General features: G+C 43.3%; 1 protein-coding gene across 1 annotated transcript; it reads right to left on the bottom strand.

The window, feature by feature from the left end:
• Positions 1-52,744: 52,744 nt before the first annotated feature.
• On the bottom strand, positions 52,745-139,863 carry AIRE (autoimmune regulator). Its single transcript, XM_033957765.1, has 14 exons — positions 139,714-139,863; positions 118,240-118,414; positions 116,593-116,745; positions 112,472-112,546; positions 111,429-111,542; positions 109,870-110,000; positions 107,594-107,647; positions 103,870-103,985; positions 102,654-102,747; positions 100,270-100,470; positions 84,101-84,225; positions 77,530-77,623; positions 68,668-68,736; positions 52,745-52,825 (listed from the first exon to the last, which is right to left on the bottom strand). The coding sequence occupies exons 1-14, from the start codon at positions 139,861-139,863 to the stop codon at positions 52,745-52,747; spliced, it is 1,632 nt and encodes a 543-aa protein (XP_033813656.1).
• Between the last annotated feature and the right edge of the window lie 4,316 nt (positions 139,864-144,179).

The raw sequence follows: 144,179 nt of genomic DNA, 5'->3' as shown, positions 1-144,179 counted from the left end.
TTTATTGCACTTAAACCAAAAATTATTTTAGACCTTTCTAATTTTTAATATTGTAAGCCATCCAGATACATGTGATTGTCGGTATATCAAGCCATGAATAAACTTGAAACTTGAAACTTTCCAGCCTCCTCAGCATTCTTCTCAGCCATGAGTGAAGGTCCACCAAGATTGAGCTATGGGGTTTCCTCCTTTTCTCATCCAGGGCTCGACCTAAGGTTCCGTACCTCCGCTGGACAAGGAGACATGGCAACCATTGGGGGTGACAAAGAGGTGTCATATTCCAGTGAGTTGAGTGCTCCCATGCTCAACTCCACAGCGGACTCCAACCCCCGATTTTCCAGCTGAGGCATGGCAGCCAACTGCCACTCCAGAATCTGAGGAAGCATCAATTGAATCAAGGCAGAGGAAAGAGCTGCCGACATTGAGGTTCTAACCATCCCTTTTCTCTTAGAATGTGGCATTTTTTGTAAGTAAAATTTTAAATGGTTCTTATGAGGCAAAATAAGAAGCGGTATTAAGAGCAGACGGAACGCAGTCAAACTCCGTCCGCCATATTGACTCCTCCCAGGTGGAGTCTGTTTTCTCTCTTTTGACTGGTTCTTAATCCCCAAAAGGACATTACATCCTATCCCATAACTTTTTAATTTTGTCAGGAGTCTCTCATTTCAATTAGCTCACCTTTATTACTACTACTATTAATTATTTATATTGTACTACTAGACATACGTAGCACTGTACAGAGTCACAAAGAAGAAGACAGTCCCTGTATAAAAGAGCTTACAATCTAAACAGCCAAGACAGAGAAACAGGATGTCATGGATACAGTTAAGGGGAACGGTTAATCTATTGGCTGGGTTGGAGGGCAGAGGAGTAGGGTTAAGGATTGAAGGCTATAACAAAAACATGGGTTTTCAGTCTGCTTTTAAACAAGGGAGGGGGCTTGGCGGACAAACTCAGGTAATTTATTCCAGGCACAGGGAGCAGTTAGATGAAAGGAACAATATCTGGAATTGGCAGAGAAGAAGGGTACAGCTAAAAGCATCTTATCTGAGGAACGGAGTTCTCTGGAAGTTGTATAAGGAGAGATATTGAGGGGCAGCAGAATGAACACACTTGTAGGTCAGCAATAAGAACTTGAACTGTATGCGATGGCAGATAAGGAGCCAGAGAAATGAATTAAGGAGAGGGCTGACATGAATGTAGCGAGGTTGGTAGAAGATGAGTTATGCAGCAGAGTTTTGCACAGATTGCAAGGGGCAGAGGTGATACTGAGGGAGACCAGTTAGATGTAGATTGCAGTAATCTAAGCATAAGGTTATAAGAGTGTGGACAAGAATCTGGGTAGTGAGCATAGAGAGGAAGGGGCAAATTTTGGTGATGTTGTAGAGCAGCGGTCTCAAACACGCGGCCCGCGGGCCACATGTGGCTCTCCAAGTTTTATTTGCGGCCCGCGGTCTGGACTGGATAATTCCTTCCTTTTGGAGCAGCAGCGGATCTGGCCGGTTCGTTCTGTTCAAAGCCGCGGGTTGGCGGCTCCTTGCGCTATTCGCTCCTGCATCGGAAGCCTCTCTGACATCACAACATCAGAGAGGCTTCAGATGCAGGCGCGGATCTCGCAAAGAGCCGCCACCCATGGCTTTAAATGGAATGAGCCGGCCAGACACGCTGCTGCTCCAGTGGCGTACCAAGGGGGGGGCGGTCTGCACAACTGGTCACCCTCCACTGTTCTTCATAGAGTGCGGCTTGCGGCTCGTCTAGAGCAGGGGTGCCCAAATGCTTCCCTTCCCTTCTCACTGCCGGCACCATGCTCTTTGATCTCCCTGCTTCTCTCGCCGCCCGACCTCAATTCTGACGTCGAGAGGATGTTCTGGCTAGCCAATCGCTATCTGGCTGCCCGGAACGTCCTTTCTGACGTTAGAATTGACGTCGGGCAGCGAGAGTTGGTCGGCCCCGTGGAGATCTCGGCCTGTTCCCGATGGCGCCAGCAGCAGCAGCAGCCTATTCCCCGGCGGCGGTGGCATGGGGGAGGGCAGGAAGGAAGAAAGAAAGAAGGGGGGGCAGGGAGCCAGAAGGAAAAAAGAAAGAAGGGGGGGACAGGGAGCCAGAAGGAAAAAAGAAAGAAGGGGGGGACAAGGAGCCAGAAACAAAGCAAAAAATGGGACAAGGAATCAGAGAAAGACAGACAAAGAAAAAGAAAGAAAAAGTTGAGGGAGAGAATGAGGTCTGGAGGAGAGGAAGCATACAGGAGGCTGAAAGAAGAGAAGAAATATTGGATGCACAGTTAGAAGAATAAAGTGCAACCAGAGACTGATGAAATTACCAAACAAAGGTAGGAAAATGATTTTATTTTCAATTTAGTAATAGAAATGTGCCAGTTTTGAGAAAGAAAAGATATTAAACTTTAAATGTGAATGCTGCAGAAAATATAGAGTATTTGGAGGGCTGCAGAAAAAATAGTTGTCTTATTAAAGAAATGACAATTTTGTATAAGGTAAAACTGTTAAAGGAAAGTTTTATAAACTATAAAGAGTTTAACCTCATGCAAAATTGTCATTTCTTTAATAAGACATTAACTATTTTTTTCTGCGGCCCTCCAAGTACCTACAAATCCAAAATGTAACCCCGCAAAGGGTTTGAGTTTGAGACCACTGTTGTAGAGTGTCACATTGCAAGCCCTGCCTAATTTGCAGGTAGCCTGCATGGTGTCTTTTCTGAGGCCTTGGCGTGGCTTCCCTAGGAAGAGGAAAACTCTCTTCAAGTAGGAATAACACATGCATTGTTTAACCCAATCAGAATGCTGTTTATAGAAACATGGAAACACAGGCCAGTGTAGTCCTTTTAAACAAAATCAGATTTTGTATTTTTGGTTTGTACAAGCCAGTATTGGACTTGTCCCAAACTGAACAGTCTTCCAGAGAACATAAGTAATTGTTGCAGTTCAACAAAAACAAAACAAAATGAAAACAATTTTTCTGTATAAAGTTACTGAAGGTACCTCTTAGGATAAGGCCCTCCATCAGTATTGCAGAGACTTGAGCCAGAGACTGAGGAGATGTAAAAAAGGCTTTTATTATACAAGCATATATGCTGGACTTCTGAGCAGAACTAGCTGCATATACAGAAGACCCTGAGAGTTTTGGACACAAAGGTTATATAGGGTCCTAGCCAGTCTTAACTGGTATAGCCGGCTCTGGCCTAAAGGTAAGAGCAGAGAGAAAAACAAAGCCATAAATCCATCCTATAGTCTATACATCAAAGCTAGCTAACAGCAGCATCCTGTTGCCCCCTGGCCGTGACTGGTACAAGAGACAGATACAAAGAACAGGCCTGCATACAATATGTGATATCTCAGAGCAGTAATATGGAGTCTCAGGTTGCTGTTCTTATGTTTTAAACCCTGACCCAGCTATAGCAGCTGGCTAGGGATCTTTCATTCCCAACTTTTCTTCTGCAGGCCAGCTGACTAGCTGGGTCACGGGAGGTCAGGGCTATCTGTATCAGAGGTAGGGATAGGGTGATAGGAGGAGAGGCCCAGGACTAGGGCGGTGGCACTTTTATCAATCGTAGTCCTAATAGTACGGTTAAGGGTTTTCAATAAACAAAGTAACAGGCAAGGAAGGACACAAAATATGACAGAGGATACCAGGAAAATTATGGTGAGGGCTTTAAAGAGTCCTGGTTTGGAGGCCCAATCAGTCAGCGAGTTGAGTCCAAACATATCAGCAGAAAAACCCTTCCAGGTCTGGGCAGGAACGTGAGCTAATCTGGTAATCTTGTCTATGACCTCTTCAACCACAAATCCTTCATCATCCAGTTGTAGACAGCAGTTGGAGAGATTGAATTTTCCACATACCCCTCCTTCAGCGGCCAATAGATAGTCTAAGGTCAGTCGGTTCTGGTAGATTGCGGTACGCATCATAGTGTTCACTTTGGCCAGGGCTCCCAGGGCCCTAGCCGTTTCATTGGTGATAACTTCCAAGACCGCCTGCAGTCGTATGAGGCGGTTAAGCATGTAGATTGGGGTCCGGTACCCAAACATACCATCAGCAGCCCAAGTAGCAGGACCGTAGACAGCAATGATGCGCTCCGGGGGCCAAGTGTCTCCCCATTTACCAATCTCCAGGCTTCTTTCAGAACGGGCCCGTTGATCGAATACTGGGACAGCCAGATGTTCTCCTTCGGATAATGGGAGGAGGAAGAAGGCTGGTTTGATAGTGCCCAGAACACAAGTGCCAGTCCAATTTGAGGGTAGAGTGGGGTACGCCGTTCTCCCACAGATCCAGTAGTATCCTTCCGGTGCAGCCCAAGGGGCAGAAGCAGGCAGGTTGAGGTAGACATATAATGTGGTAGCATTGCCAGTAGTATTCCATCGTCTGGGTAGATTTAACTTAGGATCCCCGGTCCAATAAGTCCAACCCGGCTGAGAGGTGCTGTTTTTAGTCCATAAGGATTGGCACTACAAGTGTCCAACACGAGTGGTAAAGGATGGTCCGAGACGCTGTATGCAGTGTTTTGCCAGAATGGAGTTTTTCAGGGGCCAGCTGGGTGCCCGCTGTAAGTTGGGGGTGTAGTTGAAAGGCGGGAGGCTAGCCAGCCGGAGCATGGAAACCTGTTTAGCCTCCCATGGTCATTTCTTTCCCATATTTGTGCCCCCGCAGACATAACAGTTTGTCAGATTTAAGGTGGCTCCTATGGCTTCAGTGAACTGTATGAAAAGGTTGCGGGTGGTGGCAGAGGGCACAAAGTCTTGTTGGTCAAGTTTCATATGTTCATAAAAATCCGGGAACACAATGCTGTGTTGTTCAGGGATTCGGTGTCCCTCAACGAGTTTGATGTGCAAGACAGTACCAGGGTCCGTGCCTTTACCGTATATCTGTAGGCCTACTAGATAGCGAGCTTTCCGGAGGCTATCGTCGAGGTTCCATTTAAACGGCTGTAGAATAGTGAAGTTAAGTGGGTTACAGTTCTGGAGGCCACAGTCAGAGGTAGTCACCCCTTTGGATAATATGGCTCGGGTGGTGGGCAGTCAGGTCATACCCTAAGTAGCCCAGGATACACATTTCCAGTAGTTACAGTAGTAGTGTTCGGAAGACCCTTCACAATGGGACGGCTTCTGTCCCGCCAGGCACATATATTTATCGTTGTGTATATATTCCCTCCTCCATGCTAGGGTACCACAACGTCCAAGGAAGGTGGGGTTCTGGTCCATGGCATGGCAAGCATCAAAGAGGACTGAGGCCGGGACATGGGGATTAGTGACCAAGGTTTGTTGAATCAGGGGGCCCTGATCCCAGACTGACCTGACCTCTATCCAAGTATCCCTGGTAGTTGCTCTGGGGTCGAAACAGATCTGTGAATCTCCATTATTACATATAGAATATTCAACCTTGTTATATATACATACAGGGGTCACTAGTTGACCCTTACACTCATAATTAGTTTGAAATCTAATAACATTTTCCGTTTTGCCCCCATTGTCCACTAGTGCCACACAAGGGGCACACCCAGGCGTGGGAGGGGTAGGGGACATGGACAATGTTGGCAAGACGTAAATCACAAGCAGTAAATATACAACAGAGTTCATGTTAAATATCTTGTCAGATCTCCAGATCAGACGTGCGTGATTACTCTTCCAGAGTGTGGAGCAGCCGCATGATTTTCAGTTGAAGGTCAGTGGGCCCTTTTTCACCAATATACTCAGCAGCGGGCTTCACACGGCTGTAGTGAATCCAAGACTCATGGCGGGACAATTTGACAGCTGTGGGGGAAGCAAGTAAGACAGTGAAAGGCCCTGTCCAAAGGGGTTTCAGCGGTTCATTCTTCCATACTTTTAGCCACACTTGATCCCCAGGTTTGTAGAGGTGAACAGGGGTTGTAATTGGTAGCGGGGCTCTAGAAATGACCCAGTTCTGTAATTTCATAATGGTCTTTCCTAGCTGCTTTATCTCTGCGTCTGTGATAGCGTTCCCTATCTGTTCAAGAGACTCGGGGTCTGGACTGACTATCGGCGGGGATCGGCCATACATGAGCTCAAATGGGGACAACTGATTGCGTTTACCTGGGGTACAGCGGATGCGAAATAGAACAGAAGGGATCAGTTTGAGCCATGGCAGGCGGCTTTCCTCTGCCGCTTTTCCGAGGAGGGTTTTAATAGTTCTGTTGATGCGTTCAACTTGGCCAGAGCTCTGGGGGTGATAGGCTGCATGTAATTTCCAGGTGATTTGCAGGGCCCGAGAGACTGCTTGTGTGACTTGTGATATGTAGGCGGGGCCATTATCGCTGCCAATCACTAGGGGCAGGCCATAGTGAGGGATGATGTCATGGAGTAAAGCCTTTACTATTTCCCTACTTTTCTCGGTGCGCACTGGGTAGGCCTCTGGCCACCCAGTGTGGGAATCAATGAAAACCAGGAGGTAACGGAACCCATGGGAGGGGGGCAAGTGGGTAAAATCTGTAGAGAGGACTTGCATGGGGTGTGAACCGATAGGCTGGTGGCCAGGGACGGGGGGTCTGACAGAAGAGGGGTTGTGGCGGAGGCAAATGACACAGCGGTGCAGAACATGGGAAATGAGTTGAGATAGATTCGGGATATAGAAATTCTGTCGGAGAAGAGTGCGGAGGGCTGGGTTACCGGCATGAGAAAAATCGTGTGCACGTTGGACAACAGGGAGGGCCAAGAGTTGAGGGACGTATAAGAGGGGGGTGGATGTGTGGGAAGAAGGTATAGTAATCCATCCGGATGGGAGGGTGCAATGGCCAGGTTGCTGCACGGCCCACTTGCGCTCGGGGTCAGTGTACTGGGGGGAAAGGGAATGATGGAAAGGTTGGGGGGAGGAAAGGGATAACCGAAGAGGGGGTGTGGGTGGACCTTGGAGGGCCGCCTGGTGAGCCGAGCGGTCAGCCAAGGCATTACCGCGGCTGATGAAATCACGGAGGCGACGGTGGGCCCGGCAGTGCATGATAGAAACTTTGGAGGGTAGCAGGATAGCATCCAAAAGGTCCAGGATGAGTTGTTGGTGTTGGATAGGGGATCCAGAGGAGGTGAGGAAGGAGCGCTGGCGCCAGAGGGCAGCGTGGGCATGAACAGCTAGAAAGGCATATTTAGAGTCGGTGTAGAGGTTGCAGGTGGAGTTAGCACAATATCAGAGGGCAGCCGTGAGGGCCACAAGTTCGGCTGCCTGGGCTGAGGGGGCAGGAGTTAGGGAACCCGAAAGAATAACTATGTCTGTAGTGGTCACCGCATATCCGGAGCGACGAGTCCCGGACTCGTCCAAGAAAGAGGAGCCATCTGTGAAAAGGGCATAGTCCGGGTTGGACAGTGGGTGATCAGAAAGGTCAGGGCGGGAAGAGTAGACAGAGTCGATAGCATGAAGACAGTTATGTGACAAGGAAGAGGGGGCGGCGGTGGAGAGGAGTACAGGGAGTAGGGTGGAGGGGTCAAGCAAGCTCACAAGGACAAGGGAAAGGGCGGGGTTCTCAGAGAAGAGTGCCGTATATTTCAGGAGCCGCTCATTAGATAACCAGAAGTGGGCCCGATAATCCCGGAGGGAGAGGACATCATGCGGGACATGAACCATAAATGCTGACCAAAGGTAAACTTAGAGGCATGGGCCACTAGGTCAGCGGCAGCGGCTACGGCCCGGAGGCAAGGGGGCCAACCGGAGGTAACAGGGTCAAGTTGCCGGGAGAGATAGGCAGCAGGGTGTTTCCAAGAGCCGAGAGACTGTAGAAGGACTCCTGAGGCAATGCCAGACCATTCGTGACAGTATAAGTGGAAAGGTTTCTCGGGATCGGGGAGGCCCAGAGCAGGGGCCGACAGGAGTGCAGAGCGCAGGGAGTCGTGGGCCTTTTGTTGGGCGGAGGTCCAAAGGAAAGGTGAGCGATCAGGCTCCTTGGTAGTCTCGTAAAGGGGTTTAGCCAGGGTGGCAAAGTCAGGTATCCAAGGACGACAGTACCCAGCTATGTCGAGGAAGGTGCGGAGAGATTTACGGTCAGTCGGGGTGGGCAGAGAACACAGTGTTCAGCCCAGTCAGGTGGTAGGGAACGCTGGCCCTGTGAAATGGTGAAGCCGAGGTAGGTGACTGAGGGCAGAGAAAACTGAGCCTTCTTGAGGCTGACCCGATATCCACAGTTGTATAGGTGGAGGAGCAGGGAAAGGGTGTGTGTGTGCGCTGAAGAGAAGTCAGGGCAACAGAGGAGGAGATCATCAATGTATTGTAGGAGGCAGGCAGGGGGTGGAAGGGAAAAGGAACTGAGGTCTTGGGCTAATGCCATACTGAACAGGGTTGGGCTGTTTTTGAAGCCCTGGGGTAATCTGGTCCAGGTGGCCTGAGTAGGGGATCGGGAAGGGTCGGGGTCCGGTCGCTCAAAGGCGAAGATGGGTTGACTGACTGGGGCCAGTCGGCAGCAGAAAAAGGCATCCTTAAGGTCCAAGACTGTGAAGACAGTGGCAGAGGGTGGGATATGGGACAGGAGGGTATAGGGGTTGGGAACCAGGGGGTGGATATCAGAGGTGCGATAGTGAACTGCACGGAGATTATACAAACGTACATGGGAAGAAAGAATTCATAAAGAACACCAGGATAAAGACACAATACGGGAAAGCAAGGGAGACTGTAAGCACAAAAGAATTATTCTCAATCCATCCGTTATCAATGTTATCAAGCCCATGTTTAGCAAATATTTCAATTTTCAGAAAAATTGTTAGTCTTGTACTTTAAATCCCCCAACACTGGGATACAAAGGCAGGGATGTGCCCAACACAAACCTCACAAGTCTGACAAACGGTCGCTTTTTGTTTGTTTGTTTTTGTTTGTTTTTTCTTTTTTTATTACCAGCAGACACACTTTTACAACTGCGAGAACACGTAAACTATCTGGCTCAACTCTCTTTAAATTACTCACTGCCTGTAACAAATCCACTGCACGCAGGATCAAATACTAGTTCCTTCGAGCTTGACAAAATTATATGTCTAAAATCACAGTCCTTATTCTCGTTCATCAGTGCGAAACTCACATTCTTAGCCACATGCATTTTACCCTGTTAAGCAACTTACACTATCCTGTCTGCAACTTTCGGCAAAACAATCATGCTGGCTTGCTTTACCAACCTTTCCCAGGTTTCCAACCTAAATGCTTTTTCCATCTCCCCGGGTAATTTCTCAACATCACCAATTTGTGGTTCTCTGTGTCTTGTCAGGTGTCCCCAGAGATTTTGTTTTATCAATTTGACAAGTATGGCAAAAAGTTGATTAAATTCCAAATACTAAGCCTCTGACAACAATAAAAATAAGGGTGAAGAAAACAATAAAGAATTACAAAATTACAAAAAACCTCTACAAACCCAGATTTAAACATATAAGAAACAAGGAAAAAAAAAAGAACTTCAAGGAGGAAAGGAAAGAGGACATAGATGGAAGAAAAACAATAGGGCAAAGGGAAAATGTTTGGGTGTTTGTTTTGTTGCTTTGAATTTATCTAAATGGTGCTAAACCATAAGATTAGGAGAGTTAATCCAGTCCAAGCATGACTGTGTAAAAGCTGGAACCAATTCAGAACTAATGAGCATACCTTATTTTATTTATCATAGGCAAAATACATTGCAATCCCTAAAGCCAAACACTAGTGTTTGTTGTTCCTGTCACATCAAAATCTAATCTAAAGAAAAATACACATTACAGTGTACAAATTTCATATAACCAATGCAGAAAGGTCTGCCATCAGAAACTGATGCTAGTAAAAGTCACACATCCACAGCGGTATAAACGAATTATAATGTCTCCTAAAGTCAAAAGATATCCTTAAACTAGTAAGTCAGAAATAGTTTATGTAAATCAGAAAACTAGTTCTTGGCTCCCACAATCACAGGTCTAGCTAGCTAAGTGTTTTGTTTTATTAGTAATCAAACTCAGTTAACATTGATTCTCCATAATTACCCAAATAAAAATTGCATTGTATTATATCATCTTCTGCAAGCCTGCCATAACTGGCAGGGTTGAGATGTTACATCTCATGATGAAAAGCAGGACTATGTACACTATGTATTCCCCCCTCTTGTAAGAAGAAAAAGAGGGACAAGCAACAACAACAAAACAAAAAAAAGAAAAGAAAAGAAAGAAAGAAAGAAAGAAAACACTTTCCTTATTATCTCTAGACCCATTCTAAATTTAATGTATACCACTGTTTTATCCTGAATATCATGGTCATCAAGACTGACAGGAACGTTCAAATCGGGTCGAGGGGTGTACGAAGGTGGGGGCGCTGAGGGTTCCAACGGATCCGGTCCATTATCTATAGGCTCGAATAAAACAGGGCAGTTTTCCTGGACCTTCCGCCGGAGGGCCATTACATGTGCTAGGGTAGCTTTGTCCAATTGGGGTTTGAGCCAGGAAGGTTTTAGTCGGACTGTATCCAACCAACTATCTATATAAGGGAACTGATCAGGATGTCCCTCAGTGGGACTGGTGAAACGGATATATACCTGATGTATAATATTCAAGTCCAGAGTACCCTCGGAGGTCATCCTACGCCAAAAGTGGGCCATTCATATACACAAAATTTAGTGAGGGTAGACTTTGTCATCTTAGGGTCGCCATAATCGCCAGAAAAGGCGGTTGTAAAATGTTTAAGCATGATCTGAAGGGGGTCGGTGGGCTTGGTGGTGCTCTGACCCATATTATACAATCTATATATGCACCCAACAAAAGTTCCAATTTCCAGAAACCAGAATCCTATATACCTCCCCGCGCTTCATGATGGATTAAGAAGTTACTAGACAGAAGAGGTAGAGACAGGATAGAGAAGAAATCAACTTCTCACTTACCAAGATAGGTCCGGTACCGGCACAACAAAACCAGGAGCCAGAAATCTCCACCGATTCATTCCTTCTCGAGGTGCAATCCGTTGTCTTCGACGAGAAACCGTTCCTGATCAACCACCAGGCTAATGCCGGCTCTTACGGGTCTTGTAGGAGGCAAGGTTTGAAATTCTCCGAGGGAGACGATCATGCCAAACGGGCTCAAGTCTGTAGATCAAGTCCCTGTTCGGCTGCGCCAAATGAAGGTACCTCTTAGGATAAGGCCCTCCGTCAGTATTGCAGAGACTTGAGCCAGAGACTGAGGAGATGTAAAAAAGGCTTTTATTATACAAGCATATATGCTGGACTTCTGAGCAGAACTAGCTGCATATACAGAAGACCCTGAGAGTCTCGGACACAAAGGTTATATAGGGTCCTAGCCAGTCTTAACTGGTATAGCCGGCTCTGGCCTAAAGGTAAGAGCAGAGAGAAAAACAAAGCCATAAATCCATCCTATAGTCTATACATCAAAGCTAGCTAACAGCAGCATCCTGTTGCCCCCTGGCCATGACTGGTACAAGAGACAGATACAAAGAACAGGCCTGCATACAATATGTGATATCTCAGAGCAGTAATATGGAGTCTCAGGTTGCTGTTCTTATGTTTTAAACCGTGACCCAGCTATAGCAGCTGGCTAGGGATCCTTCAGTTACTACTTTCAAAGTTCAAAATGCACACACTTTCTCTCCTGGTTTGAACAATACTTGCTCCAGTATGGTCCTTCAGGTAAGAGTATCTTATAGAAACATAGAAACATAGAGTGTGACGGCAGAAAAGGGCCGTGGGCCCAACAAGTCTGCCCACTCGAAGAACACTTCCTCAATAAGAACCCTCCCTCTAAGAATTTCCCGGAGTGAACCCACTCCAAGAACGCTTCCTCAACAAGAACCTTCTTTTTTAAGCATTTCCTTGGAGCGAACCTATATGGTTATCCCATCGTCCCTTGAAGTTGAGTGCATTACTGGCCTCAACTACCTACCGTGGAAGATCATTCCATCGATCAACCCCTCTTTCGGTGAAGAAGTATTTCCTGATGTCACCATGAAGTCTCCCACCCTTGAGTTTGAGCAGATGCCCTCTGGTTGTCATGGGACCCGTAAGGAAGAAGATATCTTCCTCCACCTCAATACGGCCCGTAAGATACTTGTATGTCTCTATCATGTCTCTCCTTTCTCTGCGTTCTTCGAGAGAATATAACTGCAGCCTGCTTAGATGTTCTTCATATATGAGATCCTTAAGTTGAGACCATCTTAGTGGCTATACGCTGAACCAACTCCATTCTCTTCACATCCTTTTGATAATGTGGCCTCCAAAACTGAACACAGTACTCCAGATGAGGTCTCACCATCGATCTGTACAACGGCATTATGACTTCAGGCTTACGGCTGATAAAACTTCTCCAGATGCATCCTAGCATTTGTCTAGCCTTGGCTGAAGCTTTCTCCACCTGATTGGCAGTTTTCATATCTTCACTAATGATTACACCCAGGTCTCGTTCTTCGATGGTTCTTGTTAAGTTTTCACCATTCAGGGTGTATGTTCTGCAAGGGTTATTGCTACCAAGGTGCATCACCTAACACTTTTTGGCATTAAAACTCAGTTGCCATGTATTAGACCATTGTTCCAGTAAAAGTAGGTCCTGCCTCATAGTGTCTGGCACGGTTGCGCTGCCCACAATGTTGCATAGTTTAGCGTCATCCACAAATAACGCAATTTTACCTCGAAGTCCCTGAGGTAGATCCCTTACAAAGATATTAAATAGTATCAGACCCAAAACCGAGCCCTGTGGCACTCCACTGGTCACTTCCGACATTTCCGAGGGAGTTCCATTTACTACCACCCTCTGAAGACTGCCACTGAGCCAGTCTTTAATCCATGCAGTCAATGTATCTTCCAGACCTATTGTATTCATCTTGTTTAATAACCTACGGTGTGGGACACTATCAAAAGCCTTACTGATGTCTAAATACATGATATCCAGGGATTGTCCCCCATCTAGTTGTTTCGTTACTCAGTCAAAGAAGCTTATCAGATTGGTTTAACAAGACCTTCCCTTTGTAAATCCATGCTGGTGGGGATCCCTCAGTATTTCGTCGTCCAGAAATGCATTTAATCCAGTGGTGTACCAAGGGGGGGTGGGAGGGGCGGTCCGCCCCGGGTGCCAACCCTGAGGGGGTGCTCCCGCCTTGCCGTTCATCCCCCCCCACGCCCCCCAAAGGACTGCTCGCCCCACTGACCTTCCTGCACCACCTGTGAAGCAGCCCGCAGAGGAGGGGCAGGACTGCGGCGCAGGAAGCAGCGCCTAAGCAGCGCAGGGATCGCTGACATCGTGATTCTGCTGCGGCTGCTTCATAGGTGGTGCAGGAAGGTCAGTGGGGCGAGCAGTCCTTTGGGGGGCGTGGGGGGGGATTGAACGGCAAGGTCGGGAGCATAGGTAGTGCTGCTTCATAGGTGGTGCAGGGAGGCCAGGGGGGGCGAGCGGTCCTTCGGGGTGGGGCGGGCGGGCAGGCAGGCAGGCTTTCAAGGGGGAGGGGGGTGACAGGCAGGCAGGCAGGCCTTCAAGGGGGGACAGGCCTTAAAGGGGGGGGACAGGCAGGCCTTCAAGGGGGGGACAGGCCTTCGGGGGGGGTGCAGACCTTCAAGGGGGAGGGACAGGCCTTCAAGGGGGGGGCAGGCAGGACTTCAAGGGGGGCAGGCAGGCCTTCAAGGGGGGAACAGGTCTACAAGGGGGTGGGACAGGCCTACAAGGGGGTGGGACAGGCCTTCAAGGGGGGGACAGGCCTTCGGGGGGGGTGCAGGCCTTCGGGGAGGGTGCAGGCCTTCAGGGGGGTGCAGGACTTCGGGGGGGGTGCAGACCTTCAAGGGGGTGCAGGCCTTCAAGGGGGGGACAGGCCTTCAAGGGGGGGACAGGCAGGCAGGCCTTCAAGGGGGGGACAGGCCTACAAGGGGGCGGACAGGCCTACAAGAAGGTGGGACAGGCCTTCAAGGGGGGTGCAGGCCTTCGGGGGGGTGCAGGCCTTCGGGGGGGTGCAGGCCTTCAAGGGGGGGACAGGCCTTCGGGGGGGTGCAGGTCTTCGGGGGGGTGCAGACCTTCAAGGGGGTGCAGGCCTTCAAGGGGGGGACAGGCCTTCAAGGGGGGGACAGGCAGGCAGGCCTACAAGGGGGGGACAAGCCTACAAGGGGGTGGGACAGGCCTTCAAAGGGGGGGACAGGCCTTCAGGGGGGTGCAGGCCTTCGGGGGGTGTGCAGACCTTCAAGGGGGGACAGGCCTTCAAGGGGGGGACAGGCAGGCAGGCCTTCAGGGGGGGACAGGCCTTCAGGGGGGTGCAGGCCTCCAGGGGGGGTGCAGGCCTTCAAGGGGGGACAGGCAGACCTTTAAGGGGGGACAGGCCTTTGGGGGGACCCTGGTTTAGAAGTACACGGAGGGAAGGGGGTGTTCAAAGAGACGTGCATATGCCAAACTTTGGGGGGAAGGAGAAATAATGGGTCTGAAAATAGAGGAGAGGGAGAGAGATGATGGACCATGGGATTTAGGGAGGGAAGGAACAGAAAGGGAGAGAAATTGGACACAGGAGGAGGGATAGAGGATACTGGATAGAAGGGTAATTGGGAAAAGAAAGGGAGAGATGGTGGACTCTGGGGTGGTGGGGAAGGAGGAAGAGATGCCGGATGAAAGGGTAGTTAAGAAAAGGTGGATCTGTGGAGGGAGATGAAAAAAAGGAAAGATACCAGACTTCCTGGGGAGGGAAGGGAAATGGAAAGGGAGGACAGAGTTGGCAGATGGATGGTTAGCATGCAGAAAGAAGAAAGAAGGAGACCCTGGCAAGCAAGTTATCAGAAGAAAACCAGAGCCTTGGACCAACAAGATTTGAAATATAACCAGACAACAAAAGGTAAAAAAATTAATTTTATTTTCTGTTTTGTGATTATAACATGTCAGATTTGAAATGTGTATCCTGCCAGAGCTGGTGTTGGACTGCAAACGTGAGCTAGGATTTAACCGAGAGAGGAAAAGTCCTTTTTGTTTCTTTATTTTATTTACACCACAGCGCCAGTGTGGTTAGGAGAAGCCAAAGGGGGTGAAAAAGCTTTAAAACCCACCAGGAGTTTTGAAAAAAATCACCCAACTGGGCAGGAAAATCGAATTGAAAAACCAATTCAATAGGCTGAATCGAATCAAAATTTTTTTCCTGAATCTGGCAGCATTAGTTTGCGCTGTCTTAGACTTTAGGACCTGGGATTGGGGAGAGATGGCATCCTCAGTACTTTATAATGCAAGTGAAACGAGGATTTGGTCAGACTTTTGAAGGGTGTGCAGAAAAAAAATATTCTATAGGCCGGGGACATGAGACAGCAGGAAATGGGAACTTTTCTTCCTTCTATTTTTGTGAATGGAAAGGCTGAGGATGTCAGAGAGTTCAGTTAAAATATGTGCTTTATAAGAAAATATAATAATGCGTTTTATAAAGTTTATAGCATAGCTGGCCTACCCAGTGAGGTGTTCCTAGTGGTGGTGGTGGCAGCGTGTCAATGTGTTGAGAGGAAGAGGTGGTATGGGAAATTCTGCTGAGCAAACTCCGGGCCCATTTCCACCCCCGAGTTAGTCCACTCCACTCAACTGGTTCACACACTGAGTGGGTCTTCGGGTGTTGTTTTGGGATCTCTTCCAGTGGTTTATCAGTATCTCCTTCTGGTCCAAGGAAGGAAACTTTGTTATCCTTAGCATTGACCTACAGAATATGTTTGTAACAGCGCTGCTTGTGTGGCATTAGGCTATGTAGTGATCGAAAGAAAAAAACAGACCTTTGCACATTTTTGCACTATATGGTGGGTGTATGAGGAGATTCACATTTCCTGCACAGCTAAGTCCATGTGAAGTTACCTTGTGCTGTATTTGACATCTAGCAAGGTCTCTGTTTGAAAGGAAAGATCTAAACTTAAAAATGAAGTGGCCAGAAGTTATGGTAAAAGCAGATAGTGTAGCTGGTTTTAAGAAAGATTTGGACAAATTCCTGGAGGAAAAGTCCATAATCTGTTATTAAGACATGGGGAAAGTGTCTGCTTGCCCTGGATCGGTAGCATGGAATGTTGCTACTCTTTGGATTTTGACCAGGTATTAGTGTCCAGGATTGGCTACCATGAGAATGGGCTACTGGGCATGATGGACCATTGGTCTGACCCAGTTAGGCTATTCTTATGTTATGTTCTCATCTGTAGGGGCCTTTGTTTTCACTTCTTATTTTAATGTATTTTTTTTCTGGGAACTTATCAGTGTTTTTTATAATGGGAACAAAAATGGAAGAGAATTAATGTGTGTGGGATGAAGGGGTAACTAATTTCTTCAGCTAAATAATTCAATCCACTTCAAACAGACATAGGAGAACTCACGCACCATTCATACACCCTCCAACCAAAAACGTCAAAAGAAAAAAAACTGTTCGACAACCTCCTAGCCATTCGAGCTGCAACACTCGACCCCCAACTCTACAACCAATTGACATCGACCACAGACTGCAAAACCTTCAAAAAGAAATAAAAACCCTTCTATTCAAAAAACACATAAAACCGAACTAACACAATCAGAACTGTCCCAAGCATCACCTGCAACCACTCCATATGTACTTCTGATGTCATGACAATTCAGACATAATTTATGTTATGTTATGTTTGGAATATAAGAAAATTTTCACTGCCTGTTTCTATTCTGACCATTTATTCCGTTTCATGGTCATTACAAAAAATATTTTTTTACATGGGGAGGGTGTCAAAAAATGATGGGCCCCGGGTGCCACATACCCTAGGTACGCCACTGGGTAGGAGGTCAATTATTATTGGATCATCTTCTGATAGTAACCATGTTTCAGTTAGTAAAAGGCAGGCTATTTGCTTGTTAATGATCAAATCATTAATTAGGAAGACTTTATTCCTGACAGATCTAGTATTAAGGTATGCACAGGGGACAGATGTGGGTGTGATAGGTTTGGTAGCGGTATTGGTTTTGATGGGTTTTACTTATCTTATTCTTTTTTTAAGGGTTCGTCGGTGTCTTCTTTTATTTGAGATAGCAGTAATGTGATTTGTTATGTTTTCTTGTGGAATAGAGATGTGTAAAAGTGAGAGATCCAGGTAGTTGATTGATTGTGATTGTGGGTGGAGGGAGTTAACATCTTTGATGTTGCCAATTAGCAGACAGATCAGGAAAATCAGGAGGAGATTCATGTTTGCAGGGCAGGGTATTTCTTCCTAGCACAGAAGTGTAATGGTTTCCCTGTAAATTCTTGAGTTATTGTTTGTATGGTTGTTGACTGGATTGGTGTAGGTTTTGAAGGTGGTCCAAAGGGATATAGATCTTAAGCAGTTCTACAACAAGTCTCTAGTAATTACTCATGCAGCTATCAGTTACTCATGCATTTAACAGCTATTTGTGTCTCTGATGATAACATATGCCTCAAAAATTCCTAAGTAGTCCTAAATCAAGACTTCACCAATTACACATACATCTAGTGGTTAAATTTTCATCTAGCAATTGTATGACTCTGATGGTAACATATGCCTAGCAGTTACTTATGCAGGCAGGCAGTTCTTAATCGCAGGATCGGGTCGATGGGCTCTGTATAGTGGCGATGGCTGATCCCGCTGCTTGGAAATAAAAAGCAGGTACTTATTGGGCAGAGCACAGATACTCGGCAGGATCGGGTCGATGGTCTCCCGATAGTGGTGGCTGATCCCTCTGCTTGTTTTTAAAAGAAAGCAGGCAGTTGATTCTCCCCAGTGGACTGCGGGGGGGGGAGGGGGGAGCTCAGACACCCGGCAGGATCGGGTCGATGGTCTCCCGATAGTGGTGGCTGGTCCCTCTGCTTGTTTTTAAAAGAAAGTAGGCAGTTGATTCTCCCCAGCAGACTGCGGGGGGGGGGGGGAGGGCGGAGCTCAGACACCCGGCAGGATCGAGTTGATGGGTTCCCGATAGTGGTGGCTGGTCCCTCTGCTTGTTTTTAAAAGAAAGCAGGCAGTTGATTCGCCCCAGCGGACTGCGGGGGAGGCGGAGCTCAGACACCCGGCAGGATCAGGTTGATGGGCTCCCGATAGTGGTGGCTGGTCCCTCTGCTTGTTTTTAAAAGAAAGCAGGCAGTTAGGCAGTTGATTCTCCCCAGCGGACTGCGGGGGGGGGGACGGAGCTCAGACACCCGGCAGGATCGGGTTGATGGGCTCCCGATAGCGGTGGCTGGTTCCAACAGCTCTCCCACCCTCAGCACCCCAAAAAACGCAAGTGAAAAGGCCGCACAGAACAGACAAGCCTCATAGGGGGAGCGAGCCAACTCTGGCAGCACATTCAACAACTGAATGAGCAGGTCATGCCGTATTGACAAACATGGATCCGGCCTGCACAGCACTGCACTCCCCATCGCGCGAAGCAGGTATCGCACCAGGAAACTGGACGTCAGGCAAGCCCAACCCAAGGCTCGACAGAAAAAGGCGAACCCCGCCAAATGCCCTTGAACCACCCCCCTTGAGACCCTGGCCCTGTATGAGTCCAGCACGAAGTCCTCAAGGAAGAACTCGGCCACATCCCCTGGGGCCCAACCCTGGCCCGACAAAAATGCTGCAATAGCACGGAACCCAGCTGAGTAATGCAACCAAGTAGCAGGAGCTACCGACAAATAGAGAATTTCCCACACTCCTTCTCGACCAGGCTCCTCGTGAGCCTCCAGCACCAGTCATCGAAACTACAAAAAATGGAAACAAGAGAGAGCATCAGCTATGCCATTCTGCGAACCAGGCACATGCCACACCCTAATAAACAAATTAAGACACAGACAGCGCAAAACCAAAGCCCTCATCAACGCATTCACCGCCAAGCCATGTGCCACCTGCCTATTGACTACTTCCACCACCTCCGAATTATCACACCAGAACACCACCTTTCTATCTTGAAATTCCCCCGACCACAGTTCGCAGGCAACCACGAAGAGGAACAATTCCAAAAGAGTGATATTCCATGTGACACCCAACCTCACCCAGGCCTCCAGCCATTGATCTGCGCACCAGGCACCCTTACAGTACAGGCCAAATCCCACACCACCGGCCACATCTAAGAACAGCTCCAAATCCCAGTTAGAAACCTCCGGAGCCTGCATAGGCAAAGAGCCGTTAAAGTTGTGCACAAAACTTGCCCACATACTGAGATCTGCCCAAACTCCTGCAGAAAGCTGCAAGAAATGCCATTTTTCCCGCACCCTGTCCATGGAGGCAGCCAACCGATGCGAAAACGCGCTGCCCATGGGCCACACTCTACATGCAAATTTAAAGGAGTCTAACATAGACTCGACTACCTGCAAAGTAGTTTTGGGTGATGACAGCACATGCTCGATAAGCCCGAGCAACTGCTGAACTTTCACAACAGGCAGGCACATTACCAAGGCATCCGAATCCGTCTCAATCCCTAGGAAAATAAGGGACGTAACTGGACCTTCTGACTTAGCCTGCGCCAAAGGAATCCCAAACTCCTCATCCATTGCTTCAAACATCCCCTTTAGCCGCCCACATTCATCCGAAGCCCCAGGGCCGATGAACAAAAAATCATCAAGGTAGTGTACCACCAAATCCAGACCCGACCGTTGTGCCACAATCCAATGAAGAAAGGAGCTGAACATCTCAAAATAAGCACAAGAGATAGAACAACCCATAGGTAAACAGTGATCGTAAAAATAGGCACAGTCAAAGCGAAAACCCAGCAACGGATAGGAATGAGGATGAATGGGCAACAACCTAAACGCCAACTCAATGTCGACCTTCACCAAGGCCTGCATGAAGAATGAGCCGCAACACGCAATCAACCGAGGAATACCGCACTGAGCAAAGATCCCACGGAATACCATTGTTCACCTATAGACCCAAAGGCCGGGATGAATTGTGGATGAGGTGGAACTTGCCTGGATCCTTCTTAGGGATTACCGTTAGGGGAGAAATCATCATGACCAGAAATGGCCGCTCCCAAAAAGGACCGGCAATCCGCCCCAACCGCAATTCCTCTCCCAATTTACGACGGACTATGGTACTCAATTGCGAAACCAAAACGCTTTGCGAACCCGAACTCTGGACAACTCCCCCTGAAACGGTATCTCAAAATTGACTGAAAAACCACGCTCCAACAGGACCGCTACATGAACAGGCCCATAACGGTGCAGCCGTGGTCGCAACACTCCCACCCGAACCGGCATGGGAACCTCACTCAGCCACCCCTATTTGCGAACTCCCAAAGGCCTGCTGGCTGGCTTCTTGGGGTACTTAAGGAGTGAATGTGGCTGCCTGCAGTGCGAGCACACATGTTGAAACTGACAGTCCGTTAAGGGACAACTCGATTTGTTGAACCGCCAACACAGATCATTGTTCACCCTGACCCCTGACCCTGCCCCCACCCTAGACTGAAAGGGCTGCCCACCGCTGAACCCACAGGAACAGTCCCAGACTTGGAGGACATAAGCGTGAGCCACAGGTCAACATCCTGCATATCCCACAACATATGGGTGTTCTCCTTCATCTCATCCCGAAATGCCTCATCATAGTTCAACCACGTCCAGCCCCCAAAGCGCTGGTACGCGTCAAGCACCAAGTCCGCATAGGCCAAAAAACAAGCCATAATCGCCGGGATGGGCACGCCCCCAAACACTTGCCAGCTGCATAAAGGAACGCATCCAATTAAGAATGGACCGTGCCACTGGCAAGGGCTTGGCTGTGCTCACATCCCATTTCAACTTCTTCTGGCTCCGCCTATGCACCCTACCCTCCATGAGTCGAAATATATCTATACAGGAGCGCTGCCTAATTTTATGCCACAGGTCACATGGAACCCTCTCCCATAGTTCCGTCAATGCCACCAACACAGGCACACCCCGACCCTCCCCCTGCTGCACCGAGCCTCCACCCACCAAGGGACCCCCCTCCCCACCACACCCAGCCACAGGAGAAGAGGTTGCAGAAGAGGAAGAAGAAGACGAGGACGAAGACCCACTCAAAGAGGATGACGCATCCCGCCTGCACCAATGCCGACTCTTCCCCTGCTTCCTAGACTTCTTCTCCCAACAACCACAGCAGATGCTACATTACTCAAAGTTGAAGGTTCAACCTCCACAACAGAGATGCCACCAGCAGCAATCTCTGCCGTCGCCATAGATCTCTGCTCCACCACAGTGACACCTCCGCCAGCAGCCACTGCATCTGATGAGGCACCGTCAGCGCTGCCGCCAACAGCCACCATCTCCAACGCAGTCCTCACTGACGCTCTCCTGCTCTGCTGCCTCTCCGAAACTCCACCGATGCTGCACGAAGAAAGTCCCGGGGCTGATCCAAATGTGCTCCAAGGGGCCTCAGGCACTGTCGACGGACCCTGTGAAAAGAAACCAGAGCCAGGAGCAGCACCCAGAAAACTGACCCCTGACATCCCCCAGCCAGGGCCACCCACCCCGTAAGGCATAGAACTGCCTACCCACCCTGAAGAAACACTGCCCCTCCAGGATGGGGTGAGCAAACCCTGTCCTCATCCCAGTGGTGCGGACCACCAAGGGGGAGGGCTCGATTGTGCACCCCATGGCTCTCTGCCCCCAACTAATAGAGGGCTGGGGTGAGGGCTGGAATGCCCCCAACTCTCCACCAATAGGCCCCCCTACCCTGCTCTACCCACTGCCGGAGATCACCCCCCTCACGTCTCCCCGAGCCAGCGATCACTAATGCCAAAAGCACATCAGTCTTGGAGCACCGATCCGGCCTTCCCCACCTTTTTCCGTCCCCATCACCCACCTGCTCCACCAGGTCCTCCAAAAGAGAATCGCCAGCCCAAAGTGAGATCCTGGCCTCGCCGCCTGAAGAAACATCTGCATCCAACGATCAAGCCGCCATGCTGCCACACGCTCGCCAAACCCACCATTGCAAAAAAACGACCGTGGAGAAAAGCCACCCTAGAGGGCCGAGTCCTCCAAAGTCCCCTCCTTAAAAAACCTTGCCCCCGCGCACAACCCACCTTCCCTCCAATCAATTTAACCTCCCTGCCTGACAGGCCCTCAACCCAATCTTTCCTCACCTTAACTCCTCCTCCGCCCCCTAACCACCCCGGCCGATGGGCGACACGAGGGCCTACCAGCCCCGTGCTATCTTCCGCCCATCGGCACAGGGGTCTTGAGCTACTATATATATATACATATATATATATATTCTTATTTTTATTCTTTTGGTTGCAGCATGAATATGTTTAACTACCCCAACCCTGAGGAAGAACTTTGAAACGCGTTGGAAGTTAAGTTACATTTAATTCATGCTTGCCCAAGCAATATTAAGATAAATAGCAATGATAAAGTATTAAGTGTAGCATAACAAGGATTGATGAGGAGAGTAAGCTACTTGGAAGACTTTCTGAGGATTCTAAAAATAGCTACCAACATTTGAATATTAATAAGATTTGCCATAAAGAACATCAGGGTTCTTTGGTCAGTGGATTTTATGAACCTGTGCTTTTTATAGTCCCTGAAAGGCCTCATCGTGGAGAATTTAATCTATGTACATCATAAATCAGTTGTTACTGTCCTGTTGGTAAATCTCTAATCTCCATAAATTACAAGATAATAATAATAGATCTGCAATTTCATTATTTTAGTTCTAACATGGGTATATGCATGGAACAAATGTAAAATGGCACATTATTCTGTTTTAGAACCAAATTTTTTTTAAAAAACCACATCGATCCTCATGTTTATTAAGGATAATGCTCTGGAGCCATTCTTGCCGGAAGCTTTTTATTCCGTTCATCCTTTGAGATTCCCTTAATAATGAGACTTTCAGAGTCACAATCAATAAGGATTGGTTCCTTAGCAGGTGAATGGGAATTGACCCTGTTGAATAAGGTCTTGAATAAATCTCTGGAGGTACTTTCTCATAAAGGAGTGTGAAAAAGATTGTTTTACTTTGCTGTTATCACTATTTCTCTCCATTTAATACTCTTTCATGCACTGAGACCTTTGTGCTCTGAGAAAAAAAATCTGTTAAATACATTAGTAATTTAGGGCAATGATTCTAAAATTAACCTTTCACACATTTTGTCTTCTAGAAAAACATTCTTGGAGAAGTGGGTAACCAATGTGACAAAATTCTGAGGCTAGTAACATACCTATTGGTAAGAAGAACAGCTTTTTCTAAATAATTTTTAAGTCTGCAGAGCTAGTTAACTTCCTTCTGAAATGTTGTTGCGTTAGGGCTACAGAAAGCTTACAAATGATGGTTTCCCAGAACTAATATCAAGGATAACTAAATGTAAACATTTGTTGCAACATTTCATTTTCTACAATCAATCAGAGAAAGCAAGATTTCAGTCCTGCTAAGCAGCAAAGCCACATTCTATATCTAGAGTACCTCACCCTGATACTCAAACATCTACAATATAAAACCACTAATGGCCCAGTATCTGTTTACAACAAACAGAATTCCACATTTACATCATCACACCCCTATGCCCCAATCTCACAAATGAGTGGCTGAGTGGTTAGAGCAGCTGCTTCAGCACTCTCAGGTTGTGAGTTCAATTCTCACTGGAGCTTCTTGTGACTCAGAGCAAGTCACTTAATACTTTAGGAACAAAATGGGGGGTAAAATCTATACTAATAAACAGATAGAGGAACCAGTTCAAAAATTACTTTCCACTTTTAACGGTGCTCAGAATCCAAGATGGAATTAAAGAACTCAGAGTGGGGAATAAACCCCTACCAGAACTCTTATGGTATCTATCATTGCACCATAACTGCTGTGAAAAGTTGTTTTGAATCACTGAGTAAAATAAGTAATACTATGTAACTTGCACACTTTCAAGTAGCTTGTAGAATATGAATAATTCAAAGGTTAAGTAACTTAGCTGAAGATTGCTGCTAGCGTTAGTTTGGCTGGGTCCTGACGCGTTTCGCCTTACTGGCTTCCTCAGAGAACCCGCAAACAATCTTGCATATTGTTATTTATCCTAAGTAAGACAGAAAAATATGGTACATATTAAAATGGGTGTAATGAAATCTCAAATTACACCCATTTTAATATGTACCATATTTTTCTGTCTTACTTAGGATAAATAACAATATGCAAGATTGTTTGCGGGTTCTCTGAGGAAGCCAGTAAGGCGAAACGCGTCAGGACCCAGCCAAACTAACGCTAGCAGCAATCTTCAGCTAAGTTACTTAACCTTTGAATTATTCATATTCTACAAGCTACTTGAAAGTGTGCAAGTTACATAGTATTACTTATTTTACTCAGTGATTCAAAACAACTTTTCACAGCAGTTATGGTGCAATGATAGATACCATAAGAGTTCTGGTAGGGGTTTATTCCCCACTCTGAGTTCTTTAATTCCATCTTGGATTCTGAGCACCGTTAAAAGTGGAAAGTAATTTTTGAACTAGTTCCTCTATCTGTTTATTAGTGTTCTCATTTTTTGGAACTAGGTTTTTTTGACCTAACCCAGTCGTTTATATTGGGTAAACTCTATAAACAGCATCCCGATTCTAGGCAACAGTAGACATCCAAACACTGTCTAACCAGCCAATTGGGACACATTTTTAGAAAAAAACCTACTTGAATCAGGCAGCCAACACTGTAGGTATTTTTGCATGTCTAGGGAGAAGCATAGAAATGCCTAAGTTTGCCCAAGGCTGGACTTGAGCATGGTTTCACTCAGAAGCGGACTTGGACAAGTTTAAGTGGCCCTAGACATCTCCCTAGAGCTGTGACATACATCTGAAATGTAGGCCATTATAATGCTGGCTTACATTTCAAATAGCTGAGTGACCATGACAGGGAACTCCAAACTCCACCACAAGTCAGCCGGCAGGAGTGATGCTTAGTCCCTCCTGCTGCCACCCCCGAAACCCCCTGACATTGTCCACAGCAGGAGGGATGGCCAATTCCTCTTACTGTCACCCCAAATCCCCACTCAACACTGTTCTCGGCAGGAGAGTTGCCTAATTTCTCCTGCTGCAACCCCCAAACCCCTACCCGACAGTGTCCCTGGTAGTAGGGATGCCCAATTCCTCCTGCCACCACCCCTGAACCCCACCTTACACTGTCTCTGGCAGGAGGGATGCCCAATTCCTCCTGCCACCACCCCCAAACTCCCACCTGATAGTGTCCCCAACAGTAGGGATGCCCAATTCCTCCTGCTGGACACCTGAAACACCTCCCCCCCAATCTATGACCCTCCCCCTGACTCAAACCCCCCACCCCAGCACCAGAAAGCCCACCATGACCCCCCCCAAACCTTTTGAAATATGGAAGATCAGAGGGATGCCTACTCCCTCCGGCCGCCTGGCCCACCTCTTCACAATGGTGGACCTTCCCCTTCCCCGGTGCATCCTGGGATACACCGGGGAAGGGCCTAAGTCTCTGGCCAGATACCAAAGGTCATGGGTGTGGCCTGTGGTATTAGCCAATCAGAGTCTTAGGCCACTGGGAAAGAGGCCTTAGGCACCTGACCCAATTAGGACCTTAGGCCTTTCTCTGGTGCTTCCCAGGATGCACCAGGAAGGCCTGCCATTGTGAAGAGATGGGTCTGGCAGCTGGAGGGAAAAGGCATCCCTCCTGCTCACCATACTAGAAATATGGAGGGGTCAGGGGGTTTGGGGTACTGGGGGTGAGGGGTTTGAGTCTGGGGAGGTCTTAGATTAGGGGGTTATGTGTTCTGGGGGGCCTGCTGGCAGGAGGGAGTGGGCATCCCTCTTACCTATTGCAATTCAGTGTGAGGGGGTTGTTTTGGGGGGGGGGGGTTGGCAGGAGGAACTGGGCGACCCTCCTGCCTGGGGACTTCAGTGGGGGGTTCAGAGGTAAGAGGTGGTGGTAAGAGGAATTAAGCATCCAGTGTCAGGTGAGGATTTGGGGATGGTGGCAGGAGGAATTTGGTATCCCTTCTGCCGCAGACAATGTCAAGGGGAGTCACTGCCACTGCCGCTCAGTTGATCATTGCAATGAGATTCTCTTGGCATGATCAGCTCAGCGGCAACACGATTTGGTAACCGGTGCCTGTGACATGGATGCCAGTTAGAGATTCTGGGTGGTTAGGTGGAGTTAGGTTTTTGTTCCTTAGGATAAATGCGATTCTGTATAGGACATCAGTGTGTAATTCTCAACCGCTTCTTAGATGGCTGCAGAAACCAACAACCTATACAGAATTTCTCCCTAAGTTTCTGTCTAAAATACATAAACTGCTTTGATTGTAACCATACAGAAAAAGCAGTATAGTAGCCCCCCCCCTGCAGCCCCCGCTACATATCCTGACACTTTAATAATGGCTCATAACAATCCTGCATCTTATGGGAATGTCTTCAGCTGCCATTCTGGCTAATCAGAGTTCTGCAACTATATATTACTGACTACTGCATGCACTGCTGGTCATTTCTTTCTCTTGGGGATCTGTTTTTATTGTGTTGGGTTCATGGTGCTCAAAAATCTGTTCTCTTTCAGAGAAATATATTGCCGCTGATTCGGCCAATGCTTGGTGACGTTTTAGGTGTTGGAGTGGTAAGAGCAATGTATTGTTTTGACATGTTTGTATATGATAATGTTAATTTTGGATCATTTGGGGGGGTTCAGGAGTTTCCCTTCGTAGCTAACGAGAAAAAGGAAATAGCACTTGCTTGCAAAAATCTCTGTCAAGTTAGGAATTAAAATGCTCAAAGATCTGTTTCCAAAAGTGGGAAGTATTGTGAGGTAAAGACTCTGAAATTCAGTCACTGAAAGTATGAGGTATAAGTGCTGCTTTTTCAACAAGAGGTTTAACTCTAAGTGTAAATCTGCCCATTTCATTTTATATGTGGATTTTTTTAGTACTGGTCCTTAGACAGTGCTGCTGAGAATACATATAACTTTATATATTTAACTTATGCATTTAGCTGCTGTCCTGAAGCAAAATCAGCCTGCTCTTTCCATTCTCTTTCAAATGTAATGCACATCACATAATACTCAGCAGTGCCCCCTTGAGCACTATAGGGATCATTTGATAAAGGAATTTTGCATGTAAGACCAGTTGTGCATGCGTTAAAGTCCACTGGTAAATCCCACAAATCCCCACATGACACTTCTTGTGAGTGAAGATTAGGGTTTGGGAAAGGATGATTCCTAGACCAAATCTCATTCCCCTAACTCCAAGCCATAATTCTGAGCCTTTCTATTCTTGGTAATAGCGGGAGTTGAGGGCAATGTTCCCTCTAAGCTGTGCGCTTGTGCACGCACACACAACTTGCCGAACCTGCGCACATAAATGAAAATAGCGCGCACAAAAAAATAAATTTTTGCCTAAAATGATTTTCACTGCTAAAATGAAATGTTGCAGAAGACCAGCTATTCCAATTTCCCATTTATCACATTTATTGAAGCGCTATAATATAAATTTTAAGTCATTCACGTGATTCCGTTATCTTTGGCAGTTGAACTTGACACATCACGTGCCCCATAGGGCCATAGCCAATGCTCTCTGTTCAAGATATCAATGAGCACATGGCGAAGTATGTTAGTATACCTGATAGCTGGAGAAGCAAAAACTATGTGTTTGAATTTCTTGGAATTATCAATGGCATCGTGCAAGATGATCGTATGGCAGACATTAAATTAGCAACGTATCATACATTAGCTGTTGATGAAAGCACAGACATTTCTGTCAACAAGTACTTAATACTCTACTTTAAGTATCAGCCAGTCAATTCAAATGAGTATAGGACATCATTTGGTGGGATGCTACAGTTGGAAGCATGTGATGCTACATCAATAGTACCAGCAATTAGGGAATTCTATAGGAAACATGAACTTGACCTGAATAAAATGGTTATGTTCACCTCTGATGGTGCCTCTGTTATGTTGGACAAAATAGATGGTGTTGCAGCACAGCTGAGAAAAGACATTCCACATTTAGTGCAGCAACATTGTGTTGCACATCGGGAAGATTTGGGACTTTCTGATTCATGGAAAGAAGTAAAATTAATGAAAGAAGTAGAAACTGTAATGAAAGCTGTGTACACAGTGTTCTGTCGGTCTTCTACTAAATGATGCAAATTTCAAGAAATAGCAGATGCATCTGAATGTGAATCAATTGCTTACAGACCTCTGAATGAAGTGCGCTGGTTATCTAGACACTTTGCACTTAAAGCAATTATTTGAAATTATGATCCTCTGTTAAAATATTTTGAAGAAGACAAAGATAATGATCCTATTGCAAAGTACTGCAATTAGAAGCTGAACAATGAACAATTTCATATTACACTTTAAGTTTTGAATGATGTCTTATCAGAACTGGCTTCCTTAACCATGGCATTTCAAAAACATGGTTTGACACCATTGGAAGCTTATCATCTTGCACAGGGTAAATTGAACAAACTTCGAATGCAATGTTTAGGCGACTAGGTTAAGTGGAGTGATAAATTCAACAGTCTTCTTGACAACAGGATGAGGTCTGGAGAAAAAGTTTCAGTGGATACTAATTCCATATTAACCTTCATCAACATCCTATGTTTGCATCTGGGTGAAAGATTTCCTGAAAATGAAGTTGAGGAATGGTCTGCTTTTGACTGTACAGCAATATCACAATGTGACTTTGACTTTGGAAATGGACATAAGCACATAAGCATTGCCTCTGCCGAGTCAGACCATAGGTCCATCATGCCCAGCAGTCCGCTCCCGCGGCGGCCCCCCAGGTCAATGACCTGTAATGATCTATTACTCAAGAGCATTTTGTCTTGTATAGTAACCCTCTAATTGTACCCCTGGATTCCCTTACCCTTCAGGAACTCGTCCAATCCCTTTTTGAAACCCAAAACCGTACTCTGCTCAACTACCCCCTCTGGAAGCGCATTCCAGGTGTCCACCACCCTCTGGGTGAAGAAGAACTTCCTAGCATTTGTTCTGAACCTATCTCCCTTCAATTTTTTTGAGTGCCCTCTAGTTTTTGTTGCCCCCGCCAGTCTGAATAATCTGTCTCTCTCTACTTTCACTATATCCTTCATGATCTTATAAGTTTCTATCATATCCCCTCTAAGTCTCCGCTTTTCCAGGGAAAAGAGCCCCAGCTTCTCCAGCCTCTCAGCATACGAGAGGTTTTCCATGCCCTTTATCATTTTTGTTGCTCTTCAGATCTCTTTGTTTAAAGTATAAACAATTTCTTCCGGAGGAAAGTGTTATTATTCAGCAATACAATGACTTTAAATTCCATGTTGCAGAAAAAGTCAAAAGCAATCTGATAAATAGCTTTCCAGATATGACAAAATTTGCATTTCAGAATGATCAATTTGCAGATTTAGCAAAATTGATGGACATTGGTGCCACATTCTTAGCATCTAGTTCAGACTGTGAACGTGGTTTTAGTCTAATGAACAATTTGAAGACTAAACAAAGGAATCGTTTACATTTAGAGCATTTGGAAATGCTGATGCATGTTAAGAGTCACCTTCAAGATAAAGGCTCAACAGATCTTGACAGAATTTATTCAGACTGGATAAATATAAAAGATCGCAGGGAAAAACTTTGAAAACGAAATTGCTGTTATTTTCTAAATTTTAAGTATAAAGTACAATGATACCTTATTTATAGGTAGCGCTCAATGAAACATTTCAATGAAACATAATTTATGTTTATTGAAATGAGACTTTATTTTACATAAAGTGTAACTAACACAAAGTGTAACTAAAATTACATTGTGTTTTCGTTAATTCAGACTAAACTCAAAGACCTACCCATAAATGCCCATAACTGAACTCCGGGCCCTCTGGCAATCATTTTTATAGCACACACAAATTTAGTTTTTCTTTAAAATGTGCAAAGATGAAATTTTTTGCGCACACAGCCTATGAAAAATTAGAGGGAACATTGGTTGAGGGTCTGAATTATACAGAATTTTTCATAAGTACTAAATGGGATACTTTCATTTTGGGGTGTACATTTCAATACTTCTTTTTTCTGTTTCCATCAGCCTCAAATTATTGACATTCTGAGAGGAATCTTGGTAAGAACACTTTAATGTATGATTCACAAACTGCCATGCAGTTTAAAACATGAAGATAAGATTCATTTTAAATGGGTAAATGTATGAATGCATCTGTATGTCTATTGATTCATTCAGCACCTCCTGCCTCTGCAGAAACATAGGACTGGATGTGCCAAACACAATGCAAATGGCTCTCCCTGGACACAATACAGGAGCTTGCTCACTACTGGGGGTACTCAGCATTCCCTGGCACCCACAGAGCTGGCTCCTCTGCATATACCTGTACCTGGTTTTCTGCAGTGTCAGAGGTTTGTCAGATTGATATGCAAGGCATGTATCGGTACTCCCCCCCCCCCCAGCCTACTATGGTGCACAGGTGAAATGCTGAGTGGGTAAGAAAGTCAGGTCAATTTATCTTTATCTGGCTGTCCAGTTAGAAAGTACCACTGAAATTCCAGTCAAATCCAGATTTATTGCAGCTGCAGCTAGGCTGGGTAGGTTAGTGCTCAAAATTGGCATTCATTGGCTAAATTCTCTCCCTCCCAGTGGTGTCCAGCGTTACTGTCAGAGTTCCAGGGAGGTGGTAGGGGTGGGGACAGGAAGGTTACTGGAAACACATAGGGCCAGATTTTGTGAATGGTGTGAAAAACTAGGTACCACATACACTGCAATTCTTCTATGGGCACACCGGGATGAGCGAGGAATCCCACACTAGCTGAAACATGGTTCAAATGCTGCAGCATAATGTTGGACCTGGATCTCTGGAATCCTATACCTCTACGTTCTGAGCTGCCCATACTCCTGCCATAATCATGCCTCTTTTTGGGTTGCACACTATGGGATTTGGGTGTCCAGGCTTATAGAATAGGGCTCAGCCAGATGATTGTATAACCCTAATTGGTGCTAATTATCATCAATAATTGATTGATAACATCCAATTAATGATGTTCATGGGCTCATTAATCAATTAGGTTGCATGTGCATCTCAGCATCGTGACCACCCATCATAGAATCCGGAGAGTAGGATGTATTGTTAATACAGAGTGAGGGCATTGTATGCAAATTTGGAGAAAGGATGCACTGGAAATGATGCCCCTGTTAGAACAGGAGAAGGAGTCACAGTATCTGCTGAGTGGCTATTTACTCCCCCCACCCCAGTGCTAACATTTTGCTAGGAGAATGGGGGGGGGGATTCTGCATGGATTTTGCAACCCATATACAGCATTTGTTTATGGAAGAGCCATTAAGCTGGTTAATATTAGGCTATTCCAGTGTCTTAGTTGTTCATTGCTGAACCAACACAGAATTATAATAGAGACTGGCTACATCCTGAAACCTGGACCCCTTTTAATCTGGTTTAATTTGTAATGCTAGAGATTTTATTTGCATGGACTAGCCAGGTAGAGAGAGAGAGGGGCATTTTGATTGAGTAGAATTTAGCCGCTCAAAGCTCAGTGTTGTAGGAGGGAGAGATATTGAATGTTAAATTCCAATTTTTGAGTACATTACAGACTTCCAGGGAATCCTGAAAGGGGGGGATTAGGGAGGGGGGTTCATATATGTATGCCCTTGCCCATTCTGAATGGTAGGTGCTATTACTTCTCCACGGGTCATCTGGCTATGCTCTTACCCATGTGTCTCATATTTATTTATTAACTATTTGGCCCATGAATACTCTATGAGAATCTAATATCAGGCACTGCCAATGCTTTTTTGTTCAGTTATTTGACATTTTGACAGTTTCCCAGAGTTTTTTCCTTGCCTGAAAAAGCCATGATATTCCAGATTTGATTTTTAGGGCTCCTTTTATCAAGCCACGCTAGCGGGGTTAACGCGCGTGACTTTTCATCACGCATTAAACCCCCGCATTGGCCTATAACTACTGCCTGCTTAAGAGGAGGCGGCAGTGGCTAGCATGGCCAGTGGTTTAGCGTACGCTATTACGCGCGTTAAACCGCTAGCACGGCTTGATAAAAGGAGCCCTTAGTTTCTAGATAAAAGCATATATGAAAATGTAATCTGTGAGAGTTAAACCATAAATCCAGGTGTTATTTGTGATCCATTCTGTAGCTCCTGAGACCAGTGACTCGGTAGCAGGTGTGCACTGCCATGTGCAAGACCTGAGCTTAATTCCTAAATCATGAGCTAACTCAGCTGAGGATACCATGGAAGCAGAAAGTCCCACATATCACACACCAATGACACTACAGGGCAGCCTCAGAATCCACATTACTGTATTCTGGGAGGAAGCCACAATTCTGAGGCCCGGAACCAAAGACTGTCACTTCAATGGGTTCACTATTTAAATTAGGAAAAAGTCAAAAAAGGCATACTAAGCAGGTGGCCGTGACTTGAAGTGTAGAGCGTTGAAACAAGATGAAACCCAGAATCCATTTTGATGAGAATAAGAAAACCAGGTGTGGGAGTGAGGACCTGCTGCCGGTTTTGGTCCTCAGATCTGGGTCTCATATGGGATATTATTATTGATGTGTATATCACAGCATCTTATTTTTTTTATTATTTTGCAATGTTGTAATTGGTAGGTTACTGTCCAAGGATTTCTCAGACTATTTCTGAAGAGCTAATGACTAGCTAATGATGTTTATAGCCTTCTAATTGGTTCAAGGAACTATAAATCAGAGATGAGGCCGGGGGTAGCTGGGAAGGATGGGTAAGAGTTAAACACTAAACAAGACATTTTTCAACTGCTATCTGTGCTAATCTGATATGCCCTAAAATACAACCTAAACTACTAATCTAGGCTAAAACACTTTTTATATAAAAACCCTAACAGAAGCTCTAAAGGCTAACTATTGTCTAAATTGACTTTGCTGTAAAAGCAGAGTCCTGAACTAAAAAAGGACGATGACATAACTTACTGAAGCCCATGTTTTACCTTTTCCCAAGTTTGAATGCTAGCAGGTAAGATATTCCAATGGAGTATTTCTTCCCCTTATTGGATCCTCTCTCAGACCCTCTTTAGAGATTGGACTGAAGTCTCTTTGCATCTAACACTGATGTGGTTCCTATAAAATGACTTTGCTGTTCTGTGACCTTCTTCTCTAAAATCACTCCTCTCCTTTTTTCCTGTAGACTGGTCCTCTTTGTGCTGTGGGTAATGTTGTTGTAAGTCCAAACTTTTATTCCATTTTGTTCTTATCAATGGTATAATAAGGTCTTTTCCTAATGTTCTCATTAGTTACCTGCCAAATTAATGCATATTTATCGAATACTAATTATTATGCGCTAGCCATTGAGGGATAAATTCTACAAACAGCTCCTAGTGTGCTAACATATTAGAAGCCACTTGACATGGTTGTTAATCAACCACTAGGTGCCATTTATAGAATCCCACCTACTGGCACATAGGTGAACTTAGCCATCAGTAGGCATCCTAGAGGTAGGTACCAGTATATTAGGCTAGGTTTTACCAAGGCACCTAACTCAGACTCCTAGCAATGCCTAAGTCAACCGCACCATGCTTACATTTCAGGTAGCCATTCTTAGGCATCAGAAAGCACCTTCAAGGAATTTAGTTAGACTAGAGAATGACATGGTAACCCGCAGGAACTGGGAGGAAAAAAGACTGGTTGACGCAGGTACGGGGACAAGGCTATATACTGCCCTGTAGAGTAGTGAATGGCCTTGTCCCCTCAGTATATTTTCTGCTGCATTGCCTCCCTTCCCACCCCTCTGGGTCAGGAGCCCTCCTTGCAATGAGACACTTGCTCCCTCCCAATCACCAGTGGCCAAAAAAAAATAAAGCAACAAACTGGCCACTCTCCTGGACTGTGTCGGTCCCTTTGCGGCTCCCAGGGCGGGCCTACCAGCCTCTTTGAGGAAGCTCTTAGGTTCACCCTGGGAGCCGCAAAGGGGCTGACACAGGCAGGGCTGCCATTAGGGGATGGCAGCTGCCCTGTGCCCCAAAGCTCCAAGGAGCTCCGCGGTCTGGGCATCTCTTCCCCTTGTCGGGCTATCCCTCTCTCTTCTCCTCACCTTCATGGGCTATTTTAAGAGTTTTCTCTTTCTGAGGTGTCCGGACGTGGCAACTGTTCACACAAGTCCAGTGTGACTGCCCCAAAGCTTCCCCTCTGATGCGAGCCGCCCAGGTGGAAACAGGAAGGTGTGTCAGAGGAGATGTTTCAGGGCAGTTGCATGGGACTTGTGGGAACGGTTACTGCATCTGGACACCTCAGAAAGAGAAAACTCTGAAAAGTGCCTGCAAAGGTGAGCTGAAGGGAAAGAGATTGCCCGATGAGATTGTCCAATCCATCATCCTCTCCAAACTTGACTATTGTAATGCCATTTACCTATGCTTAACAAAAAAAAAGCCTCCAAAGACTCCAGCTTATTGAGAACACGGCAGCCAAGCTGATTTTTGCAAAACATAAATCTGACCACGTCTCCCCACTCCTGGCCAATCTTCATTGGCTCCCAGTGATTTCCAGAGTCCAATTCAAATGCTCTTGCCTGGCTTTTAAGATTATTTCACGGCATCCTTCCTTCCCTAATCCCACTTTCTTTCAACTCCTCGTGCCCTGACTCCACCAGGACCGCCCATAAATTAAAACTATCCTTCCCCTCCCTACATGGTATTCTCCACGCAGGTAAACTGGGAAAATCACTTCTTTTCAAAATCACAGGTCTCTGGAATGACCTTACTATCCCGCTGCGGAACCTGAGCTCCCTCCATTTATTCCGCAAGCAACTAAAAACCTAGCTCTTCTCTAACATGTAATTTATTTTCCCTTACTTTTCCATTCGATTTATAAACTTATGTAAACCTTTTCCTACCCTTTCTCATTTTTAAGTTCTTGTAAACCATGCCGAGCTCTACTTCCGTGGAAATGATGCGGTATATAAACTTAAGGTTTAGTTTAGTTTAGTTTAGATGAGGGGAAGAGGTTGACTGGTGTTGAAGGGAAGTGGAGAATGAGGGGAACAGATGCTGAAGGGAAGTGAGGAGGGAAGAGAGAGGAGAGCAGATGCTAAAGTTAAGTGGGGAGGAGAGAGAGAGGGGAGCAGATGCTGGATGGAAGGAGGGAGTGAGAGAGGGGAACAGACGCTGATGGGAAGTAGGGAGGAGATAGAGGAGAGCAGACACTGAAAGTGGAGAGAGAGGGAACAAATGCTAAAAGGAAGTGGGGTGGAGAGAAAGTGGAGCAGATGCTGGATGGGAGGGGAGAGAGGGGAACAGGCACTGGATGGGAGAGGAGAGAGAGGGGAGCAGACTTTGGAAGGAAGTGAAGAGGAGAGAGAGCACATACTGGATAGAAGGAGGGGATAAAGAAAAAAAGGGCACATGCTGGATTGGGGGAAGAGGATAGAGTTAGTGAGATAATGGAAGGGGTGAGGGAAAGAAGTGGCAAGCTGTAGATAGACACAATGAAAGGGAAATTGATGACTGAAAAGTATGAAAGTAGACAAGAGATAGAAAACAAATTGAGAAAGAAGAGCAGAAAAGAAAGGGAGAGGAGAAAGATATCAGAGCATTGGGGGAGGGGAAGAGACATAAACCAGATCTGAAGGGAGGAAAGGAGAGAGATGCTAAAAACCACCTGGGGAGGGAGTGAGAGATGAAAGGGAAGAAGGCAGAGATGCCAGACCATGGGGGGAGTGGAGGGAAGAAGATGGGTGCCAGCCAGACCAATGGGGAGGGGAGGAGAGGAGGGATAGATGGAAGGGAGAGGCAGACAGTTTCTGGTAAAGGCATAGAAATATAGCAAATGCCATATGGAAGGAAGAGAATAGTGAGAAGATGAGGAAAGCAGAAACCAGACAACAAAGATAGAAAAAAATTCTAATTCTTTTCTGTTCTCTTTTTTGCTCTAGGATAAAGTAGTATTGTAGGTGTGTTCATAAACATTTATAAACAAAGCCCTGCCAGCTGAAGATCTCTTCCACTAGTTGGGCAGCCAGAACTCTAATTTATAAAATGACAATTGTTCAGAATATTGTTTCTTTTTATACTTTTTTTTTGGTTTGAAATAATTTTTATTGAGCAGAAAAGACTGAGCAACCACAACAATGCAATAGGGAACATAAAGCATACAGGGCTAAGAAACAGGAAAACAAACGTGAAACCCCCAGCCCAAAGGGAGGAGGTACAGACCCCACAAAACCCCAGTGAGCACAAGCCCATAAAACAGCTGTAGCAGAAATCCCCAACAAGAACAGTAGAGACAGTAGAAGCTGGTCAGTACCTTTCATTAGTTTTCAACAGAAAGAAAAAAAACAACCTCACCCCAAATCCCATCCATCCAGACAACACAGCAATACCAACAGCCAAACCCCAAGCAACCCCACATACACACAAAACCCACACATACCCCCCCCCCCCTCTGTCTACGGAGGCAAATTGGCGCTAACCAGAATCAATCATAAAGAGCCAACCTCCAACAAGGTGGCATCCCAAAGAGAACGATATATGCGGAGAGACGCAGACAACAGCCCCTGACAACTGCGGAGCTCCCATCTGGCCACCTCAGCCAGGGAGCGCTTCCATCCCAGCACTTCAGGTGCACCCGCATCCATCCACAGGCGAAGCACCCCATGCTTGGCCACTAACAGCGCAATGTATAAGAAGCGCCAATGTTCCACTCCCAAGCCCTGCTCAAGCACCTCCCCCTCACATCCCAACAGAATAAGTAAATAAGACCATTGAAAAGGCACGTCCACTATGTGGGCCAGGAAATCCAGCACCCCATTCCAATAAGTGCCCAATATCGGACATTCTAGAAACATATGCACAAGGGTGCCACGCATATGCTTGCATTTAACACAGACATCCGAGTCCCAGAGACCCGCTCGTACTCCTCGGTCCCTGGAGATATAAGTGCGATGTAGCAATTTGAACTGCAATTCCTGCAGCTGAGCATTGCGGACCCCCTTAGGAATGTTAGTAAAACAGGCCACCAGCGTCTCAACTCCAACAGGCTCCCCCAAGTCCGCGGACCACCTAGCGGCCACCTGACAGAGCTGAGAGTACGGCCGTTCCGCCCGGGCCAATCCATACCAAGTAGACAAAGAATTTAAAGAAGCAGGGAGAGAGAGAAACAATGGTCAACCTTTAAGAATTGGGATCCCAGGGGGCACCGCCTCCTATAGTCCTCATAAAAATGGCGCAATTGCAAATAAACAAAAAATGGCATTTTAGGGAGAGACCAGTGACGACGGAGAGAATCATACGAGGGGAAAATCCCAGACTCAGAAAATAAGAAGCAGACATGCCCCAAGCAAAAACCAGTACCAAGACTGGCCGCCAAACCACATTGTCTACCTACACCCGGCGGAAACATAGGATTTCCCCTGATGAACTGGAAAGCCCAATGATTCCGCTCTCCCCCTCCAATCCGCTGCCGCCACCAAAGCAACGCTCGCCTCAACGGGTCCAACCACAAAGAGTTGCAGCCTCCGCGGGGTCGCCGCCACCAAGGCACATCAAGACAGGCCAACGCGCTGTGGGGGGGGGGGGGGTCATCCAAGAATCAAACAGGCCCGAGGGGGCAAACCGGGAACTCGACGTGAAAAGTTTGTGTACCCAACGCATCAGGGCAGCCACGTTATACAGCCACAGGTCCGGAAGCGCCAAGCCCCCCCGCTCCCTGCTCTGCGTAAGTCTCCAATAGCCAATACGCGCTCGCCGGTTGCGCCAGATGAAAGAACCAATAAAAGATCTATAGGACCGTTCCTCTGCCCCCCTTAGCCATAAAGGGATCATCTGCAGAGGGTAAAGAATCTTGGGCAGCAAAACCATCTTGACCAAGGCAATACGACCGAAAAGAGACAGAGGAAGGTTCCCCCAGCGATGACAAGCGTCACGGAGCTGGGCAAGACGAAGCACGATATTACGCCGATAGACAGCAGCCCAATCAGCGCTGAGGAATATACCAAGATACTTAAGCTCCCCCGCTGCCCACCTAAAAGGAAAGGAGGGCAGAACGCAGGAGGCGCAGGGCACAGACACAGGAAGAGCCTCAGATTTGCTGAAATTAATACAAAGTCCCGAAAAAGACCCAAATGAAGCAATGTAAGAATTTATGCAAGGAAGAGAGACCCGGGCGTTACCCACAAACAGCAACATATCATCCGCAAACATGGTGATCTTGCAAATCTCTCTACCCACTCGAATGCCCTCCACCCCAGGAGAGTCTCGGATCTTAGCCACCAAGGGTTCAAGGGAAAGGATGAACAGTAAGGGCGATAAGGGGCACCCCTGCTGGGTCCCCCGCCGCAAAGGGAAGGAAGTCGTATGCTGTCTATTGATGAGCAGTTGAGCGGTCGGAGCCGTATACAAGCGAACAACCCAGGCATGAAACGAACCAGTAATGCCAAAACGCTGCAAAATCCAAAAAAGGTAAGGCCAGACGACCTTGTCAAAAGCCTTTTCGGCATCCAAGCTAGCCAGCAAATCATCTCCAGGGCGGCCCCTACCTTCCCGCAAAGCCACCAACGCTTTAAGAATGTTAGCCGAAGAGAAGCGACCAGGCACAAATCCCACCTGGTTGGGATGCACGAGTGTCGGAACTACCTGGGCCAGGCGTTTAGCTAAGATGGCCGTGAGCAGCTTCATGTCCTGATTAAGTAGGGAGATGGGTCTGTACGAGCCCACAAGTTCAGGATCTTTGCCCGGCTTGGGAAGCACCACTACATGAGCATGGTTCTGCTCCGGAAGAAGTCTGTCAGTAAGTTGCATATCCGCGAACATAGCACCCAAAGCAGGGCCGACATGATGTTGTAAGATCTTGTAAAACTCAGGCCCCATACCGTCCGGGCCCGCTGCCTTAGCAAGTTTCAAGCTGCCAATAGCCATGGAAATCTCCTGGCAGGTAATAGGGGCATTGAGCATATCACGATGCGCGTCAGTAAGATGAGGGAGAGTCAAGTCCCGGAAAAAAAGATCCTGAGCCTCATCGTCGCATGCACCTGGACCGTACAAATCACTATAAAAGTGCACGAATTGAGAGTGGATCGCAGCATCAGCAGTGTGCAACACATTAGAAGAGTCTCTGATACGTACGATCCGCGTGGCTCGACGGAAGGGTCGATCAAGATTAGCCAGGAGTTTCCCCGCCTGATTATCCCACCTATAAAGTTTAAACTTGTAAACATCAATATGAGTTAAAGCCCTAGCAGTGAGTATGGCATCGATCTGTTTACGCAGATGAAGGTACGACTGACGAGCTTCCTCGGATCGATGTCTGATATGATAAAATTTATGTTCCCGCAATTGTTTCGACAACGACGTGAGCTCAGCGTCCCGCGCCTTGCACTTGCGAATGGAATAGGCTATGATACACCCACGCAGATAGGCCTTCGCCGCTTCCCAAAACACGGTGTCCGAAACCTCAGTCCCCTCATTAGTCTGCCGATACTTAATCCATTCCTCTCTGAGATAAGTATGAAAGTCACTGTCCAAATAGAGGGAGGGATTAAAACGCCAAATACGATCAGCAGCAGAGCCCCCTCCCCACCTTAGAGACATATACACAGCAGCATGGTCGCTGAAAGGAACGTCCAGGATGTGCGTGCGCACCACCCGACCAATGGATCGAGAGGGAAGTAGAAGATAGTCCAGGCGAGAATGACTATGGTGCACCCCGGAGAAGAACGTGAAATCAACCTCTCCAGGGTGGTAAACCCACCACACATCCTGGAGATCCAACTCCCCCAGCAGGAAATTCACCCCCCGACGCTCGTTATCCGTCGCCACTGGTCTCGGGGGCTTACAATCAATAGAAGGGTCGCTAGTGACATTGAAATCCCCTCCCAACAATAGCTCATAGTTCGGTAGTGCTATCAGATGAGCTAAGAGAGAGGAAAAGAAGGAGTGAGAATAAACATTGGGAGCGTAGACATTACATAACACCACAGGTTTATCAGATAGCGTCCTTCCCAAATAATATAGCGGCCCTGAGGGTCCCGTATTATCTTATGGGTAGCCACCACTACAGCCTTGTGAATGAGAATGGTGACCCCCCTCTGCCTGGAATTATAAGAAGACGCAACCACCTCACCCACCCAGTCACGCTTCAGCATCTGATGTTCACTCACCGTAAGGTGGGTCTCCTGCAGGAAGGCCACCGAGACCTTCTCTTTTTTCAGAAAAGATAGCACTGCTGAGGGGGCTCTGCTGCTGATCGTATTTGGCGTTTTAAATGTTGAAAATATGAGAATATCAGCAGGGATTAATGACGAATGACAGACCGGATGAGTACTTTAAACTTTGAGGTCAAAATCTGAACTCCCGTTGCTACAATTCTCTTGTTGTATTGGTATGAACACTTTCTCAGTTACCCACTATATTGATGTTTATATTGATGCTTAAATTTGAATGAAGAGAGATTCTATACTCAAATTATACAAATGAGATCAGCCATATCCATGGGAAATACCTTGCCACAGCTGCCAAGCACTCCAAAGCCTATCACAAGCCCCGAGGGTCTCCCAGCCAAACCCCCAAGACCAAGCGCCCAAATGCCAAGCACCCCGTAGAAACAGAGATCCCTCCCCCCGTAGCCAGCCCACCCCCTACCTCCCACATCCACGCTCCCCAAACACCCGCACCCAAACAGACCACTCACCAGCATACACACAAACCCCGCCCCCTCCAGGCCCAAACACCCCCCTCCCCAGCTGACTCTTCATCCAACCCCACCCTCCCTCCACAATAAAAACAAGTTGTAGAAGCCCCCCAACCCCTCGCGCTAACAAGAAAGAAAGAGCTCCCCTCCCCCCCACCCCCAAAGGCCAAGAAAACCACTTCCAAGACCCCAAGACTAAAAAGAACTATGGGAATAGAAAAGTGAAAAATATCATACAAGAAAAAACATATCCAAGGGACAATAAAGTCAACTTATGTCCAGAGCGACAACTATGGCCCAAAATACTCAAGCAGGGCATCAACTCCAACAGGCGCCCCTCCAAGAAGGGACCACAGTAGCCTCCAAGAGGGCCCGAAGGGATATATCCTGCACAGGGGCCCATGGAAAGATGACATCAGGTAGGCCCCTCCTGGGGAATTCAGGCAAGAAGACAGGACAAAAGCCCCATCCCAGGAGACAGACGCCCGCGCCCAGGCTACCACAGGGGAATCAGGCTGGAAGATGATGAGCAAGAGGGCCATCCGATGAAGGGGAAACCATGGCCAGCCCCCGGAGCCCCCCCAGGCGCAGGATCTTGGATCATATGTTCAACAGCAACCAAGCCCCAAAACATAGGGGCAAACCTCAGATAAAGCCAACAAAATTCCAGCAGACCTCAGGGTGCCGGAGGCATAGGCGCCAGAGCTAGTATGTAGGCCCGGAGCGCTTCCACATCCTCGCAGACCTTTGGCCCTCCTGTCTCGAAGACCCTCACTCGGGCCGGATACTGTACCACAAAGCGAAGGCCTCTGTCCGGAGCTCAGAACAGTAGGGCGCCAGGGCACGGCGTCGAGCAGCCACCTCAGCCGAGTAATCATTAAAGAGCAATAACTTGGTGCCCCCATACGCCAACGAGCCCTTTTTACGATAGAGGGCCATCACCTGCGCCTTGTCCGCAAAATTCAAATACCTGGTGATGAAAGGCCGAGGCCGCCCCTCATTCTCCTGGCGGGGACCCAGGCGATGCACCCTCTCCACCAAGGTGCGCGACCCCACTGGAACTAAGCCCACCGCCTCAGGAAGCCACTTCTCCATGACCTCTCTCAGCTCAGCGTCCCGCAGGGTCTCCGCTAAGCCCACCAGCCGGATGTTGTTTCGATGGCCGCGATTCTCTTGATCTTCAAGGCGCTCGTGAAGGGTCGCACACCTCGCCTGCAGGGCCTGGATCTGCGTCTCCACCTCTGCCGAGCAATCTTCCTGAGCGGCAATACGGGTCTCTGCGGTCTGAAGACGTTGGCCATGACGCTCCAGGCAATCTCTAATATCATCAACAGTGGCCTGGAGCTTAGTCAGCCGTTCGTCAATGGCCGCTGAAATATTTTTTGTCAGTTCCTTGACTGCGTCGTCCTGGAGAAGCACTTTTGGCGGAGGAGAAGGAGAAGCGGCTGCCATGCTGGATACCTCGTGCGCGCGCTGGGTCCTAGTCGGCTGCGGGGTCTTAACGGGCATAACTCTCTCAGAAGCCGCCCCAGAAAGTAGCCCGCACAGTCACCTGCACCGCAGCACACTCCGATCCACCGGGCAGCCAACAGAAAACGGGGATGAGGTGGGAAACGGCAATTTTTGCGAAAAATAGAGCGCGAGAGGGTCGGAGCTAGAGCAGAGAGCCGCCGCTCAGCTTAGCGTCATCACGTGACCCCCGTTTCTTTTTATACTTTAATAAAATAAGTTCAGTATAAAACTATTCAAGGCTTGTGTAGATGTAATCAGAAGGTTTGCAGGGAAGGGACAGGAACCGAGCTCATGGGGATGAGCCAGAGACGGGGCCTGAGTTCATGGGGATGGGGCAGAGATGGGGACACATTTTTTCCCCAAGTCAGTCTCTAAGTTAGACATTAGAGAATGACACGGTGACAAAATTCATCACCGTTCCCGTCCCTGCGGATAACCGCGGGAAACCATCTTCATGTCATTCTTTAAGGAGAGAGGAAAGAATCAGAGTATAATTGGGCACAACCACTGACCCGCAAGCTTTGCTTTGAAGAATGCTGGTGTAGAAGGACCGAGGTTGAAATAGACATTAGAAAATGACATAGGATTATTTCCCGCGGTTATCCGCGGGGACGAGAACGGTGATGAATTTTGTCACCGTGTCATTCTCTATTAGACATCACTAGGTAGCCTCAATTACGGCACATAGCAACGCTAATTAAGAGGTGTGCATAAATTCTACTACATAGAGCTGAAAAGGGTGTGTGTTCATGGTAGATGCATGGACTGATTGCAGGGATTCCAACAATCAGTGCGCACTATAAACAGAATATGCCTGATTTGCACCTACATTAGGTATTTGGATTTATGAGAATTCAGTTGGTATAAATCACCATGCCTAAAAGTTTGTCATTGATCCCAGCACTAAGTGTATTTTATAAAAAGTGCCCGGATTTGTCTGTTGCTTCTAGAATAGTGCCAGGTGCGTGTTTTTATTGGCATCCAAATTCAGGTGCCATTTGTAGAATCTAATCCTAAATAGCCCATTTAGTCTGCCCACTAGGGAGTGGTTGGATTTGTCACTCTCACTTTATGCTAGTTACTCCCACCCCATTGCCCCCTCTTTACCTTTTCCGAACCAGGTCACACAAAATTTTCAATTAATAAACCTCAAAGGCAATGATATTAGTGAAATAAACTATGTGAAGACACAGGGGAAGGGGTTGTATATTCCATTCTATATCAGCATTTCTTTTGCAACCATCCAAAGTGTAGAGATAATTGTTGAGTAAACTGGATGAGTTATTAATGAATTTAGATTTTTTTGGCCTTAAACTGCATTAATTTTCCCTATTATAGTAATTCTACCTGTATATAGTGAGCTTGAATACCTTGTTAGACTGATATGCATTTTCATAGATAATAGTACTAGAAATTTATTTTGCTAATATTTGATATGTTGTGGTTGAGCATTGAAACAGCTGCCAGTCTTGGTCCTCAGATCTGGTTCGGATATGGGATATTATTATTATTGATGTATTTATTATTATTATTATTATTGATGTATTTATCATAGCATCCGGTTACTATGTGAGACAGCTCACACTGGGACTCCTTCCATTAAAAAAGTTATAAAATAAAATATTAACCAAGATTGGAATGAAGTCCCTTTGAATCTAACATTGATGTGGTTCCTATAAAATGACTTTGTTATTCTGTGACCATCTTCTCTAAAATCCCTCCTCTCCTTCTTTCTTGTAGAGTACTGTTCTTGGTGTTTTGGATGCTCTTACGGTAAGTTCAAGCTTTTATGCCTGACATTTGTACTTATCAAGGCTATAATAAAGTCTTCTGCTAATGTTCCTGAAAGTTATTCACTGAATGTTAATGCAGAAATTAGAAAGTCATGGGATAGGAGGTAATGTTCTATTATGGATTAAGAACTGGTTGAAAGACAGAAAACAGAGAGTAGGTTTAAATGGTCAGTATTCTCAATTGAGAAGGGTAAATAGTGGGGTTCTCTAGAGGTCTGTGCTGGGACAGCAGCTTTTTAACATATTTATTAATGATCTAGAGATGGGAATAACTAGTGAGATAATTAAATTTGCTGATGACACAAAGTTGTTAAAAGCTGTAAAATTGCAAGAGGTTTGTGGAAAATTGCAAGAGGTCCTTGTGAGACTGGGCGTCAAAATGGCAGATGATGCTTAATGTGACCAGGTGCAAAGTGACGCATGTGGGAAAGAAGAACCCACAATATAGGTATGTGGTGCTGAGTTTTGTGTTAGGAGTCACTGCCCAGGAAAAGGATCGAGGTGTCATTGTTGAGAATACGTTGAAACCCTCAGCTCAATGTGCGGTGGCGGCTAAGAAAACAAATAGAATGTTAGGAATTATCAGAAAAGGAATGGAAAACAAAGATGAAAATGTTATAATGCCCATGTATTGCTCTATGGTATGGCTGCACCTCGAATACTATGTGCAGTTCTGGCCGCCATATCTCAAAAAAGATATAGCAGAATTAGAAAAGGTACAGAGAAGGCCAACTAAAATGATAAAAGGTTTGGGGCAACTTCCTTGTGAGAAAAGTCTAAAGAGGCTAGGGCTCTTCAACTTAGAGAAGAAATGGCTCAGGAGTGATATGATAGAGGTCTATAAAATAATGAGGAGTGGAAAAAATAGATGTGAATTGCTTGCTTACTCTTTCAAAAAATACTAGGACAAAGTGGCGGCGATGAAGCTACTAAGTAGTCAGGTTTTCTTGGATTTTCAACTTAATTTCTGGGCACATATACAGAGTGTAATTCTGAAGACTTATTTTAAATTAAGAACATAAGAATTACTGTTGCTGGGTCAGACCAGTGGTCCATCGTGTCCAGCAGTCCACTCCCATGGCAGCCCTTAGGTTAAAGATGCCTTACCTGCGTATGTTCTGGTTCAGCAGGAACTTGTCTAACTTTGTCTTGAATCCCTGGAGGGTGTTTTCCCCTATAACAACCTCTGGATGAGCATTCCAGTTTTCCACCACTCTCTGGGTGAAGAAGAACTTCCTTACATTTGTATGGAATCTATCCCCTTTTTACTTTAGAGAGTGCCCTCTCATTCTCCCTACCTTGGAGAGGGTGAGCAACCTGTCTTTATCTACTAAGCCTATTCCCTTCATTATCTTGAATGTTTCTATCATGTCCCCTCTCAGTCTGAAGAGGCCCAGTTTCTCTAATCTCTCACTGTACGGCAACTCCTCCAGCCCCTTAACCATTTTAGTCACTCTTCTCTGGACCCTTTTGAGTAGTACCATGTCTTTCTTCATGTACGGCGACCAGTGCTGGACGCAGTATTCCAGCTGAGAGCATACCATGGCTAGTACAGCGGCATGATAACCTTCTCCAATCTGTTCGTGATCCCCTTCTTAATCATTCCTTGGATTCTGTTTGCCCTTTTTGTCACTGCCACGCATTGCGCGGACAGCTTCATCAACTTGTTGACCAGTACTCCCAAGTCTCTTTCCTGGAGGGGTCTCTCCAAGTACCGCCCCAGACATCCTGTATTCGTGTATAAGATTTTTGTTACTGACATGCATCACTTTACACTTATCCATGTTGAACCTCATTTGCCCATTTCTCGAGCGTGTTTATGCCACTTTGCATGTCTTCGCAATCCTCCTGCGTCTTCACTACTCTGAATAACTTCGCATTGTCTGCAAATTTAATCACCTCACTCGTCGTACCAATTTCCAGATCGTTTATAAATATGTTGAAGAGCACGGGTCCAAGCACCAAACCCTGTGGCACTCCACTGGTGACGCTTTTCCAGTCAGAGTATTTTCCATATACCCCCACTCTCTGTTTCCTATCTGCCAGCTAGTTTTTAATCCACGTATTTCACCCTCGATTCCATGGCTTGCAATTCTTCGAACTAGTCGTTCATGCGAAAACTTGTCGAACGCCTTCTGAAAATCCAGATATACAATGTCGACTGGGTCACCCTTGTCTATCCGCCTGTTTACTCCCTCGAAAGTAGTTCAGACTGTAGTTTTGCTGGATAATTGTAGTGGGCTGGATAATTGTATATTGTGTTTTGGGGATTACCAGCAACATGTTTGCTTTCAAGTTTCAAGTTTATTCAAATTTGTTATCTCGCCTTATCCGTAATCAAGGCAGCATTACATAATAAAAATGGTTACACATATAGGAGACCAAAAACACTTCAGATTTTTCATCTAAAAAAAAAAAAATCTATCAAGACTGATGTGACTAACCAAATATGAACTGGCACGAGAGGAGGGGGAAGAAGTACAATAAATGATAGGAAAGGAAAAAAAAAAAGGGAAAAACGGAAGGAAGAGGAGAGAGAACTCAACCAAATGACTGAACTAGCCAAGAAGGCTAGATGATGACAAGATAAGGAGAAGTTACAGGTGGCTCAGAATTCCGTGGCACAGAAGCTCTGTGGATCTGATAGGTTTTAACATGTTACTAGACATTATATTGCTTTGCACTGGTTAAAAGTGAATAAGTGTAAAGTGATGCAAGTCGGTAACAAAAATCTCATGCACGAATACAGGATGTCCGGGGGGGGGGGGTGTACTTGAAGAGACCTCCCAGGAAAGAGGAAGAACATTTGAAGTTCTGATTGACAAGTCGATGAAGCCGTCTGCACAATGTGCTGCGGCAGCAAAAAGGGCGAACAGAATGCAAAGAATGATTAAGAAGGGGATCACAAACAGATTGGAGAGGGTTATCATGCCGCTGTACTGGGCCATGGTGCGCCCTCACCTAGAGAACTGCATCCAGCACTGGTCGCCATACACGAAGAAGGACACGGTACTACTCGAAAGGGTCCAGAGAAGAGCAACTAAAATGGTTAAGGGGATAGAGGAGTTGCCGTACAGTGAAGCTGGGCCTCTTCTTCCTTGAAAAGAGGAGACTGTGAGGTGACATGATCAAAACATTCAAAATACTGAAGGGAATAGACTTAGAAGATAAAGACAGACTGTTCACCCTCTCCAAGGTAGAGAGAACAAGAGGGCACTCTCTAAAGTTAAAAGGGGATAGATTCCGTACAAACATAAGAATTTTCAATGAATAAACTTAAAAGGCAATGATATTAGTGTAATAGATTTTATATCAGCATTTCTATCACAACCATCTAAAGTGCACAAATTGTTACAGAGCAAAGTTGATGAATTATTAATTTAGATTTTTTTTTTGGCCTTAATTTTCCCTGTTTTACAGTAATTCTAACTGTATATATAACATTGTTCAATATTAGCCATATTCAGTTTTAGATGGAAGTGAAACATCCAAGTGGCAATGTTGGACAGGTAGGCTGAGATACAGACCTGGAGTCTTGTACAGATATTAGGTGTGGAGAGGTAGATCTGGAAGTCATCAGCATAGTGGTGATATTGAAAACCATGGGAGGAGATCAGTGTACTGAGAGAGTGGGCATATATGGTAAAGATGAGAGGGCCCAAGACAGAGCCTTGGGTCACACCGATAGACAGTGGGAAGGGAGCAGAGAAGGATCCATCATAACATACACTGAACGTGCAATGGTAGAGATAAGAAGAAAACCAGGAGAGAACAGAATCCTAGAATCCAAGCGAGGATAGCGTGTCAAGGAGCAGGTGGTGGTCAACAGTATCAAAGGTACATCACTAAAACAGGATGAGACCCAGAATACATTGGGATGAGGATAATAAAACCAGCAAAGGGAGACAGGATTTGCTGAAAATCCTGCTGTGGATTTACTCAATAAAATCAGTTCTCCAGTATACTGGAAAGACCAGAAGCAAAGAGACTCCGGAATGGGTTTATGGGAACAAGAGTGGTAGGAAACCCTAGTTGCTCTTGCATTGTCCTCATATCTGGGTCTCATATGGGATATTACCTGATGTGTAAATCATAGCATCTGGTTACACTGAGACTCTTTCTTCCACTGGATAGGTTATAAAATAAAATAAAAACAAAAAGTGGATTGAAGTCTCTTTGCATCTAACACTGATGTGGTTCCTATAAAATGACTTTGTTTCTCTCTGACCTTCTTCTCTAAAATCATTGTTTTTTTTCCTGTAGGGTGGCCCTCTTGGCACTTTGAGTGGTATTGCTGTAAGTCCAAAATTGTGTGCTTGATATTTGTTCTTATCAAAAGTATAATAAGATGCTTTGTAATGTATATCTTTGTGTTGTCTCAGAATAAAAGAAGATCCTCTTTGTAACCACAGTTTCTATTCTTTCCTCTAGGATACATTAATATAAGAACATAAGAATTTGCTTCCGCTGGGTCAGACCAGAGGTCCATCGCGCCCAGCAGTCCGCACCCGCGGCGGCCCATCAGGTCCATGACCTGTCATGTTATCTTGATTTAGCCCTATAGCCCCCTTGTTTTCATCTATACTCTTTCCATACTCTTATCTACCCTTATCTGTATCCCTCAATCCCCCTATCCTTCAGGAATCCATCCAATCCCTCTTTGAATCCCTGTAGCGTACTCTGCCCGACCACTTCCTCCGGGAGCGCGTTCCATGTGTCCACAACCCTCTGTGTGAAGAAGAACCTCCTGGCATTTGTTCTAAACTTCTCCCCTTCCAGTTTCTCTGAGTGCCCTCTTGTGCCTGTGGTTCCCCGTAGTTTGAAGAATCTATCCTTGTCTACCTTCTCCATGCCCTTCATGATCTTGAAAGTTTCTATCATGTCCCCCCTAAGCCTCCTCTTTTCCAGGGAGAAAAGCCCCAGCCTGTCAGTGTATGAACAGTCCTCCATACCATTTATCATTTTCGTAGCTCTTCTCTGGACCTTCTCAAGTATCGCCATGTCTTTCTTGAGGTACGGCGACCAATATTGGACGCAGTACTCTAGATGCGGGCGCACCATTGCACGATATAGTGGCATGATGACTTCTTTCGTCCTGGTTGTAATTCCCTTCTTAATGATGCCCAGCATTCTGTTAGCTTTCTTCGAGGCCGCTGCACATTGCGCTGATGATTTCATGGTTGTATCCACTAGCACACCCAAGTCTTTTTCAAGATTACTCTCCCCCAGCAATGTTCCCCCCATTTTGTAGCTGTACCTCGGGTTCCTTTTCCCTATATGCATGACCTTACATTTTTCTATGTTAAAGCACATTTGCCATTTGTTTGCCCACTCTTCCAGTTTGCTTAGGTCCCTTTGCAGGTCTTCGCACTCCTTTGTGTTCCTAACTCTGCTGCAGAGTTTGGTGTCATTAGCAAATTTTATAACTTCACACCTCGTCCCCGTTTCAAAGTCATTGATATATATAAATTGAACATTGTTTCCCTTTGGCCAATAAAATGTTCTGGTATAACTTTTTTTCATGTTTTTACTTACACAACAGTTTATAATAAGAACAAATGCTGAAATAACCTTCCCTTCTAATGAGATTAACCCCTTGGTTTCTCCCACAAATTTTGTAGAGTCTTTGTTTCTATCTATGAGTGTCAAAATTGGCCCATATTCAGTGGTATATAAAGGGGGGAACCGAGGGGGGGGGAGCTGCCCCAGGCTCCATCTTGGTGGAGGCACAAGCACAGGCCTCTTCTCCACCCTCAGCTTCTTCCCACCCCTCCTTCGCCATACACATGCTTTCCCTTTCCTTATACCTCTATTTCATCATCGTGTGAGAATCAGCTCCAAGTTACTGCTCGCACCGGCATTGGCTCACCCTCTGAAGTTACGTACTGGTCATGGAACCAGGAATTTATGTTTGAGGGAGCGCAGACAGCAAGTTGGAGATGCTGCTCATGCCAGAGTAGTTAAAGAGGTACGGGGAAAAGGAAGGGGTGCATATAAGCACATGTCAGGGGGTATTACTGCCCTAAGCACCTCCCACCCTTGCTACACCATTGCCCATATTCCCTGTTACTGTCACCCTTTCTCCCTCCAATACTTGATGTTGCCTTATGTGAAGGAGGTGATGTAGGTTTGTACCACTATTGCCCTGATTTTGGAAGAGAGGAGCTGTCAAGTTGCCAGAGAAATGGTTGCTGTTAAGGTTATAGGATGGATCTCAAATTTGGATTCTGTCTAACAAAGCAAAATTCATATTTTATATTTGAATTTATTTGATACACTCCTAAATCAAAAATATCTAAGTGGTTTACAATTAAAATGATATAAAAGAAATGGCATAATATAGAATAGAAACATGAGGTGGTCTAGTTTACAATAACAATATTAACAGCTTAACAAAATAAAATGAATAATCAGAGCAATAAGAGAGTAGGAGGGGAGGCAACACATAGAGAGAAGACATAGCGGAATTCCTCGTACAGTCAGGATATAAGTGATAATGTAAAAAAAATGACCAGTGATCAGTAATTAAAAGCATCCTCCAAATAGTAGTGTTTGGTCTAAATAACTACATGATAAGGCTTCATACCTCCTCAGTTCTTCCTCTATCTCTAGAGAAGACCAAGGGGAAAAAAACTACCAGTCACAAAAATGTAGTTTAAATATTCAATGCCTTGGGAGTTTCTTGGCATCCTACTAGCTGGTAGGAAAACAACCAAGAAAACTCTCCAAATTACTATTTATTGGTATAATGACATTATCAATTTATTCATTATTAAACCTCATAGTCGGTACATCTTCCAATTAAATTACAATTGCTTCACTGGGATCCAATTACAAATTGCATACGTCAGCAATATTCAATTGTTTTTATTCAATTCACATGGTTTCTGGTTAATCATACTTCATTAGTAATTTTCCCTAGTAATGATAATGACTTAGATATCACATGCTATTGAATCACGAGACATCCCAGCAGACCTTTGTGCAATACTGGGGATCTCAAGGTAAACAGCTAAGTTTTGCTTCCCAAGAAATAAGAGAGCAGAGTGAAAAATATGTTAGTTTTTATAAACAGATATTGCCAGGTCAGTCTGACCCCTAACATGCGTTTTCTGTTATTTATAAGTTGTTTATGACTTTCAGCTATAGCCTATTATGACTTCCAAATCCAGGAATCAATATTAAATATCTAGGTGTGGAGCAGCTGCCTGAGATTCTTAGTAACTTGGTCTCATTGCCTAAAATGGGACGTGTACTAAAACAGCATAATTTAAAGGTAAAGCAATGCATCTTAATGGTAGTCCAAGTTAATAACTTCCTCCCTTAGTGTGAAGAGTTTCAGTCTCTGGTAACCAGAGCCATAGGATCCAACTTTTCAGAGTTATTGGGGGTGCTAAACCCAATGGAAATTGTCATTCTACAACCACAGAGCTGTCTCCTGTGATTAGAGTTGAGATTGTAATGTCATAATGCCTTATGCCACCAATCAGAGCCAACCTCATCAGTGATGTCACAATGGCTCGATTGTCTTATACTTGGCTCAGTTTTATTACATATAGCCATGATTTCTATTTCTACAGATATTTAATTATCAATGTGGGCTACTTTTAACCCCAGTTACTATTAACTAGATCTTATTGCCTAAAACGGGACCTGCGCTAAACCAGCATGAGTTAGTGGCAAAATTACGTCTTAACGATATGCCAGATTGATAACCAAGCCCCTTAACACTGCTGAGAATAGCCTCTTTCTAGAAAGATTTTTCATATTTCTCTTCTGGGGATCACTTTTTATTTACAGGTTATGTTCTCTCTTTCAGGATATCCCATCTTAATATCAGCTAGAGCAGTGATTCTTAACCTTTTTTGAGTCACGGACCCCTTTAAGAGTCTGATGAAAGCTATGGACCCCATTCCCAAGAAACTTTTCATATGATGAATTTAATGTACTTTATTTATTGAGATTTGATAGTCTCATACATATATGACATACACAAAGTATTATTACACTTTAAAGTAAACAATCTTTTTAAAAACACTTTTTTTATGCAAAAAGTAATGGCCACTGATTACAATTATGAAATACAATCACCTTGTGCAAATTAAAACAGATCTATTATTACTACATTTTCTACTACCACAGTTCACGTGAGAAAAATCAACAGTACCAGGCTGTATAGTGAATTTTTATCTGACCCTCATGGACCCCCTGAAACTCATCCATGGGGTCATCCTAGGGGTCTACAGACTCCATGTTAAGAACCCTTGAGCTAGAGGATTCCATACAATGGAAGTTGCTAAAGGATGATTCCACTCTGCTCCTGCCTGTTTAATGCTAAGAATATTTCATTTCTTCTAGCACCCTGTCCACCATGGAGGTCACTTGACTCTCTTGGTCATTTACCTGCTGCTTCAATAAAGTGAACACATTGGAATCCCTGACTCATTTCCTTCATTTCTTGGTCAAGGAGTAAATATGAGTTATAAGTGGATGGTGCCAATGTCAACCATGCTAGAAAGTCACATGCATTATTCATTTTTTTATCTGTCAAAGGGTGTAAATTTAAAAGACACTATCATTGTCTTTTGTCTTATATGTTAATTAGAAATTTTATTGATGTAAACCACTAAGAATTATTGCAAGATTTGGCAGTATACCAAATTTTAATAAACATAAATATAAACATATACATATTCAGTGTATTGTGTAAAAATATTCAGTGTATTGACTAAATCTCTTCATGAAAAGGCAATTAATAAATCCCAATAAATTAAATAAAATGATGCTTGCATTGGATACATGTAAAAAATAATCTATCCCTGACGGCAGCTATTCAGAAAGCGGCATGGGCCCAGGCAGGAGCGCGGAAAGCTCGCTCCTGCCGATACATGCTGGACCACCAGGCTATAAGGAGGGTTTTAAAAGGTATGACGGGGCGGGGAGGTGTTTAAAAAAGGTAAAGCTGGGAAAGGCAATGCACTTTTTCTTCTTAATGATAGTGGACAAATCAGAGATTAACAAAAGAGTCCTGGGGCTTCCGATAGGGGACGTGACATGTTGTGAAAAGCCCATTGCAGGATACCATCAAAGGAGCTCTGATAAAATATAAAAGATTCAGCATTACAAATCATGCAATATCTAGCAGTGACTCCTTATGCATAATGATTCAGGAAAATCAAGGCCTATTTAATTAAGTACAATATCACATCTCTGTGTACCAGGGTACTCCTGTTAACATTTACAGTGCCACATCTCAGTTTATTCCATTCATATTTTCAGGACAATTTTCAAATACATATCAGGGTTTATATATGAAAATTGGATTTTTGAGAATTGCTCAACAGATACAAACTAATTTCTAAATGAAATAGTGTCGCATCTGCTACTTGCTTATACTACTGCAGTTGCCAAAAGCAGTAATTATCCTAAGAAAAAGAAAAATGCAAGGTGCTGATATAGGATAGTCAAAGAGTATTACACATTTTACTATCTCCAAGATCCATACCATATTTTTTCTTATAACCTGCAATTGTCTACTAGGAATCATTGCAGGTTGCATAAGATTAATAAGGTTTAAGATCCAATATTTCAGTCCAGCATTCATAGGCGTCAGAATGGGGGGGACCACAGGGGCCATGGCCTCCACAAAAATTGCCACTTACTTTTATCCCTGGTGGTCCAGAGGTGCAGCGGGCAGGAGCCTGCAGCTAATTTGGTTGGCCACAGCTGGTTTCTTCAGCCGCTGAGCGGCAATGAGCGGGAGCGTGCTTTGGCACTCCTGCTTGGCACTCAGCGGCTTCTTTGATTGGATTCTGTGAGGGGGGCTGGGTGCAGAGTCTGATGGGGGTGACTGGGTGCAGAGTCTGATGGGGTGGTGGTTGGGAGCAGAGTCTGACAGAGGGGGGTGGCTGGGTGCATAGTCTGACTGGGGGGGGTGGCTGGGAGCAGAGTCTGATGGGGTGCAGAGTCTGATGAGGAGTGCATAGTCTGATAGGGGGGGTGGCTGGGTGCAGAGTAATGGGGGTACAGAGTCTGATGGGGAGTGCAGAGCTTGACAGGGGTGGCTGGGTGCAGAGTTTAATGGGGGTGAGGGAGGGATGGAAGGAAGAGGGCTGGGTACACAATCTGACAGAATGGGAGTTGAGTCTGGGTGGGAGGGAGGGAAGGAAGGGGGATGGGTGCAGAGTCTGACAGGGTGGCTGGGTGCAGATTCTGACAGGGGGTTAGCTGGGTGCAGAGTATGGGAGGGGAGGGGGTAGCTGTGGCTGGGTGAAGAGTCTGGGAGGAGAGGGGGATGGTTGCAGAGTCTGATGGGGAGGGAGGGGCTGGGTGCAGAGAATAGGGATCTGGGAAGGCAGGGAGGACAGATGCTCAGGGGGCTGGGAAAGGCAGATACTGCACATACTGGGAGAGGGTTGGGAAGGACAAATGCATGGGCTGGAGGGAGTTAGGAAAGGAGGAAAGAGAGATGCTACACAGGTGGAGTAGTGGGAGAGAAAGAAATGCTGCCAGTGGGGGAGGGAAAAGGAACGGAGAACTGTTGGACATAGGTGTGTGGCATAGGAGAGAAAGAGAGATGATGTATATGGGAAAGGAAGAAAGAGGGAGAATTGTTGGACATGATAGTGGTGGAGAAGAGGGAGAAATGTTACACTGGGAGGGAGAAGAGATGTCAGACCACTGAAATGGGAAGGAGAGAGAGATGATTCCAGACCACAGAATGGATGGGAAGGAGGGGAGAGAGAGATGCCAGACTGCAGAAAGGAGAGGAGAGAGATGTTAGACCTCAGGAAGAGAGAGGAAAGGAGAGAGAGATGCCAGACCATGGGAGTGGAGAGAGATTCCAGGCTATGGGAAGGAGAGGAGAAAGATGCCAGACCATTTGACGGGGGGGGGGGAGGGGGAATACAAAGATGTCTGACCATGGGAGAGTGATGAGATGGTGCATAGGGATGGAGGGGAAGGGGAGACAGAGAGAAAAGTTAGTGCACAGCGATGGGTGTGACAGGGATGAGATAAGAAGAAATGCTTCTTATGGATAGATGGGAGTAGGGGAGAAGAAAGCGGGAGGAGATGGTACACATGGATAGATGTGAAGGGAAGGCATGGAAAAGTAGATTTTGAGAAAAAAGCATAAAAATGGAAGAAAGTTGAATGTTAAAAGTTAATGCTAAAGACGGATGTATGGCAGAAAGTGAAAGAGAAAAACTGCAAATGGATAAGGTGGCCCTGGATCAGTGGCATACCTAGCATATGTTATAAACAACTCAGATGTATTGGAAACCAATGTATGTATAAGCAACTCTTCCAATGGGAGACAAATGTGGTCATAAGGTGTTCTAAATGAAATTATTGCAGAAGCAAAAGAGAAGACAGTATCAAATCTTTGTTGCTCTAAAGGAAGGAAAACGCCTCAGAAAGGGCCCTCCCACCTCCACAATGGTGGATCTTAAAGGTGGTTAAGCGATAACCTCATAGGCAAAACCTTCTTGTTAAAGTGAGCAATTAAACCATAAACTGTGCTTCACATAAATGCTGAAATAGATAGAGGCAAAACAACCACTTATCTTAGAGCTGATCGGCACACCGACGGAGGCCAGCGTTTCACCGACAGGCTACATCAGGGTGTGACCCGACCGATCAGTCTGCAAAAATAAAAAGAAAAAATACAGGAACTTAGCAGTTTCACAATGAATTAACTTTTTAATATAACAGAGCTAAAACGTACCTAATCAAGAGCGTATGCAACGCTTCAAAAGTCCAAAAAAATGGCTCCCCTGGGGCGGCTCCAAAGTTACGATTTTTAAATCTACGCGGTGGGACACGTCACCACCGGAAGTGAATGAAATGACAGCTGAGAAGAATCTGACAAACACAGATCTCATCGCCTCAAACAGAACCAAAACAGGAACAAGAACCAAACAAAAATGGTCTTGTTGATATAAAATGTGTGATTACAGATATGAATGTAACCACCATTTGTTTAAATGTGTTTATCTTTTTCAGTTTTCTGTTGTTCATAATTTTATGTTTATATCATTTATTTGTTGTTTATGTAGATATTTTTCTATTATTCTCTCTCTTTCTTAATTTCTAAATGATAAAACCTGAAAGATTTGATATAATTTCTTGCAAATACTTGTCGTTTTCTGACATTAAGTTGGGGAAAGGTTGTTATGATTACTCTAATGTTATTTCAATAAAACGCACTCCAATCCAATCTCTGGTTCAAACCCGTAGGTTCTTCACTGTTGAGTAAGTGAATCCAAAATTGCTCTGCTCGCAAAAGCTGAGTAGGGCGATTGTTAATTCCTTCTTTTACGTGATCTATAACAAAACAGCGTAGATCTTCAAAACTGTGATTCTGTTCGAGACAGTGTACCACCAGGGGAGCTTGTAACTTATTATTGTGTAGGCAACTCTTATGTTCCATTATACGCCTTCTGAAAGTTCGTGTAGTTTGTCCCACATAAACCTTTAAACAGGGGCAGAAAATAATGTATACTACAAAAGTTATGGAGCATGAGGTTAGATGTTTAAACTTATAAATTTTTCCTGTGCCTGGATGTACAAAATGTTCTGAAAACTCTGCTGTAATGGCACATGTTAAACATTTCCCACATTTGAAGTGTCCTGTTGGTTCAGTGCTTAAGCCTTTCATTTGAAATGAAACAAAATCAATGGTAGCAGGACTTAGTAATTCTTTTAAATTCTTCTGTCTAGTAAATGCTATGCGAAGATGAGTTTCTGTGTGTGTGGGATGTGCTGTCAAAAATTCCCAATGTTTCCTCAGGATCTTAGAAATACAACTTTTATAGTATACATTATTTTCTGCCCCTGTTTAAAGGTTTATGTGGGACAAACTACACGAACTTTCAGAAGGCGTATAACGGAACATAAGAGTTGCCTACACAATAATAAGTTACAAGCTCCCCTGGTGGTACACTGTCTCGAACAGAATCACAGTTTTGAAGATCTACGCTGTTTTGTTATAGATCACGTAAAAGAAGGAATTAACAATCGCCCTACTCAGCTTTTGCGAGCAGAGCAATTTTGGATTCACTTACTCAACAGTGAAGAACCTACGGGTTTGAACCAGAGATTGGATTGGAGTGCGTTTTATTGAAATAACATTAGAGTAATCATAACAACCTTTCCCCAACTTAATGTCAGAAAACGACAAGTATTTGCAAGAAATTATATCAAATCTTTCAGGTTTTATCATTTAGAAATTAAGAAAGAGAGAGAATAATAGAAAAATATCTACATAAACAACAAATAAATGATATAAACATAAAATTATGAACAACAGAAAACTGAAAAAGATAAACACATTTAAACAAATGGTGGTTACATTCATATCTGTAATCACACATTTTATATCAACAAGACCATTTTTGTTTGGTTCTTGTTCCTGTTTTGGTTCTGTTTGAGGCGATGAGATCTGTGTTTGTCAGATTCTTCTCAGCTGTCATTTCATTCACTTCCGGTGGTGACGTGTCCCACCGCGTAGATTTAAAAATCGTAACTTTGGAGCCGCCCCAGGGGAGCCATTTTTTTGGACTTTTGAAGCGTTGCATACGCTCTTGATTAGGTACGTTTTAGCTCTGTTATATTAAAAAGTTAATTCATTGTGAAACTGCTAAGTTCCTGTGTTTTTTCTTTTTATTTTTGCAGACTGATCGGTCGGGTCACACCCTGATGTAGCCTGTCGGTGAAACGCTGGCCTCCGTCGGTGTGCCGATCAGCTCTAAGATAAGTGGTTGTTTTGCCTCTATCTATTTCAGCATTTATGTGAAGCACAGTTTATGGTTTAATTGCTCACTTTAACAAGAAGGTTTTGCCTATGAGGTTATCGCTTAACCACCTTTAAGATCCACCATTGTGGAGGTGGGAGGGCCCTTTCTGAGGCGTTTTCCTTCCTTTAGAGCAACAAAGATTTGATACTGTCTTCTCTTTTGCTTCTGCAATAATTTCATTTAGAACACCTTATGACCACATTTGTCTCCCATTGGAAGAGTTGCTTATACCTAGCATATGTGACACCCGGGGCCCATCATTTTTTGGCACCCCCCCCCCATCCTTACGAAAAACATGATTTTTAGTAACAAGCCACACGTCACACATGAGTACCTAGGAAAAGGCAACATCTTACATGTTGCAGTGAGCAGTACAACATCAATACACCCATTGTAAAACTAAACAGACTAGTACCCATTGTAAAACTAAACAGACTAGTACAGATCAATCCTACACCATCAATCCTAACAGAAAACCATGTCTTTCGAACACACAGAACACAGAAAACACCTTTGCCTAGTATGGAATATGTCATCACAAACTAACCCCTCTCCCTTTTACAAAACTGTAGTGTGGATTTTAGCCACGGAGGTAACAGCTCTGACGCTCATAGAATTCTGAGCATCAGAGCTGCTACCACCACGGCTGGTGCTAAAAAACGTTCCACAGTTTTGTAAAAGGGGAGACAAAATAGAAATATATAGACAAAGGTTAAATTGAACCAGCAAGAAGCTGGACTCTGCATACAATGGAAAACCACAGAAACAGTGACACATGTCTCCTAAAGCAATAAATAAATAGAAAATTTTTTTTCTACCTTTGTCTTCTCTGGTTTCTGCTTTCCTCATCTTGTAACTCTCTTCCTTCCATCCAATGTCTGCCGTCTCTCTTCTCCATATGGCATCTTCTTTCCTTCTATGCCCCTTCCAGAAACTGTATACCTCCCCCTTCCATCTCTCCTTTCACCCCCATTGGTCTGGCATCTCTCTCCTCTCCTTCCCTCTCCCATACCTTTCCTCTGCAATCCCTTTCCCTTTCTTCCCTCATTTTCCTTTTCAATTTATTTTCTGCATCCATCTAGATTACGTTCTTACTACCCTCTCATCAATTTCCTTTTTTACTGTCTACCTACAGCTTGCCACCTCTTTCCCTCACCCCCTCCAGTATTTCCCTAACTCAATCCTTTTCCCCATCATCTGCCCTCTTCTCTCTCCCCACTTCCATCATCTGCCCCTTCTCTCAATCTCTCCATCCACCACAGGCCCATCATTCACCCTTCCTCACCTTACCGATTTTGGCAACAAGATCTGCAACACCCTCCCCCCCCCCCCTCGCGATGACACTTAAGATCGGCAATGGGCCTCCTTCTACCCCTGGCATCAACAGAACTTCAGATCGGCAACTCAGTCAAAAGCGGTACTCAGTCAAAAGCGGAAACAGGAAGCTGAGTCAAAGGGAAGCTTTTGACATGAGCACTAGAGAATGACACGGGGAAAAAATCTGTCCCCGTCACTGCACCGTCCTCTTCACCGCCCTATCACCGCCATCCCATTCACCGCCCCGTCACCGTCCCCGCAGCATCCATACAAGCCTTAGTACTGCAATATTTAGCTTATTCCATCCTGATAAATCAAAGTTCTGGCTGCTGAACTGGAGAAAGAGATGTTCAGATGGCAGAGCTTTGTTTTTTAAATTTTTATCAACACAACTAATATACTACTTTATCCTGAATCAAAAAAAAAAAAAAAAAAGAAATAGAATTTTTTTCTACCTTTGGTGCCTGGTTTCTGATTTCCTCATATTCTCATTCAATTCCTTCCATCCACTGTCTCTCTTCTCTCTGCATCTTCCATTTGCTCTGTTACTGTGCCACTCCCTTTCTCCCCCTTCCAAATTGGTCTGGCACCCATCTTCTTCCCTCCGCTCCCCCATAGTCTGGCATCTCTGTCATCTTCCCTGCTAGCGTCTTCTCCTCACTCTATCTTCCCCATTTCCCTTCAGTGTCTTCTCCTCACTCTCTCTTCCCCATTTCCCTTCAGCATCTTCTTCCCACTCTCTCTTCCCCATTTCCTTTCAGCGACTTCTCCCCCCCATCTTCCCCATGTCCTATCAGCATCCTTCTCCCCCCTCTGTCTTCTCCATGTTCTTTCAGCATCCTTCTACCCCCCATCTTCCCTATGTCCTATCAGCATCCTTCGCCCCCTCTGTCTTCCCCATGTGCTTTCAGCGTCCTTCTCCCCCTTCTGTCTTCCCCATGTCCTTTCAGCGTCCTTCTCCCCCCCCGTCTTCCCCATGTGCTTTCAGCATCCTTCTCCCCCTTCTATCTTCCCCATGTCCTTTCAGCATCCTTCTCCCCCCGTCTTCCCCATGTGCTTTCAGCGTCCTTCTCCCCCCTCTGTTTTACCCATTTCCCTTAAGCGTCTTTTCCTCTCCACTCTACCTTTCTCCCCTCCTCCCTGCCCGCCTGACCAACCAACAACAGGCTCGGTCCAACAAACCTCCCTGCCCTGTGGCCACGAGTCTAAATTACCTTCCTACAGCAGCCGAGCGTTGTAGTTGCATATGGCTGCCATAAAGGTCGTCTCTGATGCAACTTCCGGTTGCGTCAGAGATGACCTTTATGGCAGCCACACGCAGCTTCAATGCTCCAGCTGTCTATGGGCTCCTTTTACAAAGGCGCGCTGGCAGTTTAACGTGCATAATACCGTGTGCTATACAACCAGCTGCGCTAGCCACTACCGCCTCCTCTTGATCAGGCGGTAGTTTTTAGGCCAGCGCGGGGGTTAATGCGTGATGAAAAGTCGCATGCGTTAACCCCGCTATCGTGGCTTGATAAAAGGAGCCCTATATTTTGCACTGTTCAGGAAGAAATGCATTTGTTTCTATTTCCCTGGGGGTTGTACTGCATACAGAGTCTTGAATCTTAGGATTTTGTTTGTATATATTAGTACTTTTAGTTTCTGGTCCTGTATTTGCTTAGGGGTTATCTGTGTTCTGCATGTGTGACCAAGGCCAGGTGTTCTTCTAGGAATGAATGTTGAAAACATACACTTCTCCCTCCGTATTCACTGTGATAGGGGATTAACAAAGCCACAAATACAGAAAAACCGCAAATAACTTTTTCATATGTTATTCGCTGTTTTCTATTAAAAACCATCGTGAATATGGTGAAACTGTGAATAACATGGCGGGAGACCTGGCCTATTCCTGAAGGAGAGGCAAAACATGGTGAAAAAAGTGTTGGGAATCAGTGATTTTTCTCTGTAATCGCTTGGAATTGGTGATTTCTCCATGCAAGCTGATGTCATTTGAGGGGAGGAGCCAGCAAGCTAAAAACCATGAATAATCAAAACTGCGATTGCTGAAACCACGAATATGAGAATCTCGGAGAGAACCCAAAGGCCCTGAGCATGCACAGATGCTCAAGGCCCAGCGCAAAGGAGGCAGATTTTCGGGCACCGGCATGTCCTGTGCGTTGGTACCGGTGCTGGTGCCAAACGGGGGTAAGAAATGTGATCGGGTGGGTGGGTGGATGCCTAGGGGATGCTGGATTCGGGGAGGGTCGCAACGCAGAGAGGGGGTGCGATGTGAGGAGGGGGGGTCGCCAGATCGCGGGGGGGGGCGAAACGAGCGGGTGGGTGGCGGATCACGCAGGGGGGCCTTCATAAGCGGGGGGAGCAATGCCGGTTCTGGGGGGGGAGCAGCACCGCTGGCCTCGGGGGGGGGGGAACATAAAGCGAGTTTTCATTATTTCCTATGGGGAAACTCGCTTTGATATACGAGTATTTTGGTTTACGAGCATGCTTCTGGAACGAATTATGCTCGTAAACCAAGGTACCACTGTATATTGTTTGTATATATGCAAAATGAATGTAAAAAATGGTATTACAATTAGTACTATTATGGGACGGGGTCTGGGAGGCCACCAGCAGAGAGACAGCAAATCCCCTTTCCCCTCACCTGCACAAAAATCAAATCCTACCTAGCAGTTATCAGCTCTTTCATCCCTTAACCCAGCGGCAGCAGCATATTGGCTGGAAAGCATACCTATGAGCATGACATTCACACAGAGCTTTGGAGTAAAGTGTAAAAGCACCAGGCACAGGCAGAAAAATAACTTCCTAATATTCAAAACTAACAGTATGCATAAAATTTGCCTGCTGTTAGTGTTGAGAATTAGGAAGTTATTTTTCTGTGCTATTCCTGAGATGGTTTCTGGCATTGTTCTCTACAGTGCCTGAATTCCAAGCATCGGCCTGCGTGTCTTTGCTTCTATTCCTTGTAAATCACTCATTATATATTAGATTTTGTAAAGCATCATGATGGTCTGCCAAATGGCGGTATACCTAACATGTCAACAAAAAATGAAGAGAACAAAAAATGTCCAAAAAACAGAAATCTCAAGTAGAGAACACAAGAAAAGAAAACAAGTAAAAATAAGCAACCAGGCCTTATGTTTCCCAAGGCCCCAACCGTTTCACATTTTTCATCAGGGGCTGTGCTTCCATAAGCTATTGCACATAAATCTAAAAAATACATACAATCAATGATTACTTGAATATTGATAAAGTGCAAAAACTAGCAAACAGTACATAACAATGAATTTTCTTAATCTCTAAACATATTAAATACTAATAAATACTTTAAAAAATTTTGCATGTTACTCATGGTATAAAGACGGGAAATACTTGTTCTATCTGAACCTGTATCCAAAATAGGATACAAAACACTGTTCAGCCCACAAGCATTGTTGTGAACCGGAGCAAGCATAGCTCTGATACATTTCTATGATAACAAACATACTGTTATAAGTATAAATAAACACCCTAGTTATAACTCAATAAAAGTAGATGACAATTGAAATCAAAACATACTCTCAATGAAATGTACACTACCAATCGCGAACTAAACAGATATGTCAAAATGGTGGCGGCGTCCTAAACGTTAAATACTCTTGCCGCATTTGCCAATCAATCCTAATGCAAAACATAAATCACACTTTAACAAGTCACAGCGCCGTTCAAATATTACTAAAATTAATCCAAACTGATTACTTTATCAGGCAATGTTCATGTACGCCTCATAGTTAATACTCGCACAGCAAAATGTTGTGTCGGGCACCCTGAAAGGCGGAGTTTTTAAACTCATGAACGGGTATGCAAGACCAATCAAAATACTTCCGACGTGATGATGACAGAACGCTTCAAAGTCAAGTCAGATTTTCATTGAATGTGAAACAGTGTGATTCAGTGTGACTATTGACTTAAAGCCACAAATCTTTCCAACAATTGTATCAGTTGCAATGAAACCTGACACATAATGTAGTGTCTTTTTTAAAAAAAATATTCTTTATTCATTTTCATAATTACATTAAGTGTTAAATATATTCATTCACATTAACAATAAATACATCACTTACAAACAATCATTGGTACATTTCATCAATTCTTTTCCCTTCCGCTTTCCCATCCCTCCCACCCATATACTCCATTATCATATAAAACATATCATAATAAAACTCCCCCTCCCTACACTTTAAATTGATAAATATAAGGGAAATAATTTCAATTAATCTTTACAATATTTTGTTAATGGTTTCCACACATCCTGAAATTTCTTAAAATATCCCCGTTGTAGTGCAATAAACCTTTCCATTTTATAGATATGACATAAAGAGTTCCACCAAAAGTTATAATTTAATCTCCTCCAATCCTTCCAATTAGTAATAATGTAGTGTCTTTAAGAAAAATGATTACAACAACAATTGATCTGATAGAATAAACGAGTGGTAGTGACATACATTGAGAGACCCTGTAATTGTGTGCTAAACAGAAAGAAAAAAACAAAGAAAACAAAAAAAGAACAAAGAGGCTTCGCAAGAGAAATACCATGAGTAACATGCAAAATTTTTTAAAGTATTTATTAGTATTTAATATTTATAGAGATTAAGTACATTCATTGTTATGTACTGTTTGCTAGTTTTTACACTTTATCAATGTTCAAGTAATCATTGATTGTATGTATTTTTTAGATTTATGTGCAATAGCTTATGGAAGCACAGCCCCTGATGAAAAATGTGAAACGGTTGGGGCCTTGGGAAACATAAGGTCTGGTTGCTTATTTTTACTTGTTTTCTTTTCTTGTGTTCTCTACTTTTTGGGTATACCTAACGTGACCATTTTTTTTTCATCAAAACAGGACATCTATTAATTTTCAGTCCTGCCCTGATCCCTCCCTCCCTCCCTCCCTCCCTCCCTTCCTTTTCCAGCATTTCTTTCACAATCCAGCCCCATCCCCTTTGGGTCCAGGTCTTTCTATCTCTCTCTCTCTCTCTCTTTTCCCTCTGTTACCCTCCCTAGATCCAGTGTCAGTTCTCCTTTGTACCTTTGTTCCAGGTCTCCCTCTCTCTCCATCTTCTGCTATGATCTTGCATCAATCTCCCTGTTCTTCCTCAGGGTCTCTCCCCCTCTGTCTGAACCTCCCATAGTCCTGCATCTGCCTCCTGTCTTTCCCGTTTGGCCTAGGCCTTTCTCTCTCTAGTCTTTCTTCTGTTTACAACCCCCCTCCTTTCTTTGCCTCTTTCTCTCCTTCCTTCCTCCCTCCCTCCTTCCTATGTCCCCCTCACTGCCTTCCAGCCTTTGTCCCACCCCCTCCCCTGAAGCCATCCAGCCTACCTCCCTCCCTCCCTGCAGTGCCAAAGCCAGCCAGTCTGTTTGCCTCCCTCCCTCCGAAGCCTGGTCTACCACCGATTCTTCTGCTCCCCCCACCAGGGCTGCCACCGCCCGCTGCTGCTTCCCGCCCACCACCGCCGCAGCAACAACCACAGGAAAGGAAGGTCCAGGTGCTGGTCCTCAAGCCTTCTCCCCAATGTCAATTCTGGCATCTGAGATTGGCTGGCCTGGAATTTCCTCTTTGATGTCAGAATTGACATCGGGGAGAAGGCTTCTGGGCCGGCACCTGGCCCTTCCTTTCTTGCAGTTATTGCTGCGGTGGCGGGGAAGCAGGGAGAGAGCCCATTCTTCGTGATCGCCTGTCCCATTGTCCCCCACACACAACTTCGGGACGCCGTCTCTGAAAACGGGACATTTCGGCATTCCAAGTTTCAAGTTTATTAGGTTTTAATATACCGACCATCAAATAAATATCTGGCCGGTGTACATTACAATAAAAATATAAAGCTGTGCGTGGGGACAATGGGACAGGGGATCTGAAAAGGGATGGTCCCATTCAAAACGGGACGTATGGTCACCTTAGGTATACCTAACATGACCATTTTTTTTTTCCTTAAAACGGGACATCTACTAATTTTTAGGTAATAGTATGTGTATCCTTCCCTCCCATCCCTTGTGTAGCAGAACCCTTGCCCAGCTTCTATCCTTCCCTCCCTCCCATCCGTTGTGCATCAGAACCCTTGAGCACCCCCCCACACCACACAGTTGAACCCCCGCTGACCCTCCATCCTTCCCTCCCACCCGAACCCCGCTGACCGCGAGCCATACCTCCCTCCAGAGAAGCGTCAGATCGGCATCACTCTAAACAGGCTTCGTGGCCTTCTCCACCAAGGAATTCCCTCTACTGAATTACTGATGATGTCATCAGTAACGCAGCACATGGAATGCCCCGAGAGAAGGACGCAAAGCCTGTTTAGAGTGAAGCTGGCCTGACACTGCTCTGGAGGTAGGTATGTATGGTTCACGGTTGGTGGGGTTTGGATGGGAGGGGAAGATGGAAGGTCAGCAGGGGTTCAGCTGCATGGCGGGGAGGGCAGCGGCAGGGGGCAAGCGGGCGGGGGGAAGCGCTGCTGCTGGCGACTAAGGCTTATTTTTTGGGGGTAGAGCTTATATTACGACCTACCCCAAAAATTATGTTAGGGCTTATTTACAGGGTAGGTCTTATTTTGGGGGGAACACGGTAGATGAGTTGCTCTCTTTCTGCAAAGGGGACATTTTGATGTCCCGAAGTTGTGCTTGGGGACAACAGGATAGGCTCCTTAAAAAAGGAATGGTCCCGTTCAAAATGGGATGTATGGTCATGTTAGGTATACCAAATGTTACACATAAATAGATCTGCTAGGCCGCTTTTTGAGCAGCACATCATAGCAGTCTACTCCAACAATCCATGCTGCCATGTTAATAGCTAATGCAGCTTAGTGAAAGCAGTAGGTCTCCTCTATTGGTATACTTAAAACAAACAAGCAAAATATTAAAACCCCCAAAGAAAAATATATATTCATTAGGGGCTATTGCAACATAGCATATGCAGGTCTTACTAAATTCAATATCAAGCTTTTACAGACCTTACAGAATACATCTATTTATTTATTTATTCAATTTTCTAGACCGTTCTCCCAGGAGAGCTCAGAACGGTTTACATGAGTTTATTCTGGTACTCAACAATTTTCCCTGTCTGTCCCAGTGGGCTCACAATCTATCTAATGTACCTGGGGCAATGGGGGGATTAAGTGACTTGCCCAGGGTCACATGGAGCAGTATGGGTTTGAACCCACAACTCCAGGGTGCTGAGGCTGTAGCTTTAACCACTGCGCCACACATCTATAAAGTTATTAGGGCATAAAGGTAAATATGATCATGTTACCCTTCTATACAAACAATATCACTGGCTTCCAATTGTTTACAGAATTCAATTTAAAATACTAGTATTCACTCATAAATCATTTTCACTCCATGATTCCTGATTATCAAAGCGCTCTGACAATTCCCTATTCTACAGCACGTACATTAAGATCGATGCAAGATAATAGGCTGGTTCTTCCAACAGTATACAAAATGAAATGGGAATCAACTCGTACTAAAGCCTTTTTATACTTAGTGCCTAATTTTTGCAATGGTGTCCCAAGACATATTAGGTCTGAGATGAATATTAAAGCTTTCAAAATGCTTCTGATGACTCATTTTTTTCATCTAGCGTTTTGGGTAGATTCTCTATCAGTAGATCATATTTATTGAGGATTCAGCAGACATTCCTGTACATATTACATTTTCGCTCAACAAATTGTATTTCTATACTATTGCCTCCTGAGGTCTCTGATCTCTGTATTTCCTCTGAATATCTACTTATGGTATTTCGCTGAATGTCCAGCACTCTTGATTGTAAACCACCTAGAAGTCGCAAGATTGTGGCGGTATAGAAGAATAAAGTTATTATTATTATTATTATTCCTTAAAGAGCACAATGTAGCTTAATTTTGAGATGAACTGTGATTTGTTTGTGCTCTGAGTGCTTTCCTATCTTCAAATGGTGTTCCTTTTTTATTTTATTTTAATTTATTTTATTTCAACACATACAATTTGTGTTAATGTAAACCACTGAGACCTATGTTAAAGATTTGGTGATATATCAAATTTTAATAAACATAAACATGTCCCTAAAACTGAAGTTATTTTTTTATTAAAAGAAGTCCATATTCAAAAAGGTTGTCTGGTTAACTTTGGATGTTAGCTGGACAAATCTTCATGGTCACAATAGACCAAGCATGTCAAATATGGGGCCTGCGGGGAAATTATATCACTGTCCCCTTACCATCCAACTAGATATTGCATAATATCTAATGCACTCTCTAAATTTAACATCTGGTTAATTACATAATGAAAATTTGGCTCGTAAGTAATCATAACAGGGAGAATCAAGAGATATTTTAGTGCAGGCCATCAATGAATGCTTGTCTGCCATGAGTTTGACAATAGACCCTATTCCACCTCCACTGACCTTTGTGTAAGAAAAAAGTACCCAGATTAAAAAAAGTACCCAGATTAAAAAAATAACCAAAAAACAACCATACACAAAACAAAAAAAAAGATACTAAGGCCAAGATTCTCTATAGGCTGCCAATCACGTCAATCACATGATGGCACCCTATAGAGATTTGCGCCTCTGAAAAAGATGCTGGAAATGTAGGCCAGGATTTTCCAGGCCTATATTTACGTTGTTTAAACAAATACCTTCTATAATCACAGCTCAACTTGCAATAATATTATATTTAATTAAATATTGTGAAAACCTCAGACCCAAAACCCGTGACTGGTGATAACACCAAACTGGGGTTCATTGGGGGACCATCATCGTTTTTCACTGTCCCCTTACCATCCAACTAGATATTGCATGAAAATCCAGATTGAAAAAACTTATCTGTAGATCGGATGGTATGATCCCAATAATGATCCTCAGCGGTGAATAAATTATCTCGTGCTTATAGTGTGCTAAAAACAATCACTGTTACTCCTCCATAATATATCCTTGTCCCCCCGACTCGAGTTTCGAGGAATGTCTTCTTCAGGGAAGGACTCTATTAGAACAAACATACAGTGAAGTAAATCAGTGTGGAATTATTAAATGTACTAAATCTTAAAACCAGTATAAACGGGAACCTCAAACTTTATTAATCTTACAAAACGTAAGATTTACTTCACTGTATGTTTGTTCTAATAGAGTCCTTCCCTGAAGAAGACATTCCTCGAAACTTGAGTCGGGGGGACAAGGATATATTATGGAGGAGTAACAGTGATTGTTTTTAGCACACTATAAGCACGAGATAATTTATTCACCGCTGAGGATCATTATTGGGATCATACCATCCGATCTACAGATAAGTTTTTTCAATCTGGATTTTCATGCAATATCTAGTTGGATGGTAAGGGGATAGTGAAAAACGATGATGGTCCCCCAATGAACCCCAGTTTGGTGTTATCACCAGTCACGGGTTTTGGGTCTGAGGTTTTCACAATATTTAATTAAATATAATATTATTGCAAGTTGAGCTGTGATTATAGAAGGTATTTGTTTAAACACAGTATCACAGTGTAGTAATTAATATATCTCTCCATATAAAAGTGACTATATTTACGTTGCCCATCTTTCTGTGTATCATACCGACATAGGCGCTTTATGGTACTTAATGCCACTTCTGGTATTAGCCACAATTATGTCATTACACACCTTTTATTTAGGCACCTATAGGTGCTTTAATATTGCAGGGTTTCCCCTAAAAGCATTACTACATCACAGTATAACTTTGACTAGTCTGTGCTAAAGATTCAGTCCAGTGAACTTTATCTGGATAGAGTTGATAGTGGTAGGTAGTTAGTAAATCATAAGAAATCATGAACAAACAACACTTTACCTCATTTATGAGGGAGTCCAGTTCTTCTTTATTCAGCATTGGATCCCCACTTGCAGAATCTTCAATCACCTGAAAGTATTTCTTCTGATTTATCTCCTATCTTTTCATTTGTAACTCAAGGTGAATTACAATATAAAACTTTTATCAACAATATAAACATAGCAGAAAACATAAAATGAAATTGACATTTAACAATAACAATTCTGTTACATAAACACAGGAGTCTGTACGGTAAGTGATGATTCCGTGCTCCTGAACCGCTTGCAGAAGGGTATCAATCACATCTTTCAACTCCTACTCCTTCACCAGTGGAGTATAGTGCCCTCTTCAGTTTTTCCTGCTGCAAGGTGTGAGAAGATGTGTTTTGATCTGCTCTGTTTGGTTTTTATTATTTTCAAGTATTTTTCTTCAGTTTCATGAGGTTTCAGTACCCAGAGGACACCATTTTTGGGGCTGATCTGCCTGGGAGAGAACACAGATTCCACAAGGGCAAGTTGCAGCTTGCAGGGAAATCACTAGATGTACCTGTTGAGCCAGCCTGCTTTGTGCTTCTGTGAGGCTCAGGGTCTGTTTCCCTGTGAGCCAGCTCGCCTTCTGATTTATCAGAGGCTTGATTGCAAGATGTAGGGCCCCTTTGGGTTTCAGGGAGCCGGCTGCATTTTATGCTTCCCCCATTGCGCTGTGAGGATCTATGGGAGTGTAGATCTCAGTCATCGTTTATCTAACTGGCAGCCTGAAGAGCTCCAGTTATGGACTGTTTCCTGTAAGGATTTGAAGCAGAAAGTTCTCCCTTTTCACTCAAGCTGCAATAAAGGAGACACAGGTAGGCATCAGCAAAGCACAGTGAGTACAGCCCCATACCATTCTGGAAGCCCATACTAGATATATTCCATGTATTAAGGAAGAAGGAAGACCAAACGGCAGCCAGCATGGTTAATAAGTGAGGTGAAGGAGGCTGTTAGAGCTAAGAGAAAATTCTTCAGAAAATGGAAGGATCCAACTGAAAATAGTGGAAAACAGCATAAGGAATAGCAATTCAAATGTACAGCACTGATAAGGAAGGCAAAGAGCGATCTTGAAAAGAAGATTGTGTTGGAGGCAAAAACACATAGTGAAAACTTTTATGGGTATATGAGGAGGTGCTGAAAATCTCTCAGTCCAACCAACCAATTTCCTAAATTCTGAGTGTTATTTTGCCACTGCAGCTGAAAAGTGTTATCTTATTTCATTAAGTGCCAATTTACATTGTTTCAGATCATTGACCGAAACATATCCACGTCATTCTCTTCTTGGCTGAGCTAATAACTTTTCAGCACCCTCTCGTATTAGAAGCAAGAAGCCAGGAAAAAAATAATTTGGGCCAAAGGGTAAAAGGGGCACTCAGGGAAGATAAGACCATAGCAGAGAGATTACATTTCCTGGGCTGATCCATGCAAGGAAGAAGTAGGTGAATCCCCTGCAGGGCCTGCTATCGTGCCTGCCGGCGGGTGTGATTTCTCACAGTCTCTATTCTTTTGCAGGGTTTTGGAACTCATTGGGGTCACTGTTCTGTTTTAAATTTGTTTATTGAAAATTTTTCAGAAAACAATACAAAGTCTCAGAGGTATAACAAATTCTAAATCAAAAAATCCACATGAAACATATCCTCTCAACCCCCCTCCCCCAAACTCCTAAGAACAAAAAATAAAATGTTGTACTGTAACTCTTCAGTACAATGCACAAGAACACAGCCATTAAAACCAAACCCCCCTTCCCACCCCCACCCCAGGGTCAAAAATATACCTAATAGCAGTACAAAAAGTTTACAAGTAACAAATATATAGCTAACCATAGGTCATGAGGGACTTTCACACCATCTAATATAGGGATCCCACATCTAAAAAAGGGAGTAAGATGAGTCTGAATCAAAGCAGTCAATTTAGACATACGGGAAAATAAAGTCTACTTTTCGCAATAGGTGAGTCCGACCTGGGGGAAAAGACTGTTTCCAATGAGCTGACAATAAAAGTCTTATATAACAATGGCAAATACTTAGCAGTTATACCAACTTAATCAAATCTTGTAAATATAGCAAAAAATACTAGGTTGGAGTATCAAATTTTTTTCCTCCTATAGGACACCTCAGCCCCACCACTCCACCGCTATAGCTTTCTCAACAAACAAAGCGGGAGATTTATGTGGTGCCTCATCATTGGCAGTCCATCTTAAAGTGCTGCATGATAATCCTTTCATTCATAATATATACTATAAATAATTCAAATTTAGAAATGTAGAAAAGTTTAAATAGCTTGTATACTTAGCTTAAACACAGCCGAACCTGGGAGTCTGACCCGACATGTTTCGCACATATAGTGCTGTCTCAAGGGTCTCCCGAGGTCGCTGTAGTCACCCGACTTGTGAGTTAGACTCCCAGGTTCGGCTGTGTTTAAGCTAAGTATACAAGCTATTTAAACTTTTCTACATTTCTAAATTTGAATTATTTATAGTATATATTATGAATGAAAGGATTATCACGCAGCACTTTAAGATGGACTGCCAATGATGAGGCACCACATAAATCTCCCGCTTTGTTTGTTGAGAAAGCTATAGCGGTGGAGTGGTGGGGCTGAGGTGTCCTATAGGAGGAAAAAAATTTGACAATAAAAGTCTAGCAGCAGTAAAGATAAAACAAGCTAATTTATGGGCTTTAGCAGTCAATGGAACCAAGGGGATTTGTAAGCGAGCACTACCCATATGTCGAGTAAGATTGGTGTGTAAGATATCCGACAATAATTCAAAAAACATATCCCAACAGGGGACAACCCGCGGGCAGTCCCACCAAATGTGAAGAAAGGTACCTGGCTGACCACAATTTCTCCAGCATAAATTTGATACTTGAGGGTACATTTTATGGAGACGCAGGGATGTAAGGTACCACTGGTAGAGCATCTTATATTCATTTTCCACCAAAGAGCTAGCTATAGAAACACGAAGTAAGCGAAGAAACACCCGCTCCCAGTTAATAGTTGGTGGAACTGGTCGCAAAAGTCCCTCCCAAATAGAGATATATTTAATTGGGGAAGCCTGTTGTTGAATAAGGGCCTTATAAAATCTAGAAATGCACCCCCTACCATATCTTCCCATAAGCGCCCACTCCAGTGGGGTCTCCTCTAAACAAAGATCACTGAGAGACAAAGATCACTGAGAGCCTTGCGACCAATAAAGTCCACCACCTGATGATATCGAAAGTAATCGTTCATCGTCAAAGCATAAGCTTCCCTCAAATCAGTAAATGGGATCAATTTACCATCTTCCACAAAATCCTCCAAGTCCATAAGACCCTGTTGGGCCCAAACACAAAAGCGAAGATCAACTTTTCCCGGTACAAAGCCTGACGCCACCCACAATGGGGTACTATGAAAATAAAGTCTAGAATGGAAAAGACGGGTCCGCGTCCGGGCCCACACCACAAACTTATAATGCAGAAATAGATTAGCCCCTTTAAGTAGCTGTTGAGTCTCCCCCACCGGTAACCAAGGGAGCACCCGACATAGCTCCTCAGAACCCAAAATTCTTTCCAAGCTAACCCAACTCTTCGATCTATCTTTACACCAAGCTAAAAACGACTTTACTTGAGCTGCCACATAATAGCGCCTCAAACAAGGTACCGCCATACCCCCCTGGGTTCAAAATTGATGCAACATACTCCTCGGTACCCGCGGGGGTCGACTTTTCCAAATATATTGAAAAATTCTTCTAGCCACCCCACGAAAGAAAGTAGCTGACAATGGAATGGGCAAAGCTTGAAAAAGATAAAGCAATTTTGGTAAAACTAACATTTTCACACTCTGAATATGGCCATACCAAGATAGGGAAGTATTCTCCCATCTATCCAAATCAGCCCAAAGGGATTGCAAAAGCGGCGGAAAATTAACATCAAATAAAGATCGAAGCTGCGCTGGTATATTAACTCCCAATAACAGAGAAATTTAGATGCCCATTTAAAAGGATATTTAGCCTTCAACAAAGCACAATCTCTGGGGTTCACTGATAAATTTAGAATCTCCGACTTATCCATATTAGTACGAAAACCTGATACTGCACCATACCGAGTCAGTTCATCTATTATCCCCGAGAGAGAAATGCGTGGGTGGGTTAATGTAAAAATAACATCGTCAGCAAACATCAGCAACTTAGTGGAAAGCCCACCACACACCACACCATGAATTTTCTGCTGGGCTCGAACATGAGAAGCCAAAGGCTCTATAGCCAATGCAAAAAGTAAAGGCGAAAGCGCACAGCCTTGTCTGGTCCCACATGCTAACATAAAAGTATCAGTATAACTCCCATTAATACGAAGAGCTGCTAAAGGCTTTGTATATAAAATTTGAAGCCAAGTAAAAAATTGCCCCCCAACACCCATAGTTGATAAAGTGCTCAACAAAAATGGCCAAGACACCTGATCAAAAGCCTTTTCCTGATCGACACTCAACAGCAAAGCTGGCAAGTTCTCTCGGTGTACTAACCAAATCAAATGAAGCAATCTACGGATATTATCAAAAGTTTGTCTCCCTTCAATGAAACCTCCATACCCTGATCCAGGTTATTAAAAGCCCATGTAAGGGGACCCACTAATAAATCCCAAAAACATTTATAGAAGCGATTCGTAAAGCCATCCAACCCAGGTACCTTCCCATAAGCTAAGGTAGAGATCGCCCACAGAGTTTCCTCTTCTAATATAGGAACGGACAAATCATCAGCTTCCTCAGGCGTCAGTTCTGGGAGCCGCGCCTGAGCCAAATAGGAATCGATTTGAGCTTGAGATACTGTATGCTCTGGGGTATAGAGAATTTGATAAAAAGAAAGCACAAGCTATAGATTCTGGAGTATAGCAGGCAGAACCATCCACGGCACGCACCATAGTAATCACATTTCTCAATTTCTTGGCCTTCAACTTGTAAGCCAGCAGACGGCCCGCCCAATTACCTTGCTCAAAATGTTTCTGCTGAACAGATTGTAATTGTTCCAACAGCTCATCTAACTGCATCACCTGGAGGTCTCTACACACTTTGTCCAGACGAGTCAATAGAGTGGTAGAAGAAGGAACCCGCTTATGCACTTGCTCTAAATAAAGCAATTGTTGACATAAGGACTCCTGTTTTTGCCCACGTTCCCGCCGTCTATGCACCCCAATAGATATAATATGGCCACGTAAGACAGCCTTCATGCCTTCCCAAAAAAAATCAAAGGAGAAATCTCATCACTGGTATTAAACTGAATATAGTCCCTAAGGCACTGTTCAATCCACGACACTATTATTGGATCCGCCAGCAAACCATCGCAAAGTCTCCAAAACCGCCTGCCAAAAGGAGCCATATGAGGGTGCAAAACAAAATGCACCGAGGCATGATCAGACCACACCCACCGAGCTATAGAAACATCAGATATCCGGGAAAGTAAAGCCTTATCAACCCCCCAAAAGTCAATACGAGAATACGAATTATGCACTTCAGAAAAATAAGTATAGTCTTTGGTGGTTGGATGAAGATGTCTCCAAGGATCAATCAAAGCCCAGGTCGTGAAGAAAGAGTGCAATTGCTTTCTATCAGATTTTCCATAATGAATCGACTGGGTCGAATTATCCAACCCAGTATCATAGGTCAAATTAAAATCCCCCCCTATGATCAAAGGGCCCTCTGTCACCCCACGCAATACGAGATCCAGAGACTCCAAAAAAGCTTTTTGCTCAGAATTGGGAGCATAAAGATTGCAAAAAATATAGATCACCTGCTGAAGCTCCACTTTCAAAATGATATAATGACCCTCCGGATCACGTACCACGGGTCAAGATGCTTGGCATACAAAATCCCAACACCATGTTTTTTAGACCCATCCTCATTCGAAGCAAGGTAAATATGAGGATAGCGAGGGTGTTTCAAAAGCGACTCATATTGTGGCTTAAGATGGGTCTCCTGGAAGAAACCCACCCCAGCCTTCAACCGGTCAGCCTCTTTAAAAAGCAATTGCCTCTTTCGAGGTACATTCAAACCTCTTACATTTAAAGTAAAGAAACAAATACCATTAGGTGCCATTCAAAACTCTTCATGCACACACGCAGCCATACTCCCAGCAAACAATCCATCACAACCCAGCACAGCAAACCCCGCACAGATCCACATCAAAGAAAGACCCTTTCCCAACCCCTCCCCCCAACCCCCTGCTCCCCCCAGCCCCTAACAAACCAGAGGCCCTCAATAATTTGGGCTAGAAGATAAAGTGACAACCCAGCAAACCTCAAATCATGCTAGCCATACAATAGGTGAAGAGAGAAGTTGCCATACACTCAGATAAGGAATAGCACAACGATATGCCGGTAAGCAAACAAAAGGAACAAGCCAAACTAAACAGAGAACTCCAAGTCTTTCAGCCGGTTAACGAACGAGCACAAAATCTCAGGTATGTGCGCGAGCTGAACCCTGCTCCAGGCCAGACCGCCACTGCAGCCTCTTGCTATTAGTAGGAATCCGCTTCCAGCACTGCGATTGAGCTCCAGTTCCAGATGATGTAGCCGGTTCCTCCTGAGGTGAAAAAAGCTGAGCCTCTCACAATATCGCAACGGCTTCCTCCACTAATGTAACTTTATGTTGCTGAGAGACTACCTGGAAGGAGAATCCAAAAGGAAAAAGCCACCTATAGCTAATGGCATGCGTTTGTAAACAGCGAGTGACCTCCCGAAAATCCCAGCGTTTCCTAAGAGTAATCGCCGATAAGTCCACAAAGAGCTCCACTTTGGAATTGTCCCAGGTGATGTGCCCCAATTTTCGAGCTGCTTGAAGAACTTGGGCTTTAACCAGGTAGCGGGAAAAACAAGCCACCACATCCCGAGGTCGATCACTCACATGAGGGCCCAAGGCTCGATGAACCCGCTCAAAATCCAGCACCGGTATAGGAGCCCCAAGGGTCAACCGTTTGAAGAAAGTGTGCACAAATATCAGTAAAATGAGCCTGTTTCAGGTACTCCTCGAGCCCGCACATTATTCCGTCGACTGCAGTTTTCTCCATCCTCCAAGCGAAGCTGGAAATCCTCCTATCTACATTCAAGGTGGGCACATCGCGTTTGAAGGGACAAAAAGATCTGAATCAGGATCAATCACACATTCCTCGAATTCATGTAAATGAGCCCCCATATCCTGCACCGATTGCCTGATCTTAGTCACCTCCGATTGTAGGGAGCTCTGTATCGAGAGCATAGTAGATTTCAAATCAGCCATCCAGGAGCGCATTTCCCCACATGTAGCCGGGCAAGTGTCAGATGCTGTAGTAGCAGGCTCCGTGCTCAAAATAAGATCACCCAGATCACGCTGCTGCTTGCCTACCACACAGGCCTCAGAATTGTCCGGCGGCTGATAGGCATAATTTTTTAAATTGGCTCACCCCTTCTTGGTCGCCATCGATACCCCGAAGGTTGTCCACTCGATAGAACTGGAGCAAAGAAAATTACTTCTCTCTCGCCGCAAAAAAAAAGCTTTAAGTATAGCACGATTTGGAGGAGCAACGAAATCAAGCTACCATCACTCCCGGTGATGTCACTTCCTTCGGTGGGGGGGGGGGGGTCACTGTTCTAAGTAAGTATTTGTCCATATAAAAATTGATCCAAATTCAAGGTGAGTGGGCTCCAAAAAGAGTTTAATTAGAGCGAAGGAGGCCCGGGGAACAGGATCTCTGCACGAACACGTCTGTCCCAGCTCACCATATCACTTGTCTCCCAGTATGGAGAAGAGATGACTCATGGGAGATACGATATAGGTCTATACCAGTGATTCCCAACCCTGTCCTGGAGGAACACCAGGCCAATCAGGTTTTCAGGCTAGCCCTAATGAATATGCATGAGAGAGATTTGCATATGATGGAAGTGATAGGCATGCAAATTTGCTTCATGCATATTCATTAGGGCTAGCCTGAAAACCCAATTGGCCTGGTGTTCCTCCAGGACATGGTTGGGAACCACTGGTCTATACAACAGAATGGAATGGAACAGGTAGATGTGAATCATTTGCTTACTCTTTTAAAAAAATACTAGGACTACTATTAAACAGTAGATTTAAAACAAACAGGAGAAAATATTTTTTCACTCAATGTGTATAAGATTAATTGCCAGAAAATGTGATGAAAGTTGTTAGCTTAGCAAGGTTTAAAAAAGGTTTGGCCAACTTCCTAAAAGAAAAGTCCATAAGCCATTTTTAAGAATCCACCTGCTTAGGATAAGCAGCATAAAGGCCTCCTTTGTATCAAGCCATGGTACAGCAGTTTAGCACTGGCCTGTGAGGTAAATGCTATGACACTCATAGGAATTTAATAAGCATTGTAGCATTGATAAAAGGAGGCCCAAATCTGTTTTACTCTTTGGGATCTTGCCAAATACTTGTGACCATGGTTCACCACTGTTGGAAACAGGATACCGGACTTGATGGACCTTTGGTCTGTCCCAGTATTGCAATCTTTTTATGTTATATTCTTTGAGAGCTGTTTATAGAACAGCACTATTTTTTTCTGTGCACTTTTTAGGTGCCTATTATAGAATTTAGTCCTAGATGTGTATTTTTAGTGGTGCATGCTGTTACGTGTTTCTAAAGCCCCATAACAATTCAGCATATTTACCCTCTCTTATCTTAAGCCTGATAGTGCAAGCCGTCACAATAAATACTCTGACACCCATAGGAATTGAATAGGCGTTGGAGCACTTGCCGCGTGGCAATCGCTCCTGCAGCTTAGTAAAGGGAGGCCTTAATTACCGTATGTTGCAAAAAATAAGGTTGTATTTTATTAACACAGTACTATATTATTGCTTCTCCTTTCATCCACTAATGCGACTATAGCACTAACCTTTACTGCTCCCAGCACAGGGTTGTCCGCAAGCAGTCCACTCTCTAGAGATGAACTCCCAGGGTTGCTGCAGCACGATTTACACTTTAGGGTCCTGGTTATTGGAGTAAAGCAATAGAGAACTTTATTATTTATTATTTTATATGTAAATATGTGTGGGATAGACTCAGAGAATATCTAAATAGAAAGAGGATGGAAGGCCAACCTAACTGTTGAGTTGTTATCTTGGGAAAGAGTAGTGGGAACTGAGGCTGATGCCAGACAGTTATGGCCTGTTTCCGCAAATGGAAAAAAACCCCAAACAAACCAGGTGAAGCTTCAGTAACTCTAGAGTTGTAGATCACTTTATTGTCACATGATTCGAGTGAGGGTACATTGCAGCTCAAGGGGGGGGGGGAAGACGACTGATACATTGAATACTGTCATCATTGAGACACACATGGGGGAAGCCACTGCTTGCCCTGGATCGGTAGCATGGAATATTGCTACTCCTTGGGTTTTTGCCAGGTGCTAGTGGCCTGGATTGGCAACCGTGAGAACGGGCTACTGGGCTTGATGGACCATTGGTCTGACACAGTAAGGCTATTCTTATCAATACTTGGGGTGATATATGGTTGTAGCCAAGACTTCATCAAATTTGCATTTAAGCATGAGTGGCAGGCACACCTTGTTGTGCAGGTCTTTATCTACTGTCATTTATTTATTTATTTATTTTTATTGAAATTTTCACATTTGTTACAAGTAACATATAGTGGGTAATAGGCAAACACCAAGAAAAGGCAAAGAAATGAAAATACAATTTCCCTACAAGCCCACATCATGAGGAACAGAGTAGGATTTTAATGAACATATTTATTTTAAGCAGGCAAAATATATTATACCCTAATAAACCTATAACAGAAAAATGATTTATTTCAAAGCATTCTCAGTTTTATTTAGAAGAAAAGTTTCTAAGTGAACTGGGCCCACAAATACATAAGAATCAGTTCCCCATGTAACCAGACATTTACAAGGAAATTTTAAGAAAAAACCTTAGGCCTAAGCAGGAGAAAAGCCTTAGGTCAAATTTGAGTTTGTCTGGATACATCTGGGAAAGACTGAAATTGTTTGACCATAAAATAGCAGTCTTTCTATGAAAATAAGACTTCATAATTGTCATTTTTTTTCTCCACGGAAGACATAGAAACCAATAATGTTGATCTCTTAGTTATAGAATCCTGAGATGTTTCTAGACATTTTGTAAGATTAAGGCTATCTGGAGAGCTTATATTATCTATCCCATCTTCTTGGACAACCTCTCTAGTTCCATGTGGTATATAATAAGCATTAACAATATCCTTAACATCTAGAACGAACTGTATATAAGAACATAAGAATTGCCGCTGCTGGGTCAGACCAGTGGTCCATCTTGCCCAGCAGTCCATTCACCCGGTGGCCCTTAGGTCAAAGACCAGTACCTTGAGTCTAGCCTTACCTGCGTACGTTCTAGTTCAGCAGGAACTTGTCTAACTTTGTCTTGAATCCCTGGAGGGTGTTTCCCCTATAACAGCCTCCAGAAGAGCGTTCCACTTTTCTACCACTTTCTGGGTGAAAAAGAACTTCCTATCCCCTTTTAACTTTAGAGAGTGCCCTCTTGTTCTCTCTACCTTGGAGAGGGTGAACAACCTGTCTTTATCTATTAAGTCTATTCCCTTTATTATCTTGAATGTTTCGATCATGTCCCCTCTCAGTCTCCTCTTTTCAAAGGAGAAGAGGCCCAGTTTCTCCAATCTCTCACTGTACGGCAACTCCTCCAGCCCTTTAACCATTTTAGTAACACATCCTTTATATATATTTTAAAAAATTCCCTAGGAGAGAGAAAATGATTCACATGAAAATTTAACAATCTCAGATTGATTACCCTAGAAGTATTCTCAAGGGCCTCCAGTTGTAAATGAATCATCAAATTATCCTTCATGTAAGATGCCTGTACTGATTGACAAGATTTGAGATTCAATTTTCCCAAGATTCTTCTCTACCTTGGTTATCCTTGTGTCTTGTTCATTGAATTTAACTGAACCTTCCTTTTGTAATGTCTTATCTAACTTACCCCTCTTTTACAAAGCCGTTTTAGTCAAGTCTCTCATGAACAGGTTGTGGGGGTGGGGTAAGTCCCCATGATGATTGGGAAGTTTTGGGGGGAGGCAACGACCCAACTATTAATGGTAAAGTAGTAGAAGTTAAATGTTTATTGGTCCTTTAACCAACATCAGGGCTATCTTCCCTTTCAATCCTCCCTTTCTCTTCCTTATTTGTGCTGAAAGGAGCAGAGTTCCATGCTCCCATGGGGCTCAAAAGGGGCGGATGCCCAGTTAACCCAGTCTCCAAAGATCCCTCTCTGACATTACCAGATAAGTAGGCATCCAGCCAGATGCCTGCAGCTACAAGAACTCCTCCCGAGCTCCCAATGTCTGAGGGAGTGGACACCCAGTTAACCCGGTCTCCAAAGATCCCTTTCTGATGTCGCCAGATGAGTAGGCATCCAGTCGGATGCTTCCAGCTGCAAGAACTCCTCCCGAGCTCTATCTACCATCATCTCCATCTACCATCACCTACCTCATGAGCTCCATTTACCATCATTTACTGTGAATCTTATGGGCGGGGCCTTAGGTACCTGGGTCAATTAGGCCCTAGGCGTCTCTCTGATGCATCCCACAATGAACTGGAAGGGTCGGGCCTGCCATTCAGATGAAGGTGGTACAGATGGACGGATGGAGGGAGGGAGGACCCATGCGGTTATCAAGAAAAGGTTAGAGGGGGCCCGGGAGGGGTTTGAGGGGTCCTTGGAGGTCCGGATGGGGTTAGAGGGGGTTATGGTGGGGGTGAGGGGTCCAGGTAGGGGTGGAGGGGGGTCTGGGGGGTAGTATGGATGGTCTGGCAAGGGGGTGGGGGTATCACAAAGATCACGCCACTTCGGGGAGGGGTGTCCAGCAGGAGAGACTGGGCATCCCTCCTGCCGGCAAAGTTGAGGCATGAGGCTAGTCTCTTTCAACTGAAAGGAAACTCCAGAGTAAGAGGGCATGAGATGAAATTAAGAGGTGATAGGATCAGGTGTAATCTATGGAAATACTTTTTTACAGAAAGGATGGTAGATACGTGGAATAGTCTCATGGTAGAGGTGGTGGAGACGAAGACTGTCTAAATTCAAAAAAGCATGGTATAGGCATGTGGGATCTCTTAGGGAGAGGAAGAGATAGTGGATGCTGTGGATGAGCAGACTGGAGGGACCATTTGGCCTTCATCTTGTCATTATGTTTCTATGTTTTCTACTTAAGGCTAGATTTGGTAAAAAGAACTCAAAAATTGGTGCTGAAAAAAATCAGCACTCACTGCAATTCTATAATGGGCATTCAAAGATGAGCACCCATTACAGAATTAGCACTAAGATCCAGATTCTCTAAAATGGTGCAGTCGTTGGTGGCCACCTTAAAAGCAACCACCAATTATGTGCCAATCACACAATGGTGCTGTTTAAAGAATCACACCTCTGGCAAAGGTAGGTGCCGGAAATGTAGATCAGGGTTTTCAAGGTCTATTTTATCAGTGCCTATCTTTGACATGAATCATGATTCCATAGGCGCTTTATGGCACATAATGCCATTTCTGGCATTAGCCATGCCTAAAGTGGCATTAGGCACCATAAAGCGCCTACAGAGGTGTGATTCCAGCACTGATTTTTAGATGCCTTGAAAATCAATTTAAATGTCATTTAAATGGCATTTTTCACTTAGCTTAGGTGCCGGTAGGGCACCTACTGGCACCTAAAAAATGACACCATTCATAGACTTGCTGAAACCAAGTGTAACTTCTGACACCTAATTAGGGTGCACATCCCAGGTATTCTATAACATTGTGTGGAAATTTCAGGAACATTGCAACCTCCCCATGCTCCGCTCATGGCCATGTCCCCATCTGGGTTATAAACTATAGGATTTGGGCGGATTTTGATATAGAATATCGCATAGCAAGTTGTACGCGCAAATTCAAATTGGTGCCAACTAGTAACCAATTAGCACTAATTGACTAATTAGATGGGCACATATCTTGGATCGGCAGCCAATTGTTAGGGCAATATATAGAATCCAGAATTACTGGTTAGCAGAGTGAATATTGCTGCTAAACAGGTTTGTCATGGCACCAGATTGCCCCAGCACTAACTGCATAGTGCCGTGGCAGTCTGTGGTGATATTCAATGGCACTATCCACTTAATTGCCACTGAATATCAGCAGCAGAGCCAGCCAGAAGGATTTGACTGAGTAGGCACCTAATCCCTTAGTTTTTTTGCCATTTTCTCAGCAACCACTTTGAATTTCAGCAAGAAATTTTAATACCTGTTAAGTCATCATAGTTACATATTACTATTAAACAACATTTAATTATCTTAAGCTATGATATTACTGACATTTTAGTGTTAATACCTAGTGATTTTTTGTGCATTAAAAATGTATCAAGCTAAAACACAGTACAATAATGATATAATTAACAATATGTCAGAATTTTGCAATCACTTTGAATGCTCAAAGTGTTCACCTCCAGCTTTAACGCAGGCCTTTAGTCACTTTGGAAAGTTCTTAATAGCAGGCTCTCCTACATCATATGCAGCGCTTCCTTTTGTTTGGCAAATGTTTGGGTGGAGCTTGTGATAGGCCTCCAGCATTGCTCCCCAGACAAAAAAGTCTTCATTACTGTGATAGATTTTATTTCCAATAATGATTGTTTTACAGTGCAAACATTTTTGGACATGTGAAAACTGCTGGGTGGTCACACTCAGAAGTCCGTAACTGAAGATAATCTCATTCCATTTGGCATATAAACGTAGCTAGCAACATCAAATAAGGCTGTATAATTTCATGTTGAAATTCCAAGAAGTTGCTGAGAAAACAAAGAAAAAAACCCAACTCTAGGGGGCTTACTCTTTTATGCTTTATCCTGTATATGCTATGGCACATAACCCCCCCCCTCCCCACCCCTCCATTTTACAAAACCGTGCAAGCAGTTTTAAGCACTGGCTGGTGCACTGAATATTGTGTAGTGCTCCGACGCACACACCAGCTACTGCTAAAAAATGCTTGCACGGTTTTGTAAACGGGGGAGGGGGGATAGTTTGAAGGTGAGTGTACATAAGGTTACCAGATTTTCTGTTTAGAAAATCCGTACCCCTTAGACCCACCCCCAGGCCAGCCCAGCTCCACCCATCACTGCCCCTTCACTCCCCAGCCCGCCCTAGCCCCGCTCCCTGCTGCCTGCTCTGGACAGGCAGGAGAGCATCCACGTATGTGCCAATGCAACGTGATTACGTCATGAACACGCACGTGCGCATAATATCATCGCTTTGCCCTCCTGCCCGACAGTGATTTTGAGGGACGCTTTTCAAAACCCGGACAAAATGTTGGGTTTTGAAAAGCCATCCGGACCCCCGGACATGTTCTCAAAAGGAGGACATGACTGGGAAAATCTGGACGTCTGGTAATCCTAGATGTACACATGGGTAATTCTGGGTGAAGCAAAGGAGCAAATTTACATACAATCTAGGCATAAGTATTTACACAAGCTCGATGGCTGGTACACGTGCTTGTGTCTAAAATATAGGGATATATTTGCCCTGCTATGTTAGTATTCTATAAAGAAAAGTAAGTGCCTACTTTTCTTTATAGATTGGAATCCAAATAGGTGCGTTAACAGGCACAGTTTTACAGAATTACTCTCTTGAAAGGCAATTCTAACATAGTAAATGATGGTCCATCCAGTCTGCCCATTAGTTATTCTCATTAAAAAATATTTATTTAAATTAAATTGTCTCTTCTTTGATATTTCTGGGCCATAGCCTAAAGTCTGCCAGGTATTGTCTTAGGTCCCAACTGCTGAAGTTGCCATATAAGCTCACTCCAGCCTACCCAACCATCTCATTGTTTGCAGGATATCTACTGTACAGTCTGGCCAGTAATGTCCTCATGTTCCAAGTTAGTGGAGTTCCCACTGATGCCCTCCCCAGCTCATCCTACACCGAATCGCCATATATGGGACACAAACCATACATGTCTGTCTAATACCAGCCTTAGTTCTTTAATTTATACAATTTGTTTTCTGTGTTTACCCCACGCTTTTTTGGATTCCATCACCATTTTCCTCTCCACCACTTGGACGTCATTCCAGGCATCTACCACCCTCTCCGTGAAAAAAATAATTTCCTAACATTACTCCTAAGTCTTCTTCTCTGCATTCAAGTTTTTGCCCTCTAGTTTTACCATTTTCTCTCCTCTGGAAAAGATTTGGCTCTATATTAATACCTTTCAAGTATTTAAATGTCTGTATCATATCTCTCCTGTCCCGCCTCTCCTCTAGAGTATACATGTTTAGGTCTTCTATGACAGTATGCTTATATTTAGGTGCCTATATGGTGCCTAAAAGCAGGTACCTATTTTTCTTTATAAAATACTAATATAATTTAGGCTTGAGCACTTATGCCAGCCATAGAACTGGTGTTCACTCTCACCTGGTTTGCTATGGGTTGTGTAGTGTGCATAGTCTCACCTATTGCGGTCAGCATTAGAAGGATAATAACAGTGAAGATGGAAGGCTTTAAAACACTGAGTACAATGAATCAGGTCTCCTCCTCCTCCTGTGCAGACTCCACATTTCTCTCCAGCAACTTGTTTCTTTCAAGAGCAAGGAAGAGGAGAAAATGAATATTAGCGAAACCAAGAACTTCCCAGGATTTTATAGAATGCAGAATTCTACACCCAAACCTTATGAGGTACCATTTTCCTGTATATTGCCTACTAAAACTGAATAGGAGACATAGAATGCTGCTTTGATTAAGCATAAAGTCTTGAGTGGCCCTTTTTTATTCTTTTCCTTGATATTAAAAATGAATATAATGGGGGGAGGTGAGGATAATATCCTGATTCATGATCCTATTGTAAATACAAAAGTGTTACAGACATTAGGGATGAGCTTTCCTATATGTTAATGAAGTTTCCTAATTTTTTTTTCACTTAAAACATCTTTATTACACTATTAGTCAACCATTACACACTGAACAAATACAGCTTATTTCCTTTTATAACATTCAAACTCTCTACCCTTCCCCCAACTCACGTCCTCTTTCTTTTCTCATGCCCCAATAGTTTAACACTGTTTAGAGATTTTCACATGCGATAGGGTCCCCCAGGCTTCTTCAAATCTCCAAATACAATTGTACAGTTTAGCTGTTATCTTAGACATTGGCCAAATATTGTCCAGTCTGTTCAAACACCTAAAAACTGGGCTCCTCACTTTGCTTCCATCCTTTCACTGTGGTAAATTGGGCTGCTATAATCATGCTATGAAACAGAATTTTAGGCAAATCGGATCTTCTCCTGGCCATCAAAGGCAATAAAATAGTCTCCTAAATAAATCTCTCAATAAGAGTTCAATATGCCCTATCTAATATGCATACAGTTTGTATGATATCCAATTTGATACCAGTGGAACACACTTGTGAAGATCACGTGAGGTTATGAGTTTGATCCCAGCTTGCTCCATGTGACTCTGGGCAAGTCACTTAACCCTCCATTTCCCCAAGTACCATAGAGAGATTGTGAGCCCACCAGGACAGATAGGGAAAATACTTAAGAGTACCTGATTACTATTAAAAGTATTGTAAACCGCTTTGGATAAATCTTTTTGTGAAAAGGCAATTAATAAATACCAATAAAAAAAGGATGTAATTTAAGGCTGTCCCACCAAAATTGGATATAATCTCCTTTCTTAACACACATTCTCCAGCATATATCTTTAGTTTCAAGTTTCAAATTTATTTAAAAATTTGTTATACTGCCTAATCGGGCTTCTAGGCGGTATACATTGATCAATAAAAAACAATCAAGTTAACAAACGTATTTGGAGGAACATAAGAACATAAGAACATAAGAAGTTGCCTCCACTGGGTCAGACCAGAGGTCCATCCTGCCCAGCGGTCCGCTCCCGCGGCGGCCCATCAGGTCCGCGACCTGTGAAGTGGTTACTGACCAATTCAATAACCTACCTCAAGTTCTATCTGTACCCCTCTATCCCCTTATCCTCCAGGAACCCATCCAAACCTTTCTTGAACCCCTGTACAGAGTTCTGGCTTATCACCTCCTCTGGAAGCTTGTTCCATGTGTCCACCACCCTCTGGGTAAAAAAGAACTTCCTAGCATTTGTTCTAAACCTGTCCCCTTTCAATTTCTCCGAGTGACCCCTAGTGCTTGTGGCTCCCCACAGTTTGAAGAATCTGTTCTTATTCACTTTCTCTATGCCCTTTAGGATTTTGAAAGTTTCTATCATGTCCCCTCTAAGTCTCCTCTTCTCCAGGGAGAACAGCCCCAGCTTTTTTAACCTGTCAGCGTATGAGAAATTTTCCATACCTTTTATCAGTTTAGTCGCCCTCCTCTGCACTCCCTCGAGTACCGCCATATCCTTTTTGAGGTACGGCGACCAGTATTGAACACAGTACTCCAGGTGCGGGCGCACCATTGCGCGATACAGCGGCATGATGACTTCCTTTGTCCTGGTTGTGATACCTTTTTTGATGATGCCCAGCATTCTATTTGCTTTCTTTGAGGCTGTCGCACACTGTGCCGATGGTTTCAGTGATGTGTCTACCATCACCCCCAGGTCCCTTTCAAGGTTACTCACCCCTAGTAGTGTTCCCCCCATTTTGTAGCTGAACATCGGGTTCTTTTTCCCTACATGCATGACCTTGCATTTCTGTACGTTAAAACTCATTTGCCACTTGTTTGCCCAGTCTTCCAGTCTCGTTAGGAATAATTGACCAAACAGACAAACTTGTTCAAAAGGAAAAGAGGGGTTGAACTACAATATTATAGGAAAGAGACACTGAAGGAAAGAACAAGAGGTAGGGGAAAGACTAAAAGAAGGAAAATCAAATTGTCCTTAAAAGGACAGTTGCCATTAAACAGCATCTTTAAAAGAGTAGTTACTACTCAAAGGCGTCTTTAATCAAGAAGGTTTTTAATTTAGATTTAAACTGGTTTAAATTTGTTTCCTCTCTTATATAATTGGGTATAGAGTTCCAGAGGGAGGGTGCAGATATTTAAATACATGGTATTAATATTTTTCAAAGAGAGGATATTGAAATGATGTTGTGTAGAAGAGCTGAGTGACCTGAGGTGTAGTCTCACTTGTGAAGTGTCTTGTACCCATTTCTTTTTCAACAAGAGAGCATTCCCATAATTAGATCCTCCACAATCTCTTTCTTCCTTACTGGTTGCATACATCTAGTAGTGCTATAGAAATGATTAATAGTAGTAGTAGTGGATTCATCGTTGTGCCTAAATCATGTTCCCACGACTGCCAGGACCTGCTTCTGCTGAAGCAGAAATGTATGTGCTTGGAGCTTAAAAGCCTTTCATGGCCCCTTTATGTAATGGCCTACAATTATGACTTCAGGATCAGAAGCACTTTCAGTGCCCTCTGCTTCATAAGGGACTATAACTGTAGGTGGTGATATAAGAACAGAAAAATAGCCTTTCTGGGTCAGACCAATGGTCCATCAAGCCCAGTAGCCTGTTCTCACGGTGGCCAATCCAGGTCCCTAATACCTGACTAAAACCCAAGGAGTAGCAATATTCCATGCTACCAATTCAGGATCTTTTCTCATAACTATATTGGAGTCGGATGACAGTGGCAGCCTTGGGAGACCCTTGATAAAACACTTGGTTGTGTGAAACATGTCGGGTCTGACTCCCCAAGTTTTGGCTGAGATAAGTACTCTCTACCTTTAAATTATATATTATAACATCGAAGTATGAAGTTTATTTAAACTATTTATTGTTTGAAAATATTGAAAAAGAAAAAAAGCTTAAAAGAACAAATAATATCACAAATAGACAGCCAATGATGAAGCACCACAATATGCTTCCCGCGGTATAAATCATTGCAGCGGTGGAGTGGTGGGGCTGAGGCGTCTTTTTGGAATTTGCAACAAGCTATTAAAATTCTATAGGAATGTCCAGACAACAACATTTACTTACCAATTCAGGACAAGCAGTGGCTCCCCCCATGTCTTTCTCAATAACAGACTATGGACTTTTCTTCCAGGAAATTGTCCAAACCTTTCTTAAAACCAGCTTGCTATCCACTCTTACCACAACCTCTGGCAATGCATTCCAGAATATTTCCCTGTAACTTCATTGAATGTCCCCTAGTCTTTGTAATTTTTGACGGAGTGAAAAATCGATCCACTCCACTCAGGATTTTGTAAACTTCAATCATATCTCCCTTCGGCTGCCTCTTTCCAAGCTGAAGAGCCCTAACCTTTTGAGTCTTTCTTCATACGAGAGGAGTTCCATCTCCCTTATCATCTTGGTTGCTCTTCTTTGAATCTTTTCTAGTGCCGCTATATCTTTCTTGAGATAAGGAGACCAGAATTGAACACAATACTCCAGATGAGGTCGCACCATGGAACAATTCAGAGGCATTATAACATTCTTAGTCTTGTTAACCATCCCTATTTAATAATTCCTAGAATCCTGTTTGCTGTTTTGGCTGCCGCTACACATTGGGTGGAAGGTTTCATTGTATTATCTACGATGACACCCAGATCCTTTTCTTCGGTGCTAACCCCCAAGAAGGACCCTAGCATCCGGTAACTTTGATTTGGGTTATTCTTTCCAATGTGCATCACTTTGCATTTGTCCACATTAAATTTCATCTACCACTTGGATGCCCAGTTTTCCAATTTCCTAAGATAGCCTGCACTTTTTCACAATCCACATGCTTTTTAACAACTTTGAACAGCTTAATGTCATCTGCAAATTTAATCACCTCCCTCATCGTTCCAATTTCCAGATCATTTATAAATAAATTAATTAGCACTGGACCCAGTACAGATCCTTGCGGCACTCCACTGTTTACTCTCCTCCATTGAGAAAAATGACCATTTAACCCTACCCTCTGTTTTCTATCCGATAACCAATTCCTAATCCACAACTGAACTTTGCCACCTATCCTATGATTCTTTAATTTCCTCAGACGCCTCTCATGAGGAACTTTATCAAAAGCTTTCTGGAAATCTAGATACACTACATCAACCAGCTCATCTTTATCCGTATGTTTATTCACACCTTCAAAGAAGTCAAACAAATTGGTGAGGCAAAATCTCCCTCGGCTGACCCCATACTGCCTCTGTCTCATATTTATCCTTTCCCGCAATACTATATTATTCCTACAATTGTTCAAATGAGATGACCCTCTGATCCCCTCTTCCTCCTATTTCCTGAAATGAGCATCCTGTTGTCCTGCTAAAAACTCCTGTAGGCGATTGCTTCCTGGAACAACTTGTCAAGGAATATACAAGAGGAAACACAATTCTGGACTTAATTCTAAATGGACTACGAGGACGCTGGGAACCAGTGATCAGAATATGATCTGCTTCGACCTGGACACAGGGCCTAAACATCGAATCAGAATGACGGGCTCGGCGCTGAACTTCCGAAAAGGAAATTACGAAGGAATGAGACTCATGGTGGGGAAGAAAACTGTCCACTGTGGTACTTGGAGAAACCCCCCAGGAAAGTGACTTGGGAGTGCTGGATGACAAGTCGATGAAGCCATTCGCGCAATGCGCGGCGGAGGTGAAAATGGCAAACAGAATGCTAGGAATGATTAAGAAGGGGATCACAAACAGATCGGAGAAGGTTAGCATGCCGCTGTACTGGGCCATGGTACACCTTCACTTGGAATACTGTGTCCAGCACTGGTTGCCGTACATGAAGAAGGACATGGTACTACTCTAAAGGGTCCAGAGAAGAGCGACAAAAATGGTTAAGGGACTGGAGGAGTTGCCGTACAGTGAGAGATTAGAGAAACTGGGCCTCTTCTCCCTTGAAAAGAGGAAACTGAGAGGGGACATGATCGAAACATTCAAGATACTGAAGGGAATAGACTTAGTAGATAATGACAGTTTGTTCACCCTCTCTAAGATAGGGAGAACGAGAGGGCACTCTCTAAAGTTAAAAGGGGATAGATTCTGTACAAACGTAAGGAACTTCTTCTGCACTCAGAGAGTGGTGGAAAACTAGAATGCTCTTCCGGAGGCTGTTATAGGGGAAAACTCCCTCCAGGGATTCAAGACAAAATTAGACAAGTTCCTGCTGAACCGGATCGTATGCAGGTAGGGCTGGTCTCAATTAGGGCACTGGTTTTTGACCTAGGGGCCACCACTTGAGCAGACTGCTGTGCACGATGGGACCACTGGTCTGACCCAGCAGTGGCAGTTCTTATGTTCTTATGTCCACAAATATCTCGATCAAAGCATCTTCCCACTGGACCATCCCCTGGCACTTAGGGTCAGATTCTATAAACAGCGTCTAGTGGTGCCTACATTGTAGGTGCTGCTCAGCACAGTTGTCAATCAACTGCTAGCACCATATATAGAATCATGCCTAGTGGTGCCTAAGCAAACTTAGGTATCGCCAGGCTTCCTAAAGGTAGGCACTGCTACATTAGACCTGGTTTTCACTGACCTAATTTACTGGCGCCTATCTCAGACTGCTAGCAACGCCTAACTCAACCATGCCTATTCTCCTCTCCTAACCATGCTTACTTTTCAGTTAGGCATTCCACATCTCCACTTAGGAATTGCTAGTGCCTCATGGAATTCTGTGCCTAACTTTTAATTTATTTTATCTTTCATCTTCCAATCAAGCAATTAAACAATTAAACATAAGCATTCAACAACAGAAATTATATTGCAAACACATCAAAGATAAATTGCTTCAAGCCCACGTCATGAGGGAAGAAAAAGATATAGATCCTTACAAAGTAAAATACAGTGGTGCCTCGCATAACGGCCGCCTCGCACAGCGAACGCTGCGCACAACGAACTTTATGTCTTGATTCGTACAACGGACTTCGTTTCACACAATGAAGTCGCCCGAGCTGCATCCTTCCGGGGTTCCTGCGGGGTTGGATCGCAGCGGGGTTGGTCGAGCCGCGAGGGTAGTCTCCTTCTCCTTACCTGCCCTGTCGCAGCACACAGCCGAACGGAAATCTTCCCGATGTCAGCGCTGACGTCGGAGGGAGGGCTTAAGCAAAGCCCTCCCTTCCTCCGACGTCAGCGCTGACATCAGGAAGACTTCCGGTCGGCTGTGTGCGGCTGCGGCAGGGCAGGTAGGAAGAAGGCAATGGCGAACGAAAGAGGGGGGAGGGGGCGGTCCGCCCCGAAGAATGTGCACAGCTGGTCAGGTCCCCCGATCGACCGACAACAGGCCCGGCCGACAAACCTCCCTGCCCTGTAGCCGCGAATCTAAATTACCTCTTACAGCAGCTTCAATAATCCAGCTGCTGTAAGAAGGTAATTTAGATTCGCGGCTACAGGGCAGGGAGATTTGTCCGACCGGGCCTGTTCTGTTGTCGGTCGGGTGCAAAAGCGCCACAAAGGTGGAGGCAGGGAGGGAGGAAAGGTGGAGTGGAGAAGAAAAGACGCTTAAGGGGGGAGAAGGCCGCTGAAAGCACATGTTGGAGCAGGGGATGAGAGGGAGGGAGAGAAGGGGAAATATTGGACAAGGGCAGAAGGGATGCTAAATCATAGGGTGACAGGCAGAGAGAACAACAGGAAAAAGAGTGGAAGCAATCTTGAACCCTGAGGGTGAGGGCAGAGAGAGGTGGTGAGATGATTGATCATGGGGAGAGGGACAAAAGGGAATAGAGATGGGATAGGAAGATAGTGGAAGTAAAAGGACAGGGAGATGTATGTTTTTAGATGTATTTAAATAAAAATAATAACAAAAAATTTATCTTTTTTTATGTCATCTTAGCATATTTTATGCTACAGAACGAATTATTTTTTTAAACATGTATTGTTATGGGAAAACGCGTTTCACATAACGAACTTTTCGCATAACAAACTTGCTCCTGGAACCAATTAAGTTCGTTGTGTGAGGCACCACTGTAATAGGAATTCCCAGATGCACACATCCAATATTCAGCGTATAATTCATCTAACATCCATCTCATCATAAATCAAATCATTTCTCATAACTCCTAAGAAAATTCTCCAGCAGTAAAGAGTCCCACAAACATAATCCTTTCCTTATTAAATTATTAGACATTTACAAGGATATTTTAGGAAAAATATTGCTCCCAGAGATACTGCTATAGTTTTCAAGGCCAAAAAGGCCTTGGGCCTGAGCTGAGTAGCTCTAGAAACATCAGGAAAAACATTTATCTTAGCACCACAGAAAGTCTCATCTTTTAAAAAAAAAAATAAAAAAAATTAAATTAATTATTCGATTAACTTCAATTGTGCAGTCAAATAACACACCATTTAGACTAATTGAAGTACTTTAGGTTAGGCACAGATTTTAGTTAGGCGTCGCTAGGTGGCCTCAATTAGGGAGCCTAGTGGCACCTAACTAGGGCACCATTTATAGAATCTGGTCCTTAGTGGCTTTCAGAACAGCTTCTTTTTCTGTGGTTTGCAAAAATAGACCAGCATGTCTCTGGGGCATTTAGAATCTTTTGGGCCCAATGCTCTATGTACAGTACATATTGAAATTCAATATGTATAAGCATACTGTTCTCCCCTACAGAGCTCCACAGATGTCTTGCACCACTTCTTCGACTGATTTATTTATAACAGATTCAGTACTCCCTGGAATCTCAGGTTACATCTACACGCCTTGCTCTCCAAATCCTCTAATTTCAACCAAATATCATCTGCTCCTTTCTCTAGCTTCTCAGTTCTTTCTTGCACAGTAATGTTATGTTATGTGCAATATTATATCCCACTGAAACCTCATTAATTAGAGTACTGTGCTAAGGTCCTTAGAAACCTAATTCATTTTCCCTCCAGCTTCTTCACTCTGTGGCCAGTTTCTTCAAGCTTAGATTTCTTCTCATCCAGTTCCCCTCTTATTTTACGAATTTCAGCTTTAATTTAGACAAACCATAGATGAGGCTCTGCTCTTATGGTTTCCTGGCCTGTTTGGAAGAACATTCAGAATACATGTGAATGCTTGATCATCCGGCCACTTACTCCAGTATTTTTGTATGCTAAACCCAGCGGTTGGACAATCTCACAATTGTCTGAAAAGCTTAATTTGTGTAGAGAGGAGAGGGGAGCGGAGATCATGCCTTACACCACCATTTAGCTTGGTATGCCACTTCCTTCTTGTTTTTAAAACTAAGGGGTCTTTTTACTAAACTGCATTAGACGCTAACACACACCTAACACAGGGCCCCTTTTACAAAGCCATTGTAGGGCATTTTTTCTTAATTTTTTTAAGAGAGTGTATAGGGTGAAGAGTGGTCATTCCTGCACAAACCAGTTAGCATACCTACATTATCACATGCTAAGTGGTAAGCGCATAAACGATGCAGGAGCCTGTATTGCCTACAAAATGGGTGGTGGTATATGCACACATGGTAGTTTTAAGAAATGGCTGCATGCTGACGGCAACATTAGAGCATGCCCATTAATGCAAAAAAAAAAAAAAAAAAAAGTTATTTTTATGGCTTTGGTAAAAATGGTCTTAGTATGTGCGAAAGATCCACATAAGGGCATGCTGTGGCCACATTTTACTGCAGCTTAGTAAAAGAAGTCCTAAATGAAAGAAAAACAAATTATATTTTATTTCTGTATTTTCAAAATAATCAGGCTGACTCCAGACAGAAATAAATAAATTCCTCCTGGGCTTGCTCCAGATTCCTGACTGCCCTTCGTACCATAGCAATGTCTCTTAGTAGGCAACAGTGATTCCCAAATGCTCTTGATCTGCCAGTGTGGGTACTGCAAAAAGCACTAGCACACTGAGAATGGTGCAATGTTTAATATTTGCTATACAAAATGGTGCCAGCTTCATCTATTGGTAATAAGAGAAAACTAAAATGGCACAGGTTTCTTTCTGCTCATACTATTTTTAGTTTCACTTCTTAAGGGGGGTAAGAGAGAGAACATCCACTGGGGGATCAAGGAGGGGTCATGCCTTAATTCCTCTAGTAGTAGGGCTACCATATTTTGGGCTGCAAATCTCTGGACACATGGCCCAGCCCTGTTCTCCCTCTGGCCCCACCTAGTTTTGCCCCAGCCCTGCCCAGTTCCGCCTCCAGTCCAGACCAGTTCTACTCTCAGCCCCACCCCTACAAAGCTTTCTTTTTCTCTGATGAGCTCTGACCGCATCTGGAGGGCCTGGAACATGCGCAGATGTGTGTGTCATCATCCACGCATGCTCAGATGCGGCCAGAGCTCAGTGGGGCTTTTCAAAACCTGGACAAACTGCTGAGTTTTGAAAAGTCCGTCTGGGCACCTGGATAGTCCTCTAAAAAGAGGACATGTCCAGGTTCCCCCGGATCTTTGGTAACCCTATCCAGTAGTCAACTGGTCATTCTGCATACCTTTGTGATAGAAACAGGTGTAAATACAAACGTTCTGTTTTGTCTTGGACACTTCTTCCTGATCTATTATCACTGAAAGATATTCTAATTTTGGGCCTGTCCTAGTCCCACCCAAACATATATCCAACATACCCCCTTGCTATTTGAATGAACTACAGTGGAAATAGTCCTATTTTTGCTTTTTCCAAAATTGACATTTGGACATTTTCAGCAGATGGACTTTTTTGGGCCATTTTGAAATGCCTATTTGCTTTTAAAATGAACACCATAATTAAAGCAGGGAGATTAAACTGCTTGCTTTAAAAAGTTATGCAGTAGCCATTATATGGATAAGTGCACTATCTACCAATTTTCAATGACACAATCCTGAAAATGTTGCTGAAAATTCTTACACACCCCACCAGCACTATTGTGATAATATAGGCATTCCACAAAAAGGGTCACAATGAGCAGTGCGGGGAACTGATCCCACAACCTCAGGGTGCTGAGGCATCAGCTCTACTACTAGGTTACTTGAAGTACCTGTAATTCACTCTCTGGATACTTGGGGGCCATATCTGGAAGCAAAGCCTGATCATGACGTGAATGTGAAAGCAAAGGAAGCTGGTTTTGTGAGCATCAGTTCACGAATACGTGAACACATCATTGTAAATGGAGAATATTGGTTGATATGCGAATTCATACATTGCAAACATATGAATAATGAGAATGGTAAAATTATGTTCTTACCTGTTAATTTTCTTTCCTTTAGAAGCAGCAGATGAATCCAGAGACGTGGGATAGCTCACATCGACCAGCAGGTGGAGATAGAGAAACTGATTAACAGTTGGTCTTATAGCCTGGTGTTCCTCTTGTTTATTCAGTTATGCGCCTTGCCCAAGCATCCCGAGATAGGATAATGAGCATCCAAAATAAAAAACTTCATTCCAGTAGTGAATGTTTAAATCAGAAATGTAAGAATACAATTACCAACAATACCTCAACTGAAAAAATTCAGCCTAACACACAGACAGATAGTCCACAGGGGTGGGGTTCTGGATTCATCTGCTGCTTCTAAAGGAAAGAAAATTAACAGGTAAGAACATAATTTTACCTTCCTTAGCAAAGCAGCAGATGAATCCAGAGACAAGTGGGATGTAGCAAAGCAAACTCAAACTGGGTGGGAAGCCAATGCCACCTCTGCAATCACCGAAGCGCCAAAACTAGCCTCTGCACGGGCAGCCACGTCCAAACGGTAATGCTTCGAAAAGGTATTCCCAGACGACCATGTAGCCACCCAGCAAATGTCCTCCAAAGACAGACCACCGGACTCCGCCCACGACGTAGCCAATGCTCGAGTCGAATGAGCACGAAGTTGCTCCGGTACTTGCTTCCCCGTCAACAAATAAGCCGAAGCAATAGTTTCTTTGACCCAACGAGCAATGGAAGCTTTAGAAGCAGCCATACCCTTGTTTTTGCCCGCGAATAAGACGAATAGGTGATCCGACCTACGAAAGTCGTTAGTCACCCCCAAATAATGTAGAACCATCCGGCGCACATCCAGTAGACGCAACAACGAGAATCGCTTTCCCCAATCCTCCTTCCGAAAGGCCGGGAGGAATAAACTCTGGTTCACATGGAAAGAAGAAATCACCTTAGGGAGGAAGGACGGCACTGTCCGCACAGACACTCCGGTATCCGAAATACGTAAAAAGGGTTCTCTGCAAGATAGCGCCTGTAGTTCCGACACTCGCCTTGCAGAAGCCATAGCCACCAAAAACACCGTTTTTAACGTGACATCCTTCAATGTAGCTGCAGACAAAGGCTCAAAAGGTGCCGCTTGCAACTTCCCAAGGACAAGTTTAAGACTCCACGCTGGACAGGTTCGCCTTACCGGAGGGCGGATATGGTGAACCCCCTTGAGGAATCGGACCACGTCCGGCTGCGATGCGAGCGTCGAGCGAGACACCCGGCCCCTGTAACAGGCAATGGCTGCCACCTGAACCTTCAGAGAGTTATAGGCTAACCCTTTAGTTAAGCCCTCCTACAGAAAAGAAAGAATAGCCGACAGAGATGCCTGGAAGGGCGCAATACCCTGCTTTCTGCACCATGCCTCAAAAATTTTCCAGACTCTAGCATAGGAGGCAGAAGTAGAAATCTTCTTAGCTTGCAGAAGAGTGGCAATAACTTGTTCCGAATAGCCCCTATCTTTCAGCCGCGACCGTTCAATAGCCAGGCCGTAAGACCAAATTGGGCCGGATTTTCCATGGACATTGGATCCTGAGTCAGTAAGTCCGGAGTCACCTGGAACTTTATCCGATCGCCTGCTGAAAGTTGAATTAGATCCGCGTACCAAGGTCGACGCGGCCAATCCGGAGCCACCAGGATCACTCTGCCCCGAAAGAGAGAGATGCGTTGTAACACTCGACCTATCATTGGCCAAGGAGGAAATACATACAGAAGGGAATTCGGCGGCCACTGGAGAGCTAACGTGTTCACCCCCTCCGAGCCCTTCTCCTTGCGTCTGCTGAAAAACCGAGGCAGCTTTGCATTGCGGGATGAGGCCATGAAATCCATCTCTGGAAGCCCCCACCAAAGGACCATCAGATCGAACGCCCGAGTAAACAGTTCCCATTCGCCTGGATCGAGAAGATTTCTGCTGAGGAAGTCCGCCTGAACATTTTCGTGACCCGCAATGTGTGCCGCTGTAAGAAGAGGAACATGCATCTCCGCCCACCGAAACAGCATCATTGCCTCCCCGGCTAACTGAGGACTCCGGGTACCCCCCTGACGATTGACATATGCCACCGCCGTGACACTGTCCGAAAAGACCCTGGTCAGACGGTCCTGAATCAGAGACTGAAACGCCCGAAGCGCAAGCCTGATAGCTCTCAACTCCAGCAAATTGATTGAACACTGGGCCTCCTCCGAGGACCACACCCCCTGCACTGAAGTTTGCAGGCACTGAGCCCCCCAGCCCAGAAGACTGGCATCCGTCGTAATCACGACCCAATCTGGCGTAGCTAGCGGCATGCCCCGGAATAGATGGAACTCGTTTAGCCACCACTGCATGCTGCGAGCCGCCCGAGGACACCACTGGAGACGCTGATTGTAGTCCTGAGATGCCGGGGACCATCGAGAAAGAAGAGACTGCTGTAATGGCCTCATGTGGAACCGAGCCCAGGGAACCACCTCCAGAGTCGCCACCATCGAGCCCAGAACCTGTACATAATCCCAAACCCGCGGTCTGGGCGACCCGAGAAGTAGCCGAATCTGAGACTGCAATTTCTCTCCCCGATCTCGGGGTAGAAACACTTTTCCCAGACAAGTGTCGAATCTGACCCCCAGATGCACCAAAGACTGGGACGGGGACAGAGAACTCTTTGGAAAGTTGACGATCCACCCCAATGACTGAAGGAGAGAGATTACTCTCTGAGTCACCGACAAACTCTCCTGCTTGGAAGAGGCGCGGATCAACCAGTCGTCTAAGTGGAATGAAGAAAAATAGAGCCCCAAGGCAATCCCTCAATCAACCGGAGGGGAGGGTGGAGAAGGGACCTGGGAGGGCCCAGGTGTAGCTCCCAAAGCCGGCACCGCTCAGCCAGGCACCCCTGTCCTACTGAAGAGAGCTAGTCTCAACAGAGGAATAGAAGTGAACACCAATTCACCCGGCACAGCCCGAATCCAGGAGCTAGAGAGATAGCTCCAACCCCTGCTGGGAGATAGAGCAAACTGAATAAACAAGAGGAACACCAGGCTATAAGACCAACTGTTAATCAGTTTCTCTATCTCCACCTGCTGGTCGATGTGAGCTATCCCACTTGTCTCTGGATTCATCTGCTGCTTTGCTAAGGAAGGACTGTATATGTGTCTGAAGACTAAGTTGTGCATGTGTATGTATGTGTAGGTGAAGAAAAAGAGAATGCATACACATGTATACCTCTCTGAAAAGCAAGAAAGTACATGTGTGTGCCAGCTTGTTTGACTGAAGGGAATGGTATGCAAGTGTGTATGCATGTCTCTGAAAGTAAAAGCACAAGTGTGCATGTGTATGTTTATGTGTCTCTGGTTTGCTGCAGTTTCATATAGGTTCATTTTGCAAACTTAGGGTGGAGTGGAGAAATCTACTGGTACAAGAGCAGCTGTGAATATACTGAATGAAAGGAAGCTTATAGCCTGGGGAATTTACCTAGCTAACTACTAAGTTATCTTGGCAAATTCCTTTAAAAACTATCATAATACGCCCTCTACTGTGTCTATATTTTTTCAGAAGCATCAAAGAAGGCTAAATATTTTATTATGCATCTTCTCTTTGTGAAGCTTTTTTCACACTTAAAAGTTTGTAAGTTTATTCCTCAGACATTGCACATAAATCTTGCTCATTGGGATAGTCCACTTTTGTCACTCCTGGTTTGTACCAGAGGCAATGAAGGGAGAAAATGGCTTATCCAACTTCCTTGATTCTGATCCCGCTCCTGCAGAGCTGCCAAGTTACCCAGCTCTAGAGGGACATTTTACCTCAGCTGCTCAAAACTGACTACTGTATATTGAAGAAGAGGAGAGTATGGTATAGTGGTTAGAGCTGCTCCTTGTGACCCTGACCAAGTCCTTCACTGACCCAGGTACATTAGATAGACTATGAGCCCACCAGGACTGATAGGGAAAATGCTTACATACTTGATTGTAAACCACTTAATACACCTTGTCCAAGCAGTATATCAAATCCCTTTCTATTACATGTAGGGTTACCAGATGTCTGGGAAAACCATGACATGTCCTCCACTTTTAGAGGACTGTCCAAGTGCCAGATGGATTTCTAAAACCCGGCAGTTTGTTCAGGTTTTGGAAGGCCTCGAGCTCGTGAAAGAAGAGGCAAGGTCCATGTGGGGGCAAGGCCATGTGTCCTCTTTTTTAATGAGGAAATCTGGTAGCCCTAACTACATGTACCTTTGCCATGGCTGCCACAGGACCTGTGAGATTACCCTATCAACTAAGAGTCTGCCCTACCTGAGCATTAACTTGACTTGATTCTCTTCTATTTTAATCTTCAAGTCACCAAATTTCTCAGCAATAATGCTCACTTACCAAAAGAACATAAGAATTGCTGCTGCTGGGTCAGACCAGTGGTCCATCGTGCCTAGCAGTCCGCTCATCCAGCAGCCCTTAGGTCAAAGACCAGTGCCCTGAGACTAGCCTTACCTTCGTATGTTCTGGTTCAGCAGGAATTTATCTAACTTTGTCTTGAATCCCTGGAGGGTGTTTTCCCCTATAAGCCTCCGGAAGAGCGTTCCAGTTTTCTACCACTCTCTGGGTGAAGAAGAACTTCCTTACGTTTATATGGAATCTATCCCCTTTTAACTTTAGAGAGTGCCCGCTCGTTCTCTCTACCTTGGAGAGGGTGAACAACCAGTCTTTATCTACTAAGTCTATTCCCTTCATTATCTTGAATGTTTCGATCATGTCCCCTCTCAGTCTCCTCTTTTCAAGGGAAGAAGAGGCCCAGTTTCTCTAATCTCTCACTGTACGGCAACTCCTCCAGTCCTTTAACCATTTTTGTTGCTCTTCTCTGGACCCTCTCGAGTACTACCATGTCCTTCTTCATGTACGGCGACCAGTGCTGGATGCAGTATTCCAGGTGGAGGCGTACCATGGCCCGGTATAGCGGCATAATAACCTTCTCCGATCTGTTTGTGATCCCCTTCTTAATCATTCCTACCATTCTGTTTGCTCTTTTTGCCACCGCCACGCATTGCGCAGACGGCTTCATTGATTTGTCGACCAGTATTCTTAAGTCTCTTTCCTGGGGGGTCTCTCCAAGTACTGCACCGGACATCATGTATTCGTGTACAAGATTTTTGTTACCGACATGCATCACCTTACACTTATCCACCTTAAACCTCATTAGCCATGTTGCGACCCATTTCTCAAGCGTGTTTATGTCACATTGCAGGTCTTCGCAATCCTTCTGCGTTGTCACTACTCTGAATAACTTTGTATCATCTGCAAATTTAATCACCTCGCTCGTCGTACCAATTTCCAGTGGTCCATCCTCTTCCCTGAGAACTCAAACATGTACATTCTGGTTAACATCTAGGCACAAGCATTTACACCAGTCATAGGGCCAGTGAAAGTGACCACATCTTAAATGGTTAACTCTAGGCACAAGCATTTACACCAGTCATAGGACCAGTGAAAGTGACCACATCTTAAATATAAGTGTGTTTTTTGTCACTTGCACTAGTATTCTATAAAGAATAATAGGTGATTACTTTTCTTCATAGAATAGGCATGAAATAGTTGCCTGCTTACCCACTTGCCCAAAGCACCTATTATAGAATTACCCTCACACTGATTGGTCGTCGCTCAGAGCCTGTGAATTGCACCGGTCGTATGGTCACTGGTGCTGTCACAGTCATTGGTGAGGGAGAAGATGTAGGAGGCTGTGGCTGTTTGAAGGTGAAAGACACATCTGAGCCTGGATTAGAGTCCTTTGAAATGATCTTCTCCCTTTCTCTAGTCATCTTTTGTCCATAAAGGCTTCTCTGAAAATGAATTCAACAGGTTTCAATGATGGTGCTTGTCTCAGCAATGATAGGCAAGTTTTCAGTTTTCTAGTGTCATTTGCCCACAGTGTTCCTACTAATATACAGTACAAAAAAAAGCTAGCTGGACCCCTACATCCAACCATAGATGAATTCTAAAGTGAATTACAGGAGTTGGACTATTTTCATTTGCATTTATGAGGTAATTCTATACTGTAGACTGCTTCATTTAGATGCCACATACATGAATAATTCAAATTTGTCCCCTTGTCATTCTCTACTAAATCATTTCTGTGTCTAACTTTAGGTGTGAGCTTTTATGCCCACCAAAGGCTGGTGTAAATGCTTGCACCTAGCTACTGTCAGGTGCAAAAACGGAAATATTCTATAACTCCGCACCAAATCCTGGGAGCACTCATGATCCACTTTTGGAATTGTGCACAAGATGAATTAAGTACTCAAATTATAGAATAGAGATGTACAGCAGATACTTGCATAACTAGAAATTAGTGCCAATTAATGCTTGTTAAGGACAAACATTGTGTATCATAACCAGTCTAGCCAATTACTTTGCACGTGTATCTGCAATTCATGCCCACAATTGTGTACTTAACTTTGGATGACCTAAATTTTGGGGTAACTCTATAGCATGGGAAGGGTGGGGAATAGACAAAAGACTGCACCTTGCAATTAATGCAAGGTGACTTTTAACTGTCACCACAGCAGATGATGAGGGTTACTTTATGTCACCACAACAGATGTGTCACCACAACAGATGTGTCACCACAACAGATGTGTGTCATCTGTAAATCACTTAGGGGCTAATTCTCTAAAGTAGGAGCTAATTTACCACATGTGGAAATGTTACGAATACTATCCAAAATGTATATAAGCCAATATTCTGCCTAAACACTATTCTGTAACTATGTGCATATCTTTACTAGCAAGTAGCTTGTAGGTAAGCGTAGACATACGTGGATGGAGCCTGACAGGATATATACGGTAGTTATCTATTTAACATACAGAATACTATATGATACGTGTGAATTGCTAGAACTTAGGAACAAACATTTGCACCAGCTGTACAACTGGCATAAGTGCTTGAGCCTAAGCATATTTGCATATTACCTAGCCTGTTAAGCTAGTATTCTATAAAGGGAAGTGGGTGTCTATGTTCTTGTATACAATAAGGGTCAGATTCTATAAAAATTGCCCTAGTTAGGTGCTGTTAGGCACCGTAATTAATGTCACATAGTAACGCCTGTGTAAAATCCATACGTAACCTAAATAAATCAATTAGCTTAAATAGCATGGTAATTGATTGCGCCATTGAAGTTAATTGAAGAATTAAAATTAAAAGTTAGGCACAGAATTCTGCACGGTGCCTAGCAATGCCTAATTGGAGGTGCCTTCTGATGCCTATCGACACCTACCTGAAAAGTAGGTGTGGTTAGGGAGCGGTGAACATGTGTGATTGAATTAGGCATCCAAGTTAGGTGCCGGAAAAATAGACCTGGTAAAAATCTGGTCTAATATACCGGTGCCTACCTCCAGGAAACCTAGTGAAGCATAAGTACACCTAAGTGCTGCTAGGCAGGATTCTATAAATAACGCCTAGTGGTTGATTGACAGCCACACTAAGCGTAGGTGCCATTAGGCATCATTTATAGAATCAAGCCCTAAACTTCTACTAGGTTCTCTCTGGGTATCTATTTATAGGTGCACTATTATAGAATTATCCTGTTAATGTACAGTAAGTGCATTGTTTCTATTGTTAACTGTTTGGACAGATGCTGGGAATACCCCCCAACAGTTAACACATAGATTTTGCATCTGCTGTGCACTAATATCTGCTACTAATGGATAGTAACTACAAAACTTTATTGCAGTTTATTAAAAGACCCCATTGTCTTTTCCCCATTCAGACATACACTATTGCTTTTCAAGGTACAGTATTCTTAATAAAGAATGTCACACATTTCTTGTGTGCTAACCCCCTCTCTCCTCTCCCCAGCTCCAGTTCTTCAGATAACCCAGAAGAGGTGCTATATGACATAATAAATAGAAATCGCAGTAGGGCTATCCTGCCACTCACTATTCTGAATATGTGAATTCAATGTATCACTGTAGCACAAGGGATGTTCTTTAAGAGTGAGACATAAACTTTGTAATCACAGACTTACTTGAGCATCCATGTTTGTCTCCGTGACTCGCTCCCTCTCCTGGTTTCCATGTTTCATCTTCCCAATTGTACAAGACATACAACGCCACGTCCCACTGCTCCAGGAGAGAAGAATAAATAGGCAGCAAGGATCAAAGTATGCAGAGAAAAGGGAATGCTGATAGTGTGATTAATGAGATACACAGATAGACTTGGAATGAGTGCTAAAAATCCAGCTTAAACATTTATTCACAGAGAGAGGGGGAGAGTAGAGACAGTCATAGACGTTCATACAGGGGGCAATTTTTGAAATTTTTTATGTATACAAATGTCATTTATATTTGTATTACATTTGTTTAAATATTGAAGCCACTAATGTCATAAGTAGAGAATGACACGGTGACAAAATTCATCACCATTCCCGTCCCCGCGGATAACCGCGGGAAATAATCCCATGTCATTTTCTAGTGTCTATTTCAACTTCGGTCCTTCTACACCAGCATTCTTCAAAGCAAAGCTTGCGGGTCAGTGGTTGTGGCCATTCATATTCTGATTCTTCCCTCTCTCCTTAAAGAATGACATGAAGATGGTTTCCCGTGGGTACGGGAACGGTGATGAATTTTGTCACCGTGTCATTCTCTAGTCATAAGCTTTTTAATAATCAATAGTCAAACCTATATCACAATGCTAAACACATCACATCTTATATAAATTTTAAATAACATTCACCCACAGACTCCACTTAATGTGTAAAATATGAAAGTTCTTAATATGTATTAAATGGATAAAATATCCTCCATTAATAGTTCAAAACTGAACTCAGTTTCTTTCTTAGTTCAGAGCCATAGCTTTAAATTGTCTTCTGAATGCTTCTGAAACGGAGTGTGGAAACCAGAATCATTTGATGATCTTGACAGCCTTGCTCAACACTCGACGGTGTTTCACTTTAAGCATCTTCAGGAGACAACACTTCTAGGCAGTAATCTGTGTGGCTACTTTCCTGTAAGTGGAGTCTGTATGGGTGAATGTTATTTAAAATTTATATAAGATGTGATGTGTTTAGCATTGTGATATAGGTTTGACTATTGATTATTAAAAAACTTATGACATTAGTAGCGTCACTATTTAATGCAATTAATCAATTTGCTTCTGAAGCATTTTGTTTAAAGTGTTTCCTAATTTTATTATTATTGTAAGGAAGGTTGGTCATCTAAGGCTGGAATTCTTCTGTTTCCTACCTTGGAATCTCAGTAAGTGGAGGCACAAGGCAAGAGAGGTGAAAGGCTTTTGGGCAACCATCACAGCAGATCAGCTCCCCACCATCCCTGCATACAGCACACTCATCATCATTCTTCTAGCCATGGAGAGGAGGAGAAGGAACAGAAATAGCGCAAAAGGTTAGTAAATCCAGCGAAGAAACAATCTCCCAGGCCCCATCATAAACCACATATATCATTTCAACCAAGCTTGTCACGCCTGTCCAAATTTCATAGCAGGATCTGTACCTGGAAACATTACTGCAGAGAATAACATAACATCTATCATCCAAAGATTATTTAACCCCCCTCCTTTTATAAAATTGTGCTAGCGTTTTTAGCACCAGTGGTAATAGCTCTGAAGCTCATAGGAATTCTGACGCTCATAGGAATTCCTATGAGCGTCGGAGCTGTTACTACCACAACCAGCAATAAAAAACACTAACGCAGTTTTATATATAAAAAAAAGGGGGGGGGGTGTAACAGACAACCTGGTGTGGCAGGCAATCTTGGCTTTTCAGGAGAGACAAGTAGTCAGAGAGCTAACACACAATTGCATATAATGGAAAAATCTTTATTCAGGGTTGTTTGCCTCACAAGTTTGGCTTACCTCAGCCAAATGCTGTGTCCAGCTCTCAATCCCTGCTTCAGGACCTCTCGCTTCCTCTGGGACCTCCCCCAACTGACTCATGCCTGGGCAGAAATACGCATCCCTGAGACCTACCCCTTTGACTTAGCATTAAGTCAAGCACTACAGGGCACTCTGGAACCTGTAGTTTTTCCCAAATACAAGGTGCCCTCTGCTGCCCAGTAACATAACAGCAGTCCTAGAGAGGGAAAATCCTTCAATCTGCTGCAGGGGGTAAGTATGAAATTCTAAATCTTCTAATGTCTCATTTGGAATAATGGAACTAAAATGGTATACCATTTCCAAAAGTGACCCACCAGCTGGGGATCATGAAAGTTTTTTGTTTGTTTTTTTTTTTTTTTTTTCTAATGGGGGCAATGTCTCCAAATGGAATAGTTTTGTGTATACCTTAACAGTAATGAACCTCACTCCTAAACCGGAGAATATGGAGCATGATCTCAGTCTTTCAGATTAATTGCTAACACTCACCATAGTACTTACCAAAGAGAGCATCATTCCAGAGTTTTTCAGATTTAACATATATAGGCAATATTTATATTTATGCTTGATATTCAGTGGGTCTACCTGTGTCATGGGGTTCGGGGGTGGCAGCAGGAGGGAGTGGGCATCCCTCTTGCCAGCCAACTTGTGATTGGGTTTGGGGGTTCCCTGCTGTGGCTGCTTAGCAGATCGCTGCAGAGAGATCTTCTTGCCATGATTGGCTTAGAAGCTGTGTCTATTTGAAATGTAGGCCAGCATTTTCTCCACTTCCTGCTGAAATCATACCCACACCCAGCCTTGGGCAAGCATAATCGTCCCTAGGCATCTTTCTGTACCCACAACAGACACCTATAGTATAGGCAGCCTGCCTCGGTTTTTTTCTTTTATTAGAAAACCTGTGTTCCAATTGGCTGGTTAGACAACAGTAGGATGCCTACTGTTGCCTACAATCAGGACGCCATTTATAGAATTTGCCTCTTAGGGCCAGATTCTGTAAATGGTGCCTAAAAATATAGGCACCTAAAGTTAGGCCCCTAATGCACATCAATCATACTTAGTGGCCCTAACTTAAAACTTAGGTGCCTGTAAAGTTATGCAGCCGTAGCTCTGAGATTTGTGTTTTAAAGTCTTTAAATTTTAGCACCTAGAGTATGCAAATTTATAAAATCAAAAAAGTTAGGCACGTGGAGGGGCAAAATCAAAAAAAGCGTCTAAGTCCCCTTTTGACCTAAGTCCCTAAACATTCAACCCAGAAGCAGGGAAAGTGTCCATACCCAAAACAAACGTCCATGTTTTGATTATGGCCTTCCTCTGCCTAAACGCCCAATCTCCACTACGTCTAAAAGTACCCCCACAGCACGTCTACACTTTTTAGCTATAATGAAACAAAAAAATGCCTAAGCCACAAACGTCCAACAGAAGGGCTTTTAGGCGAAGGAGGAGCCAGTCCTTCGCCTAAAAGCTGGATTCTGTAACCGGTGTCTGTCAAAAACAGCACCGGTTACAGAATCCCCCCCCCCCCACAACGATCCAGGCAGGAGGGTGCCCAAGCCCTCCTGCCATGTCAAACCACCAACTCCCCCCCTCCCGACACGATCGGGGCAAGAGGGAGCCAAGCCCTCTTGCCCCGCGGCAGCCGTGACCCCCCCGACACGATCGGGGCAAGAGGGAGCCCAAGCCCTCTTGCCCCGCGGCAGCCGCGACCCCCCCCCGACTCGATCGGGCCAGGAGGGAGCCCAAGCCCTCCTGGCCTAGGCGACCCCCGTACCCCCACCCCCATTACATTACGGGCAGGAGGGATCCCAGGCCCTCCTGCCCTCGACAACCCCCCTCCCCCAACGTCTGCTCCCCCAGAACCCCCGATCGGCCCCCCCCGGCCGACCCCACGACACCCCCCACCCCCACCCCCCTTCCCCGTACCTTTGTTAGGTTGGCCGGACAGACGGGTGCCAAACCTGTCCGTCTGGTAGGCAGCCCTCCGAAGAATGGGGTTGGATTGGGGGTGGGGGTGTCGTCGGGTTGGCTGAGAGGGTCGCGGGTCGGCGGGGGGGGGCGATCGGGGGTTCTGGGGGGCGGACATTGAGGGGAGGGGGGTTGTCAAGGGCAGTAGGGCCTGGGATCCCTCCTGCCCGTAATGTAGTGGGGGGTGGGGATAGGGGGGTCGCCTGGCCAGGAGGGCTTCGGCTCCCTCCTGGCCCGATCGAGTTGGGGGGTAGGGAGTTCGTCTGGGCCAGGAGGGCTTGGGCTCCCTCCTGGCCCGATCGAGTCGGGGGGGGGTCGCGGCTGCCGCGGGGCAAGAGGGCTTGGGCTCCCTCTTACTCCGATGTTGTGTGGGGGGGGGGAGAGTGATCCATCGTGGCAGGAGAGATGCCTCATCTCCCCTACCGCGATGCCATCACTCCTCTACCGCAACTGCCGCGGGTCACGGCAGTTCAGGTAGAGGAGTGATGGCATCGCAGTAGGGGAGATGAGGCATCTGTCCTGCCACGATGGTTAGGTTGCCGGGCCGCTGAACTGATGGTGCCAGCGACCATCAGCTCAGCGACCTGTTTTTCGGCACTTAGACCTGGTTTTATTTCGTCTAAGTGAAAAAGGTCTAAGTGCCGACTAGGCAACCTTTAACTGTTTTGGTTATAGGTGTTGTACGCCTAGGTGTAGGTCGGCCCACCTCCCGTCCCTAGGTGTAGGTCGGCCCGCCCTTTCCCCTCCTCTAAACACACCTCTTTTCTCTCTGTGCGTTTAGTGGCAGGGGAAAGGCCTACGCTGTTTTTAGATACGTCTAAAAACCAGCTTTGGTTATGGGTACTTGAACGATCAGGCATTTTGATCGTCCAAGTAGCCACTTAGGACACTTTTTAGACCTTTTTTTTTTTTATTATTACCCCCATATATTTTTTTTTTTAATCATCCTACAGACCCTTTCTAGAATGACAGACCTAAGGGGCCTGTAGGATGAGCTGGAATGGAAATGTTTCAGAAGTGTCACAAAAGATGTCAAGGATAAAGCATATCCAAATAACAATAATACATAGCAAAGGCAGCTAACTTACAGTATATCATCTTGCTTAGGAATTTTACCTGGAGGAAAGCATGACCTATTGCTTGACTGTGGTTCTGTTTCAGATCTCTATTCTGTAGATCATCAGAAAGAAACAAAAATATTAAGATATAGACAATAGTACATCAGCAAGAGCAGGGTTATACAGTTTTTGTCACTGAGTACCACAGACATGATTATCTACTAAAAGCTCTTGCTTCTCATAGAAAGAGTCTGATCTCTGAAGACTAGAGTGGTAAACAATGGAGGAGCCAAGTGAGATAATAAGATATATATGAGACCTTCAAGGACGTAGTAGAATAGTCCCACCTCTAATCTGGCAACCCCTGTACTGCCTTGGAAGAACAATGTCACCTCGAAGGTGACCATCACCTTGGTATATCAGGGAGTGATCCTACAGGTAAGACCTTCCTTTCATGCGATACGGCATTCTCTCAAAATGAATTTCTAAGGCCATGTGTCTAAGAAAGAAAGGTTAAGATGACCATTGCAGTTGGTGTTTCAACTGCAGGAAGATAGATAGACCCTATAGTCTGCAGCAGAGTGGATATCTAAAACAAATCTTGTGGAGTATTTGCTGGCAGTTAAGACCTAGCACAAAAAAAGATCAGGACTGCCCATCTCCCTGCCTTTCTAGACAAATATCTAACCCCTCATACCCCTGCTAGGGCCCTTAGATCTACTAATCAGAACTTACTGCCAGCCCCCTCAATTAAGGACTTATACTATACTAGAAATTCTATATTTTCCACTGTTGCACCCTTGCATTGGAATACAATGCCACCCCACTTCCGTGCTGAAAACTCCCTAAACAAGTTTAAAACACATCTTAAAACATTTCTGTTCAAAGACGCCTATCTAAACTCCAAATGAAAACCTGAAAAAAGAAAAACAAAAACTAATAAACAGAGAAACGCTTTTAAGAAGCGACATTCCCCTCTCCCTTTTGTTTTACTCTTCCCTTTCTTTCCTTCCTTTTTATTCATTTACATAATGTAATTAATAACCTCCTTTTCCCCCTCCCAACTCTCGTCACCCACTTGTCTCAATTATGTCTTTGTCTTGTCATTAACTTTCCCCATTTTTTTAATGCAATTTTAAATATCTTATATATATATATATAATTTTTTTTATTTTTTTTTTATTATTTATTGTATTGTTCCCCACATTTTGTAATTTTATTATTATGTACATCGCTTAGAATTATGATTAAGTGATTAATCAAATCTCCATTAAACTTGAAACTTATTGTAAACAGACCAGATACTTGTGATGGTCGGTATATCAAATTACAAATAAACTTGAAACTTGAATTCTATATCTGAGGTACAGAAATCCAAGGAAATGATGCATAACATGGGGGATGATGAGTAAACTTAAGAAACTACCAGAAGAGGGTGATTGGCATAATCATATTTGATGATATCAAGTCACGGTGTGGAAACTGTATTACAAGGCAATTGGCAAAGCCAAAGAGAGATTAGAATGCATAGGAAAAGAATAAAGAAAGGAGGTAGTAATACATCTGTACAGGTAGGTCATTGGTGAGACCTGTACATCCTTGAGGAAAAGAGAGACAGAGATATTCAGCGACCTGAATGGCATAACTGTACAAGAACATAAGAAGCACCATCTCCAGATCAGACCTTCGGTCCATCTAGTCTGGCGATCCGCACACGTGGAGGCCCTGCCAGTGTACACCTGGCATAATTTTTAGTCACCCATATCCTTCTATGCCTCTCATAAGGAGATGTGCATCTAGTTTGCTTTTGAATCCTAGGATGGTTGATTCCGCAATAACCTCCTCTGGGAGAGCAATCCAGGTGTCAACATAAGGTGTAAACATAGGATGATATCAAAAAATATATGGAAAGAGTGGTAGATGCATAGAATCTCTTTGCAATGGAGGCAGTTGAGACAAAGTAGTAATGGAATTCTATAAAGCATGTGATATGCCCAAAGATTTCCCAGCTGTTAAGAAGCAAAAGGAGAGCCAGAGATCAACAGGGGTCTTTGAAATTGCACCAGGAATGAAACTAAATAGAATATATGGTCCTTGTCAACCATTATATTTTCTTTAACAGATTACTCTACCTCCTTTGAGCAGTGAAAGTAAGGTGCTACGTAAAATGCTCCCTTGACTTAGCTAGAAGGAGGTACAAACAATGAGTTTCCTTCTCACTTTCTAACCCAACAAAACTGAGTCTATAGTGCAATTATAAGCATTGATAAGAAAGGAAGTCATGCTAAAATGATGCTGCAGATTAGGTAACTGGGTAAGGAGATACAGCCATACAGGATTAGTAGCTGGTGGTGCTTTGGTGCGAATTATGGTTTTCAGGCTTCTGCTTCGGTTCTTTCCCCCCTCCTCAGACTTGTTTGGTGCATAAAATTCGCCCCCAACTTTGATGCATTTCTTAGATCCACCTAGAAAGCAAACACTCAGTGTAAATACAAAATATAATAGCAAATAAGGGCCATAAGGTTCAACTAGTGTTTTCAGTTTCTTTTCTTAATAGCATAGAACTTACTTAACTGGCATCCCCTCCACTTCTTCATAGCTAAGATGCTCTATACTGGGGTAGGCAATTTCAGTCCTCAAGAGCCACAGGCAGGTCAGGTTTTCAGGATATCCACAATAAATATGCATGAGATAGATTTGCATTTCAAGGAGGCAGTGCGTGTAATCCATCTCATATATATTCTTTGTGGATATCCTGAAAACTTGACCTGCCTGTGGATTTTGAGGACCGGAATTGCCTACCCCTACTTTACTTACAAACCTCTCTCTATGATTGCTAGCACCTCTCTACCTCAGGTGTCTTGCCACTACAGTTTTGCATATTTAAAATCATTAGATATGATCACCTAAAGGTCTTGCTCATATTTAATGCATATCGGTGTCTGACCTCCCATTATGTATCACCCCAAAAGCAAAATTCTACATCTAGCATTGAATCTTAGCTGCCAAAACTTGATCATTCCTTATTCTTTCTTAGATACTCCATCATAAGTATCTTTTTTGTCAGAAATCTGACTATCTGCCCCTCAGTATTTCTATTTTTTAATTTATCATAATCCATACAGTACTGCTTTTCACCCCTAAACTTTGCTATCCTTCCTCCTACCTCTGTACTTTACTACTTCATTGACATACTTAACTGAGAAAAGCTATCACCTTGTTTAACTACTGCCATAGCTAATTTTAAATCGTTCATACCATTGCTTTCCTGACTATCTTTCTGTTTTCCTTAGTTTTTCCAGATATTTTACCTGTCCTTTCTTGCCACACCCACTCAGAAATGCTACTGACCTTCATAGCTGACTAAGATCCTTCTCTGATTTTTTGAATTCCTCTGTACTACATAGACTTAGGCACGCTATCCGAAAAACTACTGCCTGCTCAAGAGGAGGCAGTAGTAGCTAGCGTTCAGGGCATTTTAGTGAGCGCTATTCCGCACATTAGGACCCTAATGCACCTTCGTAAAAGGAGCCCTTAGTTCCTATTCAGATCACTTGTACTCAATTGATCTATGGCCTCACCTTCACTTTCCAATCTTTATACCTCATTAGTTCTAAGAATGCATGATACATCCTACCTAGGTAAGAATCTCGATTGGCATTTAACTTCCAATCCTGTCTCCTTTTCATCTGGAGCTGTTGCCATATCCTGTCCAGCTTGAAGGCACTCAAAAATGACTACCAGTACAATGGGAAGAATAGGAATCTTTGACTGTCTACTTTAGTCATACTTGGTGGTGAGAATACCAGTCTATTTCCTTTGCTCTCCTAAGCGTGTGCTCATATATGGTTAGCTGCCTTATGCAGACACAAGTTGATGAGAACACATTTTACCTGATTCAAACACCTGTTTGAAAAGAATTCCTTCTACAGCTCCACAGGCCACTGGAATATCACTGGAGGTCATAGTAACAGCTCTCTGGACTTTGGCAGCCATACTTTGTATACCTAGGGATATTAAAAACAGATATGTGAAGGAAGAATCATGCTATTAACATTGTAAATTTTCTTCTTATTCTTTTCCATTGGAAAAGGAGACCAAAATATTTGTTCCTTCCTTTGGTAATGATAGAGAACATTTACGGTAAGTCATAAGCATTTAAATCCAGGTTCCTGTATCTTTAAAGAAAGTTAAAGCAATTACTTGCCTTGAATAGATAGACCAGGCGAGGAACCAAAGTAACTTCTGATGCCTTTACAGCAAATACTGAAAGTCAGTAGAACCCTTATTTTTCAAATTTTACTATACCTGAAGCTTTCTATTCTCTAGGTTGGAATATTCTATATTGCACTATATATAAGTTCAGGAAAATTCTGTCACAAGATGTAGTAGACCACCTCTAATAGTATCTTATTGGTGCTCCTGAAACAATGAAGCAGCCTTGTGGTTCCTCTACTAAGCTTGTATGCTTCTGCCTTATCCTCAATTATGACTTTTTCTTTTTTTAAATATAAGCTATTATGGAAATATTCCTTAAATTGTGTACCTCCTACCCAGTAATATGAGTTATATTTTTTATTCATTTTGTGCTATTTTTTCCCCTTTGTTCATATGTCAGTTTAGTTTACCTTATTTTATATTCAGTTCTTAAACTGCACTTGTATATCTTTTAATGCTTTTTTTATTATTGTATTTCGTTTAGTAAAACAAGATAAACGATCAAATCAAATTTTAATAAAAACTTGAAATGTGAAAAACTTGAAGCTTATTTCTATGCTTATCTAGCTCCTATTTTTCTTTCACTCTAACATAAAGGCGACGAATGTAAACAAAGTTTCAGAATAAGATTCATTTATGATATTTTCTGAGGAAAAGGGTGAAAGAGGGGTTATGGGGCTGGACAGCCTAGATAGGATAAAATGATGGCTAGACTCACCATTTCCAAGAGGTAAACATTGAATCTCCACTTGTTCTGGTTTCTTCTGTGATTTTGATTTTGTTTGGGGCCCTGCTGGATTGTAACAGAGCAGAAGTTAATGTAATGCGAGTTAAAATGGTGTAAATAGCATTCCTCCTTCCCTTTTACACCCTCTCCACCCCTCACTTGGGTTTACTTTAATCCACTATGAGGACATTTCCCAACTGATTTCAGCAGTCACTTCCCCTGATCTGACCAGAGGGAACTCATTTTTAATAGAGAGTACATAGAAAAAGGTGTTTTATATCATGGGCGGGGGCATTTTCAATATGACTTGTAAATCTGTGTTTTGGATGTTTTGGGGAAAAATGTCCAAAAATCCAGTAGAAAAAATGGCCATTTTCAAACCAGAAAAACACCCGTTTTGTTTCAAAAATGGCCATTTGCTAGACATTTTTGAGTTCAGTGTATTTATCTTTTATTTAGGACCATTTTCAAAAAGAAAAAAAAAACATCCAAGGGAAAGATGCACAAAAACAAGCCATTAAGATGTCTAGGGGGCCAGCATTCTTAGTAAACTGTCCATACAGACATCCAATAGAACAGTGAAGCACCTTGGGGGCACTGCAGTGGACTTCACATAAAAGGTCTCAGGTACAAATCTCACCATTGGGAAAGGGACAATTCAGTACAGCAGTTTCAGTACAGCTGTTTCAGCGTGGCTAGTTCATTAAAACTCTTTCAGCATGGGCTGTTTTATATCTTTATATTAAGACATCATCTTAAAGTCAACCTTTTACCACAGAAATCTTACTTCTAGACAACTTTCTGTTCCACTATAAAGAGAAGCCTTAGGATATGCCTGATTGATCTGTGATGATGCCCCCCCCCCCCCTTTCAAACCTTGAAGTCACCAGATGATGCGTAGGCAGGCGAAGACTACGGGTGGGTAAAGGAAAAGGAAGGAAGCACCATTGAAGGGAGAGAGGGAGCTATGCCCTCTCTCTCAAACCTTGAAGTTACCAGATGATGTAGAAGCAGGAGAAGAAGACCACAGGTGGGTGAAGGGAAAAGAAAGATGCACCAGTGGGGGAAGGGGGTGGAGGGGGCTATGAACGCTCCTATTTTAAACCTTAAAGTCACCAGATGATGCAGAGGCAGGAGAAGAAGACCACAGGTGAGTGAAGGGAAAAGAAAGATGCACCAGTGGGGGGTGAGCTATGCCCCCCTCTTTCAAACCTTGAAGTCACCAGATGATGCGAAGGCAGGAGAAAAAGACCACGGGTGTGTGAAGGGAAATGCAAGAAGCACCAATGAGGGGAAGGGAGTTATCCCCCCTCTTTTTCAAACCTTGCAGTTTCAGCAAGATAAGAGCTTGCCTTTACAACGGTCGCAAAGAAACAGCTGCAGTTAAATAATAATACTAATAACTTTATTTTTTTATACAGCCATAATCAAAAGTTCTAAGTGGTTTACAATAAAAAGAGCTGGACCAAGTTGGCTGAAACAGCTGTGCTGAGCTGTCCATGCTGAACTGTTCTGTGCTGAAATGGCCATGCTGAATCATTCTAGACCCCCCCCCCCCCAAAAAAAAAAAAAAAAAAAAAAAAACCCTACTGCAACTAACTGTACACCAAAATAATAACCCTTATACCTGCAGGTGTCACCTATATGTTGATACAGTAGGTGTGTGTTAGATTTTGGAGGGCTCACACTTTTGACCATGTGCACAAGTTAGTATGGTATATGGGCCTGGACCCCTTCTCTGCAGTCTACTGCACTGCCTACTAGGCTGCTCCAGGGACTTGTTTGCTTCTCTAATAGGACTGGCCATAATATCTGCTGCTGTCATACAGGATGGTATGTACTATTTCTTTCACATCTTTGGGGGATGGGAGGGGGTCAGTGGCCACTGAGGGAGTAAGGGGGGGTTCATTCCTTAATCCCTCCAGTGGTTATCTGGTCAATTTGAGCACTTTTTTGGTACTTATTCATTACTGAAGCAGGTCTAGTCTCAAACATCCTATTTTTTTGTCCTGAACATTTCTACAATGTTCCATTATTGCAGAAAATGCCCAAATCATAAGCCGCCCTAGTCCCACCCAAAATACACTTCCAACATGCCCTATAAGATTTAGATGCACTGCTGATGACCTGCATAGAAAAGTGTCTTAAAAGTGGGTTTTAAAAAAGAGCGTTTTGGACGTTTGGATGAGGAAACATCCATTGACCACTTTACAAGAAGTATCACACCTTAATTTTTCTTGCATAAATAAAGCTAGGGAGGCATGGTTTGGTACACATATATAGGTGACCCTAATGTGCATGCTTGAATTTTTTCCCGCCTACAGAAGCTGTCAGTCACCGGCAGACCATCGATGAGTGAGGAACTGTAAATGAGCGCCATCCGATTTTCATTTTTGACAAAATGACAGAAAAAGTTGAACAACGCTTCTGCATTAATTTTTGTGTAAAGCTTGGCAATTCCCAAGTGGAAACGATCCACAAGATTCAACAGGCCTTCAGGGATGAAGCAATGAGTGCCACACAGATAAACGAGTGGTACAACCACTTCAGAGATGGCTGCACATCAGTGGAGAGTGAAGCATGTTCTGGTAGGCCTTAAACATCCAGAAATGAGATTGTCATTGACCAAGTGAGGACCCTGGTGATGCAGGATCATCGAATCACCAAGGGGTATTACCAAGAGATTCTGCATGACCTTTGTAATGTTATGAGATGCAAACAGTCGAACCTGTGGGCAGTGGGCAATTGGCAGCTTCATCACAATAACGCACCTGCCATTCTTCACATTTGATACAGATTTTCCTGGCCAAACGCAACACATCTGTGATTCCTCAGATTTCCTACTCTCCTGATATGGCTCTGTGTAACTTCTGGCTTTTCCCCAAGCTGAAAATGCCCCTGAAAGGGACCAGATTTCAGTCAAGAGAAACATCATGCAGAATGCAACGGACCAGATGTGAGCAATCTCAAAAGAGGTGTTCCAGCGCTGTTTCCGACAGTTGCAGAACCACTGGAAGAAGTGTGTGGCAGCCAAAAGGGATTATTTTGAAGAAGATTAGTATAAGATTGTTGTATCTGAATACAAGTATTTTTTATGAATAAAGGTCTGATATTTTTTGAACAGCCCTCATATGTTGCTTTTTTTTTTTTACATTTTCCTGTTTTGAAAATAAGCCCCTGTATCATTTTGTTTCTCATTTATGTCATTCATTTTGTGCTCCCAAGTACTGTATATTATTTTTGTCCATATATATAGCCAGTGGGAAAGTAATGCCATGCTATTTTTGACTCTAACATGGCTTTCTATCCATTTTGATGACATTTGCAGGTAGGCAGCAGCAGAAGCTATAGCATTTGAAGACGCCAAGTAAAGAGCAGAGCAACAGTAGCATTAACTTTTCAATGCCTCAAGATGGGGGCAGGGAAACCCCAGTGGCAGCCTTGTCACAAACAACTGATGGGGAAGATGGCTGCAACAGCAGTGGCCCAAAGAACTGAGTGAGGTGCATGGTGCGCAGAGAGCAGCAGGACAGCAGATATAAAGAGAGGAGCAGAACAGGAGCGACGGCATCAATGCCCCAAGACATACAGAGAAGAACAGTACAGCATCAGCTGCGGCATCTACAGCTGAGTATACCAAGAAAGGTACAGGGTAGCACTATCAGTGTTATCAAAATCTCATGTCATCAAGACAGAGGCAGCACCAATAGCATCAGCACTTCAAGACACCAAGAGAATGGCAGGGCCAGGGCAGCAGTGGAATCCAAACCCAGATGTACTGAGAGACAATAGGGCAGTAGCAGCAGGGATAACAATGCCTCAAGGCACAAAGAAAGGTGTAGAGCAGCTGTAGCACCAACAGCGTCACAAGGCAATGAGAGAGATGCAAGGTGCCCCAATATATAAAAAATGGTAGAACAGTAGCATTTGTAATGGCATCACCATCTCAATACACTGAGAAAGAGAGATAGAGGCAGGCCATCAGCAGCAGCTGAATTTATGCACCAGGCCATTGAGAGAAGGCAGGTTCAAGAAGGGGATAACCAAGACTACCATGTTTTTGGTTTATCATGGGTTTTTAAAACCTTCATCGTGGTACTTTCTCTCAATACCTGAACTTGAGCTGCATTTTAATGCAGTCGATGTTGTTTGAATAGAGTCTCCTTCCTCCAGAGCCTTCCTCTTTCCTTGATGTCTGGACTGTGTCTGAGTCTTGGGGCTAGTAGGAGCTTTTCTTACTCTTCGTTGCCTAGCCAAATCTAATTCTGAAGAGGAGATTAAGGACATATATACAGTATAGATAGATAGATATCTTGGTAAAGAGAAAGAAATATAGAGGGAATTATATGATGAGGGTGGACCTCAACAGAGCAGAGAGACAGAAGATGAAAGTGCATCCACAGTATGAAAAACTCTTGCTATGTATACAGAAAGATACAGTAAGATTGCTTATCTCATTCACTGGAAATTATGTAAACATTATTACTGTATATTACCGCATTAGAAAAACACTGAGATCACAACTAGAGATGTGCACAGATACAACTTTAGGTGTGCTTTCAGATTTTTAAGTGAATTTTAGGTTGCTATCAGATGTTTTCAAGTTTCAAATGGTTTAAATGGTTGTAAAATCTATTTTATCTATAAAGATCAACTTTATATGTGTGAATTCATAGGTTAACATATTTTTATGCACATTTAAAATGAATAAATTAACCCCCCTTTTAAAAAAAACTGTGCTAGCATTTTTTAGCGCCAGCCATGGCAGTAACAGCTTGGACGCTCATAAGAATTATATGAGTGTCAGAGCAGTTACCACTGCGTACAGTTTTGTAAAAGGGGTAAGTGAACAGAAAAACTGCACATCTCTAACAACCCTGACAAAATTGCTGAGAATCTACCGGTACTTATCTGGATTTTATTGTATAGTATTTTACTATTATGGGTTTTAGGTTTGATTTGTTATTATGAATGTTGTACTGTAATCCACCTTGGTTTAAATGTGGAATATAAATGTATAAACAATAAATATTACACAAGTTGTGACCACCTTGAACATTTCTGTTTCTACCAATAAAAAGCTAGATACAGTAAATATTCAGTTCTTTCTTAAGAAATGTTCACTTAGCAATGTCAAATCTTTTTTTTTAAATCTCTGGAAAACAAAGTGATGTTATTGCAGGTAAACAACAAATATTTTCCTTGATTTACTCACAAAACAAAAGAGTATGGAATGTGTGGCACAGGGGTTAGAGCGTCTGTTGATACCACCAGGGCCGGCACTAAAAACGCTAGCACAACTTTGTAAAGGAGGGGGTCTGTGCTGAAAATAAAATGATGGTTTTGTTGTGCAATATAAAGATGAAGATGTAGATTTGCTCTATATAAATGAGACATTTGTCAAAATGGAGATGTGATCTGCAAATATTTGAATCTTGAAAAAAAAAAAAGAGCTGCTTTAAAAATGTTATTATCACAACCAGGATCTGCAGTATTGACTGATCTAAGAAAGTTAGAACAGTAATTTTCGGATTTCAGTAAACATGGAATTCTATGTTGTATCTGATAATCTGAAACTGTGATATTTTGGGGATCTGACCAGTAAAAAAAAAAAAAAGGATGCTTTTTAGAAGGAGGTTCTGAACATTGTATCACACACATGGGCTTGTATATTTCTATCTGGATTTGAGTAATTTATTTTAATTCTAGTTGTCTTACATTAGTTTGATTTACAATTAAAGATTGCCACTATCTCCTACCTTTAGGAAAACTGCTCTGGATGGAAGTGAGTCTGGAATATCGTTCCAAATTATAATCCTTAAAGAGGATTCTCCAAAATTCATGTATGGAAGACAAATCTCTACTCAGAAGCCAGGTCAGCAGGGAAAAAAAGGCCTTGTGACAGCCATTTTGTTCACTCAGGCTCAGAGTCTCCTGCAAGAAGAGAAGAGACTTCAGTCAAAACAAAGATTTGACCCACTTCTTGCTCTTAGTTTCAAATGATTCCAGATTTCTTCTGACATACTTCTAGATCTAAACAGAGTACAGCTTTGCTTTTGTTGGTCCAGCTAGGAAGATGACATCTGTAGATGTCACTCTCTGAGCACAATGAGTTGCAATATTGAAAATTTTTCCCTTTTAGGGTATAATTCTAAAAGGAATTAACTAGAATTAGGAGGCATAAATGTGAATAAATGTCAGGATTCTAGTTATTTACTCATGTACTGTATGTATGTGGACCAGTGAAGGGACATTTTCAATATGACATTCAAGTCCAATTATAGATGTTTTGCTGAAAACATCTAAAATTCCCATCCTGAACACAGCAATTTTTGTGATCTGGCAAATATCTATTTTTGTTTTGAAAAGCACTATTTTCCAGATGTCTTGTGCTCAGTTATATTTCTTTACGTGCCATTAAAAAAAAAGACCTCAAGAGAAACACACAAAAAGAAGCCATAGGGATGGCTGTATGGCACCATTTCTATTAACTAGCCATGCAGACCTCTCAGTAGAGCAGAGGGTTAGCCTAATGGTCAGTACAGTTGACTTCATATAATCCTACCTTTACACCCTTATTTTGTATTGTGAGCCCTCCAGAAACACCTAAAAACCTACTGTACCACTACAAAAGCCCACAGATCTGCAGGTGTCTCCTATCTATAGGTACAGTTGGTATTTGTGGATTTGTGGAAGGCTCACAATTTCCACCACAAGTGTACTAGCTAGAGAAAGATATAGACATAGGTCTCTTACATGCCACTGTACTGACCACTAGCCTACTCCTGGGACCAACTTGCTGCTCTAGTAGGAATGGCCATAATTACTGAAGCTGTCACAAATAAGAACATAAGAATAGCCTTACTGGGTCAAACAAATGGTCCATCAAGCCCGGTAGCCCGTTCCCATGGTGGCCATAACCCAAGGAGTAGCAATATTCCATGCTACCAATCCAGGGCAAGCAGTGGCTTCCTCCATGTCTTTCTCAATAACAGACTATGGACTTTTCCTCCAGGAAATTGTCCAAACCTTTCTTAAAACCAGCTATGCTATCCGCTCTTCCCACAACCCTTGGCAATGCGTTCCAGAGCTTAACTATTCTCTGAGTGAAAAAATATTTCCTCCTATTGGTTTTAAAAGTATTTCCCTAGTCTTTGTAATTGTTGATGGAGTGAAAAAACTATCTACTTGTCCATGTTCTACTCTACTTAGGATTTTGTAGACTTCAGTCATATCTCCCCTCAGCCATCTCTTTTCCAAGCTGAAGAGCCCTAACATTTTTAGTCTTTCCTCTGAAGTCTGCTCAGCACAAAACCTGTCACCTGCCCACTATCTCCCAGTCACTCCCCCTGGAGCCCTGATTTCCATTTAAAAAAGGTGCTTAAAAATCTATAGCTTACATCTTTTCCTGTTTTTCTTGTGTGGACTCTTATCTACCTTACTATCTATCCTGTAAAATGAATATGTAAATTTTGTACATGCCTGCTTTTGCTTTATTGTATTTGCTGTCTTGGCTTCTCTGTTAATTTGTATATGCATTCCTACCATTTCTACAGATTCCCCAAGATCTTCCTCTGGCTATGTGAAGTCTCTGAAGTCTGCTCAGCATGAAACCTGTCACTTGCCAACTATCTCCCAGCCACTCCCCCTTTAGTCCTGATTTTCAATTTAAAAATGTGCTTAAACGTCTATAGCTCACTTCCTTTCATGTTTTTCTTGTGGGGACAGATTTATTTGTTACCCCTTTCTTAAACCCTGTCTTCTTACCCTCAGTACTCATATAATTATGCCTCTCCATGACTCTCCCTGGTAAGCCTACTTTTCAAAACTGCTTCTCTCCTTTACACTATGACACTAGCTCCCAGGTAATTTTGACCAGACCACCATTGTCTCACAATCCTGACTAGTCTCACAAATCAATGTTTAAGAAAATTTCCCATATCTAGTATAAATCTTATTGTCCTGGTGCCTTCCCTCCCCCCCCCCCCATCATGATTCCTGCACACCACTTCCTCCTCCTAATACTGACCTTTCCCAGTCTCTCTCTTCACCCAAAACCATGTAACCTCCCCCTCACAATGTCACTCACTTTTTTAAGTCACATCCTACCCTTTCTTCTATTCTCCACTTTTTTCTCAGCTCTACAGCTTCAACACTTTCTGCCTCTCATCCAGTCATCCTCACTCTTCCTGTGTGCATCTAGACTGTGGCACAGCCTTCCAATGCCTCTTCCACACTTATCTGTATTCTCTTACTCCTTCTCTTGCTCTCTGCCGGGGACATCAAGCCCAATCCTGGTCCTCCAAATCAACCCTCACCCTACTCATGAGGGGTCACACCACAATGTAACCAATTTTATTTATCTTCCCCTCCTCCTTCCTTTCTCTCTGCCTTTCTCATGTACTCTGTAGAATGCCCGCTTGGTCTCCAAAAACTTACCTTCATCCATGACCTATTTATTTCTCAAACTCTCCACTTGCTGGCACTAACCAAGATCTGTGTCTGCCCTGGAGACACTGTTTCGACTACTGCACTGTGTCATAGAAGCTATCTTTTCTTACATACAGCTCGCCCAGTTGGTTGGTTAGGCTGTTACTCTCGCCATCTTATAGGTATCAATCTCTTCTCCCCCTCAATCTCACTGCTTTCTCTCCTTAGAAGTCCATTCCATCCATCTATTTGCTCCTCTTCCTCTCTAGGTAGCAGTCATTTACCAACCCTCTGATATGTTCCTCTCTTCTTTCCTTTATGACTTTGGCTCCTGGCTCTCCTTCTTTCTTGAACCCATCATATCCTTCCCTCAACCTTGGTGACTTCAATATCCATGCTGATATCCCTCCAACTCCTACACTTCCAGGTTTCTCGCTCTGACATCCTCATTCAATCTCCAGCTGTGCTTCACTACCCCTCTGCACCAGAATGACCACTGCCTTGACTTTGTTTTCTCCTACAACTGCTCTACCACCAATTTCGGCACCTCAACTCTTCCCCTCTCTGACCATCATCTATTAATGCTCACAGTTCATCACCTTCCCCCAACCCCACCCCCAGACCAGGGTCAATCATTACCAATACATTTAGAAACCTTCAGGATATTGACCCTGGCACCCTCTCTACCACTGTATCATCCCTCTCTTCAACTACTATGTCATTCAAGTCTGTTGATGAAACCGTCTTCTCCTGTAACACCATTCTGTTCTCTGTTCTAGATACCCTCACTCCACCCATCTCATATCCTGTAAGGCATGCCAAAATCCATCCCTAGCTGACCTCCAACATATGCTGCTTGCACTCCTGTGCCCGATCTGCTGAACACCTTTAGCTTAAATCCCGTATACATGTTAACTTCATACACTTCAAATTCCTGCTGACATCCTTCCAGTCTGCCCTCTCACTTGCCAAACAAGAATGTTATGCCTATTAACTAATTCTCATCTCTAACTCTTGCCGCCTCTCTACTCAAAGTGCTCTCATCTTCAATCCCCCTTTCAAGTTTCCTCCAGACTATGACTGAGTTCTTCTATGACAAGGTTCAGAAAATTCACCTTGAGTTCTCAACCAGGTCATCTTCCCCACATTCCTCCTTCCATCTGCCATCCTTCCCTCAACCCCTACCACCTTTTCCTCTTTTTCTGAAATCACTGAGGAAGAAACTGCACTTCTCTCCTCCTCCAAACCCACTACCTGCTCCTCTGATATGATTCCCAGCAACCTACTTAGCACTATCTCTCCCATTGTCATCCCTCCTATCTCTCACATCTAAACCTATCACTTTCCACTGCAACTGTTCCCAATGTCTTCAAACATACACACCTTTCCTCAAAAAATTGTATTTGAACGTGCTGTTCATCACTGCTGCCTAAACTTCCTTTCATCTCAAGCTTTCTTAACCCAATTCAATCAGGTTGTCACCCAATGCATTCTACAGAATCTGCCCTTACTAAAGTCTCAATGACCAGTTTCTGGCCAGATCCAAAGATACTCTATTCTCCTCTATCTAGCTGCTGCTTTTGACACTGTTGATCATCACCTACTCCTCAATACTCTGTCCTCACTAGGCTTCCAGGGTTCTGTTCTCTCCTGGTATTCTTCCTATCTCTTTCACAGCACTTTCAGTGGATGCTATGGTAGATCCTACTCCGCTGCTATCCCACTATCAATCAGTGTTTCCCAAGGCTTTGTCCTGGGACCTCTCCTTTTCTCCTTCTATACTCGGTCCCTCAGTACACTGATCTCCTCCCATGATTTTCAGTATCATCTCTATGCTGATGACTCCAAGATCTACCTCTCCACACAAGATATCTCTACAGGAATCCAGGCCCATGTCTTAGCCTGCCTGTCTGACATTGCTGCTTAGATGTCTCACTGCCATCTAAAACTGAATATGGCTAAGACCTAGCTTCTTATCTTTTCACCTATACCCACTTTCCCCCTCCCCTTATTCTCTATTTTTATGGACAACACTCTCATCTTCCCTGTCTTATGTGCTCACAACCTTTGACTCCTCTCTCTCCTTCTCTGCTCAGATTCAACAAACCGCTAAAGCCTGTTGCTTCTTCTTCTATAATATTACCAAAATCCTATCTCTCCTCTCCAAGTACATTACCAAAATCTTTATCCATACTCTCATCACCTCTCACTTAGATTACTGCAACTTGCTTCTCTCAGGTTTTCTGCTCAACCATCTCTCTACTCTTCAATCTGTCCAAAATCTGCTGTATGATTTATATTACACAAGAGTCACCATACTCACATTACACCTCTCCTCAAGTGGCTCCCCATCCATTTCTGAATACAGTTCAAACTCCTTTTACTGACCTCCAAGTGCATTCATTCGGAAGCCCCTCATTATCTCTCCTCACTCCCCACTTATGTTCCTTATACTCTTTCCCATGAACTTCGTTCATTGGGTAAGTCCCTCCTATTCATACCCTTCTCCTCCACTGCCAACTCCAGGCTCCATCCCTTCTATCTTGCTGCACCGTATGCCTGGAACAAACTGCATGAGTCATTATGTCAGGCTCCATCTCTAGCAGTATTTAAATCCATGCTAAATGCTTACTTTTTCAAGACTGCTTTTAACTCCTAACTCCCACTTACCATAAGATAACTATGTCATCTTACCATTCTCTCTGCAAGAAAATACCCAAACTCTATATGTCCTGTTTGTCTGTCTACATTTGATTACATAAGAACATAACAATAGCCTTACTGGGTCAGACCAATAGTCCATCAAGCCCAGTAGCCTGTTCTCATGGTGGCCAATCCAGGTCACTAATATCTGACCAAAACCCAAGGAATAACAATATTCCATGCTACCGATACAGGGCAAGCAGTAGCTTCCCCCATGTCTTTCTTAATAACAGACTATGGACTTTTCCTCCACGAACTTGTCCAAACTTTTCTTAAAACCAGCTATACTATCCGCTCTTATCACATCCCAGTTCTTATGAGCAGGGGCCATATAATACATGCTAAATGCATATGCACAGTGCTGTGTAGGCCTTTCAGAGCTATAGAAACGATAAATAGTAGTAGTAGTTACTTTCACATCTTTGGGTGATGGGAAGGGGTCAGTGATAATGGGGGAACAAGGGAGGGGGTTCAGCTGTTCAGTTGGGATACCTTTTTGCAGTGGCATACCAAGGGGAGGGCAGAGGGGTGGTCCGCCCCGGGTGCACGGCTTCGGAGGGTGCACGGCCGGCCAGGTCCGGGTCCTCCTGCCCTTCCTTTTCCCTGGCCTGTGCCGCTGCAATCTTACCTCCCCCCGCCGACAAGAAGTCTTTCCGACGTCAATTTTGATGTCAGAGAGGACGTTCCAGGCCAGCCAGGCAGTGATTGCTGGAGCAGAGCCAGCAGACGAGTCATCGCAGGACCTTCCAGCATACGGCTGCTGAGTCCACTACAGAGCAAGTACGTCAGAGTGGGGTGGACTGGCAGCCGGCAGCTACAGTCATCGTGGGACCTTGCTGCATGAAGGGAGAGAAAGGAGCAGGATTGCTGGAATGGAAGAGTGGTGTAGGGAAAGAAAGGAGGCAGGGTGGTATGGAAGGGTGGTGCTGATAGAATTGATGTACAGAGGGGGGCGCTAGCGAGCACGACGAGGTATGGCCGCATTTTAGTGGAGCTCCGCTGGCCAGCTTAAATAAAGAATTATTTCATGCAGCCAAAGCTATCTGTAAGTGCTCACTATATACTCATTTAGCCTGTTGTCGATATGGCATCAAGTAAAGCCGGAAAGCGTAAGAATTCTGACCCTATTTCGCCACTGAAAGCTCCCTCGGGCAAGGCTGATAGCGAACACGAGGCCCTTCAGGCTGTTATGGATGAGCTATGCTCAATGTGGGAGCTGTTGCAAACCACGGTACAGAACACCGAGGATCTCAAAACGGATCTTCAATCCTTAACTACCGAAATGGCTGTTTTCCGGTCCCGTATGGATATCGCTGAGCAGCAGGTTGAGACCAACGCGATGAATATCACCACTCTTCAGCGCCAGATGAAGAAAATGGCGCTCTTGGAGCAGGAACTTGAAGATTCCCAAAATCGTTCACGCCGGAATAATTGTAGGATCTTGGGGATACCGGAAGCGAGAGAGGGGCGCGACACTCCTGCATTTATTCAATCCCTTCTCCCTAAACTTCTGGACCTTACCTTTTAGCGCGACTTGGAGATCGACAGGGCTCACCGCGTGCCGACGCACACCATTGATCCTGGTGCTAAACACCCACGTGCAATTGTCGTCAGGCTACTCCGCTTTGCTCAAATTATGGAGATGATGAAGCAGGCCAAGCTGAAACACCCATTGAAATATGAGGGTCACTCCGTTTTGATCATTCTGGATTTAGCCAAGCAAGCAGCCAAACGCTGGAAGCTGCTCATGGATTACCGTCCTTGCCTCAAAGCTATCAGTGCAAAATTTGGTATGTTTTATCCGGCCACTCTACAGGTCACCCACAATAACTCTACCAAAAACTTTGTTAACCCTGTGGAGCTGGCTGACTATATTGAGCGTTTGGCACCTAGCTCAATTGATAAAATCTGGCATTGCTATCCTGTTGCTCTGAGTCTCAGGCTATGAGTGTCTTACACATTCAGGGGTTTGATGTTATCCCTTTCTTTCTGGTTGCATGGTGCTGACTATGTTATGTTTTCACTTGTTATATTCCTCATAGATGTGGTGGTATGCTGTTTCTGTTTTGTATTTTATGTAATACTGCCATATCTCCTTTACTCATTATTCTAGTATCTTTGGTCTAGGCTGCCTTTAGCAGTTATCTTATTCATGCTATATTACTAGGATGCCTCTTTTTTTGATTGAGTTGTTATTACTGTTATATATATGACATATGCATACTTTGCTGACCAGCACTCCACTGATTGCTGCCCTTGTGGTCCTCCTATCCCATCTGTTGTCCTTGTTGTTACCCCTGTCTTCCCTCCTATTGGCTGTCTTTCTGGCAATTTCCTCTGGGATCCTTTCCATTCCTTCTGTTATTAGATACCTGGGTATGCTTTTTGTTTTATTTCAATGTCATAGCTTGTACTTCCCGCTCTGCCTACTGCTGCTGTACTCTCTTAATAATGGCTTTTACTTATTGTACTGTGCTCAGTATACTCTGATGGTACTTTTACATTGTGTTTCCACTGAAATGGTTTTCCCATCCATTTCCAAATGCCTTTGACTTTCTGTTCATTAAATGTTAAAGGTCTCAATAATCCCACTAAGAAACAAAAGATTTGGGACTATGTGCAGAAGTTACAACCAGATGTCCTGTTTTTACAAGAGACCCACCTGTCTGCTGCAGATGCTGCTAAATTCTCTTTCCCGTGGGCTTTACCTACTCTATTCTCCCTTGCTTCTGATAAAAGAAATGGAGTCATTACTGTGCTCAGAAATAAACTGGACATCCAACTACTCTCTCATGTAACTGACCTTGATGGCAGATGGATTTGTGCTAATATTGAATTTAATGGTAAGACGGTCGCCTGCCTTAATGTTTATGGTCCTAATGCGGACGACCCACTTTTTTATGACAGTATCTCAGAGCAATTGGCGACTGCTATGGACCACCAAATTATAATAGGAAGCGATTTTAATCTTATCTTGGATCCCTCTAGAGATAGGAAAGCTCGCACTGCTTATAAAAAATCTAGATGCTGGCACAAACTTCAAGACCTTCTGCTACACTTTGACCTAATGGATCCGTGGAGAGTTCAACACCCACATGCATCTGAATTTTCTTTCTTTTCTGCTCCCCACTCTTCCTACTCCCACATCGACTTTTTTTTGATGAGTGCCTCCCTCTCTACTTATGTGCTTTCCTCAGCCATCAAAGGTATTGTGTTATCAGACCATGCTGCAATTATTCTTCAACTGCAAGGTCTTTCTACAATGAAGCCTCAGAAGAACTGGAGGCTCAATACCTCCTTACTTTCAGAACCAGAATTTGGTTGTTCATATTGAAATGGCTATTACTGACTTTTTCCAGATGAATAGACCTGGTGACATGAATTGGGTAAATCTTTGGGATTCTTTTTTTTTTTAGTTCAATCATCTTTATTTGTATTTTAAAATATACATCCTAAGGACAAGGATATCAGATGTTGAATACAATAGTAGTGATATATATAAAATCGATATCCATGCCCTAATACAAACAGAAGAAATAGTATTCAAAAACAGAATACTGAACAATAACCAGTAAACCTGGCCAGACGTGGGAACAATCATAGCAAATATGTCTAACACAATAAGATCAACCTGAGAATTATATATATCATATTATAATGGAGTCATAGCAGTAAATAGATAATATTATAATGGAATCATAGCAGTAAACAATACATCAACGGGACTATACCTCAACGATAGGATCAGTAATAACAACAGCAGTATCAGCAGGATCACAGGAGCCACAGGTATGCATACCCAATTAAGGTTTCTTCATATATAGAAGCAATGGTGTCCACATCTTCTCAAATCTAGACAGGGAACCCCTCCACTCAGCTGCTATTCTTTCATATTTGGCGTATAAGCAGACAGTATTCCACCATTCAATATGGTTCACATGTGAGAAATCTTTCCAATTAGTAAGGATGACACGTATCGCCACTAATAGTAGAAATTGGAGTAAAGGTACTTTATCCTTAAGTATCTGCATATAAGAACTAGTTAAACTAATCAGCAGGATTGGATAAGAAAGTTGTTCTTTAAGCTCTAGATAGAAGCATATTTGTGTCCACACCTTCTGCCAATAGTCTTGCAGCAGGGGACAATCAAAGATCATGTGCTGTAACGACCCTGTGTAGAGCTTACATGACCAGCAATGATCATTGGACCATTCTTTTTGTAATTTTGATAATTTGTTAGGTGTCCAATAGGCACGGTAAATCAAAAAGAAGAAGGTCTGATATAATGCTGCTGAACTGGTTAGTTTATAGAACATGGACCACATATGGTTCCAGTCCGTTTCTGCTAAGGGCATTCGTAATTCTTCTTGCCATTTAGATTGTGTGGAATGGCATATTGGTTGTTTATATGACTGAAAGAGTTTATACCAATTTGAAGCTTCCTTTTTCTTAAAGGTAAGTGTCTCACAAAAACCTAAAAGATCAGGTTCCTCCCAGGTACCTGCATTTTTATGTATAAGGTCGCGAAATGCATGTTTAAGTTGCAACTATTTGAAAAATGCAGACGGAGGTAAGCAATAGCGGGATCTGAGTATATCATACGGAATCCAGTTGCTTCCGTCGTACAGGTGACCTAAAGTTTTTATACCTACAGATTTCCAACACTTCCAATTTATCATAGTATGCTGAATTTGTATGAGAGGATTGTTCCAGATTGGTATATGCAGCGAATTACTCCATTTATGAGGAGATAGGTTATCTATAGAATGGATAGCAGTCACGGCCGACTCCAACACATAATCTTTATGAGTCAAAAATCCTGAGGATGAAACAAAAGCCAATAGAGGTAGGGGGGTCCATTTATATGTTTCTACATCCAACTCAATCCAATTGTTGACTGAAGGGTTATCAGCTTGATATAAAATCCATTTAGCGCCTTGTCTGAGTAAGAAAGCATAGTGGTAGTCCAGAAAGTTTGGGAAATTATTACCACCCTCCCATTTAGGCAACTTTAATCTATTCAATGCTATTCTAGGGGTCTTATTATTCCAGAGAAATTTGGTCAATAACTGATCCACCTTTTTATAAAAAGATAAGGGAAGGAGAACAGGTAGCATACTGAAAGGATATAGAATCTTGGGAGCTATCATCATCTTAATAGTTTCCATTCGTCACCACCATGTTAAATTTAAAGGACTCCATCTAGCAGTGAGTGTTGTTATCATGAGGAGAATATCTTCTACTGCAAACGTTATCGTTTTCTCAACCGAGGGACCAAAATGTATACCTAGATATTTGAGTTTTGTTTGCGTCCATTGAAAGATATAATCCGATATTTCATGTTGTAAGATATGTTTATTAAGGGGGAGTAGTTCTGTTTTAGAGGCATTAAGCTTGTAACCAGAATACTGGGAATAAGTATTAATCAGTTTCAATAAATATGGCAGAGAAGGAGGATCAGTGTAAATTAATACATCATCTGCATACGCAGAAAGTTTTGACTCAGAGGTACCCCATCGAATACCTGCTATATCAGGAGAGTGTCGAATATGAAGAAGGAGAGGCTCAAGTGCCAATTTGAATAGTAGTGGTGACAGGGGACAACCCTGCCGAGTACCACGGGAAGGATGAAACATATCAGAAATGAGTCCATTTATTCTGACAGTGGTAGAAGGTTTAGTATATAATATCTTAACCATGGAAATGAATCTGTCTGAAAACCCAAACCATGTCATAGTCTTGAATAAAAAGCCCCACTCAACTCTATCAAATGCTTTTTCAGCGTCAAGAGCTAATGCCAGATAAGGGTGCGACGAGTGTTGGGCAATTTGAATGAGAGATGTGAACAATCTAGTATTGTCACTTGCTAGGCTACCCTGCATAAAACCATTCTGTTCCTTACCTATCAAGGTAGGTAGCACTTTCTGAATTCTATTAGCCAATATCTTAGCGAAAATTTTTGCATCCACATTAATAAGGGATAGGGGTCTATAATTTTGAATTTTCATCGGATCCTTACCAGGCTTAGGCAATACTATTATGGACGCGTCAGTAAACGTTCCTTTAACATTTCCTGTGGTATTATAATAGCTAAATAGTTGACATAATTGAGGGGCCAAAATTTCTTGAAAAGTGATATAAAATTCTACTGTGTACCCATCTGGTCACGGTGATTTTTTCTTGGCCATTACAGCGAGGGATTCAATGATGTCAGAGACAGTAATCTCTTCCTCAAGAGGGATATTGTCTTTTAAAGTCAGTTGTGGTCTTTGATAGTGGGGAGTTAAGAATTCCGTCGAATCAGAGTGTACTACTTCTGTAGTATATAAAGAGTCATAAAATGTCTTAAAATTACTAAGAATATCTTTTGATTCAATATATTTATTACCCAAGTCATCTGTGATAGCATGTATGTAGGATTTTTCTTCGCGTATTTTCAAATATTGAGCCAATAGATGCCCGCTCCTATTGTTTGAGCTATGATAAGAAGCAGACTGCATGAATAAAGTATTACCAGCTTGCGTACTCAACTTTATGTTATATGCTAGTCTCTTTTCTCTTAGCTTTTGTAATATTTGCATATTTGCTGTATTCGATTGATGTGATATTTCTAAAGTTCTAATTTCCGAGACTAGATCCATGAGAATTTTCTGATTGTTTTTCTTTTGTTTTGATTGATAGGCAATTATACAACCTCTAATGTAGGCTTTACATGCATCCCACAATGTGACTCTATCAGTCTGATCGTTAGTATTCAAATCAAAGTATTCTGTCAAAGCAGAGCGTATGTATAGGATAAATTGTGGATCCTCCAATAATGTATTATTGAATCTCCAGCTACCGGCAGTGACCCTAGGTAATAGATTATCTAAATGTAGTTCTATAGCTGCATGATCAGATACCGATATTTCATTAATTAATGCATTTAGCATGTAAGGTGTTAAGCTTTTACTTATAAAAAAATAATCTATGCGTGAATATGAATTATGAGGGGCCGAGTAGAAAGAAAATTGTGAATCCATATTGTGGAAAAATCTCCAAGAGTCTATTAGCTCTAGTTGGGAAAGCAAGTTGTGCAAACTATTCCATGCCTTTGTAATTCTATATGAGACAGTAGATTTCCTGTCAAGGGAAGGTTCAAGAGCCAAATTAAAATCCCCCGCCATAATGTACGCTTGAGTAGACTCCGCTAATGCTTGTACTGCTAGATGATCAAAGAATAATGGATCATCTATGTTTGGTGCATAAATGTTGAATATAGTGATAGTGTAAGTCATCACCTGCAACGTTATCATGTTCCATCTACCTTCTGCATCATTTTTATGAGAAAGGACTTTAAGATTCTGACAATTTCTGATTAGGATTGCCGTACCATTTTTCTTTTTTACCGCTGGTGAGTAATAGACATCTCTAGCCCAAGGAACTTTTAATTTTTGACTTTCAATATCAGTTAAGTATGTTTCCTGGAATAGAAGAACATCAGGAGATTTACGAGAAGTATATGTAAGTATTTTCTCTCTTAATTGGGTTATTAAGACCTTTAACATTTAAGGATAGTAGCCTTAAAACCATATATTGTAGAATAGATGTTATTTACGCTGCTGTAGCTCCTGTGATCCCACACAAGTCCCGATCCAAAATAATATGTAACACGTAAACAAACCACGTCTGTACCGCTATACCATATTCTTGTCTGCAAAAAAAAGAACATAGACAAAAACATGGTACCTGTGGGAAGCGAGTAGATGAGAAGCAACACAGTCTCATCTCCGCTGCAAACTGTGTAACGTAGGTCCACATTTGACCTCTATAAGAAAGTGATAATACCCTTGAAGGAATATTACAACTGTTGTCAGTGTTAAAGGAAAATATTGCAAACCTAATGTATAACTAGTAAACTTGTGCAAATTATTCGGTCGTAGCACTCACAGTTATATGCTGCAACTCAATAGCTGAGACAATAACTCCTTTCCCAATATCCAGGTATCGATAAATGGTGCCTTATGTGTGAGTCTTCACTTATATTGGCAGAGTTAGCGCCATTACTATATAATCAACATGTGTTAAATGCATCAATACAGTTATTATAAAGCTAGCATCATTAACAACTTTTATACTAATTTAAAGCACTTTTATACCAGGCACCACATTAGCTATATACTTATTGAGTTGTTCAAGTGTATATAAGCAAGTACCGTGGAGAAAGCTGATAGGTGACATGATATGTTGTAAAATAAAGAGTCTAATACTCATGACATGGCGTCTATCAGCAGTCATGCGGTACTAGATGTACAAAAATCATCTTGCTTAATAATTGTAAAAGTCATAGCTGTTCTTACAATATATACTATATGCAAAATGAAGGACATAATTTCTATCGCATGGACATCAAACGTATAGATTCAACATAGAACATCTATGTATCATATTCTACTCATACTTAGATGTAACTCTATGTTATATATCATAATAAGCAAATTGGTATAATGGTATTGTTATGAGGATATATAAACATAATGTGAATTACCATATACTACAAAATAAATAGAAATGGGAGTCACATCTCTAAATAATAAGCAGGTTTGTAGGTTAACTGTGTCCCCTATGTACTGCTAACAACAATGCAGAATTGCAGGAGTTATCTGATAGAACATAAGCCAAATAAAATAATAAACAAGTGACAGTAAGCAGTTATTAATATGACAGTCATTATAAGACATTTCATGTGCAGAAGAACAAAGCACATCAGTGTCCCAACAGCAAAATGAATTAATTATATGCTGTTGTAATAAGATATATAGTACAAAAGTAGGGAATGAATAGAATAAAGCCAATAACATCCATTCATTCACGTTATACAGAACAACAAATTTATGGTTTCATTAAGCCATGTAAGAACCAGAAATTGGAACAGTTAAAATAATAATTGTGAAGATATAAAAGGTTATTTGAGCAAGTAAACACCATAGACATTCAAGGGGATATTAGGTTCTCAACAGAAAAACAAAATTAGGGACAAGTTATGTGAAGTCGTCTCAGTCACGTGTTTCGCTCAGAAAAGCAATTCTCTAAGCGGCGTCTATGTATGCATGCAAGCTATGGCGACACAGTTCTTTTTATGGCGCAAAGATTTCGCGCCAGCAAACACGTGGATCTTCTTCTGGGTAGTGTCGGTGGCGCCATGTTTGTTGAAATTATGTTGTTAATTAAAACATGATAAGTACAAGATGTAGTGATGTGCTTTATAATCAGGAAACGTTAGTGTCTCAGCCAAAGTGATCGCAAAAGTTTTATGTTGTGAGCAGTGTGATCCATAATCGCTCCAGGACCAGAAAGAGCAAGCACAAGGTGATTAACTTAAAGAAAAAGCAGTAATAGTAGATCTTCAAAGCCTTTATTTATATTGCGTCGATTGGAGATGGACTCATTTCTTCTATGAAATCCGCTAACGCAGCCGGTTCAGTGAAGTCCTTAGTGTTGTTATTTAGGGTGACCCTCATACGTGCCGGATACATCATCCCGTACTTGGCATTAAGGTCCTTCAGTTTAGGTCTATAGGCGAGCAGCTGCTTACGTAGTTGTGCTGTCTTCTTGCTCAAATCTGGGACAAATAGTATAGTATAGCCATCCGATTTTAAAGGTGCTTTCGCTCTTGCCTTTGCCATGATTTCAGGTATTTGGCTGAAACGAAGAAGGCGAAACACTATCGGGCGTGGGTATCGTGCATTAGGTATCTTGTGTGAGGGTACCCTATGCGCTCTGTCGATTTCTAGAGGCTTATCAAATTGGAGATCCAGGATTCTAGGAATAAAAACTTCCAGATATTTGACCATATCTGTTGATTTTGACCCCTCCGGCACCCCCAAAATTCTGAGATTATTCCGACGGGAGCGGAGATTCGCATCTTCCAGCTCGCGTTCTAGATTAGCGATTTTTTTAACTTGCAGTTGTAAATCTTTAATGGATGTTTGATGTACAGATTGCTTTTCTTCTACTGACTGTAAACGCTGTTGAAATTGCGTTATATCCTCTCGCATATCCACTATTTCCGATTTTATTTCAGTAACATCGATCCCCACGTCTGCAAGCATGGATCTTAGTGCTTTGAGCTCCGCCATGATGGTTTGGGAGCTATCTTCTTCCTTGGTATTGTTGGCAGATTTTTTGGGAGATGGTGGGTCAGGCTTGTGCCGCTTTCCTACCTTAGTGGTTGCCATGATATTAAGGTAGATTTCTGTTATCAATACTGCTAATTTCCTTTACTTGAAATCCAGTCAAATATCGATTCTTTAAAGAAGCAGCAGGAGCTCCAAAACTATGCTGCCATCTCTCAGTCGGCTCGCTAGCGCCCCCCCCCCCCCCCTTTTGGGATTCTTTTAAAGCTTGTATTAGGGGCTCAATTATTTCATTCTCAGCTCATATTAAGTCTCAAAGACTTTCCGACCTACTGACTCTTGAGAACACAATTAAACAACTGGAGCAAGAGCACATTCGTTCTTCTAATGACTATTTTATTTTACAGGAACTTCGTACTCTACGATTGAAACATAGTCTTCTTACAAGTCACATGGCGAATAATCAACTCCTTTTGAGGAATGCTTCCTATTATATTGAAAATAATAGGTGTGGTCACACTCTTGCTCAGTATTTGAAGGGTCGTTCTGCTAAAACATATATTCCAGCCATCGTTGATGAACATGGAACTACCTTAACGGACACGACCCAGATTATGGACACCTTTCACCGATTTTACAAGAATCTATTCTCCTCTGATGATAGTGGTTCCTCTTCTTCTCTGGGCTTCTTGCAAGATTTGCCTCGGGTTCCTTTGACAACATCGCAAGCGGACACCCTTTCCACAGAGCTCTGCCCAGAAGACATTGCTACAGCGGTATGTTCCCTTGCTAAACACAAAGCTCCAGGACCAGATGGTCTACCATCCAAATTTTATCAACCTCACTTGTTGCCACATTTATTTGAATTTTACAAGGCCCTAATTGAGTCTGGTCAAGGCAGTGGAACCTTCACTGAAGCGACTATCATTGTCCTTCCTAAAGAAGGGAAAGATAATACTGAGGTTAAAAATTATCGCCCTTTATCTCTAATTAACACGGACGCAAAAATCTTTGCTAAGGTGATTGCCAGCAAATTACAACCAGCTCTGGACACTCTTATTCATCCGGAACAAACAGGCTTTATGTCAGGACGCTTGTCATGTAACAATACTAGACTTTTTGCTAATATTATACAATGCTCTTCACATCTCCAAACTCCATTACTGGCAATTGCTCTTGATGCCGAGAAGGCGTTTGATCGTGTCGAGTGGAACTACATCATCCAAGTTCTCAAGTGGTATGGTTTTCCTCACTACTTTATATCTCTTATTCGGATTCTGTACTCCAACCTATCTGCGAGACTCTTCATTAATGATATCTACTCCATCTTGTTTTATTTGGCACGGGGAACTAGGCAAGGGTGTCCACTTTCTCCTCTTTTATTCAACCTGGCATTGGAACCTTTTTTGATTGCCTTACGTACCAATAAGAACATATCTGGATTTAGCCTGGGGACATTTGAAGTAAAACTGTCAGCATACGCCGATGATGTTCTCATCTATGCCTCACCTTCATCTCTTTCATATATTCTGGAAGTGATTCGTCGTTATTCAAGCATTTCTGGTTATAAACTAAACTCATCTAAATCTGACATAATGCCAATCAATTGTCCTGAATATTGTGCTGAAGTTAAACAACTGGGATTCCATTGGGCCTCTGATAAGATCAAGTACTTAGGGATATATTTTGGCCCGATGATGGATGACACCTTACGATACAATATGGATTATATTCTGGCTAAAGTGAAACGCGCCCTTTCAGCATGGTCACCTCTCAAGCTCTCATTCTGGGGACGCCTCGACACCATCAAAATGATGATAGTCCCTGTGGTCAATTATGTGCTATCTATGATTCCTGTCCTTTTCCAATGACCCTTCTATAAGAAGGTGGAATCTCTTCTGGTTGATTTTCTTTGGCTTCAAAGTTTCGCGGATCAGTCTTCAGAAACTTAAGTGTCCCAAACAACATGGGGGCGTCTCCTTTCCTAGCTTCCTTGACTATCATGTCTCATTCCTGCTTAGACAGGGCGCCCGATGGTTTCAGGACTCGGGTCTTCACACCTCGCCTCCTTGGCTCCAATTGGAATCTCGCCTCACAAATGTTACTTTGAGATATGTGCCTGTTATGTCTCTGCCTCCATCATTTACAGCTAATCCTATGTTCTGGTTGTCTGTTCTGTTTTCTTGTTGTGTACTAAAACCAATAAAAAAAATATTGAACTTAAAAAAAAAAGAACTGATGTTCAGAGAACGGGGAGAGACATAAGAGGGAAGGATATTTGAGGGAAAGAAAGGGGGCAGATGCTGAATGAAGAGGGGTGGATGGCGAGAGAAAGGGCAGACATTGGATGGTAGTGGGGAGCCTATGCTGGATGGAAGTGCAGATGGTAGAGATAAGGGAGCAAATGCAGGAAGGAAATGGGAGAAGAGAAAGAGGGGAGCAGACGCTGGATGGAAGTGGACAGAGAGAGGAGAAGGTACATGATGGAAGGAGGGGATAAATAAAAGGAGGGCAAATGATGGGGAGAAAAGGATTGAGTTAGGGAAACACTGGAGGGGTGAGGGAAAGAGGTGGCAAGCTTTAGGTAGACAGTAAAAAAGTACATTGATGAGAGGGTAGTACGAACATAATCTAGACAGATGCAGAAAATAAATTGAAAAGGAAAATGAGGGAAAAAAGGGAAAGGGATTGCAGAGGAAAGGTGTAAGAGAGGGAAGGAGAGGAGAGAGATGCCAGACCAATGGGGGTGAAAGGAGAGATGGAAGGGGGAGGCATACAGTTTCTGGAAGGGGCATAGAAGGAGAGAAGATGCCATATGAAGAAGAGAGACAGCAGACATTGGATGGAAGGAAGAGAGTTACAAGAAGATGAGGAAAGCAGAAACCATAGAAGACAAAGGTAGAAAAAAAATTTCTATTTATTTATTGCTTTAGGAGACATATGTCACTGTTTCTGTGGTGCACTGTATGCAGAGTCCAGCTTCTTACTAGTTCAATTTAACCTTTGTCTATGTATTTCTATTTTATCCCCCCTTTTACAAAACTGTGGAGCGTTTTTTAGCGCCAGCCGTGGTGGTAGCAGCTCTGATGCTCAGAATTCTATGAGCATCAGAGCTGTTACCACCATGGCTAAAATCCACACTACAGTTTTGTAAAAGAGGGAGGTGTTAGTTTGTGATTACATATTCTATACTAGGCGAAGGTGTTTTCTGTGTTCTGTGTGTTTGAAAGACTTTTTTTTTTGTTAGGCTTAACTGCAGGATTGATCTGTACTAGTCTGGCTTGTTTAGTTTTACAATGGGTGTATTGATGTTGTACTGCTCACTGCAGTATGTAAGATGCTGCCTTTTCTTAGGTACTCATGTGTGACATGTGGCTTGTTACTAAAAATCATGTTTTTCGTACAGATGGGGGGGTGTCAAAAAATGATGGGCCCCTAGGTACACCACTGCCTTTTTGTGTCTAAGGGGGGGGACATACTAGAGCTGATTTCTAAAGAAGAGGGACAGAACCTTTGCTGAGGCTGTGATGGAGCAAAAATTATAGTAATGTAATCAAATGTTGTGATAGTTGTTTAACCAAGTAAGATGGCCAAGGGTCAGTGGCTGGAGAAGATGAATTTAACAGCGAGATAAAATGCAGAATGTCATGTGAGTCGGGGAGGTTGAAGGAAGACCATAACGAGGGATAATGAGGGGCTGGTGGCTTCAGTAATGTAGATACTGCAGAGTCTGTCTTGAGGGAAGAAGCAGAGTAGGTATTACCAAAAGCATTGCAAAGTGTGCTAATTTTGTTCTCCCAAGGATGGGATACAGATTCTAGAGGGAGGATTGAAGGATCATAATCTGAGTTGACTGAACTTTGGTGAAATGGAATGAAACAGAGAGAAAAGCAAGGTGAAATACACTTTCTTGCTATGTTTATGTTTATTAAAGCTGCTTAAACTACAAATAAGACCAAAGTGGTCTACAAAATAATTCAAACCAGCAGTAAAAGAACTCCATTACAAACAGGAAAGAGTTCAAAGAGACCAAATAAAATATATATTCATATGCAGAAAATACAAAAGAATCCAGTCTAGTGAGTTCAAAAAAAGCTAACCAAAAATAAACCTTACTAAAGATTCATCTTTCCTTTAATCCAAAGGTAAACTATTCCATAAAACAGGGACTAGGTAGAAAAATGCACAATTTCTTATAGATGCCAAATGAGCATTGGTAAGGCTACTCTATTATCATCTACAGATTGTAATAATCGACGAGAAGCATAAAACAATACTGACAACGATAAATACAGAGGCTGTAACTTAAACAGAGTTTTATGAGCTAACATCAGTATCTTAAATTTAATTCTATATTCTATCGGGTGATAATGAAATTTTAAATATAGAGGAATTACATGATCCCTCATCCTAGCTTTACCTAATAGACAAATTGCCATATTCTGCAGAGGGTAGTAGACAAGAGCAAGAAAGAAATAGGGTATTATAATCTATGGTGGAGACATGGAGTATGAGAGCTTCAGAGATCATAAGAAGTTTGAAGGATTAGGGGGTAATGTTGAGTTTAGAATTATATATACAAACTTAGATTCTGCACTGTCCAAGCATATGCTCTTTGTATGTGCATAAAACAGCTTTAAATATTTCCATTTGAAAAGCATTTATTTGTGCCTATGACTGTTAAGATTGTTTAGAATTTCTCTGCATCAGGGTTATCCTTCAGACTTACATTCCTTTAAATCGGAGCAAGGATTCACTCATTCAGGTAAGGGGATATGCCTTAATTGGAGGGTTTTCTTTTCTATACAGAATTTTTATGACAAATTCACTTTGTTAAAGATTCTGCATACATTATTGGTATGCAATAGAGATTGTTTATCTGAAAATCAGAAACCTGTAATCTGGAAAAACTGTGATCCCTAGCCTATAATTTTATATCCAGAAAACCTTTGATTATCCAAAAAATGGTTGGATTCATGCATTCCATCGTTCCAAAATAATCAAATTATCCTAAAACTAGTTAGCTACATATTATCCATTATGTGGAAAACTCCTATAATCCAAAATTCTGTTTTTGGAATGCTGTAATATTTGGAAAAATCCTTTATCTGGAAAAGCCTTAATGCTAACTTTTCTGGGTCAGTGGTGCTCTACAGTGATTACTGAACAAGCATTGCCATGTTTGCAAGCATTGCCATGTGGGCAAACTTCAAATTAATCTTAGAATTATGAGTGAGCTTTTGGCATTTCATAAATGAATCAAAGTTTGATTTTTTTGAGGCTTCATTTTCTTAGAATACATTTATTGTGTACTTAATTTATGTATGTTTTGTTTTATGTATGTTTTTGTTTTAGCCATTCTTTTGTTTTTTGTAAATCATTTTGTAGGTCCTATGGGAAGAAGTAGTCTACAATTCTGAAAATAGCTAAATAAGTGGGGGGTTTTCATCCTGAGAACTGTAAAAAGGAAAGGGCAGAGGACAGTGTATATAAGAAGGGAAAGTGAGCAGTTTGGCATAGGGAGAAGCAGCTTGTCTCTCTCTGGTTAATACTTTTATGGGAGCTGGCAGAGAATTTCTCTAAGCAGCTGGCTGCTTCTACATACTATATATTATGTATAGCTCTGTGGATCAGTTTCTCAGAACCCTGGATATACTGGTAAAGGGGGAATTTCTATTTAGCTTTTTTACTCTCCTTTACCTGAGTGTCTTCTGGCCTGCCTCCTGTGTACATAACCATCCACAGGGTACCATAGGAGGCCAGGATTTACCTAAATGCATATATATTTTCTGAATACTAGAGTATATTACAATAAGAAATGGTCCAAATGAGTGACAAAGGCAAATTGTTTAATACTATAATATACCTGAGACTATAATATCTAACAAGCATTTTTATGGTGCAAAAGCTTTTGATCTGTGGCAATGCAGTATACAACAGTATACAACTTGCAGTATACATCATACAACTTGCTTTTCTATTCACCTTAAACATTTCTTCAGTGACAACATCATGATCTGTGAGTCCATGCAGCAGGGGGAAAACATCATCCACTGCCATGGAGATCTCTGTGCGGTGCAGTTTAAGCAGCTGACGTAAGTCTCCATCACCCTGAAATCTGTCAGAAGTGGACATCCTGCAAGAAATCAATATTTACAGGTAAGAGAAAACCTTTCATTCCTGAGCTCTCTATCAACACACACACACACATAGTGCTTTTGCCATTTCCCCTATGAATATCCTTTTATTACCTTCCTCAGCTAGTCATAATATCACATTCTTTCCAACTGAGATCTCGCTATCTCCTATAGCAAACACATTTCCTTCCCACAGGAAGCATTTTTACAGCATTTCCCACTATCGGTACTCTTATGCCATAACTTATACAATTCACAAGGAGTGCTACTAGGAGTCTGTGAGAAAGAAGGTGGCAGGGATTCCTTACAGTCAGTGCTTTTCTATCATCCAGCATATCACTGAAGTCAAAACAGAAGAGCTGTGAATTTTCCCTCTGAGGTCTTACGCTCTGCACAGCATTTCCATCATACTCTGCTCACCTGTCACAGTTGAATTTGTTTCATTTACAAACCAAAATCACTGGAACAGTTTCTCAGGGTTTCTGTAGGTCATTACACACAAACTATGAAAGTGACACTGTGATCCTTTTACTCCCTAGCTCACTGGTGTCAATGCTCAGGTCAATGTTAATGTTCACAGGGAGAGAGAACCTCCCAGAAAATACCCTTATTAATCAACTAATCAGGATGCAAGGATCAGCTTCCTTATCTCTGTCAGTATCCATATAAGCATAAGCTTGCTATTTTTGTCTAAACCCTAGATATCATTTAAATTAAATTAAACATTGAAATGTATATCTAGCTAATAAATATGATTTTTAAAATTTGCTTTCCCAACTATTGTATTCGATGTGTTAATAACTAATGTACGAGTAGTATCGATGCTGTTTAGATCAGATTTTTTCTTGACTACAGGAAAATCAATTTGTATTAAAACTTCAAAAAACGCAGCCATTATCAGTTTCATGATGTTCTTTGACACCTTCATGATTAGGCTTCCCCGTCCAATTTATAGACGCTTTTAAATATCTAGACGTTATTATTGATTAACAATTACAGTTTTACCTTCAAGTACTTCGATACTCTCTGTCAGTTTCAAACTATCCAGTATTTTTTTAGATAAAAATAACCAGCAGATAGTTTTCCATGACCTTATTATATCCTGTTTAGATTATTGTAATGTAGTTCTCACCAGCCTTCTGTAGTCTTGCTTAAACACCTCCAACTTATGGCAATTAAAATTCTATGCAAGGCACATGAGTTTGACCAAGTGTCACCCTTACTTTATCAATATCTCTCTCAGATATTTTTTGCTCTTCTGGTGAGCTTCTTTAATCTCATCCTCCACTGGCTTGAGCACTTTTAAATTTGACTTGCAATTTGGTTTTCTATCCTGTTATAACAGGAGCGGACTGACCACTGAAGCAATAGGGCAGTGACTGAAGCAATAAGGGAGCTTAACTGTAATCTGATAACAGTGGCTGACCCAACCCGAGATATTACAGTGGGCTGGGTGGGGGGGGGGGTGGAATGTTGGAGTTTATATTAGGAGCTTGAGGGTGGCAAGAGAGAAAAGGATTGGGTGTTAGGAAAGGGAGGATTTGATTGGTAAGGGTGCTGTGTGGTTTGATTGAAGGGTAGTTTTGGCGGATTAAATTCATTTGGGAAGGGTGGGAGTGTGGGAAGAGGTGGGTAGGTAGGGTTTAATTTGTTCCATTTTCGCCCGCCCGGTTTTTTGGGTGGTTGGGTTGGAGGATGGGTTGGTCGCAGCTTGTGGACAGTGTGATTTATGAAGTTATGTATTATATGTGCTTATTCTGCTCATGTGCGGAACCACCATGGGTGGCTGGCATGACTCTGTGACACCGCAAGTCTTGCTGGGGGAAGTGGGGTTTGCTGGAATGTGATGAATTTGGTGAGCTGGGCTAATTTGACACCGATTAGCATCAAGGGGTTTGATTTTGTGAGTTGAGCTAGTTCGCCACTGAATAGCTCAAAAGGTTTATGGTTGTTAAGCTACACTGAATTATTTATGTAAGAAAATGTTATATATGTATGAATTTATTGATGGATAAGTTAATAAAGCTGTGGCCCATGCTTTGCCACTACTAAGAGTTATTGTGTTTTTTATTGAGTTAATGAATATAGGATGAGTTATACGAATGCGTTTTAGGGGCCCACTGTCCCCTAGCTTCCATCTAATTTAATCACTTTTGATATGTGGTTAGGGGCTCATGCCCTTATCTCAAGGACCCAGGACACTGTCAGTCCATCCCTGCTTTATGAAATTCATTACCTCATGATTTATGAGTGGAACTGTAACCTCCAAAATTAAGGCTGCTCTTAAAACTCACTTTGCTTAATCTTCTCTTCACTTCTGTGATTTAGATATTTTAACTTGTCCAACAGTATAGACATAAGCACCAAACTCTAATTTTAATCTTTAAAATCAAAACTATCTCAGCATATACCTATTGAGTTTTACTGTTAAAACTATCTACTGCAGAGGGGGTGTCACGTGCTCGTCCTCAAGATGGCCGCTTAGTGCTTTTTCTCCGACACAGCCCCGCTCTTCAGTTATCTTCTCAGCCCCGTTGCGCTCCAGTTCAGGTCGGTAATTAGTGCCCCCGATCGTCGGAATGTCCGCCAAAGCTAATAAGCCGGACAGTGCTTCACCCGCGGGCCCCACTGCGTCGCATCCAGCGTCTAAGCGCTCGAAGCACGAACCGCCATCACCCGCTAAGGCCTGTATATCCGGCACCACTGAAACCGGCACTTCGATATCGCATGACCTCCAAATACTAAGAGAGCTCATGCAGGAAAATCTCGCTGCCACCTCAGAGATTAAAAGCGAGATAAGTGGCATCATGACCCAAATGAAACAGCAGAATGCCCGTATTGAATTAGTAGAAGAAAGATTAGCAGCGCATGACTCTCAGTACCTCGTGAGCCAGTGCGATCTCCACTAGGTCTCTGCCTTACAGCAAGATTTGGAAGATTTATCAAACAGAATGCGCCGAAGTAATGTTAGAATTATCGGGATTCCTGAATCAAAAGAAGGGAAAGATATGCTAACTTTCTTACTCACCTTTATCCCTGCTATCTTGAAAATTCAATTTACTCCTCCACTGGAGATAGAACATGCGCACAGGGTCCCCTCGGGCCCTCCATCACCTTCCAAACCACCGAGACCTATAGTCTTAAAGCTCCTGCGCTACCCACAAACAATACAGATTCTACAGGCTGCAAAATCTGCCTCAGGTCTAACCGTGGATGGTAACAGAATATTATTTGTACCTGATGTATCCAAAACAATGGCACAGAGGCGCAAGGCCTTCCTAGCCATGCATCCCCAGCTTAAAAACATCGGTGCACAATACGGGTTATATTACCCTGCTAGAATGCGAGTAACATATCACAATATCACCAAGAATTTTGACAATCCTGCGGACCTTCAGAGATTTTTAGACGAGTCAGTGGGCGCTATGACCTGAATTACACTTGGCTACTCTCTCATCGTTCTTAGGGGCTGAGTTCACCTTCACTGTTATTAACAATATGGGCTACGGAGAAGCTCGCTGAGTCCCTCTTGACAGCATGAGATCCCATTTTTGGATCTTTGTTTGTTATGCTGTTTCAGTTCTTTATGAGCAAGAATCGTCTCTCTTTTTATTTTTATCCTCCTCTCGTCCTGATACTTGGAAGAGAGCACTTCATCATCATTCATACAGTGCCATGATTCAACCATTACCACCAGTGTCATCATCTGACACAGTTCACTTTTCTCTCTTTTTTGATGGTTAAGATAAATATAGTCTCTTTGAATGTTAAGGGAATTAACAGCCCAATTAAAAGAAAGAAGATCTTACATTACTTCAAACATCTCAATGCAGATATATGCCTACTCCAAGAAACCCACCTTTCCTTAGAGGAAGCTCAGAAAATGTCTGGAGGGTGGGTCCAGCATTGTTTTGCTGCGCCCGCTCAGGGTAAGAAAAACGGAGTCATCACCTTACTGAAAAAATCACTCAACTTTCAACTTTCATCTCATAAATTTGATCCTAACGGTCGCTGGTCCTTCATTGAAGGTTCTATTGCTGGTCAACATCTGAAACTTTTCAACATCTATGCCCCCAATGCAGACGACTCCTCCTTCTTCCAATCTTTTCAAACTGTGTGCACTTCCTCCTTAACATAAGACACTATTTTTGCAGGAGATTTCAATTTTCCACTGGACCCATTCATCGACAGATCCTCTACCTGCCATCCTGCCAAGCTCAGAGTCCGTACATCAGTTACTCAGTTAATGGATCTATATGGGTGGTCTGACATCTGGAGGATCTTCCATCCTACGACTAAAGACTTCACCTTCTA

The sequence above is a fragment of the Geotrypetes seraphini genome, chromosome 9 (genome assembly GCF_902459505.1).
Source record: "Geotrypetes seraphini chromosome 9, aGeoSer1.1, whole genome shotgun sequence".
In the NCBI taxonomy this organism is placed as follows: domain Eukaryota; kingdom Metazoa; phylum Chordata; class Amphibia; order Gymnophiona; family Dermophiidae; genus Geotrypetes; species Geotrypetes seraphini.
Note: the sequence above shows the minus strand (reverse complement) of the source record. Positions and strands in the feature narration are given on the sequence as shown.

Excerpts from the sequence above, each read along its gene's own strand:
- AIRE (XM_033957765.1), bottom strand. The coding sequence starts at position 139,863 with ATGTCCACTTCTGACAGATTTCAGGGTGATGGAGACTTACGTCAGCTG. Across the intron at positions 118,415-139,713 it reads TCACTGAAGAAATGTTTAAG|GAGACTCTGAGCCTGAGTGA; the intron begins GTGAATAGAAAA and ends CTCTTCTTGCAG. Across the intron at positions 112,547-116,592 it reads AAAATGCAGCTCAAGTTCAG|CAGGGCCCCAAACAAAATCA; the intron begins GTATTGAGAGAA and ends GTTACAATCCAG.